Source organism: Oncorhynchus nerka, linkage group LG25, assembly GCF_034236695.1.
Source record: "Oncorhynchus nerka isolate Pitt River linkage group LG25, Oner_Uvic_2.0, whole genome shotgun sequence".
Lineage (NCBI taxonomy): Eukaryota > Metazoa > Chordata > Actinopteri > Salmoniformes > Salmonidae > Oncorhynchus > Oncorhynchus nerka.
The window spans coordinates 14970070-15114248 of NC_088420.1; the positions used below are offsets into that span (position 1 = coordinate 14970070).

General features: G+C 45.4%; 6 protein-coding genes, 1 long non-coding RNA gene and 2 other non-coding genes across 13 annotated transcripts; 6 read left to right on the forward strand and 3 right to left on the reverse strand.

Annotated features, from left to right (window-relative positions):
* Positions 1-24747: 24747 nt before the first annotated feature.
* btf3l4 (basic transcription factor 3-like 4) lies at positions 24748-27866 on the forward strand. The gene is made up of 6 exons (XM_029633416.2): positions 24748-24842; positions 25435-25502; positions 26543-26656; positions 26910-27111; positions 27343-27402; positions 27496-27866. Exons 2-6 carry the CDS (start codon positions 25449-25451, stop codon positions 27540-27542), a joined length of 477 nt encoding a protein of 158 aa, XP_029489276.1. The 5' UTR covers positions 24748-24842; positions 25435-25448; the 3' UTR covers positions 27543-27866.
* A 569-nt stretch (positions 27867-28435) lies between these two features.
* zfyve9b (zinc finger, FYVE domain containing 9b) lies at positions 28436-41833 on the forward strand. 2 transcript variants are annotated; one of them, XM_029633636.2, is made up of 12 exons: positions 32703-33117; positions 33538-33660; positions 33806-33961; positions 34751-34975; positions 35644-35726; positions 35931-36035; positions 36537-36687; positions 39513-39593; positions 39870-40032; positions 40281-40386; positions 40519-40698; positions 40986-41833. In XM_029633636.2, exons 2-12 carry the CDS (start codon positions 33642-33644, stop codon positions 41145-41147), a joined length of 1431 nt encoding a protein of 476 aa, XP_029489496.2. In that variant the 5' UTR covers positions 32703-33117; positions 33538-33641; the 3' UTR covers positions 41148-41833. The 2 variants fall into 2 exon arrangements, 1 of the variants encoding a protein (XP_029489496.2); XR_010461076.1 differs by lacking the exons at positions 33806-33961; positions 34751-34975; positions 35644-35726; ... (5 more) ...; positions 40519-40698; positions 40986-41833 and adding exons at positions 28436-28553; positions 31069-31886; positions 32071-32170 and having other exon boundaries at positions 32308-33117; positions 33538-33637.
* Positions 41834-42877: 1044 nt separating this feature from the next.
* On the reverse strand, positions 42878-72050 carry elovl1b (ELOVL fatty acid elongase 1b). Of its 2 annotated transcripts, none has more exons than XM_029633637.2 (8): positions 71919-72050; positions 45647-45746; positions 45316-45506; positions 44858-44938; positions 44588-44644; positions 44378-44483; positions 44107-44243; positions 42878-43814 (listed from the first exon to the last, which is right to left on the reverse strand). In XM_029633637.2, exons 2-8 carry the CDS (start codon positions 45705-45707, stop codon positions 43488-43490), a joined length of 960 nt encoding a protein of 319 aa, XP_029489497.2. In that variant the 5' UTR covers positions 45708-45746; positions 71919-72050; the 3' UTR covers positions 42878-43487. The 2 variants fall into 2 exon arrangements, with proteins under 2 accessions (XP_029489497.2, XP_029489498.2); XM_029633638.2 differs by lacking the exon at positions 71919-72050 and adding an exon at positions 53048-53256.
* LOC115109827 (U7 small nuclear RNA) lies at positions 48531-48585 on the reverse strand. The gene has a single exon (XR_003860569.1). It is a non-coding gene; the product is annotated as a U7 small nuclear RNA (small nuclear RNA).
* Positions 72051-72960: 910 nt separating the features above from the next.
* LOC115109067 (uncharacterized) lies at positions 72961-73937 on the reverse strand. Its single transcript, XR_003860470.2, has 2 exons — positions 73774-73937; positions 72961-73488 (listed from the first exon to the last, which is right to left on the reverse strand). It is a non-coding gene; the product is annotated as an uncharacterized LOC115109067 (long non-coding RNA).
* Positions 73438-84904, forward strand: mob3c (MOB kinase activator 3C). Of its 3 annotated transcripts, none has more exons than XM_029633640.2 (5): positions 73438-73523; positions 74454-74637; positions 77066-77654; positions 80971-81173; positions 83934-84278. In XM_029633640.2, the coding sequence occupies exons 3-5, from the start codon at positions 77237-77239 to the stop codon at positions 83961-83963; spliced, it is 651 nt and encodes a 216-aa protein (XP_029489500.2). In that variant the 5' UTR covers positions 73438-73523; positions 74454-74637; positions 77066-77236; the 3' UTR covers positions 83964-84278. The 3 variants fall into 3 exon arrangements, with proteins under 3 accessions (XP_029489500.2, XP_029489499.2, XP_029489501.2); XM_029633639.2 differs by having other exon boundaries at positions 73481-73605; XM_029633641.2 differs by lacking the exon at positions 73438-73523 and having other exon boundaries at positions 74183-74637; positions 80971-81193; positions 83934-84904.
* A 104-nt stretch (positions 84905-85008) lies between these two features.
* mknk1 (MAPK interacting serine/threonine kinase 1) lies at positions 85009-95326 on the forward strand. Its single transcript, XM_029633642.2, has 14 exons — positions 85009-85353; positions 86064-86126; positions 86693-86807; positions 87244-87390; positions 87528-87625; positions 88447-88526; positions 88631-88704; positions 89135-89239; positions 89320-89375; positions 89504-89599; positions 89792-89986; positions 90287-90451; positions 92658-92701; positions 92974-95326. The coding sequence occupies exons 1-14, from the start codon at positions 85303-85305 to the stop codon at positions 93209-93211; spliced, it is 1527 nt and encodes a 508-aa protein (XP_029489502.1). The 5' UTR covers positions 85009-85302; the 3' UTR covers positions 93212-95326.
* Positions 95327-97007: 1681 nt separating this feature from the next.
* On the forward strand, positions 97008-97082 carry trnaa-ugc (transfer RNA alanine (anticodon UGC)). Its single transcript has one exon. It is a non-coding gene; the product is annotated as a tRNA-Ala (tRNA).
* Positions 97083-99175: 2093 nt separating this feature from the next.
* Positions 99176-99886, forward strand: LOC115109761 (transmembrane protein 275-like). The gene has a single exon (XM_029635055.2). The coding sequence runs from the start codon at positions 99176-99178 to the stop codon at positions 99884-99886; it is 711 nt and encodes a 236-aa protein (XP_029490915.2).
* The last annotated feature ends 44293 nt before the right edge of the window (positions 99887-144179 follow it).

Sequence of the window (144179 nt, forward strand, 5' to 3'; positions counted from 1 at the left end):
TCTGTTGAGTCATGGCTAAAAGGTTTACAGCTTTTGTCAAATTCTTGAATAGGGTGTAATTGCGGACTGTATTTCGGGGCATTTCTTTATGTGGGTGTTCCCTGATATCAGGAAATGCTCATTGATACCTGCCATTGGTCAGTTCCGGTGTTATGAGACTGATGGTTTCTCGACAAAATGATTTGTTTACATAGCAGGTTAGGATAACTAACGTGGCAGGTTAGGTGAATTAGTGTGGCAGGTTAGGATAACTAACGTGGCAGGTTAGGTGAATTAGTGTGGCAGGTTAGGATAACTAACGTGGCAGGTTAGGTGAATTAGTGTGGCAGGTTAGGTAAATTAGTGTGGCAGGTTAGGATAACTAACGTGGCAGGTTAGGAGAAGTAACGTGGCAGGTTAGGTAAATTAGCGTGGCAGGTTAGGATAACTAACGTGGCAGGTTAGGTAAATTAGTGTGGCAGGTTAGGATAACTAACGTGGCAGGTTAGGTAAATTAGCGTGGCAGGTTAGGATAACTAACGTGGCAGGTTAGGTAAATTAGCGTGGCAGGTTAGGATAACTAACGTGGCAGGTTAGGTAAATTAGCGTGGCAGGTTAGGATAACTAACGTGGCAGGTTAGGAGAAGTAACGTGGCAGGTTAGGTAAATTAGCGTGGCAGGTTAGGATAACTAACGTGGCAGGTTAGGTAAATTAGTGTGGCAGGTTAGGATAACTAACGTGGCAGGTTAGGTAAATTAGTGTGGCAGGTCAGAAGACTGAGGTTAAGGTTAGGAAAAGGGTTAGGGTTAGGGTTAACTTCAGTTGCAGTTGCCAACAACTGCCCGCAGCCATATTTGCTTTGCATGGAATGAGTCCTTCAGCCATGGAGCGGGAGGGGAAAGAAGAGCCGGCCGGGAGGAAAGGGGACAGGGAGAGTCAAAGGATGTGGAAAGGGAGTAGAGTAGGCTCAAAGAGGCAGAGTCAGGAGGGAGAAGGGATCCCACTTTAAATGACGTTCAGCTTATAAAGGCTTCATAAAGCCTTCATAAGGCATTTATAAGCACTACATAAATGTGTTACAAAGCATCTATAACCATTATGTCATACTTTATACAGGATTCATAAATGTGGCCTAACTGTGTGACATAATCACCATGTCAAATGTAATAAAACCCACTTTGTCGAACATAATATAAACATGTGCTTTATAAAGGGTGACATGTTGTGCTGAAGGACCGCATACACTCTAAAGTGATGCCATGTTAGTCACATTACACCTAATCTCGTTCCAAGACACTTCCTCCCAAATGTGCGGAAGGTCTGGTGGACAAACGCATCAAACTTGGCCTTCATTAGTTAGGGTTAAGTTTAAAATACAATTTTAATTAGATACATTGTGGAAATGTGTGTAATAGCCAGGGGGTGACTTTACACAAAGATTAACACGGTTTCTCACTGTTCCTAGGCCGACATTGCAAATAAGAATTTGTTCTTAACTGACTTGCCTAGTTAAATAAAGGTTAAATAAAAAATTGAAATAAATTAATTCTGACCAGTCATCTTATTAATCATTACCTCTTGTCATATCATCATTCTGACCAGTCATCTCATTAATCATTACCTCTTATCATATCATCATTTTGATTTGTCATCGTATTAATCATTACTTCATTTCATATCATCATTCTGATTTGTCATCTTATTAATCATTACCTCTTATCATATCATCATTCTGACCAGTCATCTCATTAATCATTACCTCTTATCATATCATCATTCTGATTTGTCATCTTATTAATCATTACCTCTTATCATATCATCATTCTGACCAGTCATCTCATTAATCATTACCTCTTATCATATCATCATTTTGATTTGTCATCGTATTAATCATTACTTCATTTCATATCATCATTCTGATTTGTCATCTTATTAATCATTACCTCTTATCATATCATCATTCTGACCAGTCATCTCATTAATCATTACCTCTTATCATATCATCATTTTGATTTGTCATCTCATTAATCATTACCTCTTATCATATCATCATTTTGATTTGTCATCTTATTAATCATTACCTCTTATCATATCATCATTTTGATTTGTCATCTTATTAATCATTACCTCTTATCATATCATCATTTTGATTTGTCATCTTATTAATCATTACCTCTTATCATATCATCATTCTGATTTGTCATCTTATTAATCATTACTTCATTTCATATCATCATTCTGAACAGTCGTAACCTCATGCATCTGCTAAATCCCCAGTCTCACTCATGATTCAGTACTACACAAATTGGTATAATTATTTACTTACTAACTAACTAAATAATAACACAAAATAAACATACAGCCTTTACATGAGACAAAGGTCCCTAGTGGACTGACAAAATATGGCGGCTTATACACAACGGATGAAGAGTGGTGGGGAGGAGAGAGAGAGAGAGAGAGAGAGAGAGAGAGAGGAAAAGGGACACTTTTCGTGGATACATTTTAGAACTATTCTCATACTAATCATAGACATTGCACACGAACCGCTGCCCGTTTGGAATACGAAATCATTCATGTATTTACATGTGAGTGCCTTTGTTCGGTCGAAACCAGCCCTCCTTAGGAAGATTGTTGGCCTTTCAGTGGCAAGCTGTATGGCTCTGATTGTCCAAAAGGGGTCTCCCCTTTCCCGTCTTCTACTGTTGTTCACTCTGAAAGATAGCCAGCCGTGTCAACGGTTCCCATTGGTTCCCATTGGTGATGAGCGTAGTAGGATAGTCTCACTTCTGCCTTCTGTCTGTACTGGGTCTGAAGTTAAAATGTATGCAGATGATACAGTGATATATGTGCATGCAAAGAGCAAACAACAAGCTGCACAAGAATTCACTACTGTAATGGTCCAGGTTACAAAGTGGCTCAGTGACTCGTGTTTGCATCTCAATGTGAAAAAAACTGTTTGCATGTTCTTCACAAAGAGGGCAACAGATGCTACTGAGCCAGATGTCTATGTGTCAGGGGAGAAGCTCCAGGTGGTATCCGATTTTAAGTACCTTGGCATCATACTTGATTCCAACCTCTCTTTTAAAAAGCATGTGAAAAAGGTCATTCAAATAACCAAATTCAACCTAGCTAATTTCCGATTTATACGAAATTGTTTGACTACAGAGGTAGCAAAACTGTACTTCAAATCTATGATACTCCACCACTTAACATACTGCTTGACTAGTTGGGCCCAAGCTTGCTGTACAACATTAAAACCTATTCAGTCTGTCTACAAACAGGCTCTCAAAGTGCATGATAGGAAGCCCAATAGCCATCATCATTGTCACATCCTTAGAAAGCATGAGCTCTTGAGTTGGGAAAATCTTGTGCAATACACCGACGCATGTCTTGTATTCAAGATCCTTAATGGCCTGGCTCCCCCTCCACTCAATATTTTTGTTAAACAGAAAACCCAGACATATGGCAGCAGATCCACAAGGTCTGCCATGAGAGGTGACTGTATAGTTCCCCTAAGGAAAAGCACCTTTAGTAAATCTGCATTCTCTGTGAGAGCTTCCCATGTCTGGAATACACTGCCATCAGACACACATAACTGCACCACATATCACACTTTCACAAAATGCTTGAAGACATGGCTAAAGGTCAATCAGATTTGTGAACATGGTCCCTAGCTGTGTGTTGCCGCTTTCCATGTCTGTTGTCTGTAGTTTGTGAGGTGTGGAAATACTTTGTTGCTTTTATGAATTTTGTCTTGCTGCTTTTTGTTCTATGTTGCTCTGTCTGTATGCTACGTCTTGCTTGTCCTATGTTGCTCTGTCTGTATGCTATGTCTTGCTTGTCCTATGTTGCTATGTCTTGCTTGTTCTATGTTGCTATTGTCTATATTGTAATTGTTTTTAATAACCTGCCCAGGGACTGCGGCTGGCTAAAACCGGCACTTTTACTGAAACGTTGATTAATGTGCACTGTCCCTGTAAAAATAAAATAAACTCAACTCAACTCACTTAGACTAGCTTTTCTTGATATCTGACTCAAGACAGCTCATCAGCTGTTTTAGGGATTGTCTGATGGGAGTTTGTTTTCCCCCTCGTGATGGTATTCAGGATTCGGACCACAATGGACATGAGCTGCAGCTCGCCGTCTCTCTGGTCTAAAGGAAGGTGAGTTTATTTATTCACCTCGAGTTGAGGTTCAAAGTTCCAACCATTTCAAACATGTAGCTCTCGGCTCACGTTTCCCGGTCTCTGAGATTCAGCATTTAAACCACTTCAGACATGGGCTGCAACTCCCCGTCTTTCCTAGTCTAATGTTCATTTAATGCTTTTTATGCCCTCTCATCAAAGGCGCATTGTTCCTTCTGTCTGACATGCTCTCTGACCTCACTCAGTGCGTGGCTACTTACTTATGCATAGTTTATATGAGATAGATTCTCTCATACCTCCTAAAATCATATTCATATCTTAACAAAAATACTTTCATAATTGTTTATATTATATGCACAACGTTAAGGATGGAGACTTCATACCTGTAGTGTAAATACTTTGAGTTTCATTATTTACTTTTCACCAGTTTTAATGACATCACAAAATGAAAACCCATATGACATTAGTTTTCTATAGCTCCCAACTGACCATTCCCCACATTGTTGTGTTAGAAATATTGATCCAGTATCCACTTTTGACCGTGTTAGAGTTTAAGAGTGAAAACTGTCTGTGAAACAAAGACATTCCTTTGGTTGATACTAAAGGGGGAGAAAGAGCCTCCTGTAATTTACAACAGGGTATGAACTGTCAAACCGGCCCAGTTCCTCCCCTTTTCTGTGGGGGAAAGAAGGGGTCTGGTTATTGTCAATCATTGCTGAGCTGATCTGACCCATTGTGATACTCACAGGACAGTAATGACAACATGGTTAAACCATACATTTCCTTTTATTTGTTCATTTTTGTTGTTGTTTTTTTTGTTGCATTTTCCAATTAAGAACATTCAAAACAAAAATGAAAAGATATTAGACAACAATATGACAAAGTGACAGTGACAAAAATAATAATCATATATACAAACAATAAATAAGTCATAATAAAAAATAATAATAATGAGACATTGGATCATATGGTCACCTGTCATAGGCTACTGTACATATTTGTTACAGTTTTCTTGCGGTGAAGGAGAGGCGGACCAAAATGCAGCGTGGTTATTTGTATACATCTTTAATGAAGATGAAAACGAACAATACAAAACAAGAACCGTGAAAACCTAAACAGCCTTATCTGGTGCAAACTAACACAGAGACAGGAACAATCTCCCACGAAACACTCAAAGAATATGGCTGCCTAAATATGGTTCCCAATCAGAGACAACGATAAACACCTGCCTCTGATTGAGAACCACTTCAGGCAACCATAGACTTTTCTAGAAAACCCCACAATCCCAATACCTACAAAAAAACAAGACTAAACACACCACATAATAAACCCATGTCACACCCTGGCCTGACCAAAATAATAAAGAAAACACAAAATACTTAGACCAGGGCGTGACAATATTTTACATTACGTGTGAAACATTATGTGAGGATTATACAGAGATTCAATCAATGTGATGTGAGGGGAGAATCTGCATATAGTCAATAAAAGGTTGCTGAATTCTGTAAAATGTCTCTAACTTATTCCTCAAGCAGGAAGTGATTTTCTCCAGTGGAATACAACTATTAACTTCCGATAGCCACATTGCAACTGGCAGGGGGGAATCTGATTTCCATTTCAAGGCAATACATTTCTTGGCCATCGCTAGCAATATTTCTGTTAGCTTTATAGTATGGCTTTGCCTAAGATTGGAATTAGTAAAGCTACCCAGTAGACAGACCTCCGGGTCTAAAGGGAATGCAACCCCGTGAATTGAGGATATGGTATCGCATACCCCCTGCCAGAAACCGTGTAGTTTTTGCCGTGCTAGATAAACCGTCTGGTCAGCTTGTCGAGAGAGGAAAATAATGCTGCGGGCACAGGGATAGGAAGAGATTGAAACAAATATAGACATCTGGGCAGAACATTCATTTTAATTACAGTGATTCTACCCAGTAGAGTGAGAGGCAAGTTCATCCATTTACACAGGTCACCCTCCACCTTTTGCAACAAGCTGGCCAGATTGAGTTTATAGAGGTTCTTCAGGTTACCATCCACCATTATGCCCAAATATGTGAAGCCCATAGGAGACCATCTAAAAGGAAACTTGTGCCTGATGGTATGGTGGTCAAAGACAGACAATGATAAGATTTTGCTTTTATCAAAATTGACCTTCTATCCAGAGAAAGAACTATAACACTGTAGTAGGTTCTGTAAGTGAGAGAGGGAGTGTTTTGGGTTAGTTAGAAATAAGATAAAGTTGTCCGCAAAGAGTTATAACTTATGGGTATGGGGGCCCACCTCAAAGCCATGTATGTCAGGGCACGAACTAATACCCTCAGCCAGCGGTTCGATGGCGAGGGCAAAGAGGTGGGGGCTAATTGGGCAACCTTGTCTGTTCCCCCTATAGAGAGGGAAAGAGGAGAAAGTAATCCCATTGGTAGCAATCCTAGCTTTAGGAGTTTTGTAGAGTGATTTTATCAAATTTGCAAACACGGTACCTAAAACAAACTTTTCCAAGACGCGAAAGAGGTATTTGTTTTTGTTAGCAAGGTGAATTATATCAAAGAAATTTCTGAGATTATTGGAGGACAATCTATTAATTATGAAGCCAGTTGATTGACCAACAGGGGAAGACATGACTCCAGTCTCTTGGATAGCATGTATTTGTTAATTTTTAAAACAATAAAAATACATGAAGTTTCAAAAAGTCCAGCAATGCAATTACATTGAACATTACACAGGGCTGTAAATAGTGTAGCTTGTCCCTGAGCTTGTGGAGGAATTGTTCTTGCCTCTTTTTCTGCTGGAGGTACTGCATGTTGGTTCCAACCTTAAAGGTAACAACCACAAAAAGTTAGCAGGTCTGTTAGGAGTTACCTTTGCACACCATCTGGATAAGGACATTTCTGTGCTGTGTCAGAAACTCTAAATGGGAAGCTGGGAAACTCTATTCAATTTATATTATTATATTCCTCTTTCATTTACAAATCTCATTACGTGACTATGAGACATAGCTGTATCTAGGGGGATTTGTATTTAGCTGAGCCTGCTAGCTAGCTAAATTTAGGCTAGCTAGCAATTGCTGTGAAGTCACCAAAATTATTTGAAATAATAATTGAGGTAGCTATTGTCATCTAACTCAACACTTAACTAGTACAAACTAATATAAATTACAATAAACTAAGGTTCACTTACTAGCTTTTCGCTGTCCAGTGGCAGCACAAGTGGGGCATTTGATTAGCGAAGTGATCACATGATTAGCGTCTCGAAGGCAACACTAAAAAAGTCCTTCCGTGTCACAGAATTTCTGAAATATTCAAAATAAAAGTCCCCCACGTAATAGGAGAAAATTGTCAATAACAATTCATGATATATGAAAAACAATTGTCTAAACATTAACAATGAATCATATTTGTTCATATTTAGGTGACATTTGAATCAAATGTGAGTTTTAAAACATGTTCCAAGATCAAATAAATGCCCCCAATGCCTCCCATTTGAATCACGTATGTGGAATACAGATTGGCATAATGCAAGAACTATTCTGGGTGTCGCTGTAGAACTATTGTAGGGAATACTCAATAGAATCTGTAGAATGTATATATGGTGTCATTTCATAGGGCTCTGAAGAATATGGAGTGTTGCTGGCCTTATACTCCACCCATTTAATTGGAGGACAGATCACATCACATCACACCCTCATTTGTTGACTTCTGTGATCGAAAAAGCCTTGGTTTCATGCATGTCAACATCAGAAGCCTCCTCCCTAAGTTTGTTTTACTCACTGCTTTAGCACACTCTGCTAACCCTGATGTCCTTGCCGTGTCTGAATCCTGGCTCAGGAAGGCCACCAAAAATTCTGAGATTTCCATACCCAACTATAACATCTTCCGTCAAGATAGAACTGCCAAAGGGGGAGGAGTTGCAGTCTACTGCAGAGATAGCCTGCAAAGTAATGTCATACTTTCCAGGTCCATACCCAAACAGTTCGAACTACTAATTTTGAAAATTACTCTCTCCAGAAATAAGTCTCTCACTGTTGCCGCCTGCTACCGACCACCCTCAGCTCCCAGCTGTGCCCTGGACACCATTTGTGAATTGATCGCCCCCCATCTAGCTTCAGAGTTTGTTCTGTTAGGTGACCTAAACTGGGATATGCTTAACACCCCGGCAGTCCTACAATCTAAGCTAGATGCCCTCAATCTCACTCAAATCATCAAGGAACCCACCAGGTACAACCCTAACTCTGTAAACAAGGGCACCCTCATAGACGTCATCCTGACCAACTGGCCCTCCAAATACACCTCCGCTGTCTTCAACCCAGATCTCAGTGATCACTGCCTCATTGCCTGTATCCGCCACGGAACCGCAGTCAAACGACCACCCCTCATCACTGTCAAACGCTCCCTAAAACACTTCTGTGAGCAGGCCTTTCTAATCGACCTGGCCCGGGTATCCTGGAAGGACATTGACCTCATCCCGTCAGTTGAGGATGCCTGGTCATTCTTTAAAAGTAACTTCCTCACCATTTTAGATAAGCATGCTCCGTTCAAAAAATGCAGAACCAAGAACAGATACAGCCCTTGGTTCACTCCAGACCTGACTGCCCTCGACCAGCACAAAAACATCCTGTGGCGGACTGCAATAGCATCGAATAGTCCCCGTGATATGCAACTGTTCAGGGAAGTCAGGAACCAATACACGCAGTCAGTCAGGAAAGCTAAGGCCAGCTTCTTCAGGCAGAAGTTTGCATCCTGTAGCTCCAACTCCAAAAGTTCTGGGACACTGTGAAGTCCATGGAGAACAAGAGCACCTCCTCCCAGCTGCCCACTGCACTGAGGCTAGGTAACACGGTCTCCACCGATAAATCCATGATTATCGAAAACTTCAATAAGCATTTCTCAACGGCTGGCCATGCCTTCCGCCTGGCTACTCCAACCTCGGCCAACAGCTCCCCCCGCAGCTCCTCGCCCAAGCCTCTCCAGGTTCTCCTTTACCCAAATCCAGATATCAGATGTTCTGAAAGAGCTGCAAAACCTGGACCCGTACAAATCAGCTGGGCTTGACAATCTGGACCCTCTATTTCTGAAACTATCCGCCGCCATTGTCGCAACCCCTATTACCAGCCTGTTCAACCTCTCTTTCATATCGTCTGAGATCCCCAAGGATTGGAAAGCTGCCGCAGTAATCCCCCTCTTCAAAGGGGGAGACACCCTGGACCTAAACTGTTACAGACCTATATCCATCCTGCCCTGCCTATCTAAGGTCTTCGAAAGCCAAGTCAACAAACAGGTCACTGACCATCTCGAATCCCACCGTACCTTCTCCGCTGTGCAATCTGGTTTCCGAGCCGGTCACGGGTGCACCTCAGCCACGCTCAAAGTACTAAACGATATCATAACCGCCATCGATAAAAGACAGTACTGTGCAGCCGTCTTCATCGACCTTGCCAAGGCTTTCGACTCTGTCAATCACCATATTCTTATCGGCAGACTCAGTAGCCTCGGTTTTTCGGATGACTGCCTTGCCTGGTTCACCAATTACTTTGCAGACAGAGTTCAGTGTGTCAAATCGGAGGGCATGCTGTCCGGTCCTCTGGCAGTCTCTGTGGGGGTGCCACAGGGTTCAATTCTCGGGCCGACTCTTTTCTCTGTATATATCAATGATGTTGCTCTTGCTGCGGGCGATTCCCTGATCCACCTCTACGCAGACGACACCATTCTATATACTTTCGGCCCGTCATTGGACACTGTGCTATCTAACCTCCAAACAAGCTTCAATGCCATACAGCACTCCTTCCGTGGCCTCCAACTGCTCTTAAACGCTAGTAACACCAAATGCATGCTTTTCAACCGATCGCTGCCTGCACCCGCATGCCCGACTAGCATCACCACCCTGGATGGTTCCGACCTTGAATATGTGGACATCTATAAGTACCTAGGTGTCTGGCTAGACTGCAAACTCTCATTCCAGACTCATATCAAACATCTCCAATCGAAAATCAAATCAAGAGTCGGCTTTCTATTCCGCAACAAAGCCTCCTTCACTCACGCCGCCAAGCTTACCCTAGTAAAACTGACTATCCTACCGATCCTCGACTTCGGCGATGTCATCTTCAAAATGGCTTCCAACACTCTACTCAGCAAACTGGATGCAGTCTATCACAGTGCCATCCGTTTTGTCACTAAAGCACCTTATACCACCCACCACTGCGACTTGTATGCTCTAGTCGGCTGGCCCTCGCTACATATTCGTCGCCAGACCCACTGGCTCCAGGTCATCTACAAGTCCATGCTAGGTAAAGCTCCGCCTTATCTCAGTTCACTGGTCACGATGGCAACACCCATCCGTAGCACGCGCTCCAGCAGGTGTATCTCACTGATCATCCCTAAAGCCAACACCTCACTTGGCTGCCTTTCGTTCCAGTACTCTGCTGCCTGTGACTGGAACGAACTGCAAAAATCGCTGAAGTTGGAGACTTTTATCTCCCTCACCAACTTCAAACATCAGCTATCTGAGCAGCTAACCGATCGCTGCTGCTGTACATAGTCTATTGGTAAATAGCCCACCCATTTTCACCTACCTCATTCCCATACTGTTTTTATACTGTTTTTATTTATTTACTTTTCTGCTCTTTTGCACACCAATATCTCTACCTGTACATGACCATCTGATCATTTATCACTCCAGTGTTAATCTGCAAAATTGTAATTATTCGCCTACCTCCTCATGCCTTTTGCACACATTGTATATAGACTGCCCCTTTTTTCTACTGTGTTACTGACTTGTTAATTGTTTACTCCATGTGTAACTCTGTGTTGTCTGTTCACACTGCTATGCTTTATCTTGGCCAGGTCGCAGTTGCAAATGAGAACTTGTTCTCAACTAGCCTACCTGGTTAAATAAAGGTGAAATAAAAAAATACAAAAATTAAAAAATGTACACTTACTGCACAACCGAAATCCCACTAACCAAACACAATTCCAGACAAAATGTTCTGCCGAAAATATTAATGCAACATGCAAAAATTGCAGCGATTTTACTGAGTAACAGTTCATATAAGGAAATCAGTCAATTGAAATAAATAAATTTGAATCAAATCAAAATCAAATCAAACTTTATTTGTCACGTGCGCCAAATACAACAAGTGTAGACCTTACCGTGAAATGCTTACTTGCAAGCCCTTAACCAACAGTGCAGTTCAAGAAGAGTTAAGAAAATATTTACCAAATAAACTAAAGTAAAAAATAATAAAAAGTAACACAATAAAATAACAATAATGAGGCTATATACAGGGAGTAACGGTACCGAGTCAATGTGCGGGGGTACAGGTTAGTTGAGGTAATTTGTACATGAAGCTAGGGGTGAAGTGACTATGCATAGATAATAAACAGTGAGTAGCAGCAGTGTACAAAACCAATGGGGGGTGGAATGTAAATAGTCCGGTGGCCATTTGATTAATTGTTCAACAGTCTTATGGCTTGGGGGTAGAAGCTGTCTTCTAAGGAGTCTTTTGGTCCTAGATTTGGCGCTCCAGTATTGCTTGCCGTGCGGTAGCAGAGAAAACAGTCTATGACTTGGGTGACTGGAGTCTCTGACAATTTTATGGGCTTTCCTCTGACACTGCCTATTATGTACAGTTGAAGTCGGAAGTTTGCATACACCTTAGCCAAATACATTTAAACGTTTTCACAATTCCTGACATTTAAATCTTCGTAAAGATTCCCTGATTTAGGTCAGATAGGATCACCACTTTATTTTAAGAACATGAAATGTCAGAATAATAGTAGAGAGAATGATTTATTTCAGCTTTTATTTCTTTCACCACATTCCCAGTGGGTCAGAAGTTTACATGCACTCAATTAGTATTTGGTAGCGTTTGGCTTTAAGTTGTTTAACTTGGGTCAAACAATTTAGGTAGCCTTCCACAAGCTTCCCATAATAGGTTGGGTGAATGTTGGCTCATTCCTCCTAACAGAGCTGGTGTAACTGAGGCAGGTTTGTAGGCCTCCTTGCTCGCACACACATTTTCAGTTCTGCCCACAAATGTTCTATAGGATTGAGGTCAAGGCTTTGTGATGGCCACTCCAATACCTTGACTTTGTTGTCCTTAAGCCATTTTGCCACAACTTTGGAAGTATGCTTGGGGTCATTGTCCATTTGGAAGATGTCTGATGTCTTGAGAAGTTGCTTAAATATATCCACATAATTTTCCACCCTCATGATGCCATCTATTTTGAGTTGTGCACCAGTCCCTCCTGCAGCAAAGCACCCCACAACATGATGCTGCCACCACCGTGCTTCACGGTTGGGATGGTGTTCTCCCCTTTTTCCTCCAAACATAAGGATTGTCATTATGGCCAAACAGTTCTATTTTTGTTTCATCAGACCAGAGGACATTTCTCCAAAAAGTAGGATCTTTGTCCCCATGTCCAGTTGCAAACCGTAGTCTGTTTTTTTATGGCGGTTTTGGAGCAGTGGCTTCTTCCTTGCTGAGCGACCTTTCAGGTTGTGTCGATATAGGACTTGTTTTACTATGGATATAGATACTTTTGTACCTGTTTCCTCCAGCATCTTCACAAGGTCCTTTGCTGTTATTCTGGGATTGATCTGCACTTTTCACACCAAAGTACGTTAATCTCTAGGAGAGACAGAACGTCTCCTTGCTGAGCGGTATGACGGCTGGGTGTTTATACTTGCATACTATTGTTTGTACAGATGAACGTGGTACCTCTTCGGGTGTTTGGAAATTGCTCCCAAGGATGAACCCGACTTGTGGACGTTTACAATTATTTTTCTGAGGTCTTGGATGATTTCTTTTGATTTTCCCATGTTGTCAAGCAAAGGTAGGCCTTGAAATACATCCACCGGTACACCTCCAATTGACTCAAATGATGTCAATTAGCCTATCAGAAGCTTTTAAAGCCATGACATCATTTTCTGGAATTTTTCAAGCTGTTTGAAGGCACAGTCAACTTAGTGTATGTTAACTTATGACCCACTGGAATTGTGATACATTGAATTATAAGTGAAATAATCTGTCTGTAAACAATTGCTGGGAAATTATTTGTCATCCACGAAGGTAGATGTCCTAACCGACTTGCCAAAACTATAGTTTGTTAACAAGAAATTTGTGGGATGGTTGAAAAACGAGTTTTAATGACTCCAACCTAAGTGTATGTAAACTTCCGACTTCAACCATAGGTCCTGGATGGCAGGAAGCTTGGCCCGAGTGATGTACTGGGCCGTATGCACTACCCTCTTTAGCGCCTTACGGTCAGATGCTGAGCAGTTGCCATAACAGGCAGTGATGCAACCTATCAGGATTTTCTCGATGGTGCAGCTGTAGAACTTTTTGAGGATCTGTGGACCCATGCCAAATCTTTTCAGTCTCCTGAGGAGCAAAAGGTTTTGTCGTGCCCTCTTCACGACTGTCTTGGTGTGTTTGGACCATGATAGTTCATTGGTGATGTGGACCCTAATCTAATTAGGCCCTAATCTATGGATTTCACATGACTGGGCAGGGAAGCAGCCATGGGTGGACCTGGGAGGGTATAGGCCCACCCACTTGGGAGCCAGGTTCACCCACTGGGGAGCCAAGACCAGCCAATCAGACTGATTTTTTTCCACATAAAGGGGCTTTATTACAGACAGAAATACTCCTAAATTTCATCAGCTGTCCGGGTGGCTGATCTCAGACGATCCCACAGGTGAAGAATCCGAATGTGGGGGTCCTGGGCTGGTGTGTTATTGCCAAGTTCTCTAAAACGACGGAGGTGGCTTATGGTAGAGAAATTAACATTCTATTGTCTGGCAGCAGACAATGCTCACGAACAGCAATGTAAACAAATTTGTGTACAGCATTTGAGAGAAATTAGCTTTTTGTGCATATCGAACTAAACTTTAGCCCCTCCCATGGGTGCACATGCACTTGCAAACGCGAACATGCGCGCACAATCGTTGCACAAATATAGCCTGTCATTACTGCCATAAACAATAATGCGAAATGCAAGATAGGCTACAGAAACTGAGTTTTACACCTGCATTTCGAGTTGAAAGTCATTCATTTTAGCAGCCAATATCAACCAGGGATATACAGTATCATGTCACTTCTATGTCCAAAGCAAGCAAAACCACAAGACCTTCTTGTAGCTGAGGTTGCACGATCGGATGGGAAAGCATGTTCTATCTACCACAGGAGGTTGTGGCACCTTAATTGGGGAGGTTGGACTTGTGGTAATAGCTAGAGCGGAATCAGTGGATTGGTATCAAATACAGTGCATCAAACACATGGTAGCCATTCCATTCGCTCCACTCTAGCCATTATTATGAGCCGTCCTCTCTTCAGCAGCCTCCACTGCTATCTGCAGCTTGCTTGCAGAGTATTCCTTGCCCGCCGGGTAGCCCTGTTCTTCGTAAGAAATTTTCCAGAATATTAATCCCATAATATTGAAGGCAGCTGTTTATCTTCTCTGATCAATCAAATCACCAGGTAGCCTATTGTTCTGGTAAAGATGAGTTAGTAGATTGCAAAACTATATTTTATATGGATGATGAACGTAGGCCTACTCTGTTTCTGCAAAACTGGAGGAAATTAAACAAGTTCTTTCTGGTCGCTAATCTGGATATGAGGGCCGCCTTTGCTCTTCAATGCTGATGACTGGTCACTGGTCAACAATCAAGACGCGCAACTTTTTGGATCTGAAGAATAGATGACACTTTATCGACAACTTGCGGACAGTGGGTTCAGAACAGCAACGGCAAACATTTTATACAAAAAAATACAAAATTGGGGGAAATTATAAAACCACTGAAAAGGGCACTTTGGAGACTGGAAGAGCAAAGGGGCATGTGCTCTTCACAGGTAGAGCCCTGTCTGTGCATGTTCATGATGTCAGTATCCTAATTGCGGTCTAGCTAGCTACCTTGCTAGCTACCTTGCTAGCTAACTGGATCCCCAACCTAGGGAAAGTGTTATCTGGAAGGTTTATGCAAAGTTTACCTCATTTCCCAAAGGGTTTGCCTGTTTTGAAAAAAAGAGTCTCAAAAGAAGCTCTGAATAAAATTAAAATGTTGCTAAGTTCATAGTGCATAACCTCCAATTGCACCTCTCTGTACCTCAGATTGGGGCGAAGGTTCACCTTCCAACAGGCCAAGACCCTAAGCACACAGCCAAGACAACACAGGAGTGGCTTCAGGGGTCTATGAATGTCCTTGAGTTGCCAAGCCAGAGCCAGAACTTGAACCCGATGGAACATCTCTGGAAAGACCTGAAACTAGTGCAATGACGCTCCTCATCCAACCTGACAGAGCTTGAGTGGATCTGTGGAGAACAATGGGAGAAACTCCACAAATACAGTTGTGTCAAGCTTGTAGCATCATATCCAAGAAGACTAGAGATTGCTTTCAAAGATGCTTCAACAAAGTACTGAGGTAAAGGTCTGAATACTTATGTAAATGTGATATTTCAGTTTTTTATATACACATTTGTAAACGTTTTTTGCTTTGTCATTATCGGGTTTTGTGTGTAGATTGACGAGGACAAAAAACAACAACAATTTAATCCATTTTAGAATAAGGCTGTTACGTAACTAAATGTGGGAAAAGTCAAGGGGTCTGAATACTTTCTGAATGGACTGTATATTTTTTAAAATCTGTTGTTGTATAGTACTGTCTTTTTACCAGCTAGGGCCATCTACTTCAAACCCATTCCTGCAGTCAATGGACCAAATCTCCCTCTAGTGGCCTCATGGGTGGGATGTTATTAATATTTTTCATAATATCATAATTAATAAATGTTATTTTTTTAAATCCACCAAATATCTGGTGTTTCTATGTCAAACAATGTTGTTATATTTCAGTCTTCTGTGATGTATATAAAGTGTAATATGGGGGTGCAAACTCAAAATGTAATACATTACAACTCTAGATCTGGTATGATACAGGCGTCTTCTTTTTTATAAGCTTATAACCATGTGTGTGAGGTTCATACATTTGCTTCAAATTAGATTTGTTTAAGACTCCCAGGAAGCACTCTGCATGACCCTGATTTAGCCCACTGCTGTAAAAGGCTTTAATTAAGAGCTGTCTGTCTTCCCAGTAGTCTACTTTGTGTGGGAACTGCTGACTGCACATCATTTGCAGCAGACTGTTGACACATCAACCAGGATTACGGGCAGGAATTTATGACTGTTGTTGTTTTGGCAATCAGTGGCTGTATTGGAGATGGAGTGGTTTCTCCTCTCCTAGGCAATCAGCAATTAGTACCAGGAGGTGTGCTCTTTACCTCTTCTAGGCAATTAGCAATTAGTGTTAGTACTTCAGTCTCCCCTGTTTGCTCAGCGGCAGTCATGTTAGCTGCAGTCTCATCGCTGAAACAAAGACGATTCTGTGGAGTTATTCGAGAACGGAAAGATAAGGTTTCATTCACACCACTCTCTCACTTGAGTATCTTACCTAGATTTTTTTTGTCATTTTGCTCTTTTGTAGCTTTGTCAACTATGTCTGTGTTTTCTATACCTTGGCCTGTATCCCTTCTCTAGTGAACAAAAATATAAACGCAACATTTTCAAAGATTTTACTGAGTTACAGTTCATATGAGGAAATCAGTCAATTCATTGAGCCCTAATCTATTTCACATGACTGGGAATACAGATAGCTTTAAAAACAAATGGGCCTCACAATGGGCCTCAGGATCTCGTCACAGTATTTCTGTGCATTCGAACTGCCATTGATAAAATGCAATTCTGTTCGTTGTCCATAGCTTATGCCTGCCCATACCAAAACCCCACCTCCATCGTGGGTTACTCTGTTCACAACGTTGACATCAGCAAACCTTTCGCCCACACAAAGCCATACACGTGGTCTGCGGTTGAGCAAACAGGGGAGACTGAAGTACTAACACTAATTGCCTAGAAGAGGTAAAGAGCACACCTCCTGGTACTAATTGCTGATTGCCTAGGAGAGGAGAAACCACTCCATCTCCAATACAGCCACTGATTGCCAAAACAACAACAGTCATAAATTCCTGCCCGTAATCCTGACATCCTCAGACATGGATGGACGTCGAATACTGACTTGTATCACGGATGACCTGCTTGTACTCTCTCTCCTGTGTATTCTCTAATATCTATCCACTGCCTTTGACATCATGGCCCATCAGATTCTCCTCTCACTGCTGGGCGCTGGCGTCTCAGGCTCTGCACACTCTTGGGTTTCGTACTACCTGGCAGGCCACTCCTACCAGGTAGGAGCCCTCTTCTCTTTCTACACCAAGTCACTCAGCTATATCATATCCTCACATGGTCTCTCCTATCATTGCTATGCGAATGACACTCAACTGCCCCCCCCCCCTTCTGACACCTAGGTGGTGACACAATTCTGCGCACCTGGCAGATATCTCAGCTTGGATGTCAGCTCAAACTCAATCTCGACCAGATGGAGCTGCTCTTCTTCTTGGGGAAGACCCTGCCTTCTTCAAGAACTGTCCATCACGGTTAAAGACTCCATGATGTCCCCCTCCCAGAATGAAAATAACCTTGGCGTGACATCAAAGTAGGGACTTGCTCCTGCAGGTTCATGCTCTACAATATCCGTGGAGTACAACCCTACCTCACACAGGAAGCGGTGCAGGTCCTAATCCAGGCACTTGTCATCTCCTGTCTGACCTACTGCAAGTTGATGTTGGTTGGGCACCCCGCTTGCCATCAAACTCCTGCAGCTTATCCAGAATACTGCAGTTCAACCTTCCCACGTTCTCCCATGGCAACCCACTCCTCAGCACACTCCACTGGCTTTCAGTTGACGCTTGCATCCACTACAATACCATAGTTTCTTGCCTACAGAGCAGCAAGAGAGGCTGCCCCTTCCTACCTTCAGGCAATGCTCAAACCCTAGTACTCCATTCTGCCACCTCTGGTCTCTTGGTCCTTCAACCTCTATGGGAGGGCAGCTACAGCTCAGCCTAGTCAAAGCTCTTCTCTGTTCTGGCAACCCAATGGTGGAACCAGCTTCCCCTGGTAGGATAGCAGAGTCCCTTCCCATCTTCTGAAAAAAAATCTGAAATCCTACCTCTTCAAATAGTCAACAAAAAAAACCTGTGCCTTTCGTAAAGTGATATGGTGTGTGGTCCTCCCACTACAATTCGGGCTCCATACAGTTTTAGGCTACAGGTAAATGATTTCATGATTTTAATTTCCTAGGGTGGTGATAAAACTGCACATTATCTTGATACTTTCCAAAAAATATTGAGGGTTTTATTCTGGTCACATGATGATCGATGCTTGACTGCCGTATGACAAATATTCTCACTCTCATCCATAATAATATCATCATGTAGACTTGCCTACCCGCACAACAACCCGCACGATCTGCCCCTTGTTGGCTAGAGCACATGTGCCAAGACCAGATTAGGCACATTTGATATTTAAAGCAACAGTTTTTGTGACAACTATCAGTAGAGTTGAACATGCAATGAAAACACATTGAACTTGAGCTTTTTAGTCGGGACATGAGAACTTATGCAACAAAAAAAAGTACATTTTGTGTGCACTGTCATTACGCACGGCTTTTTATCTGCAACAAGTCCGTTTGGTGGAAACACACCACTGGCAGGAAAATGTGCATATTTACTTTATGCAGATTAAAAAAATATTTGCATGAAAGTCTTTTGCCAATTGTATGAAAACCTAGCTAGTGACTGAGATGTGGTTGTCCCAACTAGCTATCTAAAGATGACTGCACAAACTGGAAGTCGCTCTGGATAAGTGTCTGCTAAATGACTCAAATGTAATATGTGGAAGTTTAAGATGAGAATGTAATGCACTGCGAAAGCAAATCCCTTGTCATTTCCCCTTGATTCAAGAGAGCTGGGTATACTGTAATGTGTTGAACTAAACACTTATAACAACGCTTTCAATGGTTCCCTTCAAGTAATTACATTCAGTCTCACATAATGTCCTATGTTCTCCTAGGTTAATATCATCATACTGAGCACCCAGGGCGAGTGTGTGTTTCTGGACCCCTGGGTCTACATCCTCCTGAGGAAGGCCATCCTCAAGAAGCTCTTCCTGCTGGTGCACAGCTGCTGGTGCACCAAGTCCCACTCCCACCCTCTCAACCACTGGAAGTAGACCAACGGCACCTCCATCAGCAGTAAGCCAGACTGCTTCTGCTTGGATGGAAATGTCAGAGGCCTACCAGACACAATATTGTGCTGTACATTCATGAGGCGTACAAGACACTGGCATGTTAGTCATCATTGACAGTGACAAACACTTAATGGCTGGACCCAGATGGACACCTGATGGACACCTATTGATTGCTTCTAGTCAACATATTAGAACCTTACTACCTAACCTTGAAAGGATGAACTCCGCAATCAGCACTAGATGTCAATGTTGTCTTCTCTGTGACAGTTATGGCTTATAAACCCAGCTGCTCAGAATTAAAGACATCTGTAGCTCTAGAGTCCCTCACAGCCCTCAGCAAGTGCATAATGACAAGGCCAATTGATTGTTTTACAGCTCCGTCAGTGAGTGATTGAAATATCGCCTCAGCAGGTGTTCCTCTGGTAAAATTAATTGTTCTGTTTCACTGCTGCCGTTGTGTCTGGCAGATGGTTGGCAGATTAAAAATTAAGACATTTTGGATTCATGTGTCTCTGTCCTAAGTGAGAGTACTTTTGTCTGACGGTTTTCTGGATAGTTTTTTTTTCCCAATTTGGTTTAAGTCATTTTAAATATCAAGTTCGTTCTCCACCTCAAACCACAGTCTGATCGGACCCCCTTGCATATGTTTGCCACCCCTGCCCTAGGCGATGCTGCCCTACATAGGCAAAACTCAGTAACTACGCCATCAGCGAAACTGAAATAGCTTGAAAGATGTTTTTACTCGCCAGCCAAATGTGTTCGGTAGATAAGTGAAAATGCAATGATGTATAATGCAATTATTGAGTAATACTTTATGCATCTCAACCATGAACACTGATTTGACCTATGCCCCCCTAAAATGCACTCTGTATTTTGTATGGTATTAAACACCTATATGGGTAATGCAAAGTGCTGTACCTACAATCTAAATCCATTTATGCAACTTTCTTGTTTTCCTGTTTGATGGAAACAGTTAAATCTCAAACTACATTCTTACTGTAATTAATGGTTTTGTTACGTTTTTGTATTTTGAATGTTGTATTTTTTGCCATAAGGTGCAGAATGTTTATACTTAAACATTTTACTTTTTGCAGTAAATACAATCTAAATATGTTTATCCAACTTTCCTGTTTATCTGTTTTTTCATCTGGTCATTTATTTGACTTTGGTCATAGGTCAAATCGATGATCATCAAATTTTATTGGTCACATACACATGGTCAGCAGATGTTAATGTGAGTGCAGCGAAATGCTTGTGCTTCTAGTTCCAACCATGCAGTAATATCTAACAATTTCACAACTAACTTATATCAAATTAATTTATATAGCCCTTCGTACATCAGCTGATATCTCAAAGTGCTGTACAGAAACCCAGCCTAAAACCCCAAACAGCAAGCAATGCAGGTGTTGAAGCACGTTGGCTAGGAAACTCCCTAGAAAGGCCAAAACCTAGAGAGGAACCAGGCTATGAGGGGTGGCCAGTCCTCTTCTGGCTGTGCCGGGTGGAGATTATAACAGAACATGGCCAAGATGTTCAAATGTTCATAAATGACCAGCATGGTCAAATAATAACAGTAGTTGTCGAGGGTGCAGCAAGTCAGCACCTCAGGAGTAAATGTCAGTTAGCCGGTCATTAAGAGTATCTCTACCGCTCCTGCTGTCTCGAGAGTTGAAAACAGCAGGTCCGGGACAGGTAGCACATCCGTTATACACACAAGTGTAAAGGAATGAATAAGAATATGTACATATAAATATATGGATGAGCGATAGCCGACCGGCATAGGCAAGATGCAGTAGATGGTATAGAGTTCATTATATACATATGAAATGAGTAATGTAGGGTATGTAAACATATTATTAGTGACTAGAAATATGAGCCAGTATGTTGGCAGCAGCCACTCAATGTTAGTGATGGCTGTTTAACAGTCTGATGGCCTTGAGATAGAAGCTGTTTTTCAGTCTCTCGGTCCCAGCTTTGATGCACCTGTACTGACCTCGCCTTCTCGACGATAGTGGGGTGAACAGGCAGTGGCTCAGGTGGTTGTTCTTGATGATCTTTTTGGCCTTCATGTGACATCCGGTGGTGTAGGTGTCCTGGAGGGCAGGTAGTTTGGCCCCGGTGGTGCGTTGTGCAGACCTCCCTACTCTCTGGAGAGCCTTACGGTTGTGGGCGTAGCAGTTTCCTTACCAGGAGGTGATGCAGCCCGACAGGATGCTCTCGATGCTCTAGAGTGTTTTTGGTGACAAGACAAATTTCTTCTGCCTCCTGAGGTTGAAGAGGCACTGTTTCGCCTTCACCACGCTGTCTGTGTGGATGGACCATTTCAGTTTGTCTGTGATGTGAACGCCGAATAACTTAACTTTCCACCTTCTCCACTACTGTCCGATCGATTTGGACAGGGGGGTGATCCCTCTGCTGTTTCCTAAAGTCCACAATCATCTCCTTTGTTATGTTGACGTTGAGTGTGAGGTTATTTTCCTGACACCACACTCCGAGGGCCCTTACCTCCTCCCTGTAGGCCGACTCGTCATTGTTGGTAATCAAGCCTACCACTGTAGTGTCGTCTGCAAACTTGATGATTGAATTGGAGGCGTGCATGGCCACACAGTCATGGGTGAACAGGGAGTACAGGAGAGGGCTGAGAATGCACCATTGTGGGGCCCCAGTGTTGAGGATTAGTGGGGTGGAGATGTTTCCTACCCTCACCACCTGGGGGCGTCCCATCAAAGTCAAGGACCCAGTTGCACAGGGCGGGGTTGAGACCCAGGGTCTCGAGCTTAATGACGAGTTTGGAGGGTACTATGGTGTTAAATGCTGAGCTGTAGTCAATGAACAGCATTCTTACATAGGTATTCCTCTTGTCCAGATGGGTTAGAGCAGTGTGCAGTGTGAGTTGCATCGTCTGTGAACCTATTGGGGCGGTAAGCAAATTGGAGTGGGTCTAGGGTGTTAGGTAGGTTGGAGGTGATATGATCCTTTGACTAGTCTCTCAAAGCACTTCATGAGGACGGAAGTGAGTGCTACGGGGCGATAGTCATTTAGCTCAGTTACCTTGTCCGTAAACACACCAGCCAGCTGGTCTGCGCATGCTCTGAGGACGCAGCTAGGGATGCCGTCTGGGCCGGCAGCCTTGCGAGGGTTAAGACTTTTAAATGTTTTACTCACGTTGGCTGTGGTGAAGGAGAGTCTGCAGGTTTTTGTAGCGGGCCGTGTCGGTGGCACTGTATTGTCCTCAAAGCGAGCAAAGAAGTTGTTTAGTTTGTCTGGGAGCAAGATATCTGGGTCCGCGACGGGGCTGGTTTTCTTTTTGTAGTCCGTGATTGACTGTAGACCCTGCCACATACCTCGTGCCTGGGCCGTTGAATTGCGACTCTACTTTGTCTCTATACTGATGCTTAGCTTGTTTCATTGCCTTGTGGAGGGAATAGCTACACTGTTTGTATTTGGTCATGTAAAAGCAGTGGTTCGCGCTTTCAGTTTTGTGCGAATGCTGCCATCAATCCACGGTTTCTAGTTGGGGAAGGTCTTAATTGTCTCCGTGGGTACAACATCACCGATGCACATGCTAATAAACTCGCTCACCGAATCAACGTCTACATCAATGTTATTGTTCGACGCTATCTGGAACATATCCCAGTCCACGTGATCGAAGCAATCTTGATGCGTGGAATCAGATTGGTCGGACCAGCGTTGAGCAGACCTGAGCACGGACGTTTCCTGTTTTAGTTTCTGTCTATAGGCTGGGAGGAACAAAATGGAGTCGTGGTCAGATTTCCCGAAAGGAGGGAGAGGGAGGGCTTTGTATGCGTCGCGGAAGTTAGAGTAACAAGGATCCAGAAATTTTACAGCCCGGGTCGCATATTCGACATGCAAATAAAATTTAGGGAGCCTTGTTTTCAGATTAGCCTTGTTAAAATCCCCAGCTACAATAAATGCAGCCTCAAGATATGTGGTTTCCAGTTTACATAGAGTCCAGTGAAGTTCTTTCAGGGCCGTCGAGGTGTCTGCTTGGGGGGGGGGGGGGGGGCGGTGAACACGACTGTGATTATAATCGAAGAGAATGTCCTTTGGTAGATAATGCGGTCGGCATTTGATTGTAAGAAATTCTAGGTCAGGTGAACAGAAGGACTTGTGTGTTGTTAGGATTACACCATGACTCGTTAATCATAAGGCATACACTCCTGCCCTTATTCTTACCAGAGAGATGTTTGTTTCTGTCGGTGCGATGAGTGAAGAAACGAGGTGGCTGTACCGACTCTGATAACGTATCCCGAATGAGCCATGTTTCCGTGAAACAGAGAATGTTACAATCTCTGATGTCTCTCTAGAAGGCAACCCGTACTCGGATTTCGTCACCCCAATGAAGTTGAAAATTAAAACGGTTAAAGGTAAGGGTTATTATGGTAAAGAGTAGGAATTAAGGTTAGAGTAGGGACATTCCAAGGATTCCAGACAGCACTAACTCTAGCCTATGTAGCCTCGTAATTTTTATATTTAACTAGGCAAGTCAGTTAAGATCAAATTCTTATTTACAATGACAGCCTACCCCAGACAACACTGGGCCAATTGTGCACCCCCCTATGGGACTCACAATCACGGCAGACTGTGATACAGCCTGAAATCAAACCAGGGTCTGTAGTGACACCTCTATCACTGAGATACAGTGCCTTAGACCACTGCGCCACTCGGGAGCCCATACTAACCAGTCTGCCAGACTGATTACCGCTGGTGTGTAGCAAGTTTAAAGTTTTACGGTCGTATGTAGAGGATACACGTGGAATACACCATCCAACAAAATACTTACTTGCAGTTTCCTTCTCGACAATGCAACAACAATAAGAAATCAAATAAGAATAGGTAAATATAATAAAATGCTCAATAGAATAGACATTTTATCATAAGTAGAATAGAGGAAAGCACAATATTTACATATGTATCATTGGGTCGCAAGTGTTTCAATTGTGCAATAGTAAATAAGAGTCTGGTAGCAGCTGTGTGTGTGTGTGTGTGTGTGTGTGGAGAGAGAGAGTCAGTGCAGGTGGTCAGTCTAGTTCAAGTGTCCATCAGTCTGTTGGCTTGTAAATTGAAACATTTACATTTACATTTAAGTCATTTAGCAGACGCTCTTATCCAGAGCGACTTACAAATTGAAACTGTCTCTGAACCTGTTGGTATCAGAACTAACGTTCTGATAGCATCTGCCGACAGTAAGGAAGTAAACAGCTCATGGCTGGGGTGTGTGGGGTCCTTGATGATGTCTTGGATGTCTTGGTTATAGGCTATGCTGGCAGGTGATAAAAGTGATTTAATTCAAATTAATTTCCAGTGATAGATAGGTGATGAGGGATATTGTTTATACAGAGACTTAGAATGGTTCTGTTTAATTGCATTTCAACAAAGAAATCTTATCAAAATGTTGTCTCAGACAGTCCCCTTTATACTACTCCTGTGCAGTAGGGGGATTCGTAAAGGTTTTATGATACCACGGAAGAAGATATTAGTCATATGGTGAGTTACGTCATTTATCGCTCATAGTCATCCTCCATCTTTCGCTGTCGCATGCTTCCTCGGATATCTTCGGATCAGGTATGGTATATCGTGTTTACGTAAATACGAGAGGTTCGTGGTCTACAATTACATGTGTGTTTGATAGTTGACCGGGAACGAAGTATTTTAGGCGAAAAGAGGCGTTGACACTTCGTGTGATACCCAGCAAGTCCACTAAATTAGCTTGCTAGCCAGCCTGTCTGGTTAACGTTAGCCTGGCTAGCTTATGTTAGTTATATGTGGACATTTGTTTATATTACGTCAGCGACAGACACCATATTTTGTGAAAGGTGTCGCACGTGGATTAAACTAGTTTTCAAATTGCATGTTCTTGTGTTCGCTACTTGCTGTTCACCGTAGTTAGTTACACCCCCTCATGTTAAATGTGGTTAGCTAACTAGATAAAGGGCTCATAACTAAACATAGTAAGTTAACTATCCTAGTTAGCAGCAGCCGTATGGGGTTGTAACCTGAGTGGAGAGGTTATCTGACACTGGTCATCTATGGAACACATTGTTTTACTGATAGTTGATTGATAAATTGCCAACCCATATTGCCTATACTGCCTCCAATTGAAAACAGATACATTGTCATGTTTTACTCTAACTCATAACCCCTCTCATTTTTCCAGGAAACGTTAGTAACATGAACCAAGAAAAATTAGCGAAACTTCAAGCCCAGGTCCGGATAGGAGGAAAGGTAAGATAATTCTCAATCTTTAGTGATGGTTACTTCCCTTGAAATGGACAGCAACGGTGTGCAGTCGTAATTTCAACAAAAACGGTGCAGTTCTGAACGACAAATTGAAGAATGTGATTATGGAGGTAGGAGTGTTCTTTCAAATGCTCACACACCCATATTGATCCGGCCACACCCACTGAACAGTAGCATATGTACCACTGAGACTATTGAGGGACATGTGCACCGTTTTGGGGAAACGTATTGTTCAGTATAAACAGTCACACAACATAAACGTTTAATGAACTGAACACACCCCTGATTTAGGGACTATGGGCTTCACCAGGCAAATTCAAGTCTGAACCTCAACTCAGTGGCACATGATGTTTTCATTCTCCCGCTGTAATGAAGGACTGATTTAGACATGAGACACCAGGGGTGTGTTCTGTTCAACGTTTGCTACATTGCGTGATGGTTTGTACTGAACAACACATTTCCCCAAAATGTTGTGCACAGTCTTCAACAGCCTTTGAGGTATATTTGTTCCTGGTTGATGAGGTGTGGCCTTTTTTATGCCTGTGACCATTTTTAATATATTAAAACTCGTGCAGCACTCCATAGACAATCGCCCTCTGGGCCACCATAATCACTCCTTTCTTCAAATGGTTGTTCAGCAGCCCATTTCCCTAAAATTAAACATTGAACATTGTTCTGTTGTGCAATTCATTATGAGGTAGAACAGAATACACGCAGTACTCTGGACCTCCAGACTCGGATTTGAATACCCCAGGGCTACAACATGAGATGCACACACGTGCCATTGAAGGAAATATAGACACGTGGAGTGTCCAAACACTGTTCATGTTGAGAACCACTGTGTTGGCTGTCTTAGTTGGTTGCCGTTGTAAGCCCAGAGGGACCTTTTTTTATTTAATTGCTCTTAATTTTGGGGGGCTTTAGGCCTGGTACAAATCACCAGGTGGAGGTCTCAGAGGACTGGATATACCCCTGCTTTGTTTAACCTCTAAGTATGTTCCTACATCTCCCTGAATTGTTTTTAGGGCTCGGCACGTAGGAAGAAGAAGGTCGTACACAGAACGGCAACAGCCGATGACAAAAAACTTCAGAGTTCGCTAAAGAAATTAGCTGTCAACAACATTGCTGGTATTGAAGAGGTAAGCAACAGCAACCGTTTCACACGTCTTTGCATTTCGTAGATAATGTATTGTAACACATGCATTGCACATTTCATATATATTTCCTCCCTCCTTTGAGACTCCTGTCTCCAGTTTATAGATTCATTTGAATGAAACGACTGCACTTCTGATGACTCTTGCATGGGCTACAGTCTTGTATGTCAGTCACTTTGGGCACCAAACTTGGAGAATAATCTGAAGTAACCGAAACCCCCACCTGCTCTGTCACTAGGTAAACATGATCAAGGATGACGGCACGGTGATCCACTTCAACAACCCCAAAGTGCAGGCGTCTCTGTCGGCCAACACCTTCGCTATCACTGGCCACGCAGAGACCAAGCAGCTCACAGAGATGCTCCCGGGCATCCTCAGTCAGCTGGGTGCCGACAGCCTCACCAGCCTGCGTAAACTGGCAGAGCAGTTCCCTCGGCAAGGTGGGTTGGCAGATGCAGTAGGCTAGGGTGTATTTATGAGGAACCAAACGGGTAAATAAAAACGGAGGGACCTACTTGAATTTGTCCAATAGAAACTCTTGTTTTTGTTTAACTTTTGCTATAGCTTTCTGCTGTGTGCACTAATGAATACACCCCTGGGGATTATTCTGCAACCTGAGACCCAAAGAACGTCTTGATGGTTATTGCGTACAATTTCTTGTTTTGTTTCAGTGCTCGACAACAAAGCCCCTAAAGCAGAAGATATTGAAGAAGAAGATGATGACGTTCCAGGTAAGGATGATTCTGTTTTAAGAATTCAGAGGAAACCTCACATCATTTCAACCTGTAAAACCATCCTTTGTTTTCCTCTCCCTTTCTCTTCAGACCTGGTGGAGAATTTTGACGAAGCATCAAAGAACGAGGCAAACTGATTGATCTTCCCCTCAAGACCCAAAACAAGGATTGGAATTGCAATTAAGAAAGGCGACTTCTCCTGTGTTTTAACTTTTAGCTATGAAGGCATATCATTTCAAACACTATCCTGTCAACCGGAGACTTGTGTATTTTGAAATGGCCCACGGATGCAGCCCTTATCAGACTGGCTTGCGCACTTAAACTCCCAACACATTGGTCAACAGTTCAGTACTTTGCACCACATTGTCAGTCTCGATCAGGATTGCGGTGGTCTTTAAAATAAAGCTAGTCTTCAGAGTTTTTTGTTTGTTTATGAAACAAAATAAAGGTGATTAACATTTTGTACATGGTGCTGTGGTCTTTCTAGCTGTTGAATGGGGGTATTTTGTTTTTGGAAACTACAATTTTCACAATGTCTGCCACCCTGGTTCATTATTGTAGTATCAAGATGCATAGCTTTTCTTTGTCACTATATATTTAAATTCAAGCAGGTGTTGCCTTAAACTCAAAAGTAATTCATTCAACTCCAGCATCAGGCTGTGCAGCAGATATCAGACTGACTTGGATGATAATATCACTGGTCAAAGATAATGGCCTTTCGTGGTTGTATTTTTAGACAAATGTTTTCTTTCTGAGGTTTCATGTACACATGACTTGTATTATGATTGAAGACTTTAACCACTGGGATAAATACTTTTTAAATGTTTTATCAGGAGTCATTCATTCCTATGTGCAGTAGACACTTGGATAGAAGTGAGAGCAAGATTTAAATACAATTAAACTGGCTTGTGTGGTCTACTGTACAGTGTACACTGGTTTAGAAAAGGACATATGAGGACATCCTTGAGTTCATTCAAGAAGACCTGCAGTGTAGCAGGGGGGCAGAAGGAGAGGGGGGAATAGAGGGAAATCCTCCCTCTGATAGTGAGCAAGACTGATTTATTTTCTTCGCTACTGTTACAAAATGTTGAAGTTCTTCAGTGCCCGGGACGATGAGAATGAAAGCCTCTTGGGTGCATTGACAGACGGTAAGGTTTTTAATTATATTGTATAGAGATGCAAGATGTATTTCAATCAGGGGAAATTATAGCTGATCTGCAATCATGCGTCTTGCTGCTCGCGACACATTCATAGAACGACAGATCGAGGCACAAGTGAGAATATTGTTCAGCCTATATGAATTACTGGGAAAAAACGACTATTTATGGGAATAGCGTGATAAAGATAGTATTGTGCTTAATTACTCTGCAACATTTAATAAAGCGAGATGAACAGCAAATGTCGCATTGCCGTGTTCGCTGGTTGAGGGGATTTAAAACAGTTGCACGTGTGCTGGATACTGAGTCACCGTACCGCAAACGCCCAGTCAGCTGAATAGGTTGGGCCCTATTGTTGTTTAGTAATCGTCAGCATGAATGGAAGGGTTGGGGTGCGATAACGGGGTTGAAGCTGCAATGCAGTTTTACCCCGAAAATAATTCACCAACGCCAGTAAAGGCTATGTGAAATTGTGCAATAGAGGCAATAACCAACCGAGGAGAGATCAATCACAGCATATCCCAAAATCTGAATTATGATTCCGATTTTCTTTCTCACCGTAATAACATTTTGGCGCATTTCAGTCGATAGTGAAGTAGAATGTTTAAACAATATAGAATTACATTAATATTGTCTTAATTTGTGTTCTTGTCGTTATCCATTCATTATCTTGTCATTAAGCCTATAACTATTTGTATACACCTTGATTCATAATGTATAATAATAATGCAGGCTACATAATCTAACATCCAATTTTGCCACTGTTGGGGAAGTAGGGGTGCTGAGGGTGCTGCAGCACCCCTGAATGACAAGATAATGAATATTTAAAAAATATATTTTTTTTCTTCACAAAAGTAGTGCACTGGGCCTTTGCTAGTATTAGCGGACTATAATAGACGTCTATAGTGCTGGCATTTTTTTAGTGTGTGCAGTAGTTGTATAATTAAGCAATAAGGCCGGAGTAGGTGTGGTATATGGCCTATATACCTTGGCTAAGGACTGTTGCAGAGTGCCTGGACACAGCCCTTAGCCATGATATATTGGCAATATACCACAAACCCCTGAAGTGCCTTATTTCTATTATAAACTGGTTTCCAACATAATTAGAGCAGTAAAAATACATGTTTTGTCATACCCGTGGTATACAGTCTCATATATAATGGCTGTCAGCCAATCAGCATTCAGGGCTCGAATCACCCAGTTTATAATTGAGAACAGTATCTTGGAGGATTCAATAGTTAGAATTGTAAGAGTTATTGCCTTATCCCTTCTCTGCAATTGTCATTCTAACGGAATCTAGAAAGAACAAAACCCTGTCCTCAAACATTTACATCAAAAGGTTCAAAGTTATGGGCAAGACACAAAATGTCCACATCAAATTAAATATTTTTCTTAATCAATTATGTGGAAAACAACCACTTTTTGTGCAGTACTAATTTACCATCCTTACAAACCACTTAATGTAAGTGTATATTACTGTATTGTACATAGGCTGGTCATCTAGGGTTGTACCTGCAGGCTTTTCATCACAATGAAGGAAAATCATGCATAGTGCATTAATTGAGTACATTGAGCCATCAAGTGGTTTGTGATGATGTGATGTGAGGATGTGGCTCAGTTGGTAGTGCATGGTGCTTGCAATTGCTTGGGTTGTGGGTTTGATTCCCACAGGGGACCAGTATGGAAATGTCTGCACACACTACTGTAAGAGCATCTACGAAAAGGAATTAATAGATCATTTCAGTTTTCACATAGAGTTGCATTTGCAAAGTATTTCAAGAAACTGGAAAACATATCAAGCAAGTATTTTTATATTCCACAAGTATTATCAGATTAACTGTTTTATACAGATACAGATAATTAACAGACTGAAGTTACAAATGCTGGTAAACACTCAAATACATTGTTTACATTTTTCACAAAAGTAGTGCACTGGGCCTTTACCGGTCCTGTATTAGCAGACCGATAAAGATGTTTTCAGCCAGCCGTGGGCTGAATTTTTTATTTAACCTTTATTTAACTGAAGAGTTAAATAAAAGTCACATTTATTCAAAAGTAGTGCACTTCATAGGGAATAGGGTCCCATTTGGGATGCAAAAAAAGCTCTCTCAAGGACGACAGTGCACTTATGTTGGAGTCAGTGGATAATTTAACCTAGAGCCATATATATATATAGATCTGGTTCAACCTATTAGATGCGACAAGATAAATGGCCAATTACCACCTAGGAACACAGCCCGTCAAATCTGTGGTCATGGTTATCGTGTGTGTGTGTGTGTGTGTGTGTGTGTGTGTGTGTGTGTGTGTGTGTGTGTGTGTGTGTGTGTGTGTGCGCGTGCATACAACGAATGCTTTTGTGAGTGTGTGTATGCGCTTGTGGACTGAATGTTTTATGTTCCTTATAGCCTGTTTTCTCTCTCGGCGTGAAGCAGAATGTCTTTGTCAGGTTCATTTGACGTTTCTCTTCCAATGGTTTTGATCTGCATCCATGTCTTTGTATGAACAGATGAATCGGATGCTCCGTCTCTGATGGATGCTAAGCACCACTGGCTCCACAGACCCTGTCTGCTGATGCTCGAAGATGGGGATGTCACAAAGCCAGGACAGCTGGGCTGTGGTCACATCGGATCAGAGTCCCCTGCAAAATCCAAAATCCCAGGGGCGACAAAAGAGGGTCCCATTTCCCAACTAGAGACCCCCGCTCAGAGGCTGATGAGACAGCTGGAGGAGGGGAACTGCGCTGTGACAACTCTCTCCACATGGGGAGAGAGGCATTTCGGGAAGGCCTCCACCCCTTTGATGCTCATACCCTCCAAAGTGCCAGAGGTGGAGATGAAGGAGGAGAAGAAGAGACCTCAGTTGCCTTCCTTCAAGGAGGACTCTGTGGTTGAGGAGAAGGAGCTGGAAGAGAGTGAACGTAAGCTGCACGACTCACCCAGTGGCTCAGATGGCATAGGTCCTGACCTGGACGCCACGTCTGATCGTCCTGTGGAGGAGCTCTATGAAGGCAGCCAGACCCTGGGGCTTCAGAACCAGACCAAAGCCAACGGGCTGACTAATGATGAGACTAATGCCAACAGAGCACAGGTAGACAGTGAAGAGGGAGCTGTGGGGGACTGCACGCCTTCCCCTATGTCTCCATCAGTGGATCCAGACAATGAGCTACAGGCCGGCCCCACGGGCATTCTGTCCAGGGAGCGAGGCACTATCCTGGGGGAGGTGGCCCCCGTGTGGGTCCCTGACGCCCATACGCTGGTCTGTATGATGTGTGAAGTCAGGTTCACCTTCACAAAGAGAAGGCACCACTGCCGCGCCTGTGGCAAGGTGAGGGTCTTACACCACTTGGTTGTATTTAAATTAAGAAGGGATTGCATGTTTGTCTATGGTCTCTTGTCCCTGAGAAAGGAGGCTGACCCTGTTTGTGTGTGTGTGTGTGTGTGTGTGTGTGTGTGTGTGTGTGTGTGTGTGTGTGTGTGTGTGTGTGTGTGTGTGTGTGTGTGTCCTACAGGTATTCTGTTCAGTGTGCTCCGGTCTGAAGTTCCGACTAACACACCTGGATGGGAAGGAGGGGCGTGTCTGTGTCTCCTGTCACTCAACTCTAGTGAAAGGTGAGTATCACCTGACAACACTGTTACCGTGACACTACAGGCAACAACGGTGTTTTACACAGTTCATTGGTGCAACATGCAGAAACATGTTCCTGTCAATATTATTGACACTCTCTCTCTCTTGTTATTTTCTTTAGGAACCCCTCCCAGGGGGAGAAGGAGGGTGTTGTTTGCTGATGAAATCCTATCCAATGAGAAATCAGATTATGCTCCTTGTACACCAATCAGAGGCCCCACCTTCTCACCGCTATTATTGAGGAGAAGTATAGCTGCTACAATCAGAAGCGCCACTGGGTCACCACAGACCAGCAGGAGGACACCAATAGCACAGGGGCCGCCCCTGCTCAATGTATGTAACAAACCATTGTCAGACAAGACTCATTTAATGCAATTGATTTCAAATGAACATAAAATAGCTAAGGATGTGCTCATATGTAGTGTACTATCAGTGTTTCTGTTGATACCTTTGATATCCATAACCCAAAGTCATCTATAAGCTCTCTCTCTTTCCTTCCTCCTCCCTCTCTCCTCTTCCTTGGGGCAGCAGGTAGCCGAGAGCCTCAAGGCTAGAGAAGTGGGTCGTTGCTGGTTCTAATCCCATGTCTGACAGGGGGACATCTGATTGAGAGTGTCCTAGATGCCATCGCCTGCAGTTGTGGTCTTGAGCGAGGCACTTAACCCCTAAACTGCTCAATGGTGTGGTACTAGTAGCTGCCCACTGCTCCAGCCACTGTGTGTGTGTGTGTGGTACAACAGAAGACCAATGTCTGTCTTGTATGGATGAATAAAGTATTCTTCTCCCCTCTCCGTATAGCCTCTGCAGGAGGTGTGTGGGCCCTGTGGCTGGGGTACAGCAACCCTGGTCAGTAGCCACATCAGTAGCTCTGCCAACCTCATCCCACTGGATGGCCTCCCTCCCATCCTCACCTCTACTGGAGTCAAAGGAGGTACAACCAGGCTACCAACACTGGAGATGCTTACCGCTAGCTCACTTTAGCTAACCGCTAACTCACAACCCTTATCCTATTAGGACCGGTGCCTGCTGGTTTTATGTTATACCTGATATTTAATTGCAGACACCTGGTGTCCCAGGTCTAAATCAGTCCCCAATTAGAGGGGAACAACAACAAAAACGCAGTGGAACGGGACCTGGCTTCGAGGTTGAGTTTGAGGGTCATAGGGTTAGGTAGTCAGCTACAGGATATGCAGAAGGCTAGCCCACTGTACTGGGATTGTCATAGCGTTAGGTAGTTAGCTACTGGAGATGCTAATGGCTGGCTAGGTCACTGTACTGGGATTGTCAAATGGACACTTCTTTTGAATAGTTTCTAAGGATGTCTAGGTCACCGTTTCATCTGTCTCACCAGACTACACGGTGGAGGAAAGGCCTTCTGAGAGGGTTCTTATCCAGGACCTGGAGAGCGGCAGGCCCAACTCCCTGGTCTTTGTCCTCAACGCCAACCTACTGGCCATGGTCAAGCTAGTCAACTGTATGTGACATTTTTTCTCAACATTCAACCTTTTTTCAGTTATTGACACTGTGTGACACCCTGTTTTCATCTTAGCTCACTATGGAATCATTCAAGTCACATGTAACCTCACATTGAAGCGCTACCTCTCATTGGCTTTCCTCAGATGTAAACAGGAAGTGCTGGTGTGTGACGTCGAAGGGCATGCACGCGGTGGGCCAGGTGGAAGTGGTGGTGCTGCTGCAATGTCTGCCCGAAGAGAAGAGCTTCCCCAAAGACATCTTCAGCCACTTTATACAGCTCTACAGGGACGCCCTCACAGGTGAGACTGGCATTGACGTGGTCTGGCAAGTTAGCTACCATTGATCAGCACTGGATTGAGCTCTGAAGCAGGTCTTGAAAGAGTCCCATTTTCCTTCAATTTTACATTTTAGTCATGTGGCAGATGTTCTTATCCAGAGCAATTTACAAATAGTGCATTCGTCTTAAGATAGCTAGGTGAGACAACAACACATCACAATAGTATCAAGTACATTTTCCCTCAACATAGTAGTTACCAACAAAGTCAGTGTTAGTAGGATGGGTGCACCATGAAGGTTATTTAAGATACTCTTCAAAGAGGTAGGGTTTCGAAAGATGGGCAGGGACTCCGCTGTCCTGACTTTAGGGAGAAGCTGGTTCCACCATTGGGGTGCCAGGACAGAGATCAGCTTTGATTGGGCTGAGCGGGAGCTTTCGTGCCATAAGGCTGTGAGTGACCAAGAGACCAGAGGTGGCGGAACTGAGTGCTCGGGTTGGGATGTAGGGTTTTTAAGCCTTGAGACAATTCCATGTGTGCATCAAGAAAGGTTCTCCACCAAATGGACTTCCAGCCAACTTGACACAACTGTGGGAAGCATTGGAGTCAACATGGGCCAGCATTCCTGTGGAACTCTTTCGACACCTTGAAAAGTCCATACCCGGACAAATTGAGGCTGTTCTGAGGGCAACTCAATATTAGGAAGGTGTTCCTAATGTTTTGTACAGTCATTGATTATCTCTTTCTCTCTCTCTCTCTCTCTCATTCTCTCCGCCTCTCTCTTTCTCTTTCTCCCCCTCTCTCTTTCTGCAGGCAAGGTACTGAGCCACCTGGGTCTCTCCCAGTTCTCCAGTAGTTTCCTGGGCTTTGAGGAGCATGCAGGGTTCCTCTGGGTGCGCTCCACCCTCCAGTCCCTGCAGGGTCTCCCTATGCCAAACCAGCCCTTTCTCTTTGGCCTGCTGATCCACCGGGCTGAGGTGCCCTGGGCCAAGGCATTCCCCCTGCGCCTCATGCTCAGATTGGGGGCTGAGTACAGATGTGAGTCAGCGCTCTGGAGGCAGGAGAGAGATGTGTGGCTAGAGAGAGAGAAAGAGAGACCCCACAGACCACATTGAGCCCCAGGACAGCAACACAATTAGACCCAACCAAATCAGGAGAAAATAAAAAGATAATTACTTGACACATTGGAAAGAATTAACAAACAAAAAAACGGAGCAAACTAGAATGCTATTTGGCCCTAATCAGAGAGTACACAGTAGCATAATACCTGACCACTGTGACTGACCCACAATTAAGGAAATATTTGACTATGTACAGACTCAGTGAGCATAGCCGCGAAAGGCAGACCTGGCTCATCCCATATCTATTGGGGGAAATACCAGTGTGCCATCGCAGCAGCAAGATTTGTGACCTGTTGTCACAAGAAAAGGGCAACCAGTGAATAACAAACACCATTGTTAATACAACCTATATTTGTGTGTGTGTGTGTGTGTGTGTGTGTGTGTGTGTGTGTGTGTGTGTGTGTGTGTGTGTGTGTGTGTGTGTGTGTGTGTGTGTGTGTGTGTGTGTGTGTGACAGAGAAAGTGTGTGTGCACCTGTATGCATCAGAGACACAGTGTGCACCTGTATGCATCAGAGACACAGTGTGCAGCTTTTGATGGCCACGTCCAGTGTCATCCCATTAAGGCGTTCCTCTCCCTTTCCAGTTTACCCCTGTCCTCTGTACAGCGTGCGCTTCAGGAAGGCTCTGTTTGGGGAAACCGGCCACACCATCATGAGACTACTAGTAGTAAGTAGCTTGCCTCTCATTACACTAACAATAATCAACACCAAGGTTGTGTTCATTAGGGCACACCGTACCAAAGTGTTTTACAACGGAAAATGAATGGAGCGTTTTTTACTGGACGAGTTCAGAAAATCCCTCTCTGTTTAGGTCTGTTTTCTTCCATTTGGGGCCTAATGAATTACACATTTTTCCCTCATTGCTTACCAGGACTTCAGGAATTACCGGTACACTCTGCCAGTGGTGCCTGGACTCACTGTAGATCTGGAAGCTCAGAGGACCTGCATTAAAATCCCTACCAACGGCTATGATGAGGTACAGGCAAACCATGAAGCAGCACTTGGTTACGCTTTATAATAACAAAAGCTGCACGCAGGGTAGCCTAGTGGTTAGAGCGTTGGACTAGTAACCGGAAGGTTGCAAGTTCAAACCCCCGAGCTGACAAGGTACAAATCTGTCGTTCTGCCCCTGAACGGGCAGTTAACCCACTGTTCCTAGGCCGTCATTGTAAATAAGAATTTGTTCTTAACTGACTTGCCTAGTAAAATAAAGGTTACATTTTTTTTTAAATGAATACGGCGTTATAAATGCATATAAATTATAAAGAACTCCGTTATAAACAACTCTTTCAGCAATAGATCAAGGGTTGATATCAATCATGCCTCTCTTTCTACCCTTCCACCTCTCCCTCTCTCTCTCTACCCCTATCTTTCACCTCTCAATTCAATACAAGGGGCTTTATTGGCACGGGAAACATATGTATACATTGCTAAAGCAAGTGAAATAGATAATAGAAAATCTCTCTCTCTTTCTCAGCTGATGAAGGCTTTGAATAAGTCCAATGAGCATGTGCTGGCCATGGGGGCATGCTTCAACGTGGCGGCAGACTCCCACCTCATCTGTGTTCAGGGGGACGATGGCGAGTACCAGACCCAGGCCATCAGCATCCACAATCAGCCTCGCAAAGGTGGGAGCTCCCATAGAATCAACAGAGGGCGATGTGGGCTAGGGGAGACCGTAATCTCTCATGGGCATGTAATATTTAAAATTGTATATAACTGTCTTAATGTTGCTGGACATTAGCAGTAGCTAATGGGGATCCTTAATAAATACAAATACAAATCTGAACAAATTATGCAAGATTTTACTTCTGGGTTGCAGAGATTATTAGGGAGACTGAGACAGAGTCCACTGCCTGTCCTGTAATCAAAGAGAACCACCAGTAGAGAAGGAATGCTACACAGCAGCACATCACCTACAATCAAGGAGAGAGAGATTATGGTACAGAGATGTAATACTGACTGCCACATAACACCCACCATGTATCTGGCCTTTGACAGCCGAGGGAAAATCGTATGTATGATTTGCAATGTTTTTAAACGCGCTCACTGCAAGAACTGTGCCTTAGCTACCACTGGAGGGCAATGTGGTGTCATGTGAGAGGGTGAAAGATACAGGTGGAGAAAGCTTAGTTCTGTCATTATTTTGGGTTTGTCCAACTGTAATATTGAAGGTGTTTATATACTAAACTCAGCAAAAAAATCAAAATAACTTCACAGATCTTCATTGTAAAGGGTTTAAACACTGTTTCCCATGCTTGTTAAATGAAACATAAACAATTAATGAAACATGAACCTGTGGAACGGTCGTTACGACACTAACAGCTTACAGACGGTAGGCAATTAAGGTCACAGTTATGAAAACTTAGGACACTAAAGAGGCCTGCCTACTAACTCTAAAAACACCAAAAGAAAGATGCCCTGGGTCCCTGATTATCTGCATGAACATGCCTTAGGCATGCTGCAAGGAGGAATGAGGACTGCAGATGTGGCAAGGGAAATAAATTGCAATGTCCGTACTGTGAGACGCCTAAGACAGTGCTACAGGGAGACAGAACGGACAGCTGATCGTCCTCGCAGTGGCAGACCACGTGTAACAACACCTGCACAGGATTAGTACATCCGAACATGATGGCAAAAACAACTGCCCAAGTTGCACCAGGAACGCACAATCCCTCCATCAGTGCTCAGACTGTCCGCAATAGGCTGAGAGAGGCTGGACTGAGGGCTTGTAGGCATGTTGTAAGCCAGGTCCTCACCAGACATCACCGGCAACAACAATCGCCTATTGGCACAAGCCCACTGTCGCTGGATCAGACAGGACTGGCAAAAAGTGCTCTTCACTAACGAGTCTTGGTTTTGTCACACCAGGGGTGAGGGCCGGATTCACGTTTATCGTCGAAGGAATGAGCGTTACACCGAGGCCTGTACTCTGGAGTGGGATCGATTTGGAGGTGGAGGGTCCGTCATGGTCTGGGGCGGTGTGTCACAGCATCATTGGACTGAGCTTGTTGTCATTGCTAGCAATCTCAACACTGTGCGTTACAGGGAAGACATTCTCCTCCCTCATGTGGTACCCTTCCTGCAGGCTCCTCCTGTCATGACCCTCCAGCATGACAATGCCACCAGCCATAAAAAATTTAAATGTTTTATGCTCGTTCTGTGCATGATTTTCTGCAAGACAGGAATGTCAGTGTTCTGCCATGGCCAGCGAAGAGCCCAGATCTCAATCCCATTGATCACGCCTGGGACCTGTTGGATCGGAGGGTGAGGGCTAGGGCCATTCCCCAAAATAAGTCCGGGATCTTGCAGGTGCCTTGGTGGAAGAGTGGGGTAACATATCACAGCAAGAACTGGCAAATCTGGTGCAGTCCATGAGGAGGAGATGCACTGCAGTACTTAATGCAGCTGGTGACCACACCAGATTTTTTTTATTTATTTCACCTTTATTTAACCAGGTAGGCAAGTTGAGAACAAGTTCTCATTTACAATTGCGACCTGGCCAAGATAAAGCAAAGCAGTTCGACACATACAACGACACAGAGTTACACATGGAGTAAAACAAACATACAGTCAATAATACAGTATAAACAAGTCTATATACGATGTGAGCAAATGAGGTGAGATAAGGGAGGTAAAGGCAAAAAAAGGCCATGGTGGCAAAGTAAATACAATATAGCAAGTAAAACACTGGAATGGTAGATTTGCAGTGGAAGAATGTGCAAAGTAGAAATAAAAATAATGGTGTGCAAAGGAGCAAAATAAATAAATAAATAAAATAAATACAGTAGGGAAAGAGGTAGTTGTTTGGGCTAAATTATAGGTGGGCTATGTACAGGTGCAGTAATCTGTGAGCTGCTCTGACAGTTGGTGCTCAAAGCTAGTGAGGGAGATAAGTGTTTCCAGTTTCAGAGATTTTTGTAGTTCGCTCCAGTCATTGGCAGCAGAGAACTGGAAGGAGAGGCGGCCAAAGAAAGAATTGGTTTTGGGGGTGACTAGAGAGATATACCTGCTGGAGCGTGTGCTACAGGTGGGAGATGCTATGGTGACCAGCGAGCTGAGATAAGGGGGGACTTTACCTAGCAGGGTCTTGTAGATGACATGGAGCCAGTGGGTTTGGCGACGAGTATGAAGCGAGGGCCAGCCAACGAGAGCGTACAGGTCGCAGTGGTGGGTAGTATATGGGGCTTTGGTGACAAAACGGATACCGACTGTTACTTTTGATTTTGACCCCCCCCTTTGTTCAGGGACACATTATTCCATTTCTGTTAGTCACATGTCTGTGGAACTTGTTCAGTTTATGTCTCAGTTATTGAATCTCGTTATGTTCATACAAATATTTACACATGCTAAGTTTGCTAAAAAATAAACACTGTTGACAGTGAAAGGACGTTTCTTTTTTTGTTAACTTTACAAGTCAAGTGGTGATATGTGGTGTTGTGTTTTGTTTCAGTCACTGGTTCCTGCTTTTTTTTGTTCAGTGGAGCCCTTAAAGCAGCATCAGGATATCTGGCCAAATCTAGCATCATTGAAGGTACTGTCATCCTTGTGTATCTTCATTTAGATCTGGAACATTACCGTACTAATCATTTTCAACTATTCACATACAGAAATAGTCTTATTAAGAGAACATTACTACTAACTTTCATCCTAAATAGGATTTCCTTATTTAGAGTCTCTCAATGTTTGTGTGTATGTGTGTGTCCATGTGCACTCAAGGTGTGTGTGGCTGTATGTATGTGCAGGTGAGTGTGCGTGTCCTTGTTGCTGTCTGTGTGTGTTTTTGCTGTATTGCTGTCCCTCTCTCCAGATGGGCTGATGGTGCAGATCACTGTGGAGACCATGGTGGAGCTTCGCCGGTCGCTACGGGAGATGAAAGACTACAACATCTCCTGTGGGCGGATCGACCAATCAGACAGCCAAGAGCATGTCCAGGTCCAATGGCAAGAGAAAGAAAGCACTGTAAACAAGGGGTAATGGTTTGGTCATTACATCTGCCCTGATCAGTGTTCCATGGCTAGTTCTGTAGCCTATCATTATACTACCTTTAACCTCTCACTAACCCTAACCCACTGTCGTTTCATCCAGTCTCCAAGTCTGTCTCAGACCTGTGAGCCCCCTGCCCATTAACCATTCTCTATCGATGTAGGCTACTCTTTATCGTTGCCTGCAACTTTGTATTACCCTGTGTGTGTGTGTGTGTGTGTGTTTTTCCCCCCAGGGTTATTAGCCCCATTGATGGCAAGTCCATGGAGTCCATCAGCAGTATCAAGATGTTCCAGAAGTCTGAGTACAAGGCCAATGGAAAGGACATCCGCTGGACAGAGGTTAACCCCAGCTTTTGGACCAAACAATATCTAGGGAATATCTAGGACACATCTAACCACTAGTCTTGACTCCTACTCAAAGCCTCTTTATTACTGTATTCTGTAAGTGCATTGTTGTCTTGTGTCCTTCAGGTGTTCTCCTTACAGAAGGGGGGTCATCCTAAGAGCCAGGGTGACCACCATACAGAACACAGCAGGCTCACAGAGAGACTGGCCCGGGCATTCTGCCTGGCACTGGGCCCACACCTCAAGTTGCTGAAGGAGGATGGTATGGCTAAACTGGGACTGCGCGTCACGCTGGACTCCCACCAGGTGAGGGCGCCATTGGCTAGGATGAAGATACTGCACGTAGGTCATTGGCCAATTTAGACCTTTGAGGAAATGTAATCTTTGAAATTGTATATCACTTTATTCCCGCCTGACTTCAATAATTGTAATACTTCTTGAATGACTAATATGTGAGTGGTTGACCACCTTTTAATATAAAGTTATTCATTATTTAAATAGTGATCGGATATAGGCCTGCATAATATTACCAAAGCTAGCAGTTGAACCCATAATAGATGTGTAGTGGTTAACATCGCTTTTCCATGTTCCAGGTGGGGTTTGTGGCCGGCAGTAACGGCCTGCCCCTCCCAGCCCCGTACCTCAAAGCCCTGGAAACAGTGCTGATCCCTATCATCCACAGCAGGGGGCGTAAGAGGAGCGAAGAACCCTTAGTCATGGAGCTCATTTTCTATATCCTGGAGAACATTTCCTAGGGGAAAGGGGGTCAAAGTGCACACACTCATCCCCACACCATCCTCTCCCCACACACTCATCCCCACACCATCCTCTCCCCTGGTTCTCCATTTGTGCTGGTGTGAGTTCGATAGCTTCAAAATAGCATTGGTTGGAGGAGTAAGCTCTTTCATGGGACATAGTAACTCGCCTCCAGGATATATGTCTCAGCCAGCCTATAAGAAAGGGTGGCTGGATGGTAAGTGGTGTGACTCACCAAAGCTCACATTGCCTTGGCATCTGCAGCAGTAAATATTATATGGCTTGAGAATGGTACACTTCTGTATATTTTCAATAAATACCCATATTTTGAGAATGCCTTTAAACTGGGGGCTGTATTCAGTTACAATGGGAAAATGAGAATGACTTGAAATGTTATTTATCAGTAGACCTGTAGCTAGCTGTTTGATGCAAACTGAATTCATTCATGTTTAATAACATTTTAAAATCAAAATTCGGATGTATTTTAATTCCTCTCGATTACCCCCAAAATGCATTACAGTCAACCTAGGGTGAATAAACATGAACACAAAGGACATCATACAAGGATTTGTCAAACATTGTTTGAAATGCTTGTGTAAATCAAGGTATAAAGTTCCATTTTCCGTCAGGATCAGTATCCGAGCAGATGTAAGGAGACAATGTCCACCTTTATTTACAGTGTCAAGGTCTCACAAAAACGCTTTGAAAGAAGCACCATAATGTTGCTCTGTCATGACAAGCAGGTCATTTACCAACTCATTGAGGTTGTTGGACTTACAGCCCTGTGAAGTAAGAATGGCATTAGCCTCGACACGTCATAGATACTGTAGACATTTCCAGACAGTCATTACCATTAGAGGTTGTGTCGTTGGCATTATTAGGTAATTTACAGTACACATGTCACCAGCTCAAAGTCAAACTCATACATTTAACATTTACATTTAAGTCGTTTAGCAGACGCTCTTATCCAGAGCGACTTACAAATTGGTGCTTTCACCTTATGACATCCAGTGGAACAGCCACTTTACAATAGTGCATCTAGGTCTTTTAAGGGGGGGTGAGAAGGATTACTTTATCCTATCCTAGGTATTCCTTAAAGAGGTGGGGTTTCAGGTGTCTCCGGAAGGTGGTGATTGACTCCGCTGTCCTGGCGTCGTGAGGGAGTTTGTTCCACCATTGGGGGGCCAGAGCAGCGAACAGTTTTGACTGGGCTGAGCGGGAACTGTACTTCCTCAGTGGTAGGGAGGCGAGCAGGCCAGAGGTGGATGAACGCAGTGCCCTTGTTTGGGTGTAGGGCCTGATCAGAGCCTGGAGGTACTGAGGTGCCGTTCCCCTCACAGCTCCGTAGGCAAGCACCATGGTCTTGTAGCGGATGCGAGCTTCAACTGGAAGCCAGTGGAGAGAGCGGAGGAGCGGGGTATTATGTGTTTGCCCTAGTCCAACCCTGAACCAGGCCCCTCCCCCACACAAAGAGATGTGGGTTGGGTGAACAATGATGAGTGAGAAAGTTACAGAGGGTCAAAGATAATGCCAAGACATCGAATTTCCCGTTTTTGGAAATGGTGAGCGATTAGCATGTCTTGGGGGTATGATCTTTGACCCCCTGTACCTTTCACACATCATTATTCACAATTAATTCAGGATTATTGATAATCATGTTAGCATTATCCATAATCAAGTGTTTAGAAACATATTCTATTCTTATTTACAATAAAAATGACACAATACATTATTTACCATTCCTTTCTATTGGGCACAAAATAATCTGACACACAATCAAAAACTGCAAATCCAGCCAACATGTTTGTAGAGTCACAAGCTTGATGTGGTCATTGTGTGCTAGGAATATGGGACCAAATTCTAAACTTTTGACTACTTTATTTACAATAATCTTTAGAGGTGTCAATTTTGAACCTTACCTTTTTTTAGAAAAAAAAAGAGTATTACTTGTTAAACAAAATCTTTCTTTTAGTATAAAATAATATAATTTCCCATTTTTTTTATACAATATAGCTCAGTATTTTTATTATTTATTTTATATAGTCATTATTGCTCATCTTTATCATAGGTGGCAACATCAGTAAAGAGATAACATCAGGTCATAGCATGTCTCTTCATAAATTGTGTTCCATAGTAAGATCAGTTTAAAAAATAAAAAATAAACGAAATGTGGGACCCCAACCGCAGAAGTCATTGACCTCGTCATTTCCCCAGCTTTTTGTGCTGAATAAAACTAAAAACGATCAGAAAATAAACATAACCAAAACATTCTTTGGAATCCACAGTAGTTTGTGCGGGATCTCGTATTCACGCATCTCGGATGTTCTTTTCTGAAGACCCTAGGACTTCTTCATCTTGCCCGCATGGGCACTGCCATTTTCGTGGTGACTGGAACCGTTGCTTGTGCCATTACTGTTACCTTTCTTGTGGTGCTTGCCATTGGCGACCATGGTGGTCCCGTTGGCCTTGCCGTTGAGGCCAGGCTTGGAGTCCTGCTTAGGCAACCGCTTTCCCTTCACATATGCCTGGTACCAGAAGTTGGAGAAGAGCACGAAGAAGAAGGTACCATACATCCAGATGAGGTGGATGAACAGGGGGACCTGGTAGTCACAGCTGTCCATGAAGTAATACTGGGTGACGTGGAGGGACACCATCACAAACTGAACCTGTTGGTGGAATGAAGAGGAACAAATCGCATATGGAGAAGAATGTTCTGAAGTGGCACAGCTATTGCACTGATGAATAATGGTATCTCAGACTATTTTTTATACTACTTTAGTATATTGCATCTACAAAAGTTCTTTTTTTTTAAACTAGTACAGATCACCTTTTAGAGAAACAACAAAAAAATGCTGTATAAACAGCCACGAAGACCTGGCAAAAGCTTACTACTCATAGTACAAATTTATACTGGAAATGACAATGTCATAAACATCCATTCAAACTAAGAAAACATACCAGTTGGATGGCGGTCATGTACTTCTTCCACCAGAGGAACTTTTGGAAGCGTGGTCCAGCCGCAGACAGGCCGTAGTAAGAGTACATGATGACGTGGACGATGCAATTCACCATGGCATGGAAAGAGCCTATTCCCCCTGAGGTAAAACACACAGAACACTTCAAACCAACCCTGCCCATATTCTACTGGATCCACCAACAGCATACCTTTGTCTACTGCAAATAGAATTGTCTTCCCACCATTTTACAATACCAAATATTGTGGACTCACCGGGAGCTAAACTGACACCCCACCACCAGGTCCAGGGCATGAAAGAGTGGTGGAAGACGTGCAGGAAGGTGATTTGGCCATGTTTCTTCCTCAGAACGAAAAACACCTGACCCAACGAGAGAAACGTGTCAAATACAACTATGATGACCATTACGTGAACAGGTGGGAAAGACTGAAGAGATGCAAATCTGTAGGAAATAAAAGTCTTACCGTGTCCAAGAGCTCAATGAATTTGGAGAACAAGAATAACCAGGCCACTCGAACCATCTAGTGAGGGAACACAGCACACCATGCAAACGTGAGAAATTGGACAAAACAGCCTATTAATAGTAATCTAAAGATAGTATTGTCACAGTGGATCAGTAGGAATATCCTATGAATGTGTATCTTGTCTTGCATACATTCTTTCAAAGATGATGCATCTCATGACCATCACGGGGGAGGGGGGGACCATGTGTGAAGCAAAGACTCAGGACTTACTCTAAGGCCTTGGGGGCTGTCCGAGTAATCAACGGCGTCACATCTCCATGTGTATGTCGTGGCCCAGCCTGACATCATGAACTAAAAAGACAAGAGAACAAATTGAGACAAACAGATACTGTAGCTACCGGTAGTCAAACTAGATTGGAAAGAAGCCATACTGTTATTAACATAAGCAAGTGTATATTGACTATATGGGTCATCTTCTACATGTCAATCTCAAATCTTATTTACCTCCGTCAATCTAGGCAATGGTTCATTTAGCTAGTGTTCCAATTATCCAGCACACTCTGGCCAAGTATGGCAATAACCCATTCAGACAGAGCTGCCACATACCAAACACTAAATACACTGCTAGGGAAAAGACTGGCTCCAAGTCCTGTAGAGATGCCCCTCAAAAGAACCAATCAAGAACCCCGATCTTTGAGAGACAAGAGATTTGCATCATAGTGTTTCACCTCATAGACAATAAAGGCGTTCAATGCCACCATGGAGAAGTTGTAAGTGATCATGGCCTCCTTGAGTTGGAAGGGCTTGCGGTTGGCCATGAAGCGAGGCCCAGCAACCAGCACGAAGAAGATGTAGGTCAGCAAGATGGCCGACATGTTCACCGGACTCCCCATGAGTGGGTAACTCCATAGTCGCGGGTCTGAGAAACAAAACATGAGCTGTAAAATAAACTACAAAACAGGTTTATGACCACAAAAATATATATACTTGCTTACAGCTTTCACGGTATACAAAGCAGAGGTATAGTTAAGTAATTAACTAGGCATAAAAATACCTCACCTGTTCCCTTCAAGAGATACTCATAAACCCCCATGGCTCTAGCACCAATGTCCTGAAGCATTTTGACTAGCTTCCGCCTCTGGTATCACCACCCAATCACCTGTGGAAAATTGAATTAATTAGTCATGATGTCATTTTTATGGATTTTGCATTACCCGCTTTAAAAATATTGAAAAAAATATATTATATTGTATATAAATGTTTGTTTTTTAACTCAGTAGAGCTTTGAGATAAAAAATTACATGTATTATATATAAAAAATAAAATAATACGCTACTCCAAATCCCTTACATACTGACTAATGTGATATGCTATTGCAATATCTGTAGGTACTGTCTTTACAATATATTTTACCCAAACATCATTCATGGTATTAAACTGCCTGCATCATATTTAATAATCTAGTCACAGTTGTACATGACACAGAACATCACTTTACAGCTAGTATTTTATTTGGTTTCATGACATGAAAGAAGGAGACAGGAAATGTGCGTGTGCTACAGTTGATGATCCTTGTTCAGCAACAGTGTGTTCTGGTTCTGAACAAATATCACTGACCCAGCATACCACACTCTGCCCCCACATCCCAGCATGCCTTGCCCCTGTCCCGGCAGACATGGCCTGACAGCAGAGAGGAGGGGCTACAGGGGACAGACGAGCGTCTCCATCCCATAGCATTCGCCTCAGTTTGGGACTGCCAAGTATGGGAACCAGGCCAAAACACAGAACCACAGCAAAACACAAACGCTCTCTCTCTGCTCTCCCCGAATGACCCCAGCCGTGAGAGGGAGGAGGCAAAAGGCAATCATCTTTGAAGTTTGAATTTGTTCTAGACCAGTCTCATGAGATCCAGGTGTCGACAGAACTACCCTGACTGAAGAGAGAGATCAAACAGGCTTATTTACCAACATGTTACGTCTGGGAACAAACAGCATAACACAGGTGGGACGGTTTAACCTCAAGGTTTATAAAAGAACAATTGGACTGAAGACCGGTGTTCCACAGACTGGCACATTTACCTTAGGGTTATAAAGGACAATTGGACTGAAGACAGGTGTTCTACAGACTGGCACATTTACCTTAGGGTTATAAAGGACAATTGGACTGAAGACAGGTGTTCCACAGACTGGCACATTTACCTTAGGGTTATAAAGGACAATTGGACTGAAGACAGGTGTTCCACAGACTGGCACATTTACCTTAGGGTTATAAAGGACAATTGGACTGAACTCAGCGACCTGCAATTTATATCAACAACTGAACTACAAGTATCAATACTGGTATAAAATCTTCAAACTTCTAATCTCTCGACACATTGGCTGACTACAATGTGTATACAGTAACATAAAAAAGTGTACACAGGGGCTGAGCGCAGTCTTGACAAAACCCATCCGTATCAAATCTCAACTCCATATAGGGCATGTCGTCAATGTTATTGGTCAATAGCTGGGATGTGTGGGTGCGGTAGCATTCTTGCCCCACTATGGAGCAAGAGGGATCCATTGTTCAGAGAAAAGCTACACTGAGCTCTCCCTGCCGTAGGAGTAAAGTCTACCCTAAGCTAACACCATTGGAGGTAATGATCCAGCCTACTGGAATGTACAGGGGGGCAACAGCAAAAAGTATAGAAAAGTGTCTAACACAGAGCAAAAACGTATATTCTTCCTTAGAGCTGAACAGACAGTACACAATCAACATGGAATGACAATCAGTAACGTCTGAGCATACAGGGATCAGTATGGGAGACATTGTCAAGTGTACACATCGTTGAAATCGGAGGGACTCTTCATGATTACAACAATAGTTCAAGTGGGAAGTGTTCGCTCTCAGCTCCCATCCACTGGTATGCTCACGGAAAGAAGCCCTTTCAATTAACCAAACACTAGGCTGGAGGTCTTTCATACAGCAAGAATGTCAAGCAACACCTGATTTCCAAAGGGAATATTCAAGATAAATGCTTTGTGTACATGTCAATATTTAGTCCTTTATGCACTTTAACACCGTTTGAAACTTTGCCCAACATGATTTCGCTCATGTGGTGTGAACGATAACCTGTGACTTACATACACGTCAGAGTTGAATCGATGACAAAGAAAAGCTGGTCAACACTCGGTAAAGGGAGCTCTCACAGATAGCATCAATATTCTAAAGTATGTTGAATAGCAGGCCATTCCATCTATCTACTTTAGCATCTGTACTCAATGAGCCGAATGCAGTCTCTTGTTATTTTTATGTAACAGTGATTATGAACTTAAAAATCAGCAACCAGACATTTTCAGACCAACAGGGCTTTCTATAAGATGTATGGCCTTTAAATCATATAACCTGCACACATATCTGTATATAAAGTTAACTGGCATTATCTGTACTTCTCTTGAACTCCGGTAAAGGTCTGGAGTAGTTTACCAGCAACTAGCCACAACTCACATAAAGAAAATACTATAGTATGGTAAAAATACATTAGTATTAATTGTAGTGTTTTTGCAGACTTTACTGTAGTACTCACTAGTGTTTACTGTAGCATTTACAGTTAACTAGTCTAAATACTGTAGGAAAATAAAAAATATAATATATACTATAGTAATTAATGTACTGTAGTATTTACTGTAATGTCTTGGTGTTGCAGACTATAGTGTTTTTGTTCTATTATCTTTGTCATAGAAGTAGAGGCTTTCTCCTGAGGAAACCTACTAGAGAAATACTAAAGAGTTTTGTTCTATTATCTTTGTCATAGAAGTAGAGGCTTTCTCCTGAGGAAACCTACTAGAGAAATACTAAAGAGTTTTGTTCTATTATCTTTAACATAGAAGTAGAGGATTTCTCATGAGGAAAGCTACTAGAGAAATACTAAAGAGTTTTGTTCTATTATCTTTGACATAGAAGTAGAGGCTTTCTCCTGAGGAAACCTACTAGAGAAATACTAAAGAGCTATAATTTTCCATAACATGTAGGTAGCTACAGGGACTGGGGTCTGAAAGGATCATTCAGAGCTTCTGCTCTTTTCGGAACACAATATATGGTATGTAGGTTTCTCACTTATGGATGGCACAAATTGTGATATGGGGAGGGGAATGGGCAGTGTCTATGCAAATTAAAAACTGTACTATTTACTATAATTTTTTAAAAAGTGTGGTGTTTTTGCTGACACTACAGTAGCATTTACCAGTGTTTTTTTTGTGTGGATAAAACTGTAGTATTTACTACAGCATTCTACAACATGTAAGTACTACACATGATCGAGGGATACTACAGTGTGTAGTACAGTATTCTACAGTTTACTATAGAATTCTATAGTAAGTACTGTAGTATTCTATAGTAAAACGGTAGTATTGTTTCATCTGGGAAGGTATAGCAAATGCACATGTTCGAAGAGGCAAAGGAATATCCAGTTTGCGAGATCTAATCTAGCAGCTAAGATCACCTGCACATTTTGTTCACCTGGAACCTTCAAGGACACCGATAACAACCACACGGCAAGGGGGATATCAGGCTAAACCGCTATCGTCTTGACTCCATGTGTGATTATGAGAACATTCCTGAGAAATCGGAACATGTAGGCCTTTGAACTTAAATGCACATGCCATGTCACATTATGGATGCAATAGGTGAAAACCTCAAGGAAAAGCCTGCAACCAAGGCAGAGGTTGGCATTTACTAAACCACATGATGTGTTCCAAGCAGAAAAGCCAAGCTTCATGGGCGCCTACAAGTGATATAGGGCAAAGTTCATTGTATGCAGATTTACAGCGCACCGGCAGGGAGTTTCCTGGTTGTGGAGTGAGTGCTCACCTGTCGGTATGATTCTCATTTCCATGCTAATTTAGACCAGAGACGAAGAATTTCAGAAAGCTCTTACACAAATAGCTGTTGTTCCTTTGGAACCTGAAAACAAGGCGAGTCGGCAGGTGTGCCTCATATCTGTGGTGACAACACACATCTCAGTGCCTCTAACTCGGGCAGATTCAGACATCAATCGTCTGTCTTGATCAGAGGAGTAACACTTGCACATTAAGAGATCATGTGAACATTATGACAAATGTTAGATATCTATTGATAGTGATAATCTACTGGTCCTTAGTTTGAGTGTGGCATCGGAGAAGGTTGCGGTGTACCCATGCGAGGAAGATGAGAAAATGTACATTTTAATTTATTTTTTGAGTCCTCTTTGCGCTTTCCACTTGGAAACGAAAATAGAACAATGTTTTGGCATCTTGCCTAAATTTCTGACTCAAAGACCAAACCTTTAACTAGGCAAGTCAGTTAAGAACAAATTCTCATATACAATGACGGCCTACCGGTGAACAGTGGGTTAACTACCTTGTTCAGGGGCAGACCGACAGATTTTTACCTTGTCAGTTCAGGGATTGATCAGGGTAGCCTAGTGGTTAGAGCGTTGGACTAGTAACCGGAAGGTTGCAAGTTCAAACCCCCGAGCTGACAAGGTACAAATCTGTCGTTCTGCCCCTGAACAGGCAGTTAACCCACTGTTCCCAGGCCGTCATTGAAAATTAGAATTTGTTCTTAACTGACTTGCCTAGTTAAATAAAGGTCAAATAAATAAAATAAAAAACTGGCCCAACGCTCTAACCACTAGGCTCCCTGCCGCCCCTCCCCTCTAACCACTAGGCTCCCTGCCGCCACTACTTTAAGCCTATTCTGCCGTGCCCCTCTACTTTGACAAAAATATATTCAACATAACCCCCAAGACAACATTACCTAAAACGCCGTATCTGCTCAAAAGCAAGTGTGTATAACCCTGAACAGACATGTGATTTGTTAAAAATCTCACTGAAGAACTGGATTTTACTGAATGGAATTCACCACCAGAGATCTGAGTATTGCACACAGAGGGGCAGTTTGCATTGCCAATCTTTCTAGTCAAAAACCTGAACGCCTCTGTGTGAGTATGAGAATGTATAGTGTCAGGGGCTCGTCTTGTGGCTAAGAGGGACCTAACCAGACACAGGAGAACACAACACGATTCTTTCAATCCACATCCGAAGGCACCAAAGAAAGAGACAGACCAGCGAGGAGGAAATAAACCTGTACAATAGCCATAGTGGAGATATCCAAAGAACATCGGAGAGACTAGAGACACCCCATTCTTCTGTCAGAGACCAGAGAAGGTAGACAGGCCAATAACCTAATGAGAGGAATATTCAGGATATTTATTTTTACCCTTTTGGCTTCTTGTACACGTCTATAAATGTATCTAGACTAAAGCAAACAACCACAACTACGGATAGGAAAATCTCAGTCAGGACATTAATTCCAACCTTTAGCAACACCAAACCATCCAACAGAATCTAGTAGTTCAACTTGACTGAGCGGTACAGCAGCAGAGGACTGTGACACTGTTCATATTTGTTCGATTCACTTTAAAACAATGTGCGATAACAGTAGTCCTTCAGTTCTGATCTGACAGTGCCATCACTTCAATCTGGCAACCTCACTCTACGGAAATGTCTCAAGAGTCCAGACATACCAATCCCATGAGCTCCCTACAAACACTTTTAAACTCCACAGTCACATTGTAACAAAGCATTCTGACTGCTACTGTAAAGACTTCCAGGAGAATTTCCTCATGGTGTTGTGACTACTAAGTCAGCAATAATCGTTCCACTAGCACTGTGGTTGATCACAAGGTGACACTTCCCATCACCCTGACCAGAGTCAAAGTCCAAGCACTACACTAATCAAATCTAAGGTTATTTGTCACGTGCGCCGAATACAACAGGTAGACCTTATAGTGAAATGCTTACTTACAAGCTCTTACCAATAGTACAAAAAAAGGTATTAGGTGAACAATAGGTAAGTATAGACATAAAACAACAGTAAAAAGACAGGCTATATACAGTAGACAGGCTATATAAAGTAGACAGGCTATATACAGTAGTGAGGTTACATACAGACACCGGTTAGTCAGGCTGATTGAGGTAGTATGTACACGTAGATATGGTTAAAGTGACTATGCATATATGAAGAACAGAGCAGTAGCGGTTGGCAGGTGGTGGGTGGGACACAATGCAGATAGCCCGGTTAGCCAATGTGCGGGAGCACTGGTTGGTCGGGCCAATTGAGGTAGTATGTACATGAATGTATAGTTAAAGTGACTGTGCATATATGATAAACACTACCTCAATTCCATGAAAGAAACGCCATATAGGCATAGCTAACTGTAAAGCGGACAGACAGATGAAGCCAATTAAATGTAGCTCTTTTTGGTATTCCAGTCAACAGGGCTACACAGTTAACAGCCATAAACCAGGAGGGAGGAGACTGTCAGATCACCTCATCCCTCTCCGTTCCAGAATGGAGGGAGTGTATCTTTCCTCAAAACTATCAACCTATCGTGTGATGATCAGCCATCTCGAGACCTTGACCAGATACAATTCTCTGTGACTACACTATTGACATAGAAAACCCAGAACAGAATTGTGACGCTGGTAATAGGTGGGAATAAATCTTGGTTTAGGAATAACTTCAAATCGCCGACTAAGTGCCTCTTTTATAACTTGCAGGGAAGAGTAGCACAGTGGAAAGGGTGGGGAAAATGCATGTGTTATGGGAAGCCTGTCAATTAATCATAGTGATGAAAAAAGGAGCCTTGTTCAAAGGGTTAGAGTTCATGATGAACAAAACGACAGAGGGGAGGGGTAAAAAACGTCCGCAGGGAGAGAGGGAGGAGCCAATTAGAAAAAACACAGTGCAGCTTATGTTTAAAGGCCTAATGCAGACGTTTTTATTTCTATATACATTTATTTCTGGTTAACAATTATGTAACTTACTGTGATTGTTTTCAATTAAAATGGTCAAAAATAAACAAAAATAGATTATTAGCAAAGAACAATTTCTCAAGCAATCATTTTTCTAAGGCTGTCTGGGAGTGGTCTGGGTGGAGTGGGGGGGGAACTGAAAACTAGCGGTTATTGGCAGAGAGGTTTGAAACTCTTTCTTACTGGTCTATTAACTCAATTTACTCCATACCAACAAAACAGGCTGAAATGTATTTTTACTTACACTAAAAAAAGTGCATAATCATAATTTTCACAGTATTATTCCAACCTCAGTGTGGGAATATATATAAAAACACAGAAAAATCACGTTTTTGACTGTACTGGGCCTTTAACAGAAGTGTTGGCAGGGATGCTCTACCTACTGTACGCACACACACTGGGTTTTCAAAGTCAAAACAACATCTGTGTGTTTACCCCAGCTTGTTAAGACACATAATATAGGCATTCCCTGAAGAGATAACGTAAACACAAGACCTAAAAACCCACTTAGGGAAACAAACCCAAACCATTAGCTCAACAAACGTGCCAAAATTAGATAAAGGGGGAGAAGACGTTAGGGTTCGTTTCCTGGGTACTCCATCTGGTGCTAAGTGAGCAGACTTACCTCGTCTTTGATGTGGTTTATTTCTTGTTCACCTCAGAGCGGGCTAAAGGAGGCCAGTGTGGACACCAACACTAAAGAGCACAGCTAGCTTGCTTGCTCCTTTTGGAGAGAAGCGCCAGGATAGCAGTCAAGGGAGAGAGAAAGGGAGTGAAAGAGGAAGCAGGAGTGAGTGAGACAGAGAAAACGGATGAAGTGTGACTGGTACTGCTGTCCTCCCCACCCACCGTGACGCACACACACAGTGAATGAATAACGAGTTCAGAAAGAGAGAGAGAGAGAGAGAGAGAGAGAGAGAGAGAGAGAGAGGGAGAGAGGGAGGAGTGTATATGTGTCAGTGTAAATGCAAGCTGGGTGGTTAAGAGAGTGAAAACAAGAGGAAGCTGGCCTTGTATTTCAACCGGCAGTGTGAAAACCTCAGCTGTGACCACAACCCTGGTCTGACAGGAGTTGCCCCTTCCCCTCTTACCTCCATCCTCCCCCCTCTCTCAAAGCTAAATACAGCAGAATATGGCATCATCCTGCAGGTTTCTCTCCTAGGGGGTGGGCTGATTATATTATTCTCATACACAGCGGGGAGAAATCAGTGGAGACTGTTGTTGTGCCGCTAGTCTCTTTCCCCAGCCAACACCCCGAAAGCAAAGCTAACATCCATTTCACCCTCCATCTGGACTGGAAGTCAAAGTCATTACCAAAATGACACTTACAAAAACAATCATAGGGGCTTTCCAAAATGTAATTTAAAAATTGTATTGTTCATCAAACAACATGGAATACTTATTCTGGAGACTGAACACCAATGAGGAAAAGACCAGTTGGAACATAAAAAGTATAATTCTACGGTTTACTCAAGGCTGGTTGATAAATCTGATAGCATAGATAAGGCCATTATGGCTCCTACAGGAAGACAGTGACTTACTGGCAAATATGTAAGTATATTGTAAGTACGTTCTGCTTGCTCTCACGCATATGAAATCAGAGTCTGATCTCCCTACCAAGCCCAGTTTTAAAAGGAGGAACAGATATTGAGACAATCTTTAAAGCTATGTAGTTATGACGCTCATTCTCCCTCTAGAACAAACATGTGCAGCACACACACTCACGTACCTTTCCAGGCATAGGCCATACAGAACAGTCAGGTGGGAGTCGGACACACTCCACCCTTTAGTTGTATATTAACAGGTTAAGTAGCCTACAAATTCCTCTCTACTTTAAGCAAGCTCTCAGATCCTTTGTGATGTAAAATATTTGTCAAACAAGCCACCCCTAACTGAGAGCGAAGGACACTCGTCAAGTACTGCTCTAATATTTTATCTAACATCAATCTACTTAAATGAGGTACTTAGTCGTGACTAAAAGTGTGCATCACAACTGGCACCCTAGTCCAATCAACTGTTAATAGTTGTGTAGATGTACTTGTCTGACCTATCTGTGGACAGAGACGGGTTTACCTGTTGCGTTGTCCCAAGGGATTTGATTAGTTTAGGAGTTCTTAGGATCCGCATTAGCCAACGCCAACATCTAGTCTTACTGGGGTCCTACATTTTGTATAAATAAATATAAGACAAGTGTTTTTTGGTTTGTTTCCTTGAATTTGTTTTGGACCTGAAAAGACCCCTGGTGACATGTCTGGGGGGGGGGGGGGGGGTAAGTGTGTCAGTGCCGTGTGTAAGTTGACTATGCAAAACTATTTGGAATTTCTAACACGTTTCTTAGAAAAACTAAAAGTGAAGCAGTGAGTCTTTCCTCAACTCTTAGCCAAGATACTTCCTTGCATAGTATTAATATTAGCCATTTAATTACAAGATGTGCCGCTCTGTTCTGGGCCAGCTGCAGCTTAAATAGGTCTTTCTTTGCAGCACTTGACCATGTGACTGGACAATAATAAAGATAAGATAAAACTAGAGCCTGCAGGACTTGCTTTGTGGAGTGTGGTGTCAAAAAAGCAGAGCATTTCTATTATGGACAGACCTCTCCCCATCTTTACAACCATTGAATTTACACTACAGGACCAAAAGTATGTGTACACTGCTCGTTGAACATCTCATTCAAAAATCATGGTTGGTTGGTCCCCCCTTTGCTGCTATAACAGCCTCCACTCTTCTGTGAAGACTATCCACTAGTTGTTGGAACATTGCAGAGACTTGCTTCCATTCAGCCAGCATAGTGCGGTCTGGCACTGATGTTGGGCGATTAGGCCTGGCTTGCAGTCGGCGCTCAAATTCTTCCCAAAGGTGTTCGACGGGGTTGAGGTCAGGGCTCTGTGCAGGCCAGTCAAGTTCTTCCACACCGATCTCAACAAACCATTTCTCTATGGGCCTCGCTTTGTGTAAGGGGGCATTGTCATGCTGAAACAGGAAAGGGCCTTCCCAAACTGTTACCCCAAAGTCAGAAGCACAGAATCATCTAGAATGTCATTGTATGCTGTAGGGTTAAGATTTCCCTTAACTGGAACTAAGGGGCCTAGCCCGAACCATGAAAAACAGCCCCAGACCAATATTTATCCTCCACCAAACTTTACAGTTGGCACTATGCATTCAGACAGGCAGCGTTCTCCTGGCATCCGCCAAACCCAGATTCGTCTGTTGGACTGCCAGATAGTGAAGCACGATTTATCACTCCAAAGAACATGTTTCCACTACTTCAGAGTCCAATGGAGGCTAGCTTTAAACCACTCCAGCCGATGCTTGGCATTGCGCATGATGATCTTAGGCTGTGTGCGGCTGAACGGCCATGGAAACCCATTTCATGAAGTTCCCGACGAACAGTTCTTGTGCTGACGTTGCTTCCAGAGGAAGTTTAGAACTCAGTAGGGAGTGTTGCAACCGAGGACAGATGATTTTTACGCACTACGTGCTTCAGCACTTGGTGATCCCGTTCTGTGCTTGTGTGGCCTACCACTTCACGGCTGAGCCGGTGTTGCTCCTAGACTTTTCCCATTTCACAATAACAGCACTTACAGTTGACCGTGGCAGCTCTAGCAGAGCAGAAATTTGATGAACTTACTTGTTGGAAAAGTGGCATCCTATGACAGTGCCACATTGAAAGTATTCAGACACCTTCCCTTTTCACATTTTGTTACATTACAGCCTTATTCTAAAAAACGTTTTATCATCCGTCTACACACAATGTCCTCTAATCACAAAGCAAAAACAGGTTTAGAAATGTTTGCAAATGTATTTCAAATAAAAAAACTGAAATACCTTATTTACATAAGTATTCAGACCCTTTGCTATGAGACTCAAAATTCTGCTCAGGGACATCCTGCTTCCATTGATCATCCTTGAGATGTCCACCTGTGGTAAATTCAATTGATTGGACATGATTTGGAAAAGCACACACACCTGTCTATATAAAGTTTCACAGTTGACAGTGCATGTCAGAGCAAAAACCAAGCCATGAGATCGAAGGAATTCTCCGTGGAGGTCCGAGACCTGATTGTGTCGAGGCACCGTACTAAAACATTTCTGCAGCATTGAAGGTCCCCAAGAACACAGTGGCCTCCATCATTCTTAAATGGAGAACCTGATGGTCACAGAGCTCCAAAGTCCCTCTGTGGAGATGGGAGAACCTTGCAGAAGGACAACCACCTCTGCAGCACTCCACCAGTCAGGCCTTTATGGCAGAGTGGCCAGAAGGAAGCCACTCCTCAGTAAAAGGCACATGACAGCCCGCTTGGAGTTTGCCAAAAGGCACCTAAAGGACTCTCAGAGCAACAAGATTCTCTGGTCTGAGTACTTACTTAGATTAGAAACCAATAACTCTTTTGCCTGAATACCAAGCGTCACATCTGGAGGAAACCTGGCACCATGTCTTCGGTGAAGCATGGTGGTGGCAGCATCATGCTGTGGGGATGTTTTTCAGCGGCAGGGACTGGGAGACTAGGTAGGATCGAGGGAAAGATGAACAGAGCAAAGTACAGAGAGATCATTGATGAAAACCTGCTCCAGAGCGCTCAGGACCTTTAGACTGGGGCGAAGGTTCACCTTCCAATAGGACAAGGACCCTAAGCACACAGCCAAGACAACGCTGGAGTGGCCACTCAATGTTCTTGAGTGGCCCAGCCAGTACCCAAGCTTGAACCTGTTCGAACATCTCTGGAGAAATCTGAAAAAAGCTGTGCAGCGATGTTCCCCATCCAACATGACAGAGCTTGAGAGGATCTGCAGAGAACAATGGGAGAAATTTCCCAAATACAGGTGTGCCAATTTTGTAGCGTCATAACCAAGAAGACTCGAGACTGTAATCGCTGCCAAAGGTGCTTCAACAAAGTACTGAGTAAAGGGTCTGAATACCTATGTAAATATCAGTTGTTTTCTATTTTTAATACATTTGAAACATTTCTAAAAACCTGTTTTTGCTTTGACATTGTGTGTAGATTGATGAGGGAAAAAAACAATACATTTTAGAATAAGGCTGTAACGTAACAAAATGCGGAAAAAGTCAGGGGGTCAGAATACTTTCTAAATGCACTGTATGTTTTGACAATGAAAGTTTACAATTTAAGGTAACAAGTCATTTATTCCCCTCAACTTGATCAACAGCCACACCATTCATTACCAGATTCCACTGAGGTCTAAAACTTAGGGAAACAAATACAATGCTCTTAGTTTTCGAGATGTTCAGGACCATTTCATTACCAGTGGTGTAAAAGTACCACTTAAGTTGTTTTTTAGGGTATCTGTACTTTTACTATTTATATTTTTGACAACTTTAACTCCACTACATTCCTAAAGAAAATAATGTACCTTTTACTCCTTACATTTTCTCCGACACCCAAAAGTACTCGGTACATTTTGAACACTTAGCAGGACAGGAAAATTGTCTAATTCAAACACTTATCAAAAGAACATCCCTGGTCATCCTTACTGCCTCTGATCTGGCAAATTCACTAAACACAAATGCTTCATTTGTAAATTGTCTGACTGTTGAAGTGTGCCCCTGGCTATTCGTACCTGGGAGAAAAAAAATCTGCTTTGCTTAATATAAGGAATTTGAAATTATTATTTATACTTTAACTACTTAAGCATAATTTACTGGGTGACTTTCACTGGAGTCATTTTCTTTTAAAAAGGTATCTTTACTTTTATGCAAGTATAACAATTGGGTACTTTTTCCAATACTGTTTATTGCTAGCCACCCATTCCAAAACAGATTGCAACTCTTTGTTAAGGGTTTTCGTGACTTATTATTAGCTGTTGTTGGCTGATACTTATATGGTTGAATCATCAGCATACGTAAACACACATGCTTTGTTTAAATGCCAGTGGCAGGTCATTGGAAAAAAATAGAAAATAGTAGAGAGCCTAGAGAGCTGTCCTGTGGTACACCACACTTGACATGTTTGACATTAGAGAAGCTTCCATTAAAGAAAACCCTCTGAGTTCTATTAGATAGAACATTCTCTCTGCTACCGCACAGCAAGCAGTACCAGAGCGCCAAGTCTAGGACCAAAAGGGGGGAGGTCATTTGTTTTTACACTGCTGCTTTATCTATGCATAGTCATTTTAACCCTACCTACATGTACACATTACCTTGACTAACCTGTACCCCCGCACATTGGCTCAGTACCCTATGAATATAGCCTCGATACTGTATTGTATTACTTTTGTTAGTTTGGTAAATATTTTCTTAACTCTTTCTTGAATTGCATTGCTGGTTAAGGGCTTGTAAGTAAGTATTTCATGGTAAGGTCTACACCGGTTGTCGGTGTATTCGGTGCATGTGACAAAGTTTGATTCGATTCCACGATATGGCAGAGGTTGAAAAGTCACAAAAGTTTTCAACAACAGGTTATGGTCAATAATATCAAAGGCTGCACTGAAATATAACAGTACAGCTCCCACAATCTTCTTATTATCAATATATTTTAACCAATCATCAGTCATGTGTGTCAGTGCAGTACATGTGGAGTGCCCTTCTCTCTAAGCATGCTAAAAGTCTGTTGTTCCTTTGTTTACAGAGAAATAGCATTGTAATTGGTCAAAAGAAAATGCCAACAGTATACTAAGAACTGGCAGGTCTGCTGTTAGAACCAGTAAAGGCCGCTTTACCACTCTTGGGTAGCGGAATGACTTTGGCTTCCCTCCAGGCCTGAGGACAAATACTTTCCTCTATGCTCAGATAGGAATGGCTATAGAGTCAGCTACCTCAGTTGTCAATGCCAGGAGGTTTGTCATTATTGATCAATAACAATTTTTCCACCTCTTCCGCACTAACTTTACAAAATGTAAATTTAGAATGCTTTTCTTTAATTATTTGTTTTTGTATACATGAGTACGATGGCTCACTGTTCATTGTTGGCATTTTCAGCCTGTTTGCCCACTTAGGAATTATTTTTTTGTTATCAATCAATAATGACAAACCTCCTGGCATTGACAACGTAGATGGAAAGCTACTGAGGATGGAAGCTGACTCTATAGCCACTCCTATCTTTAATCTGAGCCTAGAGGAAAGTCTTTGTCCGCAGGCCTGGAGGGAAGCCAAAGTAATTCCGCTACCCAAGAGTGGTAAAGTGGCCTTTACTGGTTCTAACAGCAGGCCTATCAGCTTGCTGCCAGCTCTTAGCATACTGTTGGAAAAACTTGTTTAACCAATTACAATTACAACACCTCATCAACACTTGACATAACATCTTCTGTAAGCATTACAGAGATATGGCTCTGAATATATATACACAGTAATACCTCCCCATAAGCATTCCTGTCTCTTCTATAGATGTTATATCCTTTTATTGCTATATCATCAAATTAATTATCTAAGTGAGTCACAGAAATGGCTATTATATGAATCTTCTCATCTTATTTGGGCTCCCAAGTGGCACAGCGGTCTAAGGCACTGCATCTCAGTGCTAGAGGTATCACTACAGACCCTGGTTCGATTCCAGGCTGTGATTGGGAGTCCCATAGGGTGTCAAACAATTGGCCCAAGTCATCCGGGTTAGGGTTTGGCTGGGGTAGGCAGTCATTGTAAATAAGAATTTGTTCTTAACTGACTTGCCTAGTTAAATAAAGTTATTTTTTTAAACATCTGATGTTAGCAAGTTATTGACTTCATGAACCTTATTTCTAAGGTTACATATATTAATATGGGCTGTTTTCAGTCCTGTCCTGGGTAGCTTATCAGAAATAGACCATATGGAAGCGCCAACAAAGCCAGATAATTATGTTAGCATAATTGATCTCTTTCAGGCAGAGATTACACCTGGCATACCCCATTTTATCCACGGTATTAAAAAGACAGAGGTAAAGTTGGTTTTAAATTCACACATTCGCCAAAGGCCATTTTAAAATAGTAAAAATCAATATGGTGGACAGCCCCATCAAGATGGACAGTAAGGACAGCCCCATCAAGAGGATCCACCTGGTGATGTATTTTGGGAGTGGTAAGCAGCCTGAAACTCCTGAAACCTATAGCAGTAGCCATTACACGGATTGAGGGAGACAATGCCATCCTGTCTGATGTTCAGACTCTGCTTACAGATGTAAGAGAATAAATTCGTACTGCCCTGCCCACTTCACTGTTGCTCCAAGCAGAGGAAACTGCAGTTCTGAAATACATCAAAAAGACTTCTGACTGAAGCTCATACATGCCGCAGCGTGCATGTTGGATGCCACGTATGCTGGCAAGAATATCCTGTCTGGTGCAGAGATCAACAAGGCCTATGGTGTCATCACTACCGTGTCTCGCCACTTTGGCCTGGATGAGGGCAAGGTTCTTGGCAGTCTGGCAAAGTACACTTCCAAGCAAGGGCATCGGGATGCAGATGCAAAATGGCAGTGGTGCCAACATATCTCATCAGCTACCTGGTGGAAGGGACTTTGTGGATCTGAGGCTCTTTCCCCTGTTGCCTCCATCAGCCTCCAAATCCCACCAACATCAGCTGCCTCAGAGCGCAACTGGTCCTTGTTTGGGAACACACACACCCAAGCACTCAACAGACTGACCAATACAAGGGTTGAACAATTGGTGGCCAGCCGGGCAAATTTGAAGCTTTTTGAGCCTGACAACGAGCCATCCTCAACAAGGTTGGAAAGTGACAGTGAAGATGAGGCCTCAGAGTCTGATGTTCAAGAGCTGGACATTGAGGAGGTCCAGGGAGAAGAAATGGAAGCCTGAGAGGATGACAACCAAAGCTTTAGTTTCTAGACTATCATTTTACAGACGTATGTTGAAAACGTTTTTGGGAGATGTGATCCTTTCTTTTGTTGTTCAGTGAAGTCATCCCATGTGAAGAGTTATCTCCTTTAATTAAAGTAAAATTTGTAACTAAATGGTTGTTTTTTTTCTATTGGAAGGATTTAATCATTTGCAATTATGTCTTCTTATGGAAAGGTCAAATGGTTTGTTTGTATCCATATGATATGGTAAATATATCCAATGCAAAAAAACATCCACATTTATTATTAATATTATTTAGCATATTTCCCATATATTCCCATGGAAAGTTTCCACCTCTGAAAGTTCCCCAAAATGTGCAGCTCTACTTGATTGAAACACCTGATTGGCCTCTCATACCACAATGCTGTAAGTCAGTCAGCATAAACTGCAGCACTAACTCACCTCTGTTCCCTGCTGGCCTGGGGTGTAATCATAAATCCTAAACATTTTGCAACGGAAATCGTTTACTCAAAACGGAATACGTTTTGCAACAATACAAGAGTTTATATTGAATAAATTCAAGTATGTCCTTTCCCGATTTGTTCCGTTTGTTTGAGTCCCCAGTCTGTTGTCTTAACCTGCTTTAAAAGGAGACCACCATCATCCCAGTGCCCAAGAAAAAAAGATGACATGCACAAATGACTATCCCTAGTCATCATGAAATGCTTTGAGAGGCTGGTCATGGCCCACATCAAGGCCAGCACACTGGACCCACTCCAATATGCCTACCGCTCCAACAGATCCATGGAAAATGCCATTCCCATCACTATTCACGTGGCCCTAACACATCTGGACAAGAGGAACACCTATGTGAGAATGCTGTTCATTGACTACAGTTCAGAATTCAATACTATTGGTTGCTCCAAGCTCGACACCAAGCTCAGAGCCCTGGGTCTGGACACCACCCTCTGCAACTAGATCCTGGACTTCTTGACAGGCAGACCTCATGCTGTGAGGATTGGCAACATCTCCTCCACACTGACTCTTAACACAGGGGCGCCCCAGGGGTGAGTCCTCAGTCCTCTGCTGTACTCCCTGTTCACCCACGACTGGCTTTGCACGACACCAATTCCATCATCAAGTTTGCTGACGACATCCCGGTTGTAGGCGTGATAAACAACGACAAGTCAACCAATGGGAGGTAAGTGAACTGGCATGACAACCACTACCTCAAAATCAGCAAAACAAAGGAGTTGATTGTTGACTTCAGGAAGCAGAGGAGGGAACCACAAGCCACATCAACAGAACTGCAGTAGAGAGTCAGCAGAAGTTCCTCGGCATCCTCATCATCAGGGACTTGTCATGGACCAACAACACCACCACTCTTGTCAAGAGGGTGCAACAGCGCCTCTACTTCCTAAGGCGGCTGAAGAAAAGCGGCATTGCCGCCCCGGGCACTCTCCAAATACTACCACTGCACCGTCGAGAGAATCCTGACCGGTTGCACCACGGAATTGCTCTGTCCACGACCAGAAGGCCCTCCAGTGGGTGAAGACAGCCCAGTACATCACTGGGACCGTGCTTCCACCGATCCAGGACATCTACTGGAAACAGATGGTATCGGAACATGACGTCTGATAGAAACTGTCTGAGCCTGTTGGTATCTTCAAGCCATCAGAATGATTAACACTTGAACTGGACTGACCACTTGCTCTGATTCTCTGCACCTTAGCACACACACAAAACAACTGCTGCTCCCAGACTCTTATTACACTGCCCCCACATCCCCAGTTCCCCAATACACATGTAAATATTGGGACTATAAAAACTGTGCCTTTCTGTATTATACTTATGCTCAAATGTTTATTCAATTCTACTGAACCATTTACTTCATGTTCATACTCTTATTTTTTATTATTGCATTGTCAAGAAGGAAACTGCAAATAAGCATTTCGTTGGACGGTGTATACCATGCGTATCCCCTACATACGACTAATAAAATCTTAAAACTTGTTTGGTTTCTAGTGAATAGGCCTACGCCCCAGGTTTGTGTGAGTGAGGTTGCGTCAAGTGTCTGTATGTGTTCTAATTGTTACACAACAAGTAAGCACATGTCTCCTGATATTTCCACCCGTATGCTGTACTATGGTGCAACACTACCAAGGCCTTCCCCATTCCCTGAATGGAATGAGCTACAGGCTATGAAATATACAGTAAAATTACCAAGGCAACATGCTGATTTTTCACAAAAGAAGCAGTCCGTTCTGAAATTGAATAATATGGCTGAGCTATTTACGACATCGCACACCATTTAATCTCAGATGGCAAATTAAAGATCACTTAATGGCCTAATGTCAAAGTAAGTCCCATGTTCCACGACTTCTGTTATGTTGATGAAACTCGAGGCCTCAACTCCAAGTGGAGAAGAAAGGTACTGTCTGAAATTCTGGTATTATTAATACGGTACCCATCTTTCTTTTGGGATTGAAGCAATAACCTATAGTTTTGGCAAGTCGGTTAGAACATCTACTTTGTGCATGACACAAGTCATTTTTCCAACAATTGTTTACAGACAGATTATTTCACTGTATCACAATAACAGTGGGTCAGAAGTTTTATTACACTAAGTTGACTTTACCTTTAAACAGATTGGAAAATTCCAGAAAATTATGTAATGGATTTAGAAGCTTCTGATAAATGATGTCAATTAGCCTGAGTCAATTGGAGGTGTAACTGTGGATGTATTTCAAGGCCTACCTTCAAACTCAGTGCCTCTTCGTTTGACATCATGGGAAAAATCAAAAGAAATCAGCCAAATTGTAGACCACCACAAGTCTGGTTCATCCTTGGGAGCAATTTCCAAACGCCTGAATGTACCACGTTCATCTGTACAAACAATAGTATGCGAGTATAAACACCATGGGACCACGCAGCAGTAATACCGCTCAGGAAGGAGACGCATTCTGCCTCCTAGAGATGAACGTACTTTGGTGCGAAAAGTGCAACGCAATCCCAGAACAACAGCAAAGGACCTTGTGAAGATGCTGGAGGAAACAGGTACAAAAGTATCTAGAACCACAGTAAAATGAGTCTCGGCAGTATCAACATAACCTGAAAGGCTGCTCTGTAAGGAAGAAGCCACTGCTCCAAAACAACAATAAAAAAGCCAGACTACGGTTTGCAACTGCACATGTGGACAAAGATTCTACTTTTTGGAGAAATGTCCTCTGGTCTGATGAAACAAAAATAGAACAGTTTGGCCAAAATGACTATCATTATGTTTGGAGGAAAAAGGGGAGGCTTGCAAGCCGAAGAACACCATCCCAACCGTGAATAACCGGGGTGGCAGCATCATGTTGTGGTGTTGCTTGGCTGCAGGAGGGACTGGTGCACTTCACAAAATAGATGGCATCATGAGGTAGGAAAATTATGTGGGTATATTGAAGCAACATCTCAAGACATCAGTCAGGAAGTTAAAGCTTGGTCGCAAATGGGTCTTCCAAATGGACAATGACCCCAAGCATACTTCCAAAGTTGTGGCAAAATGGCTTAAGGACAACAAAGTCAAGGTATTGGAGTGGCCATCACAAAGCCCTGACCTCAATCCTATAGAAAATGTGGGTTCAGAACTGAAAAAGCATGTGCGAGCAAGGAGGCCTACAAACCTGACTCAGTTGCACCAGCTCTGTCAGGAGGAATGGGCCAAAATGAACTTCTTGTGGGAAGCTTGTGGAAGGCTACTCGAAACCTTTGACCTAAGGTTAAACAATTTATAGGCAATGCTACCAAATGAGTTTTTGTAAACATCTGACCCACTGGGAATGTGATGAAAGAAATAAAAGCTGAAAGAAATTCTCTACTATTATTCTGACATTTCACATTCTTAAAATAAAGTGGGGATCCTAACTGACCTAAGACATGGAATTTTACTTGGATTAAATGTCAGGAATTGTGAAAAACTGAGTTTAAATGTATTTGACTAAGGTGTATGTATACTTCTGACTTCAACTGTATGTATGTACAGTGGGGCAAAAAAGTATTTAGTCAGCCACCAATTGTGCAAGTTCCCCCACTTAAAAAGGTGAGAGAGGCCTGTAATATTCATCATAGGTACGCTTCAACTATGACAGACAAAATGAGAAAAAAAATCCAGAAAATCACATTGTAGGATTTTTTATGAATTTATTTGCAAATTATGGTGGAAAATAAGCATTTGGTCACCTACAAACAAGCAAGATTTCTGGCTCTCACAGACCTGTAACTTCTTCTTTAAGAGGCTCCTCTGTCCTCCACTCATTACATGTATTAATGGCACCCGTTTGAACTTGTTATCAGTATAAAAGACACCTGTCCACAATCTCAAACAGTCACACTCCAAACTCCACTATGGCTAAGACCAAAGAGCTGTCAAAGGACACCAGAAACAAAATTGTAGACCTGCACCAGGCTCATAAGACTGAATCTGCAATAGGTAAGCAGCTTGGTTTGAAGAAATCAACTGTGGGAGCAATTATTAGGAAATGGAAGACAGACCACTGATAATCTCCCTCGATCTGGGGCTCCACGCAAGATCTCACCCTGTGGGGTCAAAATTATCACAAGAACGGTGAGCAAAAATCCCAGAACCACACGGGGGGACCTAGTGAATGACCTGCAGAGAGCTGGGACCAAAGTAACAAAGCCTACCATCAGTAACACACTACGCCGCCAGGGACTCAAATCCTGCAGTGCCAGACGTGTCCCCCTGCTTAAGCCAGTACATGTCCAGGCCCGTCTGAAGTTTGCTAGAGAGCATTTGGATGATCCAGAAGAAGATTGGGAGAATGTCAAATGGTTAGATGAAACCAAAATATATGTTTTTGGTAAAAACTCACTCGTCGTGTTTGGAGGACAAAGAATGCTGAGTTGCATCCAAAGAACACCATACCTACTGTGAAGCATGGGGGTGGAAACATCATGCTTTGGGGCTGTTTTTCTGCAAAGGGACCAGGAGGACTGATCCGTGTAAAGGAAAGAATGTATGGGGCCATGTATCGTGAGATTTTGAGTGAAAACCTCCTTCCATCAGCAAGGGCACTGAAGATGAAACGTGGCTGGGTCTTTCAGCATGACAATGATCCCAAACACACCGCCCGGGCAACGAAGGAGTGGCTTCGCAAGAAGCATTTCAAGGTCCTGGAGTGGCCTAGCCAGTCTCCAGATCTCAACCGCATAGAAAATCTTTGGAGGGAGTTGAAAGTCCGTGTTGCCCAGCAACAGCCCCAAAACATCATTGCTCTAGAGGAGATCTGCATGGAGGAATGGGCCAAAATACCAGCAAGTGTGTGAAAACCTTGTGAAGACTTACAGAAAACGTTTGACCTCGGTCATTGCACATGTGACAGACGTGACAGTCTGGAGACGCCGTGGAGAACGTTCTGCTGCCTGCAACATCCTCCAGCATGATCGGTTTGGCGGTGGGGTGGCATTTCTTTGGGGGGCCGCACAGCCCTCCATGTGCTCGCCAGAGGTAGCCTGACTGCCATTAGGTACCGAGATGAGATCCTCAGACCCCTTGTGAGACCATATGCTGGTGCGGTTGGCCCTGGGTTCCTCCTAATGCAAGACAATGCTAGACCTCATGTGGCTGGAGTGTGTTAGCAGTTCCTGCAAGAGGAAGACATTGATGCTATGGACTGGCCCGCCCGTTCCCCAGACCTGAATCCAATTGAGCACATCTGGGACATCATGTCTCGCTCCATCCACCAACCAGGAGATGGCGGATGCTTTAGTCCAGGTCTGGGAGGAGATCCCTCAGGAGACCATCCGCCACCTCATCAGGAGCATGCCCAGGCGTTGTAGGGAGGTCATACAGGCACGTGGAGGACACACACACTACTGAGCCTCATTTTGACTTGTTTTAAGGACATTACATCAAAGTTGGATCAGCCTGTAGTGTGGTTTTCCACTTTAAATTTTGAGTGGGACTCCAAATCCAGACCTCCATGGGTTGATACATTTGATTTCCATTGATAATTTGTGTGATTTTGTTGTCAGCACATTCAACTATGTAAAGAAAAAAGTATTTAATAAGAATATTTCATTCATTCAGATCTAGGATGTGTTATTTTAGTGTTCCCTTTACTGTTTGAGCAGTGTATATATATATATATATATGGCATTTATTTTGTTTGATTTAGGCATATTTGTTTAATTTCTATGGTGGAGGGGGAGGGGCTTCACCATGACGGTTTAACATTCTAGTCTTTCAACTCCTAGTAACGGATATTGTAAATCACAAATACCAGTATACTGTTAAGGTTATTATTGCACTATCACTCCCCTCTAGTTATGTAAATTACATGTATTGACTAATAACAGTGACAGAATGATCTACTTACTATGTTGATACCAAAAATTGGTGTTTCCAGACCAAGGACAACCAATCATGTCCCAGCACAGTGTCTCCACTGTGAGTCACCAGCTTATTTTAACTTAACTTCAGCACCAACCATTTTATTTGAGAGGAAAGGGAAGTTGAATCCAGGAAGTGGTTAAATAACACCCCCAGCATGGTTCTGTATGAACTCGTTCCATACACAAGGTTGTTTCGAAAAGTGGAACAAGTTCAATGTCACCACTCATTGAAATGAATGTTATATTCTGTTATTTTATGATTGTGCAATGGATCAGAAGCTCTTTTTAAAAGCACATTTGTGTACATAAACAAAAATAAGCAACCCTTCTTTAACCCTATGCATACCTCCGCACTAAAAATAACATACCTTGAAATAAAATATTCACTTTTAAAAAGTACATTTCCATCTCTCCTTCACTGGAATGACGCTGTGTAAACCACCAAAATGTGTAAACCACCAAAATGTTTACTCAACATTGCATTACCTTATCTAACTACTCCATCTATTGAATGAATCTTTGTCATACTAAAACCTTTGTGAAAACATCACATATTTGACTACTGGGGGGGACAGACAATCATTCAGCAAGCCAGCGGGATGGCACACTTGCTCTACAGAGAGAAGTGTCAGTCAGTAGTTTTCCAAGGTTGTGTAGGAGTAGAGCCCCTGGTGACAGCTCTGTCAGTTTGGTCACGTACCTCAAACTAGGCTATTCCTGGCATTTGCCTTAAGATAATAACCAAGAGGTAGTACTGATTATTACTCCAACAGCGTCATTCCAAAAACACCCTTCCACAATTATTACTGAAGTATATCTTATCAGAACTGGTTTCAACATAGGATAACATTACCTGCTTCAGATGACATTTGAAAAAGTGCTCATTAAAGAATTATAACTGTTCCAAACAATCAGATTCATATGAAACCTGCCTCGAGGATGTTTACTACCCTCTAAAGGTGGGAACAGGGAGGAGGGGTAGAGGGTTTGAGTCACTGGTCAGGATAAATATTTGCAGGTATTTCTCCCTCATCACAACACTAAAACATGTCAATCATTCCTTACAAATGTCATGATTATACCTTTTGGTATCAAAGTGGGACTGTGTGTAGGGTTGACACACACTTCAAAAACACCTTCCTCTTTTAAGTTCTGTATGGGTGGTCACACAAGGTCACCACTTCCCTTCTGATAAATATAAGTTTTTTTATTTTTATTTTTTTACTTATCTCCGCACTTGAAAAAAGGAACTACACTCTGGGCACAGATGTCAGTTCAACATCAACATTTTGTTTTACATTTGGTTGAGGTGTCAACTATTGTGAATTCAATGTGAAATAAAAATAAATAAAAATAGTATCAACAAGGGCTTTCTACAAAATAGCAACATTAGCGCAGCTAGCTTGGAATCAAGACCACATGCAACACACGGACGTGCAATGCCAAACAACGCTACTGCCACCTTCTGGTTTGGAGTATTTTAACAAGGCTGAGTGGCTGACTGCTTCCAAGGTCTTTGCTCTGTGAACACAAAAGAGGTTGACTGCTGACACTGTTCAGAGGTGCTAAGTGCTGTTGGCAGGCAAACGTTTGACAATCCTACTGGTGCGTCTTGAGCTTTTAGTGTAGAGCAGGTCTCACAGACAGCGTAGGATTATACAAGACTATGTAGGTTACGCAATGTATGGAATGACAGCATCCATAATGTCTGTGAGGAATGCATTGCCTCTTGTGAAAATAACTTCCAAACACTAATAGGCACCACATATCAAATCAATTAATAAATCCATTGAACGCTTATGGTAAACCTAGAATGAGTTGCTCGGGGAAATGATGTTGATGTTCGATCCAGGTGCAGATTTCTTGGCCGTCTGAGGTGACTAAACATTCCACATAGTACAGCGTACGTGAAAGAGAAAGTTGGTTCGCAAAAGTCTTACGGGAAAAAAAAGTATTCTTCAGTGCCTTCTATCAACTCAATGTGCGGAGGCAAAGTAAGTGATTTCATTTTAGCTATCACGAGGCTCCTCTTAAGGACACAAGCAAATGCCTTAATCTGATGGGAGAGTAGAGCAATTGGCCAACTCTTAAGAGGAACAAGTTAAGCCATTGTCCTCTCTGTATTAGACCGCTGGTCCTGAGTGGTGCAGTAGTCTAAGGGAGCAGCGGTCTAAGGCACTGCATCTCAGCGCTAGAGGCGTCACTATAGAGCCTGGTTCAATTCCAGGCTGTATCACAACCGGCCGTGATTGGGAGTCCCATAGGTCAGCGCACAATGGGCCCAGCGTCGTCTGGGTTTGGCTGGGGTAGGCTGTCATTATAAATAAGAATTAGTTCTAAACTGACTTGCCTAGTTAAATACATAAAAAAATTACTAGATGGCTGAAGGGAAAATTACATGGGAAAAGGAAAGGTAAAGGAGATACCTAGTTAGTTGTACAACTGAATGCATATTCCGCATTTAACCCAACCCCTCTGAGTCAGAGAGGTGCGGGGGGCTGCCTTAAATTTACATCCACTGCCTTGCTCAGGGGCAGAACATATTTTTACCTTGTCAGCTCTGGGATTCGATCCAGCAACCTTTCGGACACCAGTCTTTTTCTTGATGGACAATCAAGCAATGAGCAAGAGCATAATATGATGACCCAAAGACTGTAGACTGTAGGTATACTGTAGGTTTCACAGACAGAGATTAACTCCAGTCCTGAACTAAAAAGCCTATATTTTATTTTGGGGCTTAATCGGTGTCCGGGAATCCGGCAGAAAATGTTCTTACACATCAATTGCTTTGCGCAAATCGCCTCGAGACAAGCTTATCCCTTTAGGCAGCAGCCGTTGACACTCATCGGACGATAGAAACATGATGCATACTGTGTGTAAACAGTGACACCGCTCCATTAAGATCCTAATATTTACATTAGCATCAGAAAACAAACAGGGCCAGTCACCTTGAAGCAGTTTCTCACACGCCATTCAAATATTTGGCTATAGTTTCAAACCGTTGCCCCAATGGCCCGAAACATTTATATGTCAAAGAAATAGCCTTGTGATGTGAGAGAGATTAACAATCCTCCGTAATCAACATACATGGACGTAACCATTAACAATGGAACAAATCATTTATCCACACTACCATGGAAGAGTTGAATACACAGAATAATCATTCATGTTGATAAGCTGATAGCTGGCATCAGTGTGTATTGTGACAGTGATAGTATCCTTTGACAAAAAGAGAGCAATGGAAAGTGAGAGGAGCCTTCATGGGAAAGTGGAATGCTTTGCAACGGACGCTCAAGGGCAAGTTGGTTTGCCCTGGCACTTACAGAAGCAATGTGTTCAGTTCAGACTGCAGATTCTCCACACTTGGTTGAGTTGATAACCAAACACAATTCAATATCACTATTTTTTTTTTTTTTTTTAAATGAGCTTGAAACCCTAGGCCTATTGTATTGTCTATTTTTTGTTTTACTCTGGGTTGAATTGAAACGATAGCGGTCGTTGAATTTGCAAATGCCCAATAGTATTGTCACATTTAATTTGCACTGTTAAACCCAACCTTTGGAATGACTTCAATAGCAGCAGTGAACCGATTTAGGTTTTAAGTGGAGATATCTCAGAAATCAGTCATTCATTCTCACTATAGCCATTGTTATTCATAGGCAGTGACAAATAGCATAGCTAAGTAGGGCTGGGCTTGGTTAAAACCCTGGCTGGGAGACCAAAGGGTAGCTGTAGTTAAATACATTTTCCAGTAGGAAGTGCTGCCCTGCTTATATATTTTTTCCATCTGATAAGTGGATATAGAGTCAAAGGTCTGACATTGTTTTAAGGGTAAAACTCAACATATATTATACAAGATTTATCTCTGTTGAAATTTGGTTACCATGATGACGTAATCCTGTGGCTGAAATTTTACACTCAAATCAACCGTTTACGTTGATGACTTTCTTCAAATCCAATGTATTTCCCACGTAGATTCCACGTCACAATACGTCCACAAATTACGTTTGATTCAAACACTTTGTGGCCAATGGGGTGCGCAATAATGTTCACAACAAAACTGTCAAAGTTGTAGGAAATAGGGTCTGCATAGCCACATGACGCAGTTACAAAAATAAAATGTGTAAATTCACTGACAAAGTTGATCAAGTTAAGTGGTTTTCAAATCCCTACCATGACTAATCATATGCATGGTAATATAATAGCCGACTAGTGACATTGTCATAGCCAACAATTAGCATATAATGTAGATTGCCTTCTAGCCAAATAGGTTACCTGTTTTACAATAGTTAAACTAGAAAAATAAGTTTAATTCCCAAATGAATTTTATACAGAACAGCAAGTATGCTATAATTAGTGAAATAAAAGTTTTACCCACCTGGAACAAAGTGGTGGAGAGCGTGAGAAGTTAGAAGAGAGAACCGTTAAAACAAGTGGTGTGGTGTGTCGTCCTTCAGGGCTGAGTTCAGTACGAAAAAAGGTAATGCAATGTTCAATTAAACGGAAACAAAGTTTTAAAAATGGGTTGGGGAACCCTGTCAGCATGGCCGCTTCGCTATAAATGTCACTCATTTCTTCAAGCCACACTCCGCCACACCCACCAAACGTATCTCAGTCTGTTCAAGAACTCTGGAGAACGTTCCGTTCAGCAGAAGCCGTTAGGCAATGTAGCGAACGTTTAATCAAACTGAACGCACCCATCGTAAAACGATTGTACCGCACTCCTTTTTAACGTTTTGATGAAACAGGAAAGGGTGGGCGGTTAAAGGAAAAGGTGGAGTCTTTTTTCAGTCGAACCAGTTTAGACCCGTACCAATGTGCACGCTGAAACTGATCAGGACATTGATTGTCTGCCCAAACTGAGAAAAATATATATACATATATATATATTTTTTAAACATACACTCAAAAACCTGTTTTAATGGTCTCCTAAACTAACCCATCACCTATAGGCCACCCAATGTGCCATTTATTACACCGCTTTAGGCCTACAGTACTGGCTCCCGTCTGAAAGCTGTGTAATAATGGCTGCAATTACGCTATTGACATCTTTTGACAGTTGACACCCGTAGCCTACTGTAAGGGGTGCAATGTAGCTTTATCCTAGGGATCCTGATCACTTATAGTTCAAGCTTGGCATTGCACACATTTTGTATAAATCGAACATGAATTTCAACATTGATTATTGGCAATTATTATTTTATGTGGGACTTCTGTTTAAGCTCTGGATTTCAAGAGGGACTTCTCTCATTTCTGAGCCCTTGGAAGCAAGATATGTAGCTGATGACATCCTGTGGATGTTGTGGATCACTGCAGGGGGCCTTTCACCTGTAATTCCCGAAACATCTCTTCAATGCAGCTGTGAGATACAGAACTCATGATTTATAAAAATACACTTTGATTAACAATGTTCAACACTATTTGATTTAGTATTTTTATTCAATAGGCTGTACACGTTCCGCGGATGTTATCGCAGGTACAGCGAAATGCTTGTTTCTATCTCCAACAATGCGAAAATACCTGACAATACACACAAATGAAGAACATAAATAAATACATATATATATATACACTTATTTTCGTATGCGATCGTGCATGAATATAAATGTACACAGTTGTGTCAAGTTGGCTTTAGGTGGTGGAACATTCTTCATACACACGGAAATGTGTGTGACAGTTCTTGACACAAACCGTGCGCCTGGCACCTACTACCATACCCCGTAGAGACCTGTGGATGGGCATATAGTCCGTATGGATAGTCTGTGGGAGAGCTGTAGTTGTTAGCCAATTAACAGTCTTATGGCCAGGGGATAGAAGCTGTTTAGGAGTCTGTTGGTCTGAGCCTTGATTCACCGGTCCCGCCTGCCGGATGGGAGTGTAGCCGCGTTGTAGTCTGCTGTATTTGTAACGAACAGGTCTAGTCTGGACAGTAGTTGTCTTTTATTTATCTGGATTGGATGGAATACATGCAATGCACTGGATGGTGAGCTTCTCAATACTGATGAAAAGTAATGCAAGCAAGTACCTGCACGAGGGAAGTTACATTACAGACAGCCTGCTAGAATGTGAGTTAACTAGCTAGCCTAAAATTGCACCACTTCGTAAACTCTTTCAGCAGAATATTTAATCAGAAATGGTTGGCTAGCAACACAACACTATTGGAATACATTATATCACAATTATATGACAATTCACTACTTCGAAACATTTATAACATATGCATTTACACATACCTCTCCTCAGTAGAACCAAAACATACTGAGAGGGAACTCCTGCGTCTGACTTGAAGGTACTGCAGGCCAGAGCAATATACCACAGAGCAATCGATACACTCACAATCCATGGATATGAAAGGATTTAGGTGAAATACACAAGGCAATATTAACACTCGTTACAGGAGCATGGAGAACGGTCCAGGTCTCAGTGGCTCGAGTCTATTTTTTTTGTAGATTTGTGACGCTTGATTGTGTATGTTGCACCAGACAATACATTTCTGCAAGTCAAAATTGATGGATTTGGTTGCATCATGACAATGAAATAGAAATTATAGCAGGTTGAGGTTTATTGGGATGAATCTTGTCCTGGAAGCAGAGCTGAGCGGTTTGAGAGGAGTGGAAGAGGGGGCCAGGGTGGCTTCTTCCCGCCCCTGTAGTACAGGAACCTCCTCTGTTGATTTGTAGGTCTTCCATTCACACACACACACACACACACACACACACACACACACACACACACACACACACACACACACACACACACACACACACACACACACACACACACACATACACAGATACAGCAGGGGCCTAGCAGACAAAGTCAGGATGTGACATCACTCACAGGAAGAGAAGCCAAACAACTTTTTTCAGCTTTTTTTTGTCTGCGCTGCTGTGTAACTGGTTGCTGAGTGAAGTTGGAGCCTCAAGGTCTGTTGGTGGCTGGGAAGGAGAGAGTCTCCATAGGATCCGGAGAGGGACAGATCTGCCTGGATCGTTGTCCAGAGGGAATTAAAGTAAAGGGGGCTGACCACGGAACTCTCCTTGGCCTTCCAAAGACTCCCCACATCATTCCAAGCCATCCACACGGACCCCGGCCAGGTACTGTGGGGAAACTTCCCTTTTTATCTCACGCTCTTTCTCTTTGTTCCATATGACTAGATCTTACTGAATTTGTTCCTGTGCATTAGCTACTGTTTTCTCTCTCCCACATACTGTATTTTTGAAGGACCTTGAAAGATCTATTGTTATTCTCCAGTGTCAGAAGGAAATTCCATGGAAAATCAGTAAAGTAATCAGGGTGCATAGCGGACCTGGTCCACCGTCCCACATACATGATCAGACATGCACCAGTCTGTAACTGGAGAGGCATGAAGACACTGAGAAGCAGTGAGGTCATAATCAAAAAGAAAGGACACATATCCCCTATCCCTTGGCCTATATAGACATTTCTTCTCTATGCACTGTCACTGTTATTAAATGACTCTGAGGTTTACTGCCCATGACTGGTATTCACATTTGTGGAACTGCTATGGATTTAGACTTAGATACCAAAACTAAGGGAGTGTAGTGGCCATCATCAAATCAGTTACCTATCCAGTTGTGGACCAGCTCCTTCTGTCATATGGTCATTCTCCAAGTGAATACCCAATGCCTGATCCACTAGAGATAATATAAATTAAGTACTGAGAAAGAGGATGATCCTGTTCACACCACACATACTGTGTAACAAACACCATACAGATGTGGAGGAAGCTGTCCAGAAGGAGAATGACAGTCATACTTTAGGCCTACTGTTCTGAGTAGTGAGAGCTGAAGCTCTTTGTCAAGTTTCTGCTACAGTCTGAAAGCAAAACTACAGTAAAATTACACTAAACCAGGTGGAATTCAACATTTCTACTTTGTCTCATTCTGGATTACTCTGTACAGTTCAGGCTCAGAGCACACAAATATGATTGACTTACACTGAGTGTACAAAACATTAGGAACACCTTCATAATATTGAGCTGCATCCCCCTTTGCCCTCAGAACACCCTCAATTAGCCGGGGCATGGACTACAAGGTGTCAAAAGTGATCCACAGGGATGCTGGCCCATGTTGACGCAAATGCTTCCCAGTTCCCACATTTGTGTCAAGTTGGCTGGATGTCCTTTGGATGGTGGATTATTCTTGATACACATGGGAAACTGTTGAGTGTGGAAAAACCCAGCAGCGTTGCAGTTCTTGACACACTGAAACCGGTGCACCTGGCACCTATTACCATACCCTGTTCAAAGGCACTTAAATCTTTTGTCTTTCCCATTCACCCTCTGAATGGTGCACATACACACTCCATGTTTCAATTTTCTCAAGGCTTAAAAATCCTTCTTTAACCTGTCACCTCCCCTTCATCTACACTGATTGAAGTGGATTTAACAGGTGACATCAATAAGGCATTATACCGTTCACCTGGATTCACCTGGGCAGTCTACTTGTATGTTCCTAATGTTTGTGTATATACTGTAAGAACAGAAACTGGTGCTCAGTTTAACCACACAAGCTGCACCATAACAAACCCAGGAAGTGTTGAGAGTTGCTGTGTGAAACGGGACGTGGGACATAAATGGGGATATAGTCACATCACCACCAGACATTGTCATTTAGAATGGTTGAAAGGAGCAACAGCAGATTCAAAACTATTCTAGAACATCACACTGTTTGTATTATATTCAGTATGCCTTTTGAAACAATATCTGTATGACTTCTTGAGAGCTGTAAATATGGCTTGACTTTTCAGAGCTCTCCACATGAAACTCTGTCATGGAAACTAACTCAGTAAAGAAAAGTAAACCTTCTAAACCATGGAGACAAGTAGCTCAGTGGGCTACCACTGCCCTGCACTGAACTCCTTCTATAATTCAGAAAGGCAGAGTTGCTGTGTTTTAGTGTATGTACACTAATGACCCACTGGAATTGTGATACAGTGAATTATAAGTGAAATAATCTGTCTGTAAACAATTGTTGAAACTAGATGTCCTAATCGACTTGTCAAAACTATAGTTTGTTATCAAGAAATTTGTGGAGTGGTTGAAAAACAAGTTTGATGACTCCAACGTAAGTGTATGTAAACTTCTGACTTCAAATACATGCATACATACAAGGACCTATTTCAAGGGCCAGATGGTTGTCAAATTGTAACCTACAACTCATTTTCCATAGCAGCCACCAGAAATGAATGCCACAAATGGATTCTTGTACACTCACTCCACTGTTGGTTTGTCCTCATATTTGGGGTCATATTTTATGTTCAGAGCAGGTTCACAATCACAACAATCACAGCTTTGCTTATCAAGTCCTTCAAGCTATTTCCTTTGTAAACAAGCTGACAATACTGTTTATACTTTGCTGATTTAGTTTGCTGATTTCTATCATGTTGCCTCATTTGCAGGCATGATAGTATTGTGGTACTTTGTTTGCAGGTATGATATCATGGGGGTAGAAGCCATTCTAACTTCTCATGACCTTTCTTGTTGTTTTCTCTATTTTTCAGAGAAATGTCCCTGCATTCCCAACCGCCCCCAATGTAAAGGTCACTGCCCTCAGAACTCCTCAGAGAACACCTTAACCTGAACAAACTTATGTTCGTGAAACCTGTCCAATTACCACTCAGGAACCCCCCGCACCCAACACACACACTGTCCATTAGTCCACCATTAAGACAATGGCGCTCTGTCTCGGACAAGTCTTCAGCAAAGACAAAACATTCAGGCCTCGGAAGCGCTTCGAGCCTGGGACCCAGCGCTTTGAACTATACAAGAAGGCCCAGGCCTCTCTGAAGTCCGGCCTGGACCTGAGGAAAGTGGTCCAGCTTCCTGAAGGAGAGAACATCAATGACTGGATCGCTGTGCATGTGGTGGACTTCTTCAACCGCATCAACCTAATCTACGGCACGGTCAGCGAGTTCTGCACCGAGCGCACCTGCCCCATCATGTCCGGGGGCCTGCGCTACGAGTACAGGTGGCAGGACGGAGATGACTACAAGAAGCCCACCAAGCTGCCTGCCTTGAAATACATGAACCTACTGATGGACTGGATTGAGACCAACATCAACAATGAGGACATCTTCCCCACAAGAGTAGGTGTGTGAGGACCTCATACTAAACCCTGAGGGACTCCTCTGTAGGGGGACTGTCTTTGAAGTTAGAGTTGAATCTATGGGGTGTGTGACCATGGAAGCTACTAGCTATATAAGGGTGCTTCAGGGTGCAAAGGTATATTGATGTTCAGGAGACATTCTTGGCTGCAATGGTCCTATAGAAAGTCAATGTACAGAACATTTTACAGCAGTAATTAAAACGAAAGCTCTTTGATGTTGATCTAAGTGGATGATAGTGAATGCTTCTGTGATGTTGCATCATACCCCACCTTCTCTGACAATACCTTTAATGTATCTAGAAAGGTTCAAGGATAGGTTAATTATACAATGAGGGTGGCATTTAGAAGAAATTGAATGAGGTACTCTGAGCCTATTGTTCATTGTTAAAGGGTTTAGGGAGGGAGACCTCTGTTTAGGGAGGGAGATTATGTAATGCAGTGGTTCCCCTTCAAACATTCAACCTCCTGCTGCGTACCCCCTCTAGCACCAGAGTCAGCCTGCCACACACACACACTATATGATACGATACATTTATTGAACATAAGAGTGAGTGTGAGTTTTTGTCACAACCCAGCTCGTGGGAAGTGACTCTTATAGAACCAGGGCACAAATAATAATATTATAATAATCATTTTGTTCTTTATTTAACCATCTTACATATAAAATCTTATTGTTAATCGGAAATTGTGAATAACTCACCACAGGTTAATGAGAAAGGTGTGCTTGAAAGAATGCACATAACTCTGCAGTGTTGGGTTGTATTGGGGAGAGTCTCAGTCTTAAATCATTAAATCAAGACAGGATACTCTGAGCACAGCCCAATCCAGAAATCTGGCAGTGGCTTCTGATTAAATTACATTTTCACAGAACTGCTTGTTGCTATTTCGATGAGGCTCTCTCTCTGGTTCAGATATCAGTAAGTGGACTGAAAGTAGGGCATGAAAGGGATAACAAATCCAGTTGTTTGTGTTATCCATTTCGGGAAAGTACCTGTGTAATTGCACACCCAACTCACTCAGGTGCATTGCTATATCACATTTGACATTGTCCTTAACCTCGTTCATTTGCTCACAAAAAAATCATACAATGATGGAAAGAGCTGTGTGTTGTCCTTGTTAATGCAGACAGAGAAGAGCTCCAACTTCTTAATCATATCCTCAATTTTGTCCCACACATTGAATATAGTTGTGGAGTGTCCCTGTAATCCTAGATTCAGATCATTCATGCGAGAAAAACATCACTCAGATAGGCCAGACGTCTGACCGCTTGCACGATGACAAGTTTTTCATACAAGTGACAATGATGGTCAGTGAAGAACTTTAAGCTCGTCTCTCAATTAAAAAACAAAAAACGTGTCAATACTTTGCCCCTTGATAACCAGCACACTTCTGTATATTGTAAAAGTGTTACATGGCCGCTGCCCATATCATTGCATAGTGCAGAAAATACACGAGAGTTCAGGGGCCTTGCTTTAACAAAGGTAACCATTTTCACTGTTGTGTCCAAAACGGCTTTCAAGCTGTCAGGCATTCCCCTGCCAGCAAGAGCCTCTCGGTGGATGCTGCAGTTTACCCAAGTGGCATCAGGAGCAAATGCTTGTATGCGCATTACCACGCCACTATGTCTCCCTGTCATGGCTTTTGCACCATCAGTACAGATACCAACACATCTTGCCCACCAAAGTCCATTTGATGTCACAAAGTTGTCCAGTACTTTCAAAATATCCTCTCCTCTCCTGGTTTCCAGTGGTTTGCAGAAGAGGATGTCTTCCTTAATTGACCTCCCATAAACGTAACGGACATACACCAGGAGCTGTGCCAGGCTTGCCACATCTGTTGACTCATCCAGCTGTAACACATATAATTCACTAGTTTGTATGCAAAGCAGTAATTGTTTCAAAACATCTCCTGCCATGTCATTGATGCATCGGGAAACAGTATTGTTTGATGAAGACATTGTCTGTATAGTTTGTTTGTCCTTTTCCCCCAGCATTGTCCCAGCCATATCTGCGGCAACAGGAAGAAATAAGTCCTCCAAAATAGTATGGGGCTTGCCTGTCCTAGCCACTTGGTAGCTCACCATATAAGACACTTCTAGACCCTTCTTATTAATGGCATCTGTTGCTTTTATACATGTCTTACTACTCGAAAGTCATCTTAATTCTTGCTCAAAAAACTCCTGTGGCTTATTTTTCAAATGGGCATGTTTTGCATCTAAATGTCTGCGGAAGAGTGAAAGTTTCATCGAGTTGTGAGAGAGTACTTTTGCGCATATAATCCACTGTGGCTGAGGAAAGGCACTACTCCCAATATATGTGAACCCCAAATCAATGTAGTTCTCATCATATTTGCGCCTCTTCGATGGTCCAACGTCCCTGTTTGTTGTTCGGTGCTTTCCCGGGTAAGGGGGCAGTAGCTCTTCGGCTGCGTCAGATTCACAACTGTCAGTGTCCATACTAGCTAGGCTAACAACAAATGTAGTTACTGATGCTAGCATTGGATGTGCTCATGGAAACAGAAACACTTGTGTCGTTGACAGGTGCAGGTGTAGTACTGCTATAGTACTGCTGGTAGTAGCATTACTACCAGTAGAGCTGGTATGTGTCTCTAATGGACCTAACTTTTTAAAATCAATTTTCGAGCAAACTGAATGAGCAGCAGCTACATTTGGTTACATACGGAACGTTAGTGGAATTCCCGCAAAGAGTGATGGTTAGTGATGGTTAATGTGAGAGTGATGGTTAATGTGATTGGATATTAATTATTTGACTAGGCTACCTGTATTTGATATTGTGTAGTTATTTTTGCTGAACACGGCTACTCAGGTGAGGGGAAAAAACTCACCCAAATGTATAGCCCCAAAGGGTTGCACATTTCCGTAACATTCCCCAAATTCCCAGTTTTTTTCCCTCAAAAATGTGAAGAATTACTATTGTTTAAAAAATAATGTGAATGCCATTTTTGTTTGACGTACCCCTGACGGCATTGCGCGTACCCCAGTTTGGGAATACCTGATGTAATGGAAACTGATGTCCAGCGTGTGGGTTTAAATGATCTTCAATGGAAACTCATGTGATTTGTGTTTTAATGCTAGTTTTTTAAAAAGCAATTATCAAAAAAATAATGGAACATAATTATGGAATATAATGATATTCTGAAAACAAACTGATTTTCATTAATGCATCCAGGGATGGTCTCTAAAAGGCATTTAATGTGGTTGGAAAGACGCAATGCTTAATTATAAGGTAACTAACTGTACAGTGTTCCTCCTCAGTGACTGTTCTATCCTTCTTGTTGTAGGTGTTCCTTTCCCTAAGAACTTCCAGCAGGTGTGTAAGAAGATTCTGAGCCGTCTTTTCCGGGTCTTTGTGCATGTCTACATCCACCACTTTGACAGCATCTGTAGCATGGGTGCCGAGGCTCACATCAATACCTGTTACAAACACTACTACTACTTCATCTCTGAGTTCAGCCTCATGGAGCACTCAGAACTGGAACCCCTGGTGAGAGAGGAGGTGTGGTGGTGAGTAGGGTTGCACATTTCCGTAACTTTCCCCAAATTTCCAGTTTATTTCTCAAATCCTGGTTGGAAGATTCCTCCATCCAGGATTTCTGGAAAACCATCAAATTTGGTGAAAGTTACCTGCATTTTTGCAACCTTAGGGGTGAGCTTACGGCACGATATTAACTCTGTTACACTTGGATGGGAGGTTTTTATTAATATATGTACAGTACATATATACAGGGCATTCGGACAGTATTCAGAACCCTTTTTGTTACGTTGCAGCCTCATTCTAAAATGGATCACATTTTTTCCCCCCTCATCAATCTACACAAAGTACCCCATAATGTCAAAGCAAAAACAGGTTGTAGAAATGTTTGCAAATTTATAAAAAATAAAACACTGAAATATTACATTTACATAAGTATTCATATACTCAGTACTTTGTTGAAACACCTTTGGCAGCGATTATAGCCTCAAATCTTCTTGGGTATGACGTTAAAAGCTTGGTACACCTGTATTTGAGGAGTTTCTGCCATTCTTCTCTGCAGATCCTCTCAAGCTCTGTCAGGTTGGTTGGGGAGTGTCACTGGACAACTATTTTCAGGTCTCTCCAGAGATGTTCGATCGGGTTCAAGTCCGGGCTCTGGCTAGGGCCCTCAAGGACATTCAGAGACTTGTCCTGCAGCCACTCCTGCGTTGTCTTGGTTGTGTGCTTAGTGTTGTTGTCCTGTTGGAAGGTGAACCTTCGCCCCATTCTGAGGTCCTGAGTGCTCTGGAGCAGGTTTTCATACTTTGCAACATTCATCTTTCCCTCGATTCTGACTAGTCTTCCAGTCCCTTCCGCTGAAAAACATCCCCACAGCATGATGCTGCCACCACCATGTTTCATTGTAGGGATGGTGCCAGGTTTCTTCCAGACATGACAATTGGCATTCATGGGAAAGAGTCCAATCTTGGTTTCATCAGACCAGAGAATCTTGTTTCTCATGGTCTGAGGGTCCTCTAGGTGCCTCTAGGCAAACTTCAAGCGGGCTGTCATGTGCCTTTTACTGAGGAGTGGATTCCGTCTGGCCACTCTACCATAAAAACCTGATTGGTGGAGTGCTGCAGAGGTGGTAGTCCTTCTGGAAGGTTCTCCCATCCCCACGGAGGATCTCTAGAGCTCTGACAGAGTGACCATCCGGTTCTTGGTCACCTCTGATTTCTCAGTTTGGATGGGTGTCCAGCTCTAGGAAGAGTCTTGGTGGTTCCAAACTTAAGAATGATGGAGACCACTGTGTTCTTGGGGACCTTCAATGCTGCAGGAATAACAAGAACTGTCAACTGTGGGACATTATATAGATAGGTATGTGCCTTTCCAAAGCATGTCCAATCTATAGAATAGGACCCCAATCAAGTTGCAGAAACATCTCAAGGATTATCAATGGAAACAGGATGCACCTGAGCTCAATTTGGTGTCTTATAGCAAATGGTCTGAATACTTATCAAATACAATTTATTTATATAGCCCTTTGTACATCAGCTGATATCTCAAAGTGCTGTACAGAAACCCAGCCTAAAACCCCAAACAGCAAGCAATGCAGGTGTAGAAGCACGGTGGCTAGGAAAAACTCCCTAAAAAGGCCAAAACCTAGAGGAATCAGGCCATGGGCTGTACCGGGTGGAGATTATAACAGAACATGAGATTGAGAGTGAGAGTGAGTGAGTTGAGTGAGTGAGTGAGTGAGTGAGTGAGTGAGTGAGTGAGTGAGTGAGTGAGTGAGTGAGTGAGTGAGAGAGAGAGAGAGAATAAGACAGGAGAAGTATGCAAACATTTCTAAAAAGCTGTTTTCACTTTGTCATTATGGGGCTATGTGTATAGATTGATGATAAAACAAGATATAATCCATTTTAGAATGAGACTGTAACATAACCAAATGTGGAAAAATTATACAAGAGATGCTTGTCTTTAATTGTTCCCTTTGCCACAGTCATTGGAATTAGTGATGCACTACTTGTTTCCCAAATTTGAATCATAAAAGAAAAGTGTTAGTCTTTGTAAAAAAATTTAAAAGTCTGGTTTGGTTTATATAACCATTATAAGTGAAATTACAGTCTAGTCAGCCATACGTAAGAATGTCACTTTCAAGTTGTTTTCTTTAGTGCAGCGATTCATTACATCTGAACCGTTGAAGGTAGGAGCTCTGAGGTATACAATGAATGTCTTCTGTTATCATCATTATGAAGTACAGATTCTACTTATAAATAACAATGAGACATGATGTCAACAATGCAATATGAGGGGAAATCAACCTTGTTAACATAAGACAGTGTGATGGATTGAGCATTTAGTTTTTCTGCTTTTGGTTGACTATAAGTCATCTGTTTTGTGAGTGGAAACAGCCGAATGAGTTCTCCTCAGATTATGGCTTTAGCCTATCTGTTAGGAAATGATTTTAGCATCATATAGCATATCAGCATAGGCATGTAGTTCTGTCTGTCACCTCAAATGAACAGGGCGATCTGGGATTGGTACATCCATTGTTGGACTTAATGATAGACAGTTATTCTTGAAGAATATGTCTTACTAAAACAGGGACGAGTGACCGCTTTGTTTTTGTTTTCCCAGATGGCCCTTTAATCGTAGCCCTGTTCAATGGAGAGAGCTTTGTAATAACCATTCTAATGTCTTGTTTTTGCAGCAAGGTAGGCATATAAAGCAATTATTTGTCAATATCATGTTAATCCCCCAACTTTACTCTCTCTTCTCTACCCTCAGAGGGCAATGACAGAGAAGATCTGTAACTAAACCACTTGGAAAATGGAGTTTACATCATTTCAGCATTCCCTGTGGCCTCCAAGAGACCCACAGCTTCAATACAACCAAACACTCAAACTAAAGGAATGGATTTTGAGTGGATTTGAAGAACTAAAGTGTTATCCATCCCAAGCATTACAAAGTTTGTTCATAAAGTGACATTTTCAGCCAATAGTCTATATGTTTTATGAAAAAGGACTGTTCTGCTTCCTATAGTGCTGTGACATGATGCAGCGCTCCAGTCTTCTGAGCTTTATTGTAATTGTAGTAATGTTTAGTAATAAATATTCTAGCTCTGTTTTATTACGCATGTATAGTTCTTGACATCATCAACTTTGGAAATGTTTGCGGCTTCGAGGTGTTTGAGACACTGTGTAATGGATGGAAGGTCACAACCATAGAGATAGATAGATGACTCATCTTTGTATCTGTGCAATTATAGAGTCTGTGACAGCATGGGCATTGAGGCTATCTCCATTTTGAAGTAGTACATTTTCTTCTTCACAATTGGGTGATCCCTCCTGATGACCTGATTGGACATGACTCCAACAGGGTCACCAGGAGGGATCAACCAATGAAGTTGGAAGTCCAGCCCATTTTACTACATTAAAATGGTGGAAGCTCTAAATGGTGCTGCCCATGCTAATATGGCCTTTTGGCCACTAGAGGCCTCTATCATTCTCTATGGTAACAACACTAGACCTGTCTCCATTGATTTGCATTTTTATGACAAATATGTGTGGAATGTGTCCCAGCCAGACAACTTGAAAAACAAGTGTCCAGGGATGTGCAGAATGACAAGTATGGACTCATACTGGGAATTACTTACTTAATTTTAATTTACACAAAACCAGTTTAAACCTTACTCTGTGAGACTGATCTGATGTGTAAACTGATTCAATTTCCAAGTATTAAGAGCCTATTTTACCCTTCCTGGCCTCTCCTGTTGAGTTAATTGTGTTCATTTTTGAGGAAAATTATTCATTCATCTTAAAATACTCATGACTCATTAATATAACTTGCACTACAAATGTATTTTATTTTATTGAACCTTTATTTAACTTAAATACGACGCCTTAGACTATAATATAACCTACCTTGCTACTACTAGTATATTTTCTATGATGAGAGTGCTGTCATACACCAGAAATTCCCTATTATGAAATAGGGGAAGTTGTTTTGCAATACCTGACGTCCTAGTGGCTTATTCTTTTCGTCCAATGAATAAACTACAGGACATGCAAGAGGCGGGAGCTCTGCGTTTACCGCCTTACGTCACTAGCTGGATTTCACTCTGTTGTCCACCCCAACTCACCGCAAACCCCAGAGGATGACAGAGGTTCTGGAGGAGGATTTCGGCCTGTTTGGACACAGACTCCAGGTTAGATATATATTTTTTAATATCATCAGTAATATGGATTAGGTGACATAGTAACTAGCCAACGTAAAATAGTTAACTATGTAACGTTACTGTAGCTAGCTAGCGCAAATGTATTTGTTTTGGCTTTTCATAACACACTCATCTGATACAATTATTTTCCGAACATCGTTATGACTGAGCTGATATATGGATTGCTAGCTAGCTAGACGGCTAATAAGGTCGACCTGTTTATAACCCTATGAGTATCTTTACTATAGTTAGCTAGCTAATGTGTGTGATTGCAAAACCTACTTTTGCTGACTGTTTGATTGAACTAACTATAACGTGTTAGCTAAGTAGCTGTATTTTTGCCGCCTCCAGTCAGGCACGACCAAGTCGTGGCTGCTTTCATCAGCATATTTGGAGCTGAGTTTTCTGGAATGACTCAATAACTCACCCAATTATCCAGATAGGTTTGACATATAACCTACAGCTAGCAGAATAACACCAACGTTACAAAAAACCGCCCGGCGTATGTGTGTAAGGAAAGGTCCAACCAGTTCTGGAATGTTGTGTTCAAGTGAAAACACATCACATCATCACTGATGGAATTCCTTAGTGTAACTTTGAATCCTCTCTCCCTGTTTCTGCCCCCAACGACATGACTTTACTGTACTAGCTCGCTACTCGAAAACGTGCTAGCTATCTGAAATGTTTCGTTTTTTTTTCAGTTGGCAGATATGGTGAGGCAGAGCACGGTGGCAGAGTTGCAAGCCTTCCAGCACTCTCTCCAGGTAAATCAATATTGCTGTCAGAAATAGCTAGCTAACTATCTATTTTACAAACTTGTCATAGCTTCTGGTTTTGTCACACTTGTTACTTCCCTTATCCTTTCCTGTTGCTCAGATAAGAGTAGCTTCAAGTAGTAACAGACTGCCAGTAATTATGCTTAGCTTAAGGTTAAACTGGATATGTTGCATCATTTTCAATGAGTAATACAAATATGCCTATGCTATCACTGGATGTGAAAGTGTGTTTGTGAATATCCAGGGTCAGATAAGGTCTTTGTAAGCTTTCCTGTTTGTGTTTGCATATCAGTGTACCCTATTGGCAGGCTGCCACAGGGGAAGATAACCTTGTTTTAAACCAGAAGCTTGGTTCTAATTATACTGTATTGTTATTTTATCTAGAATATGCCATATCAGTAGATTTGACATTGGTTTAGGACTGCACTGGTACTTTAAGAACAAAAGTGACACACTGTGCTTCTTCTTGTTCTTTCTGTCCCTTTCCACCACCTGATCTCTCTGGCTCTGCTCTCACTTTCACACTTTCTCTCCCCACTCTCGCTCTCTTTCAGTTACAGAGTAACTCTCTGGCCCTTGGCCCAGTAGGGGACAGCTGTGGGGAACAGCAGAATGTGGTGCCACCCACTGCCACAGAGGAGAGACAGCGCCTCTCAAAGGGCCCTCCAGGTACTGCACTTCAGGCCTCTGACCAGGGCCCTATCAGTAGCAGTGCTGATCTATGATCAGTTTTGCCTTTTAGATCAGCACTTCTACTCCGATGCTTTGTGGATACTGACCCAGCTCCACAACCAGCTTCTCCCTGTCTGCTTTGCTATCACATTGGCACATAGCAGTCCTACATGTTAGTCAATATACACATTGCACACACTACGCTTTAAGCAATCATTTATTTGCTTAACATAGTTAATCCATTCAAGGCTCTATCAATGTGTCACAGTTTTAAACAATCATTCACAATTTAAGAAAACATTTTATTTTTGTTGATTGGCACATAGTCAATAGATGTTAGTCAGTATGCACGCTGCAAACACTTTGCAATTCAAGCAATATTTTACAATGTAACTGTGGTTGACATGAATTAACAGTCGACTTGTTTATACAGAGGTGGAAGCTAGCCAGCCAGTAAGCGTCCCAGACTCAGCCAAACCAATGGAAGCCACCCAGCCAGTAAGCATTCCAAACTCAGTCAAACCAAAGAAGAAGAAAAGGAGGTCAAGAGCAACAGACAGCTTTACAGGAAACTTCAACGGTAATAATTTTGCACATAAATCAGACAAGCCTGTCAAATATCCAATCACTCATGTCATTCAAAATCTAGAGTTTTAATAAATGCACCCACACCATAGATACCAGAGACAGGCTTTTGTGCGTTTCTCTTTTCTCCAGACCTGTACAAACTGACAGATGAAATGCTGGGTCAGGGTGCATATGCAAAGGTCCAAGGATGCATCAGTCTTCAGAATGGGAATGAATATGCTGTGAAGGTGAGTCTGAGGCTGCGTATGAAACGGTTCCCTATTCAGGGCTCTACTATTGACCAGGGTGCATAGAGGACATATGGGACTTGTGATGAATGTCATACATCACATGCAACGGTTTTATTGTCATTCCAGGGTAGTTTAAGTATAATTAGTCACTAACGGATGCTGTTTCAACCCCAAACAGTGTTTTCTTTGCCCGGTTTGTGGTCCAAACGTTGTCCTATTAAACAGTTAAGCGTCATAACAGTGTGCAGATTAGCTTTTTGTTCTACATTGTCCTCTCTGATCCAGCACCTGGGACATATTTTTTGTTTTATGGATGTGCACGTATACCACCCACTAAGCCAAAGATTTTTTTTATAACTAATCCAAGATAGACCCACAGCCTGCCGTTTCAAATGGGAGCAAGTTAATCATAATGGGCAGAACTAGCAGGAGGTAGGCAGAGCACGAGCTAATGAGATCCTATTGGTGCGTTCTAGCATGTAGTTGCATATTTCTGTTAGGGCACGCCTGTGAAGTGCACTTGTGCAATAGCTCAATTCGCCCTTGGACTCCTAGACCACGTCATTTTTAGAAACTTTGGCAACGGGTTAAGTCTGCAAAACTTAGTCCACTTTGGCCTAACAGATTTTAGTTTTGGGAACAGAAAACTATTGAGATCAAAATTTTTATTGATGAGAAAATATGCAGAATGTCAGCCAAAATCCATCTGATTCCATATTTTCCCACTGCTGGGAAAAAAATGTATATATCAAGCTCATTGTTCTGTGACTAAGCTTTCTTCACTCACTGATACCTGTGTCTATTTGGTTTTGTCTCAGATCATTGAGAAGAGCGCGGGGCACAGTCGCAGCCGCGTCTTCCGTGAAGTGGAGACCCTTTACCAGTGCCAGGGCAACAAGTGTGTGCTCTTTCACTCTGCAAAGTGAAAGTTCTGAAGGTTAAATAATAATTACAACAACAACAAAAAGTTGTATACTAATGTGTTCCTATTAACATTTTCAGGAACATTCTGGAACTAATACAGTTTTTTGAAGATGACTCCTGCTTCTACTTGGTGTTTGAGAAGTTGCGCGGAGGTATGTCTTCCTGTTTTTACCATATTATCCCACTTTTGTGAGGGTGAAGGTGGGTCATGTTCATTATGCATAAAATTGAAGAAAAAAGTAAACTGGGGAGATACAGCTGTAACTGAACTTGTCCAATAAAAACAATGTTGTTTTCTGTTGCAAAACATGGTGGTGCTTTGTGGTCTAATGATCATGACCCAGATTACATGAAACTATTAGGTGTTTCTCTGAAAGCTCTCTGCTCCTGAAAGCTCTCCTCTCTCTGCTCTGAAAGCTCTCCTCTCTCTGCTCCTGAAAGCTCTCCTCTCTCTGCTCCTGAAAGCTCTCCTCTCTCTGCTCCTGAAAGCTCTCCTCTCTCTGCTCCTGAAAGCTCTCCTCTCTCTGCTCCTGAAAGCTCTCCTCTCTCTGCTCCTGAAAGCTCTCCTCTTTACCCATACAGGCTCCATTCTGACTCACATCCAGAACCGTAAGCACTTTGATGAGCTGGAGGCCAGCCGTGTGGTCAGGGACATCTCCAAAGCTCTCCACTTCCTCCACAACAAAGGTAGGACCCCTGAACATGGGGCTGTGCCTGTATCGAATTACAGTGTGATTGTTTCCTCATAAACGTTCTCTGTTCTACAGGTATCGCCCACCGGGACCTAAAGCCAGAGAACATCCTGTGTGAGTCTACTGACCAGGTAACCTTTGTTTCCCCCAATGTGCTACGGAACAACAACATATGTTTTCTGTAGAAAATGTCATGTTTGCCAAACAGTTATTGTGGTTATAGCTAGTGAATGCTTGCTATTTTTCTCTCCCCCTGCAGGTGTCTCCGGTGAAAATCTGTGACTTTGACTTGGGCAGTGGAGTGAAGCTTAGCAGTGCCTGTATTCCAATCACCACTCCAGAGCTCACCACACCGGTAAATACCACAACCTGAACCTACCACTAACCCTGATATTTGTGTGTCTATCTGTTCGTCTGGCAAAGTCTTAATTGTCCCTAAGTGCACATTTTTTATATTTACTGTAAAGAGTGTTGCGATTTTAAATGCACTTTTAAATCAAATTTGATTTGACATATGTCCTCACGGTGTTTGGTTTCCCCGACTCAGTGTGGCTCGGCAGAGTACATGGCTCCAGAGGTGGTGGAGGTGTTCACAGACGAGGCATCGTTCTACGACAAGCGTTGTGACCTCTGGAGCCTGGGGGTCATCCTCTATATTCTGCTCAGCGGAAGCCCCCCCTTCACTGGTCATTGTGGGACTGACTGTGGCTGGGACCGTGGAGAGACCTGCCGCACCTGCCAGGTACACAAGCCATCACCAGTCTTCGTCAAACCCCCAGTTCACCTTAGATTTAAAAAAAAAAATAAATAAATTGTGCTGTAGATGTCTGTCTCGAAGGAACACAAACTCTGGACCTTCGAGACGGTTTATAAAAAATAATTTTAAAAATATGCCATGCATTTATTGGTGTTATAACCATTATAATTCATAAAAACTTATAGTAATTTAGAAACTGTTTCTGATTCATGTCATAAGTGAATGCCCAAAATATTATACCACTCATGATTTTCCCTTTTAATATATTGTGTCCCACCCCTGCAGAAGAATCTGTTCGACAACATCCAGGATGGCCAGTATGAGTTCCCAGAGAAGGACTGGGCCCACATCTCTGCCCAGGCCAAGGACCTCATCTCCAGGCTGCTGGTGCGGGATGCCACCCTCCGCCTCAGTGCTGCCCAGGTCCTGCAGCACTCCTGGGTGCAGGGGGTGAGTGTCAATTTCCTAACCCTTCTGTACACTGTGTGGGTGTATGGTCATAACATACCACACCTGGGTTCAAATACATGTCTATTATTTGTTATTGAATACTTATTTTCTGTGTATCTGAGTATTTTCTAATAATGTGGCTCGAATCACCTACTTCTATTGGAAGTATTTGAAAGTACTTTCAAATAATTTCCTGTAAATAGCCTAGTATTTTGAAATAAGTATTTGAAAATACATAATTTCAAATACCAAACAGACCTGGTTGAAATGCATGGGAATTTAATTATTTGTTTAAATACTGTGTATTTGAGTATTAAAAACACACAATGTAACTCCAAGTCAATCACACTTCTGTGAAGTCAAACTGTCCACTTAGGAAGCAACACTTATTGACAATAAATTTCACATGCTGTTGTGCAAATGGAATAGACAACAGGTGGAAATTATAGGCAATTAGCAAGACACCCCCAATAAAGGAGTGGTTCTGCAGGTGGTGACCACAGACCACTTCTCAGTTCCTATGCTTCCTGGCTGATGTTTGGTCACTTTTGAATGCTGGCGGTGCTTTCACTCTAGTGGTAGCATGAGACGGAGTCTACAACCCACACAAGTGGCTCAGGTAGTGCAACTCATCCAGGATGGAACATCAATGCGAGCTGTGGCAAGAAGGTTTGCTGTGTCTGTCAGCGTAGTGTCCAGAGCATGGAAGCGCTACCAGGAGACAGGCCAGTACATCAGGAGACATGGAGGAGGCCGTAGGAGGGCAACAACCCAGCAGCAGGACCGCTACCCCCGCCTTTGTGCAAGGAGGAGCAGGAGGAGCACTGCCAGAGCCCTGCAAAATGACCTCCAGCAGGCCACAAATGTGCATGTGTCTGCTCAAACGGTCAGAAAAAGACTTCATGAGGGCCCGACGTCCACAGGTGGGGGTTGTGCTTACAGGGGTTGTGCAGGACGTTTGGCATTTTCCAGAGAACACCAAGATTGGCAAATTCGCCACTGGCGCCCTGTGCTCTTCACAGATGAACGCAGGTTCACACTGAGCACATGTGACAGTCTGGAGACGCCGTGGAGAACGTTCTGCTGCCTGCAACATCCTCCAGCATGACCGGTTTGGCGGTGGGTCAGTCATGGTGTGGGGTGGCATTTCTTTGGGGGGCCGCACAGCCCTCCATGTGCTCGCCAGAGGTAGCCTGACTGCCATTAGGTACCGAGATGAGATCCTCAGACCCCTTGTGAGACCATATGCTGGTGCGGTTGGCCCTGGGTTCCTCCTAATGCAAGACAATGCTAGACCTCATGTGGCTGGAGTGTGTCAGCAGTTCCTGAAAGAGGAAGGCATTGATGCTATGGACTGGCCCGCCCGTTCCCCAGACCTGAATCCCATATAGCACATCTGGGACATCATGTCTCGCTCCATCCACCAACGCCACGTTGCACCACAGACTGTCCAGGAGTTGGTGGATGCTTTAGTCCAGGTCTGGGAGGAGATTCCTCAGGAGACCATCCGCCACCTCATCAGGAGCATGCCCAGGCGTTGTAGGGAGGTCATACAGGCACGTGGAGGCCACACACACTACTGAGCCTCATTTTGACTTGTTTTAAGGACATGGATCAGCCTGTAGTGTGGTTTTCCACTTTAATTTTGAGTGTGACTTCAAATCCAGACCTCCATGGGTTGATAAATTTGAGTGATTTTGTTGTCAGCACATTCAACAATGTAAAGAAATAAGTATTTCATAAGAATATTTCATTCATTCAGATCTAGGATGTGTTATTTTAGTGTTCCCTTTATTTTTTTTGAACAGTATATGTATGTATGTATGTATGTGTCATTACCAAACAAGTGTTTCCAAATAGATTCCAATACTACTTGTTTCAAAGAAAAAATATCCAAATACTTAAGTTCCAAATTACTTTTGAAATCAATTGAAATACCCTAAACAGTATATGAACCCAGGTCTGTACTTTATATGTTGTTCCCGGTGGATGTTAATATTCTGAAGTGGCTTTCTTGCCTTGTCTATTCTACACTGATCTAAGAAGGCTGAATGTGTGAAAGAGACATCCAAGAAACCAGCGGGCTTGTTTTCACCAGTACATTTCCTCCCAACTGTATATCTGTGAAGGAAAAGGTACAATTAAAATAAATGGATTCCGTTTTCCTGTTATATCTTATTTAAATGTGTTATTTATTTTCCCCTAGAATGCACCAGAGAGAGGTCTCCCAACCCCACACTTCCTCCAAAGGTAATCCACTCAGTGCTCATTTCACAGAATGTGCAGTACATTACAGCAGATGGCTAATAAATTCAATTGTTGAAGGGACATTACACTTCAAAATCAAAGTTTGTTTTCCAGACCTACAAAGTAGCATAATGGACTCAACTTGACATTTTGAGGCCTGAAAACATCGGACACAATTAGATTTAGGAGTGTTCCTGACAAATTGAGTGTATGTCTCCTACAGCTAAACTATAATTTGATCAATCTCTGACTGATCGTCTGCTTGTTCTCTACAGGAACAGCAGCACCAAAGACCTGACCCAGTTTGCCGCCGACGCCATTGCCTTCAACCGCCAGCTGTCGCAGCACGACGAGGAGCAGGAGGAAGTGGTCACCACCATTGTGACCTCCATGAGGCTTTCGCCCCCTTCCAACTCCCGGCTGGCTCGCAGACGGGCACAGTCCAACGCTCAGCGCACCACCCAGGACTTCCTGCCTGCTGATGACGACAACCTCGACACTCTCGTCACCTAACCAGCTCCTGGTTTAACCCCAGGAAGACCCCGTTTTGGTGCTACTGCAGGCTCGGAGTTCCCTCGCACCTGGTTTATCCTTCTAATATAGTCGTGTGCTTCTAAGATCCCAACAGGGTCAGATTCTCTGATTTAACAATGTCAGCCTCAGACTGCTGCCAGGCTCTTTGTGCCTTCCTTTCCCCTCTTTTGTTTCTCCTCTGTTCCCTCCATCCTGGTGCTAGTCTCTCTTCCTCTCTACGTGGTGTTTACCATGTCACACCATCTGAGATGGACGATAGCTTCCGTTGGCAGGAGACTCCTGTGTAGCTTCACAGGTTGGTAGCCTCATTGTCATTGGCTCTCATGGCCAGTGGTCTTCTTATCACCTAGAAACAAAGAGACCGGAGCACAAAGGGAAGCACTTTTATCCTCTACTAAGCTAACACACAGAGTCCCAGCTTTGTTTCAGTGATTAGTTTGGGTTGAGGTAGTTTCCTGCATTTGATAATAACCTCAGTCTATACAGAGCGCAATCCCATGTTAAGACGACAGGAATAGTCACTAAAACGGGTCTAAGCCTGTTCTAGTGATTATTTTTCTATGGTTAAGACTGCTAGTGATAGTTGCTTTATGCTAGCTATACTTAATTGCACGGTTATGTCCGTTAGGAATGGATTCTTGATGATGTCCGCATGGGGCATTTAATACACGTACAGTACATGTAGCTAGCCTGTCTTATTGTAAAAATCCTTTTAATTTTCAAAAAATATTTTCATTTACGTTGTGTTGGTCAAGCTGTGAAAAGGTTTTAGCATTATTTATAGAGTTACTGAATGCTGCAAAAGTAGAGCATTACTTTTCAGTCCCTTAATGACCCTGTTTTTAGGGATGGTCATACATAGGCTGTGAGGAGGGTTTCAAAACTTTCCCAAAATGTCCTGGTTTTTCCAGAAATCCCATTTTTTTTTAGGATTTTTGGAAACAGCAGGGATGAAGCATCCAACCTCTAATTTTTCATGCAGGATTTCTGGAATATTTTTTGGAATGTTTTGAGAATTCTGCAAGCCAATAATGGCAAGGCAAGCAGACACTGTGACTATGGCCTGGTATTCAGGGAATGGACTCTGTCCTTGATTATCCTAGTAAGCATTCTGGGGCCCTATTATTGACAGATGGGTCGATATCTACAGTATGTTGAGTGTGAGTGTTTGGCCTAGAACTTTTAAGACATTGTGCTTGTGGAAGGTGGCTTACTGAATGATTTGAGTGCATCATTCATTTGAAAAGCATTTTATTATTTGAATCACCCTGAAATTCCATTTCTTATCTCCTTATCGAAACATCAGCTACCTGGAACACTTCTATACTTTGAAACAACTCACTCGTCATATGTATTTTGAGATTATTTGATATGATTGCATTTCATCAGTATTTTTATTTTTTTAGACATATTTGAAGTATTGATAAACTATAAGGATTACCTCAAACTCGAATTGCACTAGCCTGGTTGCCAGTTTGTTTGTGTTATGTTGTCACTTAATGTCATGCAAAACATGACATTACAAAGAGTTGACAGATCTGGGGACCAAGCTAGAATTTGTATGATGTCTTTGCACATTTTTTCCAAATGATTACAGGACCATTCTGCCATTGCTTGCTTCAAATGTGTTTAACTTATTTTCAGTCATACCACTAATAACCTGCAGCTTTCTTTTTACACAAATTAATTACTATTTTGGCTATTCACAATTCACTGAATATTGTTAGAATCTGTTTAAGTGATATAGAAATCTGGAAATGTCTTTTTGTTTTTTAATATTGTGTTTTTTTAAACGTCCATAACTTTATTTTTTATATATTCTATATTCCAGAGGGGATGCCATGATAAATATACCTTTCTCTGGCGGAAAGGGAATTATAGTTTTATATCAGTTTTTTTAGAGGTAGTTTTATTTGTGTATTGTTGGGTTGGTTTGTCAGCAAATGGATCTGAATAAGTGTGCCAAAGAAACCATAGAGACTGATAGAAATAACTTGTGACGACTGTGAATGCTAGCATGTCACATTAATTTGGTTTCAGATTTTTAAGCATAAATTGGTCAGACGGCCATTTCAGCCTGTGTAACATAGTTACTGAAAGTTACTGAAATGCTCTTTGGTTACTGAAATTATTTGATTTACCTCTACCAGTTTGACTGTTTCACCTCTGTAAGAGCTTGTCATTTTATTAATGTGGGGACACTGATGGAAGTCTAGCACTTATTCCCCTCACCCTTTAACTTCATGTATTGCATCCCCCACCCCCATGTAAAACGGCTTGTACCCAATGCCTGGATCTCCCCCGGTTGCCATGGATACTCAATCACTATAGCAACCAAGGGGCCTTCCTAAGCCTAAGGGGCACGGACTCTCCGTCAGAGAAGGTGCAACACATTAGGGATCTCCCAGTGGCTATGGTAAAGCCCTCTCACTCTCATTAGTTCCAAATGGCACCCTATAGCCCATAGGCCCTGGTCAAAAGTAGGGCACTACATAGGGAATAGGGTGCCATTTGGGACAAACACTAAACTCAAATCAGATGGGATAAGATGCATTCCATTGGCATAAGCTATGCAGCTAAATACCTTATAACCCATGTGTATGAGGTCTTATGGCAAATGTTCTTACAATGTTGCACATCAATAGCCCCTGTGGTATGCTGTTTTCCCAATAAAACCCAATTCTTTCTTATGAAATTCTTCTTTCTCTGATTTCTAGGCAGAACTCTGACATCATGTAACAAGTTAGGCAGATTGACTGTTCTTTTAGGTTCAGTACATGTACTCTAGGTTGAGTACATAAACAGAGACTGCTCAGTTTATGGCTGGAAGAACTGATTGAATGGGTTTATTTCGGGCCCATCACTCACCAGTTGCCTATTGTAGCATGTGAATCAAACGGGGACATGGATGATTGTGATTCACCTGACCACACAGTGAAGAGAGGAGTATGGGGGTTGGTCTAGAGCACCTAAAGGAAGAAGGTAACAGGGAAGAGAGGAGTATGGGGGTTGGTCTAGAGCACCTAAAGGAAGAAGGTAACAGGGAAGAGAGGAGTATGGGGGTTGGTCTAGAGCGCCTAAAGGAAGAAGTTAACAGGGAAGAGAGGAGTACGGGGGTTGGTCTAGAGCGCATAAAGGAAGAAGGTAACAGGGAAAAGAGGAGTATGGGGGTTGGTCTAGAGCACCTAAAGGAAGAAGGTAACAGGGAAGAGAGGAGTATGGGGGTTGGTCTAGAGCGCATAAAGGAAGAAGGTAACAGGGAAGAGAGGAGTATGGGGTTGGTCTAGAGCGCCTAAAGGAAGAAGGTAACAGGAAAAGAGAGGAGTATGGGGGTTGGTCTAGAGCGCCTAAAGGAAGAAGGTAACAGGGAAAGAAGAGAGTATATGGGGGTTGGTCTAGAGCGCCTAAAGGAAGAAGGTAACAGGGAAGAGAGGAGTATGGGGGTTGGTCTAGAGCGCCTAAAGGAAGAAGGTAACAGGGAAGAGAGGAGTATGGGGGTTGGTCTAGAGCACCTAAAGGAAGAAGGTAACAGGGAAGAGAGGAGTATGGGGGTTGGTCTAGAGCGCCTAAAGGAAGAAGGTAACAGGGAAGAGAGGAGTATGGGGGTTGGTCTAGAGCGCCTAAAGGAAGAAGGTAACAGGGAAGAGAGGAGTATGGGGGTTGGTCTAGAGCACCTAAAGGAAGAAGTTAACAGGGAAGAGAGGAGTACGGGGGTTGGTCTAGAGCGCCTAAAGGAAGAAGGTAACAGGGAAGATATACGAGCAGACACTGTTATGGTCCCTTGTAGCTCAGTTGGTAGAGCATGGCACTTGCAATGCTAGGGTTGTGGGTTCAATTCCCGCAGGGAGTAGCTTTGGATAAGAGTGTCTAGTAAAATCTTATGCCATCCTTGAGGGAGATATACACACACAAGCTGGAGAGGAAGACATCATGCTTTGTTGCAATGTATGTTGGGTGGATAGTTCCGAATCGTGCTTTGTTGCATTGTATGGGCAGTGGTGGAAAAATTACCCAATTGTCATACTTGAGTAAAAGTATAGATACCTTAAAAGAAAGATACTCAAGTGAAAGTCACCCAGTAAAATACTATCTGAGTAAAAAAGTAGTATTTGGTTCTAAATATACTGAAGTATCAAAAGTAAATATAATCGCTAAAATATACTTAAGTATCAAAAGTAAAAGTACATTTCAAATTCCATATTTTCAGCAAAGCAGACAACCATTTTCTTTTCTTTTTTTAATTTACAGTAAGCCAGGGGTATACTCCAACACTCGGACATCATTTACAAGCGATGCATTTGTGTTTAGTGAGTCAGCCAGATCAGAGGTAGCAAGGATGATCACGTTCTCTTGATAAGTGCATGAATTGAACCATTTTCCTGTCCGGCTAAGCATGCAACATGTAACGAGTACTTTTAGGTGTCAGGGAAAATGTATGAAGTAAAAAGTACATTATTTTCTTTAGGAATGCAAGTGAAGTAAAAGTTCTAAAAAATAGAAATAGTAAAGTACAGATATCCCAAAAACCTACTAGTGCTTTAAAGTATTTTTACATAAGTACTTTGTACCACTGTGTGTGGGATGGTAGTTCAGAATCATGCTTTGTTGCATTGTGGGTAGTTCAGAACAAAGAGTGTTACAGTTTATCTGGGCTATATGTCTGGATGGTTTTCTAAGCAAGCAATATTTCACAGTGCTTCTATCAGAGTTTGATTATATCCAAAGCATTTGCTTAATTAATCATCCAAATGAACAATAACTATACCCATAATACATATTGGGCTCTTTCAATTCCTGCAAAAGATATAATTTGCTTTCATAATACATTTCTACAGATATCTCGAATACCTTTTTAAAAATGTTTATTTGCTTAAATACACGTGTCTGTGTTGGTTTGTTCAACCATTAGTCTCGCTGTACTTGTGTGTGTTCATCAGTGAATGACGCTCATATGGCGCCCCTAGTGGTTAATCAAGCACGAAACTCATGAGCGCTCTTCTCTTTTCCTCTGTCGTATTCCACCTGCTTGGGTGAGCGATCTCACGAGAGAGTGTCATGGAAAGTCCACGACTCGATTGAAATAAGACAAATGACGGGAATAGTGTTGTATTTCAAACAAGATTACCTGAACTATGGGACCCATCATATGTAAGTAAAAGCAATTGCTGTCAGTGACGTATTTGTTTTCATCACCAAAAGAATATGAAATATTTTCTGTTCTGAGTGAATGAATAGTCCAATGCCAATCAGTGAATATACAATATAAATTGGTCTTTAAACGACCATTTAAATAAAATAATTCCTGTAATGGTAATTATATTTTTTATTGTTTTATCAGGGTAAATAATCTGTCAAAATGCTCCAGTTTATTGGCTATGTGTCAGTCTAAGACATATATTTATGTAGTCTAATACACTTTTAACCATGTAATATAAGACCAATACCTCTTCAAAATGTAAATGATCGTCTGCGAACATATCAGAACCCAGTGTACTTGTTCATTGTGTACTTAGGAATATATATATGAACAAAAGACAAGATAATCAGAATTTCTTATTCTCTGTGAAAAAACTAGGCATCAATATGTTGCAGAGCTGAAGATAATAATACCGTTGATTTATCTAGTCTTTGTAGCATTTATTACACGTCATGTATGCATAATGCATCAGCTTTTCTCCCTCAATGTCAGTTGCCTTTAGACCTGTGTGACAATTATTTATTTTGTCGAAAACATATGTCTATGACAGGAACACACCATCTGACTCTTCTGTCTATCTTTTGTAGGGCAGAGAAAACTCAGACCTGTCCTGCATTTGGGCTGGATTATGTTGTCATTAATCAAGACTATTAAATTGTATTTTAGCTGACACCATAAAATAATTAAGTAATATGCAATCCTCAAAATATCTGAATTCGACAGTATACAACATAAAGCCTGGAGAGATGGTCCTTCCCGATAAGAGCTCGGGGCCCAAAACGGTATTCGGGAAACGGCCCCAGAGTCTCCCCTCCCCGGCCCTGTGCTGCGCCTGTGGCCTGTGCATTATGCTGGCGGGCATCAACATCACCCTGGTGGGGGCCTTTGCTTTCAAGTCCTTCATCCCCACCAGCAACCCACCCATCATCATCGGGCCCCTCCTCCTACTGGTGGCCCTGTCCTTTTTTGGGGCGTGCTGTGTGTGTGGGCGGCGGCCACCAATCCACAATGCCGGCAAGGCCAAGGGGGACGAGAGCTGGGGTCGGACGCGGATAGGGGCCGGCGTCACATTTGAGATGGAGACGAGCGAGCACACGCTGCAGGACACAACTGCTGTGCAGCTCAGTCCCACCAACTCTCAGAGCTCCTCCCACAAGTCTAGTAACTCCGCCCATGGGGATACCCCTGCAGTAGGGGCCTGTGAGGATGACCCCGCCCCCAGGGCCTGTGATCTCGCCAGCTCAGAGGCCTATGATATAGATGTGAGACCTGATGACCAGCTCTTGACCTCTGAGGACCAGATCTTGACCTCTGAGGACCAGCTCTTGACCTCTGAGGACCAGCTCTTGACCTCTGAGGACCAACTTTTGACCTCTGAGGACCAGGCATTGACTGCTGATATTGAAGATAAGGGGAGCATCCAGATGACGGCACTATACAAGCCTTGCCCAACGTAGCATGGCTGTCTACTGGCTATTACATAAACTGGTACTATATATCCTGTGTGACAATGACCTGTGTATCACTATATATTGACTTGCCTAGTTAAATAAAGGTTAAATATTCCTCTGGTACTATAAACTGGTACTATATATCCCTCTGGTACTATAAACTGGTACTATATATCCCTCTGGTACTATAAACTGGTACTATATATCCCTCTGGTACTACAAACTGGTACTATATATCCATCTGGTACTATAAACGGGTACTTTATACTTCTTTGGTACTATAAACTGGTACTATATACCCCTCTGGTACTATAAACTGGTACTATATATCCCTCTGGTACTATAAACTGGTACTATATATCCCTCTGGTACTATATATCCCTCTGGTACTATAAACGGGTACTTTACACTTCTTTGGTACTATAAACTGGTACTATATACCCCTCTGGTACTATAAACTGGTACTATATATCCCTCTGGTACTATAAACTGGTACTATATATCCCTGTGGTACTACAAACTGGTACTATATATCCATCTGGTACTATAAACGGGTACTTTATACTTCTTTGGTACTATAAACTGGTACTATATACCCCTCTGGTACTATAAACTGGTACTATATATCCCTCTGGTACTATAAACTGGTACTATATATCCCTCTGGTACTATAAACGGGTACTTTACACTTCTTTGGTACTATAAACTGGTACTATATACCCCTCTGGTACTATAAACTGGTACTATATATCCCTCTGGTACTATAAACTGGTACTATATATCCCTCTGGTACTATAAACTGGTACTATATATCCCTCTGGTACTATAAACTGGTACTATATATCCCTCTGGTACTATAAACTGGTACTATATATCCCTCTGGTACTATAAACTGGTACTTTATACTTCTCTGTACCCACTAGAGTCTCCGGTCAACCTGGAACTTTTCAGGCTCATTGGCAGGAATTAACTAGGCCATCATAAAAGTGATGAACGTAAAAGGTGATGTAATGAATGTTTGAAATACAAAACAAATCAATAAGTGCTACTTTGCCTGTTTTTAAATCGCTTTTACAGCAGGTCCTTCAAATGTAACCTCGTCCACAGGCAATATTGCTACCGCATATAGGGAGCCGGATGGAGGACGAGATTAATTAATACGTGAATGAGGTGTTGACTAGATTATCTCAGATATTATGAGAGCAAGCTCTGTCATTCAGTCTCAACGTATTGTAAGTTAAAGATTGCATCCCAAATGGCACCCTATTCCCTACATAGTGCACTACTTTTGACAAGGGCCCATAGGGTTTTGGTTAAAAGGAGTGCACTATAAAGGAAAGAGGGTCACATTTGAAATGCAAACCATTTGAGAAAAGATGAAGAAGAGGAGAACTAAGTCTCTGATCTGGTGTAGATTGGTCTCCCTGTCTGGCTGAGCTCAGTCATCAATGTTAGAATAATCACTGTTAATCTTGTTGGATGACTGAGATGGTTTACTCAGATCTGGGGACTGTGGGAGGGATGCGGGCTTCATTTACAGCCAAACCGCCTTTAGTGAGGATACAGCTCATATGAAGTACAGTTCAAGTCCACATGCATCACTATAAATCATCACTATGTGTCTAATAAATAACTGTGTTTATTTACTGAAAATAACTCAGATCGACATTGTGACCTCATGACGTGGGCCAAAAGCTCCATCCCACCTGAACAGCCTGACATTCCAGGCATTTTCAAACAGCGTTTACACAAAAAGCTTTTTCACAATTCCATAGTGTTATTTCGACCTCATAATGTGGAAATATAATTTAACTTCACTGCCTCTTTAAAGCTAAAAAAAAAAGACAGTTCACCCAATAACGTGTACATTTATTTTGCAACACTCGTTGACGCAACGTGGCTGGTCTGGTTTGGGTGTTACCCCTGTAAGCACTATATGGACATGGAAAGACAGAAATACGTGCTTTGGTAAGGAAGACAATATTTGATTTTATAATTTAGGTAAACTATGCCTTTAAGATTTAAAAAACATCACAGTGCTGCTGTGATAGACCCTATAAAAAAGGATGTTATTTTGAGATATTCATCTATTTTTCTTTAGCTTCTTGTTTTGTCATGTTACCTTGAACACTGTATACTGTAAAAGGGACAACTTAGTATCTTCAGCAAAGTAAGGTTCCCGAAGTAATGAAAGCTGATGACTCATTGACTAGCAGTCATTCACACAGAAATGGTGGTTGTTTCCCAAATTGCACCCAACTCCCTATGTAGTACACTACTTTTGACCAGGGCTCTGTAGGGAATAGGGTGCCATTTGGGATGCAATATGTGACTGCTGTCATTTTCTTTGGCTCTTTGTACCGACTACAAGTGCTGCATTTTAATATTAATGTATAGTACAACGTAAACATATATATGTCCTTTGTATTTTATTCTTTCTATGCTAGGATGAAGGAAAGATGTTGTAAAAGAGGACTATTGACTATTGAAAGTAATGTTCTGTAATGTTTGTGCAATGAAAGTGATATGTATAATTGCAAAAATTAAGAACCATTTGATGTTTTCTTCTGAAAAATGTACGTACATAAAGAAAATATTGTTTGCACCCTAAAAAACTGGCTCAGATATGTGGAAATGTGTACAGGTCAGATATACTGGAGGACAAACATTCTGGGAGTCTAAAGTAGCTAGCCTCGTGCACCAGACTTCCTCCCCGTAGCCTGGGAATGAGGTTAGCATGTAGCATACACCAGACTTCCTCCCCCTAGCCTGGGAACGAGGTTAGCATGTAGGTTACACCAGACTTCCTCCCCCTAGCCTGGGAACGAGGTAAACATGTAGCTGACACCAGACTTCCTCCACCTAGCCTGGGAATGAGGTTAGCATGTAGCTGACACCAGACTTCCTCCCCCTAGCCTGGGAACGAGGTAAACATGTAGGTTACACCAGACTTCCTCCGCCTAGCCTGGGAATGAGGTTAGCATGTAGCTGACACCAGACTTCCTCCCCCTAGCCTGGGAATGAGGTTAGCATGTAGCATACACCAGACTTCCTCCCCCTAGCCTGGGAATGAGGTTAGCATGTAGCTGACACCAGACTTCCTCCCCCTAGCCTGGGAACGAGGTAAACATGTAGGTTACACCAGACTTCCTCCCCCTAGCCTGGGAACGAGGTAAACATGTAGCTGACACCAGACTTCCTCCCCCTAGCCTGGGAACGAGGTTAGCATGTAGGTTACACCAGACTTCCTCCCCCTAGCCTGGGAACGAGGTAAACATGTAGCTTACACCAGACTTCCTCCCCCTAGCCTGGGAACGAGGTAAACATGTAGCTTACACAAGACTTCCTCCCCCTAGCCTGGGAACGAGGTAAACATGTAGGTTACACCAGACTTCCTCCCCCTAGCCTGGGAACGAGGTAAACATGTAGGTTACACCAGACCTCCTCCCCCTAGCCTGGGAATGAGGTAAACATGTAGGTTACACCAGACTTCCTCCCCCTAGCCTGGGAACGAGGTAAACATGTAGGTTACACCAGACTACCTCCCCCTAGCCTGGGAACGAGGTAAACATGTAGGTTACACCAGACTTCCTCCCCCTAGCCTGGGAACGAGGTAAACATGTAGGTTACACCAGACTTCCTCCACCTAGCCTGGGAACGAGGTTAGCATGTAGCTGACACCAGACCTCCTCCCCCTAGCCTGGGAACGAGGTTAGCATGTAGCTGACACCAGACAGTCCACGTTTCAGATAGGCCAGTATAGTCTAGACCAGGCAGAATGTGTGGACAGTTCTGTCTAATCAGAGAGGAGCAAGCCTGGACAGCCAATGCAAACAGCTCCTTCAGCTCTTTCCCCAGCACGATGCCCAACACTAACACTTGACATTTTACGCAACAGCTGGTGGCAAGACGAGATTGTTTACTCATCCACCATCCACAAACACAGCTAGCCACCCAACTACACATTACAACAAGCAGAGATCACAGCAGACAAGACTGTCCACAGAGGAAGATGACACAAAATGGCCATCTGGTATCACAATAACACAGTATAGATCTGGCGACTGGCTTTGTTGGCAGTCTTGCGATGGAGGAGGGACAGCACAGCAGAAGTTAGGATGATTTATGTTTCCTGTGATCTAATTTGACTAGGATGCATTCAGAGAAGATTAGATGTGTTATGATGAGCCACAAGTGCATCCTAAATAACACCTATTTGGGGCACAGGCACAGTCATAGTGGCCTTAGATGAATTCTATACCTTCATGGGAATATTCTTTACATATTGTCCATATCACAATCACTGGCTCCAATAATTGCTTACAGAGAGAAATTCTAATGTGATTTGAATGCCATCTCCCTGTCTCTCCTCTCATTGAGACTAAAGGCCTAATCACTTGGTTGTCAGGGGCAGAGCACAAGACTATTGGCTAGATAATTCAGAAAGACATTGCATCACTCATTAGCCCTGTGCTAAGGACCATTACAAATGTATTAAGCAACACTTGTCATGCAAATGTGACGCTTTGAATAAAGAATGCATTCATTACTCTGACTCGGAGGTAAGTAAAGTGGGGTATTGGAAATAAAAATATGTGGGTTTGATAATGTGTCATTCTGATCATTCTCATTCTTGTCATCAGAAAAAAAGAGCAGTATGCTTGGTTGAAACCAGAGCATGTGAGCGGAGAGGAGCTGGAGCGGAGCAAGGAGCTGAGCGTGCCCAATTTGACTGGAACATGGAGCCAGATTCCCAAAGTCTGGAGCATCGGCTTTCTCACCCACTCGTTTCGCTCCAGTAGTGGCCACGTCACGAGCCCAGGGCTTGCCCGCCCCAGCATGCATTTGCAGTGTACTTGTGTTCTGCTATAAACCTTGCTTTAGCTCCTGTCATGGAATTCGCAAAATATTTTAACCAACTGATAAAAGACACGTGCTAAATCAAGGTAACTTACAAAGGGAGGACCAAAAGCAAGAGAGAATGTGCGGTGATGTCGGATAGTGTCCATAACTGAAGAATCATTGTGGAATCTGAAAATACACATTTCCCAAAAGCATGATGGTGTACTTAATATGTGCACATGCTAATATAAAGGAACGAGGTGGGGAGATAACTAAGTGTGTCATTGTAGCAAAGTAGTTATAAACAAAAAATAGGATCTCATTAACTATTCTGCCCTTGAGTTGCGTTCCCATGCAAAACTAGACAGATAGCTAACAACTAAGTCTTCAATAAAACTCCCAAGGCGTGACTTTTCTTGAATGAATATATTGAAAACGTTTATGTTGTGAAACTGCAAAATACAGAAAAGAATATACTTTAGTGTTCAATTCACACCGACATACTGTAGCTGTACATTAAACATTTGAAGTTGCATAAATACAAAGCACGCGCTAAGGTACCATGCATCTGGCATGATGCCAAACCATATAGCTAATTGTTAACCATATGGTAATTGCTCCTTTCATTACTCTAATAATGTATAACCATCTATGTAGAATAACAAAGCATATTACACTAGAAACAGTAACAAAACTACAGTATTGTATATTTTACAATTAGTTTGCATGACGCATGAGCAAAGTAATACAGCTAACGACATACATTAAAGGCATTGCAATTTGTGAGTAAATGCAACCAACATTGATATGTAAGAAACTCTATCAATAACAAGATTATCATCATTAGCTAAATGCTAGAATCGAACTTACAAACAAATATTTTTCCAAGGCTGAAGCGTGACAAGAAATAACTACATTGAAAGACCTGCACCGTAGCGTTGTTTGTAGCTGCTTCTATGCGTGCAAAACAAATTCTGAACTTCCCGTTTGCGTTGTCTTTCTAAGTACCAGAAAGCGCCACTAGGGGGCAAATAACACCATTGAACACAATGAAAATCCAATTTAACCATTGTAATAAAATAATCTGTTACCTTCTAACAGGATGGCAGCACATTAACGTTTCGTTCATTTTCCTTCTATTATCTACACAATGGCCCAATAGGCCTGGCATATTCCCACGTTCAATGAGTTTTCCGTTTCGATTGTGAAATGTTGCAGAAAAAACATTAGGCCTACCTATAGATATATTTTTTAAACAACTCTGCATCTCTACCCAGGCTGGCTAGAGAAGCCTACATGGTGTTTAGCATCTGCAGTGGCTCTACTAGTGTGGAGAGGAAATTCTCCGCTGCTGGCCGGCTCTCCAGGCACCATCGCATGAGCCTGAAGCCCCAGACTGGCCAAACTCCTGTTTCAAAAAATGAATTCTAAAAATGAATTCAAAGGCACTAATAAGTCACTTTTCGTTTTAATATGTATTTCATTATAAGTAAGTCACAGCCTCTATGCGCAATTTATACACTATAATGATTTAATAAAACAAAATGTTGTTTTATTGCTGAACGCTGTATGTCCCTTCCAGCCTCTTGTGTCTCACTCGCAAATCCTTCGCACTGTATTTCGTAGTAGCCTTAAAATAATATAAATAATATAGTCTAAATAATTCATTTTCGTTACTTCTTAGGCTCACTGTCTGTCTGGCTATTTGACATTATGTTTGCTTCTTACATTCAAATACTTTTCTTTCAAATCCTTATGGTTTGGTTTCAATACTTAAAAAACAATTGGTATGTCTAGTTAGTCACAAAAATAGATGCATGGTAATTTAATGAATGGTGCGAATTTGGAGCATTTTACCTGTGAGTGCTGCTTAGCAGTTTTTAACGGAGCACCAGGAAAGGACATGGAGCGGTAGGAGAGGACATGGAGCGGTAGGAAAAGACATGGACCACCAGGAAAGGACATGGAGCGGTAGGAAAGGACATGGAGCGGTAGGAGAGGACATGGAGAACCAGGAAAGGACATGGAGCGGTAGGAAAGGACATGGAGCGGTAGGAGAGGACATGGAGCAGTAGGAAAGGACATGGAGCGGTAGGAAAGGACATGGAGCGGTAGGAGAGGACATGGAGCGGTAGGAAAGGACATGGAGCGGTAGGAGAGGACATGGAGAGGTAACAAAGGACATGGAGAACCAGGAAAAGACATGGAGCGGTGGGAAAAGACATGGAGCACCAGGAAAGGACATGGAGCGGTAGGAAAGGACATGGAGAGGTAGGAAAGGACATGGAGTGGTAGGAAAGGACATGGAGCACCAGGAAAGGACATGGAGCGGTAGGAAAGGACATGGAGCACCAGGAAAGGACATGGAGCGGTAGGAAAGGACATGGAGTGGTAGGAAAGGACATGGAGCGGTAGGAAAAGACATGGAGAGGTAGGAAAGGGCATGGAGCGGTAGGAAAGGACATGGAGCGGTAGGAAAGGACATGGAGAGGTAGGAAAGGACATGGAGAGGTAGGAAAGGACATGGAGCGGTAGGAAAGGACATGGAGCGGTAGGAAAGGACATGGAGAGGTAGGAAAGGGCATGGAGCGGTAGGAAAGGACATGGAGCGGTAGGAAAGGACATGGAGCGGTAGGAAAGGACATGGAGTGCCAGGAAAGGACATGGAGCGGTAGGAAAGGACATGGAGCACCAGGAAAGGACATGGAGCACCAGGAAAGGACATGGAGCGGTAGGAAAGGACATGGAGCAGGAAAGGAAAGGACATGGAGCACCAGGAAAGGACATGGAGCGGTAGGAAAGGACATGGAGCACCAGGAAAGGACATGGAGGACATGGGCACCAGGAAAGGACATGGAGCGGTAGGAAAGGACATGGAGCGGTAGGAAAGGACATGGAGTGGTAGGAAAGGACATGGAGCGGAGCACCAGGAAAGGACAGGAGCAGGGAAAGGACATGGAGCGGTAGGAAAGGACATGGAGCGGTAGGAAAGGACATGGAGCGGTAGGAAAGGGCATGGAGCGGTAGGAAAGGACATGGAGCGGTAGGAAAGGACATGGAGCGGTAGGAAAGGACATGGAGTGCCAGGAAAGGACATGGAGCGGTAGGAAAGGACATGGAGCACCAGGAAAGGACATGGAGCACCAGGAAAGGACATGGAGCGGTAGGAAAGGACATGGAGACGTAGGAAAGGAGATGGAGCGGTAGAAAAAGACATGGAGCACCAGGAAAGGACATGGAGCGGTAGGAAAGGACATGGAGCGGTAGGAAAGGACATGGAGTGGTGGGAAAGGACATGGAGCACCAGGAAAGGACATGGAGGACATGGAGCTGCAGGGAAAGGACGGTAGGAAAGGACATGGAGCGGTAGGAAAGGACATGGAGCGGTAGGAAAGGACATGGAGCACCAGGAAAGGACATGGAGCGGTAGGAAAGGACATGGAGCACCAGGAAAGGACATGGAGCGGTAGGAAAGGACATGGAGCACCAGGAAAGGACATGGAGCGGTAGGAAAGGACATGGAGCACCAGGAAAGGACATGGAGCACCAGGAAAGGACATGGAGCGGTAGGAAAGGACATGGAGCACCAGGAAAGGACATGGAGCGGTAGAAAAAGACATGGAGCACCAGGAAAGGACATGGAGCGGTAGGAAAGGACATGGAGCGGTAGGAAAGGACATGGAGTGGTGGGAAAGGACATGGAGCACCAGGAAAGGACATGGAGCAGTAGGAAAGGACATGGAGTGGTAGGAAAGGACATGGAGCACCAGGAAAGGACATGGAGCGGTAGGAAAAGACATGGAGAGGTAGCAAAGGGCATGGAGCGGTAGGAAAGGACATGGAGCGGTAGGAAAGGACATGGAGCGGTAGGAAAGGACATGGAGCGGTAGAAATAGGAAAGGACATGGAGCACCAGGAAAGGACATGGAGCGGTAGGAAAGGACATGGAGCGGTAGGAAAGGACATGGAGCACCAGGAAAGGACATGGAGCGGTAGGAAAGGACATGGAGCACCAGGAAAGGACATGGAGGACATGGAGCCAGGAAAGGACATGGAGCGGTAGGAAAGGACATGGAGCGGTAGGAAAGGACATGGAGCACCAGGAAAGGACATGGAGCACCAGGAAAGGACATGGAGCACCAGGAAAGGACATGGAGCGGTAGGAAAGGACATGGAGCGGTAGGAAAGGACATGGAGCACCAGGAAAGGACATGGAGCACCAGGAAAGGACATGGAGCGGTAGGAAAGGACATGGAGACGTAGGAAAGGAGATGGAGCGGTAGAAAGGAAAGACATGGAGCACCAGGAAAGGACATGGAGCGGTAGGAAAGGACATGGAGCGGTAGGAAAGGACATGGAAAGGGACATGGAGTGGTAGGAAAGGACATGGAGCACCAGGAAAGGACATGGAGCACCAGGAAAGGACATGGAGTGGTAGGAAAGGACATGGAGCACCAGGAAAGGACATGGAGCGGTAGGAAAGGACATGGAGCATGGAGCGGTAGGAAAGGACCGGAAGGAAAGGACATGGAGCGGTAGGAAAGGACATGGAGCGGTAGGAAAGGACATGGAGCACCAGGAAAGGACATGGAGCACCAGGAAAGGACATGGAGCGGTAGGAAAGGACATGGAGACGTAGGAAAGGAGATGGAGCGGTAGAAAGAGACATGGAGCACCAGGAAAGGACATGGAGCGGTAGGAAAGGACATGGAGCGGTAGGAAAGGACATGGAGGAAAGGACATGGAGCACCAGGAAAGGACATGGAGCGGTAGGAAAGGACATGGAAAAGGAAAGGACATGGAGCACCAGGAAAGGACATGGAGCGGTAGGAAAGGACATGGAGAGGTAGGAAAGGGCATGGAGCGGTAGGAAAGGACATGGAGCGGTAGGAAAGGACATGGAGCGGTAGGAAAGGACATGGAGCACCAGGAAAGGACATGGAGCGGTAGGAAAGGACATGGAGCACCAGGAAAGGACATGGAGCGGTAGGAAAGGACATGGAGCGGTAGGAAAGGGAAAGGAAAGGACATGGAGCACCAGGAAAGGACATGGAGCACCAGGAAAGGACATGGAGCGGTAGGAAAGGACATGGAGCGGTAGGAAAGGACATGGAGCACCAGGAAAGGACATGGACATGGAGCACCAGGAAAGGACATGGAGCACCAGGAAAGGACATGGAGCGGTAGGAAAGGACATGGAGCCAGGAAAGGACATGGAGCACCAGGAAAGGACATGGAGCACCAGGAAAGGACATGGAGCAGTAGGGAATGGACATGGAGACATGCCAGGAAAGGACATGGAAAGGAAAGGACATGGAGCGGTAGGAAAGGACATGGGCATGGAGCGGTAGGAAAGGACATGGAGCACCAGGAAAGGACATGGAGCACCAGGAAAGGACATGGAGCGGTAGGAAAGGACATGGAAGGAAAGGACATGGAGCACCAGGAAAGGACATGGAGCGGTAGGAAAGGACATGGAGCGGTAGGAAAGGACATGGAGACCAGGAAAGGACATGGAGGTAGGAAAGGACATGGAGCGGTAGGAAAGGACATGGAGCACAGGAAAGGACATGGAGCACCAGGAAAGGACATGGAGCGGTAGGAAAGGACATGGAGGTAGGAAAGGACATGGAGCACCAGGAAAGGACATGGAGCGGTAGGAAAGGACATGGAGGTAGGAAAGGACATGGAGCGGTAGGAAAGGACATGGATGGTAGGAAAGGACATGGAGCACCAGGAAAGGACATGGAGCGGTAGGAAAGGACATGGAGCACCAGGAAAGGACATGGAGCACCAGGAAAGGACATGGAGCGGTAGGAAAGGACATGGAGCGGTAGGAAAGGACATGGAGGACATGGAAAGGACATGGAGCACCAGGAAAGGACATGGAGCGGTAGGAAAGGACATGGAGACGTAGGAAAGGAGGTAGGGAGACATGGAGTGGTAGGAAAGGACATGGAGCACCAGGAAAGGACATGGAGCGGTAGGAAAGGACATGGAGCGGTAGGAAAGGACATGGAGCACCAGGAAAGGACATGGTAGGAAAGGACATGGAGCGGTAGGAAAGGACATGGAGCGGTAGGAAAGGACATGGAGCGGTAGGAAAGGACATGGAGCGGTAGGAAAGGACATGGAGCGGTAGGAAAGGACATGGAGCACCAGGAAAGGACAGCACCAGGGACATGGAGTACCAGGAAAGGACATGGAGCCGGTAGGAAAAGGACATGAAAGGTAGGAAAGGACATGGAGCGGTAGGAAAGGACATGGAAAGGAAAGGACATGGAGCGGTAGGAAAGGACATGGAGCACCAGGAAAGGACATGGAGCACCAGGAAAGGACATGGAGCGGTAGGAAAGGACATGGAGCGGTAGGAAAGGACATGGAGCACCAGGAAAGGACATGGAGCGGTAGGAAAGGACATGGAGCACCAGGAAAGGACATGGAGCAGGAAAGGACATGGAGCACCAGGAAAGGACATGGAGCGGTAGGAAAGGACATGGAGCACCAGGAAAGGACATGGAGGTAGGAAAGGACATGGAGCACCAGGAAAGGACATGGAGCGGTAGGAAAGGACATGGAGCGGTAGGAAAGGACATGGGAGCGGTAGGAAAGGACATGGAGCAGGAAAGGACATGGAAAGGACATGGAGCACCAGGAAAGGACATGGAGCGGTAGGAAAGGACATGGAGTGTAGGAAAGGACATGGAGCACCAGGAAAGGACATGGAGCACCAGGAAAGGACATGGAGTAGGAAAGGACATGGAGCGGTAGGAAAGGACATGGAGTAGGAAAGGACATGGAGCCAGGAAAGGACATAGGAAAGGACATGGAGCGGTAGGAAAGGACATGGAGCACCAGGAAAGGACATGGAGCGGTAGGAAAGGACATGGAGTGCCAGGAAAGGACATGGAGCGGTAGGAAAGGACATGGAGCACCAGGAAAGGACATGGAGCGGTAGGAAAGGACATGGAGCGGTAGGAAAGGACATGGAGCACCAGGAAAGGACATGGAGCGGACATGGAGGAAAGGACATGGAGCACCAGGAAAGGACATGGAGCATGGTAGGAAAGGACATGGAGCGGTAGGAAAGGACATGGAGCGGTAGGAAAGGACATGGAGCACCAGGAAAGGACATGGAGCACCAGGAAAGGACATGGAGCGGTAGGAAAGGACATGGAGCACCAGGAAAGGACATGGAGCACCAGGAAAGGACATGGAGCGGTAGGAAAGGACATGGAGCACCAGGAAAGGACATGGAGCACCAGGAAAGGACATGGAGCGGTAGGAAAAGACATGGAGCACCAGGAAAGGACATGGAGCGGTAGGAAAGGACATGGAGCGGTAGGAAAGGACATGGAGTGCCAGGAAAGGACATGGAGCGGTAGGAAAGGACATGGAGCACCAGGAAAGGACATGGAGCACCAGGAAAGGACATGGAGCGGTAGGAAAGGACATGGAGACGGTAGGAAAGGACATGGAGCGGTAGAAAAGACATGGAGCACCAGGAAAGGAATGGAGCGGTAGGAAAGGACATGGAGCGGTAGGAAAGGACATGGAGCAGGAAAGGACATGGAGGAAAGGACATGGAGCGGTAGGAAAGGACATGGAGCACCAGGAAAGGACATGGAGCGGTAGGAAAGGACATGGAGCGGTAGGAAAGGACATGGAGCACCAGGAAAGGACATGGAGCGGTAGGAAAGGACATGGAGAGGTAGGAAAGGACATGGAGCATAGGAAAGACATGGAGCACCAGGAAAGGACATGGAGCGGTAGGAAAGGACATGGAGCGGTAGGAAAGGACATGGAGTGCCAGGAAAGGACATGGAGCGGTAGGAAAGGACATGGAGCACCAGGAAAGGACATGGAGCACCAGGAAAGGACATGGAGCGGTAGGAAAGGACATGGAGACGTAGGAAAGGAGATGGAGCGGTAGAAAGAGACATGGAGCACCAGGAAAGGACATGGAGCGGTAGGAAAGGACATGGAGCGGTAGGAAAGGACATGGAGTGGTGGGAAAGGACATGGAGCACCAGGAAAGGACATGGAGCGGTAGGAAAGGACATGGAGCACCAGGAAAGGACATGGGAGGAAAGGACATGGAGCGGTAGGAAAGGACATGGAGCGGTAGGAAAGGACAGGAAAGGACATGGAGCGGTAGGAAAGGACATGGAGCGGTAGGAAAGGACATGGAGCGGTAGGAAAGGACATGGAGCACCAGGAAAGGACATGGAGCGGTAGGAAAGGACATGGAGCACCAGGAAAGGACATGGAGCACCAGGAAAGGACATGGAGCGGTAGGAAAGGACATGGAGCACCAGGAAAGGACATGGAGCACCAGGAAAGGACATGGAGCGGTAGGAAAGGACATGGAGCGGTAGGAAGGACATGGAGCACCAGGAAAGGACATGGGTAGGAAAGGACATGGAGCACCAGGAAAGGACATGGAGCGGAAAGGAAAGGACATGGAGCACCAGGAAAGGACATGGAGCGGTAGGAAAGGACATGGAGCGGTAGGAAAGGACATGGAGCACCAGGAAAGGACATGGAGCGGTAGGAAAGGACATGGAGCACCAGGAAAGGTGGTAGGAAAGGACATGGAGCACCAGGAAAGGACATGGAGCACCAGGAAAGGACATGGAGCGGTAGGAAAGGACATGGAGCACCAGGAAAGGACATGGGAGACATGGAGAAAGGACATGGAGCACCAGGAAAGGACATGGAGCGGTAGGAAAGGACATGGAGACGTAGGAAAGGAGATGGAGCGGTAGAAAAAGACATGGAGCACCAGGAAAGGAAATGGAGCGGTAGGAAAGGACATGGAGCGGTAGGAAAGGACATGGAGCACCAGGAAAGGACATGGAGCGGTAGGAAAAGACATGGAGCACCAGGAAAGGACATGGAGCGGTAGGAAAGGACATGGAGCGGTAGGAAAGGACATGGAGTGCCAGGAAAGGACATGGAGCGGTAGGAAAGGACATGGAGCACCAGGAAAGGACATGGAGCACCAGGAAAGGACATGGAGCACCAGGAAAGGACATGGAGACGTAGGAAAGGAGATGGAGCGGTAGAAAAAGACATGGAGCACCAGGAAAGGACATGGAGCGGTAGGAAAGGACATGGAGCGGTAGGAAAGGACATGGAGTGGTGGGAAAGGACATGGAGCACCAGGAAAGGACATGGAAGGAAAGGACATGGAGCACCAGGAAAGGACATGGAGCACCAGGAAAGGACATGGAGCACCAGGAAAGGACATGGAGCACCAGGAAAGGACATGGAGCGGTAGGAGGACATGGACAGGAAAGGACATGGAGCGGTAGGAAAGGACATGGAGCGGTAGGAAAGGACATGGAGCGGTAGGAAAGGACATGGAGCACCAGGAAAGGACATGGAGCGGTAGGAAAGGACATGGAGCACCAGGAAAGGACATGGAGCACCAGGAAAGGACATGGAGCGGTAGGAAAGGACATGGAGCGGTAGGAAAGGACATGGAGCGGTAGGAAAGGACATGGAGCACCAGGAAAGGACATGGAGCGGTAGGAAAGGACATGGAGCAGGAAAGGTAGGAAAAGGACATGGAGCACCAGGAAAGGACATGGAGCGGTAGGAAAGGACATGGAGCGGTAGGAAAGGACATGGAGTGCCAGGAAAGGACATGGAGCGGTAGGAAAGGACATGGAGCACCAGGAAAGGACATGGAGCACCAGGAAAGGACATGGAGCGGTAGGAAAGGACATGGAGACGTAGGAAAGGAGATGGAGCGGTAGAAAAAGACATGGAGCACCAGGAAAGGACATGGAGCGGTAGGAAAGGACATGGAGCGGTAGGAAAGGACATGGAGTGGTGGGAAAGGACATGGAGCACCAGGAAAGGACATGGAGCGGTAGGAAAGGACATGGAGCACCAGGAAAGGACATGGAGCACCAGGAAAGGACATGGAGCAGGAAAGGACATGGAGCACCAGGAAAGGACATGGAGTAGGAAAGGACAGGAAAGGACATGGAGCGGTAGGAAAGGACATGGAGCACCAGGAAAGGACATGGAGCGGTAGGAAAGGACATGGAGCACCAGGAAAGGACATGGAGCACCAGGAAAGGACATGGAGCGGTAGGAAAGGACATGGAAAGGAAAGGACATGGAGCGGTAGGAAAGGACATGGAGCACCAGGAAAGGACATGGAGCGGTAGGAAAGGACATGGAGCACCAGGAAAGGACATGGAGCACCAGGAAAGGAAACCAGGAAAGGGAGCGGTAGGAAAGGACATGGAGCACCAGGAAAGGACATGGAGCGGTAGGAAAGGACATGGAGCGGTAGGAAAGGACATGGAGCGGTAGGAAAGGACATGGAGCGGTAGGAAAGGACATGGAGCACCAGGAAAGGACATGGAGCGGTAGGAAAGGACATGGAGCACCAGGAAAGGACATGGACATGGAGCAGCAGGAAAGGACATGGAGCGGTAGGAAAGGACACATGGAAAGGACATGGAGCACCAGGAAAGGACATGGAGCGGTAGGAAAGGACATGGAGCACCAGGAAAGGACATGGAGCGGTAGGAAAGGACATGGAGCACCAGGAAAGGACATGGAGCGGTAGGAAAGGACATGGAGCACCAGGAAAGGACATGGAGCGGTAGGAAAGGACATGGAGCGGTAGGAAAGGACATGGAGTGCCAGGAAAGGACATGGAGCGGTAGGAAAGGACATGGAGCACCAGGAAAGGACATGGAGCACCAGGAAAGGACATGGAGCGGTAGGAAAGGACATGGAGACGTAGGAAAGGAGATGGAGCGGTAGAAAAAGACATGGAGCACCAGGAAAGGACATGGAGCGGTAGGAAAGGACATGGAGCGGTAGGAAAGGACATGGAGCACCATGGAGTGGTAGGAAAGGACATGGAGCACCAGGAAAGGACATGGAGCGGTAGGAAAGGACATGGAGTGGTAGGAAAGGACATAGGAATGGACATGGAGCACCAGGAAAGGACATGGAGCAGGAAAGGACATGGAGCGGTAGGAAAGGACATGGAAAGGAAAGGACATGGAGCGGTAGGAAAGGACATGGAGCGGTAGGAAAGGACATGGAGCGGTAGGAAAGGACATGGAGCACCAGGAAAGGACATGGAGGTAGGAAAGGACATGGAGCACCAGGAAAGGACATGGAGGAGGAAAGGACATGGAGCACCAGGAAAGGACATGGAGCGGTAGGAAAGGACATGGAGTGGTAGGAAAGGACATGGAGGACATGGAGCACCAGGAAAGGACATGGAGCACCAGGAAAGGACATGGAGCGGTAGGAAAGGACATGGAGAGGCCAGGAAAGGACATGGAGAAAAAGGACATGGGAAAGGACATGGAGCACCAGGAAAGGACATGGAGCGGTAGGAAAGGACATGGAGTGGTAGGAAAGGACATGGAGCACCAGGAAAGGACATGGAGCGGTAGGAAAGGACATGGAGCACCAGGAAAGGACATGGAGCGGTAAGAAAGGACATGGAGCACCAGGAAAGGACATGGAGCACCAGACATGGAAAGGACATGGAGCGGTAGGAAAGGACATGGAGCACCAGGAAAGGACATGGAGCACCAGGAAAGGACCAGGAAAGGACATGGAGCCAGGAAGGACATGGAGAGGGAAAGGACATGGAGCAAGGAAAGGACATGGAGCACCAGGAAAGGACATGGAGCGGTAGGAAAGGACATGGAGCGGTAGGAAAGGACATGGAGCGGTAGAAAAGGACATGGAGACCAGGAAAGGACATGGAGCGGTAGGAAAGGACATGGAGGACCAGGAAAGGACATGGAGGAAAGGACATGGTAGGAAAGGACATGGAACCAGGAAAGGACATGGAGCACCAGGAAAGGACATGGAGCACCAGGAAAGGACATGGAGCACCAGGAAAGGACATGGAGAAAGGACAGGAAAGGACATGGAGCCAGGAAAGGACATGGAGCACCAGGAAAGGACATGGAGCGGTAGGAAAGGACATGGAGTGCCAGGAAAGGACATGGAGCGGTAGGAAAGGACATGGAGCACCAGGAAAGGACATGGAGCACCAGGAAAGGACATGGAGCGGTAGGAAAGGACATGGAGACGTAGGAAAGGAGATGGAGCGGTAGAAAGAGACATGGAGCACCAGGAAAGGACATGGAGCGGTAGGAAAGGACATGGAGCGGTAGGAAAGGACATGGAGTGCCAGGAAAGGACATGGAGCGGTAGGAAAGGACATGGAGCACCAGGAAAGGACATGGAGCGGTAGGAAAGGACATGGAGCGGTAGGAAAGGACATGGAGTGCCAGGAAAGGACATGGAGCGGTAGGAAAGGACATGGAGCACCAGGAAAGGACATGGAGCACCAGGAAAGGACATGGAGCCAGGAAAGGACACGTAGGAAAGGAGATGGAGCAGGAGAAAGGACATGGAGCACCAGGAAAGGACATGGAGCGGTAGGAAAGGACATGGAGCACCAGGAAAGGACATGGAGTGGTAGGAAAGGACATGGAGCACCAGGAAAGGACATGGAGCGGTAGGAAAGGACATGGAGTGGTAGGAAAGGACATGGAGCACCAGGAAAGGACATGGAGCGGTAGGAAAGACATGGAGCACCAGGAAAGGACATGGAGCGGTAGGAAAGGACATGGAGCGGTAGGAAAGGACATGGAGTGCCAGGAAAGGACATGGAGCGGTAGGAAAGGACATGGAGCACCAGGAAAGGACATGGAGCACCAGGAAAGGACATGGAGCGGTAGGAAAGGACATGGAGACGTAGGAAAGGAGATGGAGCGGTAGAAAAAGACATGGAGCACCAGGAAAGGACATGGAGCGGTAGGAAAGGACATGGAGCGGTAGGAAAGGACATGGAGCACCAGGAAAGGACATGGAGCACCAGGAAAGGACATGGAGCGGTAGGAAAGGACATGGAGCACCAGGAAAGGACATGGAGCGGTAGGAAAGGACATGGAGCACCAGGAAAGGACATGGAGCGGTAGGAAAGGACATGGAGTGGTAGGAAAGGACATGGAGCACCAGGAAAGGACATGGAGCGGTAGGAAAGGACATGGAGACGTAGGAAAGGAGATAGGAAAGGACATGGAGCACCAGGAAAGGACATGGAGCGGTAGGAAAGGACATGGAGCGGTAGGAAAGGACATGGAGTGGTGGGAAAGGACATGGAGCACCAGGAAAGGACATGGAGCGGTAGGAAAGGACATGGAGTGGTAGGAAAGGACATGGAGCACCAGGAAAGGACATGGAGCACCAGGAAAGGACATGGAGCGGTAGGAAAGGACATGGAGCACCAGGAAAGGACATGGAGCGGTAGGAAAGGACATGGAGCGGTAGGAAAGGACATGGAGCACCATGGACATGGAGCGGTAGGAAAGGACATGGAGCACCAGGAAAGGACATGGAGCATGGAAAGGACATGGAGCACCAGGAAAGGACATGGAGCACCAGGAAAGGACATGGAGCATGGTAGGAAAGGACATGGAGTGCCAGGAAAGGACATGGAGCACCAGGAAAGGACATGGAGCACCAGGAAAGGACATGGAGCACCAGGAAAGGACATGGAGCGGTAGGAAAGGACATGGAGAGGTAGGAAAGGACATGGAGCGGTAGGAAAGGACATGGAGCACCAGGAAAGGACATGGAGCGGTAGGAAAGGACATGGAGCGGTAGGAAAGGACATGGAGCGGTAGGAAAGGACATGGAGCGGTAGGAAAGGACATGGAGTGGTGGGAAACCATGGAAAGAAAAGACATGGAGCACCAGGAAAGGACATGGAGCGGTAGGAAAGGACATGGAGCACCAGGAAAGGACATGGAGCGGTAGGAAAGGACATGGAGCACCAGGAAAGGACATGGAGCGGTAGGAAAGACATGGAGCACCAGGAAAGGACATGGAGCGGTAGGAAAGCGGTGGGAAAGGACATGGAGCGGTAGGAAAGGACATGGAGCACCAGGAAAGGACATGGAGCCAGGAAAGGACATGGAGAAAGGACATGGAGGAAAGGACATGGACATAGGAAAGGACATGGAGGTAGGAAAGGACATGGACATGGAAAGGACATGGACCAGGAAAGGACATGGAGCGGTAGGAAAGGACATGGAGGTAGGAAAGGACATGGAGCGGTAGGAAAGGACATGGAGGAGGAAAGGACCAGGAAAGGACATGGAGGACATGGAGCGGTAGGAAAGGACATGGAGCACCAGGAAAGGACATGGAGCGGTAGGAAAGGACATGGAGCGGTAGGAAAGGACATGGAGAGGTAGGAAAGGGCATGGAGCGGTAGGAAAGGACATGGAGCGGTAGGAAAGGACATGGAGCGGTAGGAAAGGACATGGAGTGCCAGGAAAGGACATGGAGCGGTAGGAAAGGACAAGGACCAGGAGGACATGGAGCCAGGAAAGGACATGGAGCACCAGGAAAGGACATGGAGCGGTAGGAAAGGACATGGACACCAGGAAAGGACACCAGGAAAGGACATGGAGCGGTAGGAAAGGACATGGCAGGAAAGGACATGGGAAGGAAAGGACATGGAGCGGTAGGAAAGGACATGGAGCACCAGGAAAGGACATGGAGCGGTAGGAAAGGACATGGAGCACCAGGAAAGGACATGGAGCGGTAGGAAAGGACATGGGAGGTGGAGGAAAGGACATGGAGCACCAGGAAAGGACATGGAGCGGTAGGAAAGGACATGGAGCACCAGGAAAGGACATGGAGCGGTAGGAAAGGACATGGAGCACCAGGAAAGGACATGGAGCACCAGGAAAGGACATGGAGCGGTAGGAAAGGACATGGAGACGTAGGAAAGGAGATGGAGCGGTAGAAAGAGACATGGAGCACCAGGAAAGGACATGGAGCGGTAGGAAAGGACATGGAGCGGTAGGAAAGGACATGGAGTGGTGGGAAAGGACATGGAGCACCAGGAAAGGACATGGAGCGGTAGGAAAGGACATGGAGTGGTAGGAAAGGACATGGAGCACCAGGAAAGGACATGGAGCGGTAGGAAAAGACATGGAGCACCAGGAAAGGACATGGAGCACCAGGAAAGGACATGGAGCGGTAGGAAAGGACATGGAGCACCAGGAAAGGACATGGAGCGGTAGGAAAGGACATGGAGCACCAGGAAAGGACATGGAGCGGTAGGAAAGGACATGGAGCACCAGGAAAGGACATGGAGCACCAGGAAAGGACATGGAGCGGTAGGAAAGGACATGGAGTGGTAGGAAAGGACATGGAGCACCAGGAAAGGACATGGAGCGGTAGGGACATGGAGCACCAGGAAAGGACATGGAGCACCAGGAAAGGACATGGAGGAAAGGACGGTAGGAAAGGACATGGAGCGGTAGGAAAGGACATGGAGCACCAGGAAAGGACATGGAGCGGTAGGGGACATGGAGCACCAGGAAAGGACATGGAGCACCAGGAAAGGACATGGAGCACCAGGAAAGGACATGGAGCGGTAGGAAAGGACATGGAGTGCCAGGAAAGGACATGGAGCACCAGGAAAGGACATGGAGCACCAGGAAAGGACATGGAGCGGTAGGAAAGGACATGGAGCACCAGGAAAGGACATGGAGCGGTAGGAAAAGACATGGAGCACCAGGAAAGGACATGGAGCGGTAGGAAAGGACATGGAGCGGTAGGAAAGGACATGGAGCACCAGGAAAGGACATGGAGCACCAGGAAAGGACATGGAGCGGTAGGAAAGGACATGGAGACGTAGGAAAGGACATGGAGCGGTAGGAAAGGACATGGAGCACCAGGAAAGGACATGGAGCGGTAGGAAAGGACATGGAGTAGGAAAGGACATGGAGCACCAGGAAAGGACATGGAGCGGTAGGAAAGGACATGGAGCAAGGAAAGGACATGGAGCACCAGGAAAGGACATGGAGCGGTAGGAAAGGACATGGAGACGTAGGAAAAATGGAGCATGAAAAGACATGGAGCACCAGGAAAGGACATGGAGCGGTAGGGAAAGGACATGGAGCAGGAAAGGACATGGAGTGGTAGGAAAGGACATGGAGCACCAGGAAAGGACATGGAGCACCAGGAAAGGACATGGAGTGGTAGGAAAGGACATGGAGCACCAGGAAAGGACATGGAGCGGTAGGAAAAGACATGGAGCACCAGGAAAGGACATGGAGCGGTAGGAAAGGACATGGAGCGGTAGGAAAGGACATGGAGCACCAGGAAAGGACATGGAGCGGTAGGAAAGGACATGGAGCACCAGGAAAGGACATGGAGAGCACCAGGAAAGGAGATGGAGCGGTAGGAAAGGACATGGAGCACCAGGAAAAATGGAGCACCAGGAAAGGACATGGAGTGGTAGGAAAGGACATGGAGCACCAGGAAAGGACATGGAGCGGTAGGAAAGGACATGGAGCACCAGGAAAGGACATGGAGCACCAGGAAAGGACATGGAGCGGTAGGAAAGGACATGGAGCGGTAGGAAAGGACATGGAGCACCAGGAAAGGACATGGAGCGGTAGGAAAAGACATGGAGCACCAGGAAAGGACATGGAGCACCAGGAAAGGACATGGAGCACCAGGAAAGGACATGGAGCGGTAGGAAAGGACATGGAGCACCAGGAAAGGACATGGAGCGGTAGGAAAGGACATGGAGCACCAGGAAAGGACATGGAGCACCAGGAAAGGACATGGAGCGGTAGGAAAGGAGATGGAGCGGTAGGAAAGGACATGGAGCACCAGGAAAGGAAATGGAGCGGTAGGAAAGGACATGGATGGAGACATGGAGCACCAGGAAAGGACATGGAGCGGTAGGAAAGGACATGGAGCACCAGGAAAGGACATGGAGCACCAGGAAAGGACATGGAGCGGTAGGAAAGGACATGGAGCACCAGGAAAGGACATGGAGCACCAGGAAAGGACATGGAGCACCAGGAAAGGACATGGAGCGGTAGGAAAGGACATGGAGCGGTAGGAAAGGACATGGAGCACCAGGAAAGGACATGGAGCGGTAGGAAAGGACATGGAGCACCAGGAAAGGACATGGAGCGGTAGGAAAGGACATGGAGCGGTAGGAAAGGACATGGAGCGGTAGGAAAGGACATGGAGCACCAGGAAAGGACATGGAGGAAAGGACATGGAGGAAAGGACATGGAGGGAAAGGACATGGAGCAGCAGGAAAGGACATGGAGCGGTAGGAAAGGACATGGAGCGGTAGGAAAGGACATGGAGCACCAGGAAAGGACATGGAGCACCAGGAAAGGACATGGAGCACCAGGAAAGGACATGGAGCACCAGGAAAGGACATGGAGCGGTAGGAAAGGACATGGAGCGGTAGGAAAGGACATGGTGTGCCAGGAAAGGACATGGAGCGGTAGGAAAGGACATGGAGCACCAGGAAAGGACATGGAGCACCAGGAAAGGACATGGAGCACCAGGAAAGGACATGGAGCGGTAGGAAAGGACATGGAGAGGTAGGAAAGGACATGGACCGGTAGGAAAGGACATGGAGCACCAGGAAAGGACATGGAGCGGTAGGAAAAGACATTGAGCGGTAGGAAAGGACACGGAGCGGTGGGAAAGGACATGGAGCGGTAGGAAAAGACATGGAGTGGTGGGAAAGGACATGGAGCGGTAAGAAAAGACATGGAGCACCAGGAAACGACATGGAGCGGTAGGAAAGGACATGGAGCACCAGGAAAGGACATGGAGCGGTAGGAAAAGACATGGAGCGGTACGAAAGGACATGGAGCGGTGGGAAAGGACATGGAGCGGTAGGAAAAGACATGGAGCGGTAGGAAAGGACATGGAGCGGTAGGAAAGGACATGGAGCGGTGGGAAAGGACATGGAGCGGTAAGAAAAGACATGGAGCACCAGGAAAGGACATGGAGCAGTAGGAAAGGACATGGAGCACCAGGAAAGGACATGGAGCGGTAGGAAAGGACATGGAGCAGTAGGAAAGGACATGGAGCGGTAGGAAAGGACATGGAGTGGTAGGAAAGGACATGGAGAGGTAGGAAAGGACATGGAGAGGTAGGAAAGGGCATGGAGCGGTAGGAAAGGACATGGAGCGGTAGGAAAGGACATGGAGCGGTAGGAAAGGACATGGAGCGGTAATAAAGGACATGGAGAAGTAGGAAAGGACATGGAGCAGTAGGAAAGGACATGGAGCGGTAGGAAAGGACATGGAGTGGTAGGAAAGGACATGGAGCGGTAGGAAAGGACATGGAGCGGTAGGAAAGGACATGGAGAGGTAGGAAAGGACATGGAGAGGTAGGAAAGGGCATGGAGCGGTAGGAAAGGACATGGAGCGGTAGGAAAGGACATGGAGTGGTAGGAAAGGACATGGAGAGGTAGGAAAGGAGATGGAGCGGTAGAAAAAGACATGGAGCACGAGGAAAGGACATGGAGCGGTAGGAAAGGACATGGAGCGGTAGGAAAGGACATGGAGTGGTGGGAAAGGACATGGAGCACCAGGAAAGGACATGGAGCGGTAGGAAAGGACATGGAGTGGTAGGAAAGGACATGGAGCACCAGGAAAGGACATGGAGCGGTAGGAAAGGACATGGAGCACCAGGAAAGGACATGGAGGAAAGGACATGGACCAGGAAAGGACATGGAGCACCAGGAAAGGACATGGAGACATGGAGGTAGGAAAGGACATGGAGCACCAGGAAAGGACATGGAGCACCAGGAAAGGACATGGAGCACCAGGAAAGGACATGGAGCGGTAGGAAAGGACATGGAGCACCAGGAAAGGACATGGAGCGGTAGGAAAAGACATGGAGCATGGAGACATGGAGCACCAGGAAAGGACATGGAGCAGGAAAGGACATAGGAAAGGACATGGAGCACCAGGAAAGGACATGGAGCGGTAGGAAAAGACATGGAGCACCAGGAAAGGACATGGAGCACCAGGAAAGGACATGGAGCACCAGGAAAGGACATGGAGCGGTAAGAAAGGACATGGAGTGCCAGGAAAGGACATGGAGCACCAGGAAAGGACATGGAGCACCAGGAAAGGACATGGAGCGGTAAGAAAGGACATGGAGTGCCAGGAAAGGACATGGAGCGGTAGGAAAGGACATGGAGCACCAGGAAAGGACATGGAGCACCAGGAAAGGACATGGAGCGGTAGGAAAGGACATGGAGACGTAGGAAAGGAGATGGAGCGGTAGAAAAAGACATGGAGCACCAGGAAAGGAAATGGAGCGGTAGGAAAGGACATGGAGCGGTAGGAAAGGACATGGAGCACCAGGAAAGGACATGGAGCGGTAGGAAAAGACATGGAGCACCAGGAAAGGACATGGAGCGGTAGGAAAGGACATGGAGCACCAGGAAAGGACATGGAGGACATGGAGCGGTAGGAAAAGACATGGAGCACCAGGAAAGGACATGGAGCGGTAGGAAAGGACATGGAGTGGTGGGAAAGGACATGGAGCGGTAAGAAAAGACATGGAGCACCAGGAAAGGACATGGAGCGGTAGGAAAGGACATGGAGCACCAGGAAAGGACATGGAGCCAGGAAAAGACATGGGACATGGAGCGGTGGGAAAGGACATGGAGCGGTAGGAAAGGACATGGACATGGAGTGGGAAAGGACATGGAGCGGTAAGAAAGACAGGAAAGGACATGGAGCGGTAGGAAAGGACATGGAGCACCAGGAAAGGACATGGAGCACCAGGAAAGGACATGGAGCACCAGGAAAGGACATGGAGCGGTAGGAAAGGACATGGAGCAGGAAAGGACATGGACCAGGAAAGGACATGGAGCCAGGGAAAGGACATGGAGACATGGAGTGGTAGGAAAGGACATGGAGCACCAGGAAAAGGACATGGAGCGACAGGTAGGACATGGAGCGGTAGGAAAGGACATGGAGCACCAGGAAAGGACATGGAGCGGTAGGAAAGGACATGGAGCGGTAAGAAAAGACATGGAGCACCAGGAAAGGACATGGAGCGGTAGGAAAGGACATGGAGCGGTAGGAAAGGACATGGAGCGGTAGGAAAGGACATGGAGCGGTAGGAAAGGACATGGAGCACCAGGAAAGGACATGGAGCGGTAGGAAAGGACATGGAGCACCAGGAAAGGACATGGAGCACCAGGAAAGGACATGGAGCACCAGGAAAGGACAGGAGCGGTAGGAAAGGACATGGAGACCAGGAAAGGACATGGAGCACCAGGAAAGGACATGGAGCACCAGGAAAGGACATGGTAGGAAAGGACATGGAGCACCAGGAAAGGACATGGAGCGGTAGGAAAGGACATGGAGCGGTAGGAAAGGACATGGAGTGCCAGGAAAGGACATGGAGCGGTAGGAAAGGACATGGAGCACCAGGAAAGGACATGGAGCACCAGGAAAGGACATGGAGCACCAGGAAAGGACATGGAGCGGTAGGAAAGGACATGGAGCACCAGGAAAGGACATGGAGCGGTAGGAAAGGACATGGAGCACCAGGAAAGGACATGGAGCGGACAGGAAAGGACATGGAGCGGTAGGAAAGGACATGGAGCACCAGGAAAGGACATGGAGCGGTAGGAAAGGACATGGAGCCAGGAAAGGACATGGAGCACCAGGGTGGAGGAAAGGACATGGAGCACCAGGAGGAAGGACATGGATGGAGCGGTAGGAAAGGACATGGAACGTAGGAAAGGAGATGGAGCGGTAGAAAAGACATGGAGCACCAGGAAAGGACATGGAGCGGTAGGAAAGGACATGGATAGGAAAGGACATGGAGCACCAGGAAAGGACATGGAGCGGTAGGAAAGACATGGAGCACCAGGAAAGGACATGGAGCGGTAGGAAAGGACATGGAGCACCAGGGAAAGGACATGGAGGAAAGGACATGGAGCACCAGGAAAGGACATGGAGCACCAGGAAAGGACATGGAGCGGTAGGAAAGGACATGGAGTGCCAGGAAAGGACATGGAGCGGTAGGAAAGGACATGGAGCACCAGGAAAGGACATGGAGCACCAGGAAAGGACATGGAGCGGTAGGAAAGGACATGGAGGAAAGGAGATGGAGCGGAGAAAGGACATGGAGCACCAGGAAAGGACATGGAGCGGTAGGAAAGGACATGGATAGGAGGACATGGAGTGGTGGGAAAGGACATGGAGCACCAGGAAAGGACATGGAGCGGTAGGAAAGGACATGGAGTGGTAGGAAAGGACATGGAGCACCAGGAAAGGACATGGAGCGGTAGGAAAAGACATGGAGCACCAGGAAAGGACATGGAGCGGTAGGAAAGGACATGGAGCGGTAGGAAAGGACATGGAGCACCAGGAAAGGACATGGAGCACCAGGAAAGGACATGGAGCACCAGGAAAGGACATGGAGCACCAGGAAAGGACATGGAGCACCAGGAAAGGACATGGAGCGTAGGAAAGGACATGGAGCGAGATGGAGTAGAAAAAGACATGGAGCACCAGGAAAGGAAATGGAGCGGTAGGAAAGGACATGGAGCGGTAGGAAAGGACATGGAAGGAAAGGACATGGAGCGGTAGGAAAGGACATGGATAGGAAAGGACATGGACCAGGAAAGGACATGGAGCGGTAGGAAAGGACATGGAGAAAGGACATGGAGCACCAGGAAAGGACATGGAGCGGTAGGAAAGGACATGGAGCACCAGGAAAGGACATGGAGCACAGGAAAGGACATGGAGCGGTAGGAAAGGACATGGAGCGGTGGAGGAAAGGACATGGAGTGGTAGGAAAAGACATGGAGCACCAGGAAAGGACATGGAGCGGTAGGAAAGGACATGGAGACCAGGAAAGGACATGGAGCACCAGAAAAGACATGGAGCACCAGGAAAGGACATGGAGCGGTAGGAAAGGACATGGAGCGGTAGGAAAGGACATGGATGGAAAGGACATGGAGCACCAGAAAGGACATGGAGCGGTAGGAAAGGACATGGAGCACCAGGAAAGGACATGGAGCACCAGGAAAGGACATGGAGCACCAGGAAAGGACATGGAGACCAGGAAAGGACATGGAGCGGTAGGAAAGGACATGGAGCACCAGGAAAGGACATGGAGCGGTAGGAAAGGACATGGAGCGGTAGGAAAGGACATGGAACCAGGAAAGGACATGGAGCACCAGGAAAGGACATGGAGCGGTAGGAAAGGACATGGAGCACCAGGAAAGGACATGGAGCGGTAGGAAAAGACATGGAGCACCAGGAAAGGACATGGAGCACCAGGAAAGGACATGGAGCGGTAGGAAAGGACATGGAGCACCAGGAAAGGACATGGAGCATAGGAAAGACACCAGGAAAGGACATGGAGTGTTAGGGACATGGAGCACCAGGAAAGGACATGGAGCGGTAGGAAAGGACATGGAGATGGAAAGGAGATGGAGCGGTAGAAAAGACATGGAGCACCAGGAAAGGACATGGAGCGGTAGGAAAGGACATGGAGCGGTAGGAAAGGACATGGAGCGGTAGGAAAGGACATGGAGCGGTAGGAAAGGACATGGAGCGGTAGGAAAAGACATGGAGCACCAGGAAAGGACATGGAGCACCAGGAAAGGACATGGAGCACCAGGAAAGGACATGGAGCACCAGGAAAGGACATGGAGCGGTAGGAAAGGACATGGAGCACCAGGAAAGGACATGGAGCAGGAAAGGACATGGAGCACCAGGAAAGGACATGGAGCACCAGGAAAGGACATGGAGCGGTAGGAAAGGACATGGAGCACCAGGAAAGGACATGGAGCGGTAGGAAAGGACATGGAGCACCAGGAAAGGACATGGAGCGGTAGGAAAGGACAAGGAAAGGACATGGAGCCAGGAAAGGACATGGAGCGGTAGGAAAGGACATGGAGCACCAGGAAAGGACATGGAGCACCAGGAAAGGACATGGAGCGGCAGGAAAGGACATGGAGCGGTAGGAAAGGACATGTAGAAAAAGACATGGAGCACCAGGAAAGGACATGGAGCGGTAGGAAAGGACATGGAGCGGTAGGAAAGGACATGGAGCACCAGGAAAGGACATGGACATGGAGGACATGGAGGAAAGGACATGGAGCACCAGGAAAGGACATGGAGCACCAGGAAAGACATGGAGCACCAGGAAAGGACATGGAGCGGTAGGAAAGGACATGGAGCACCAGGAAAGGACATGGAGCGGTAGGAAAGGACATGGAGCACCAGGAAAGGACATGGAGCACCAGGAAAGGACATGGAGCACCAGGAAAGGACATGGAGCACCAGGAAAGGACATGGAGAGGTAGGAAAGGACATGGAGCGGTAGGAAAGGACATGGAGCACCAGGAAAGGACATGGAGCGGTAGGAAAAGACATTGAGCGGTAGGAAAGGACACGGAGCGGTGGGAAAGGACATGGAGCGGTAGGAAAAGACATGGAGCACCAGGAAAGGACATGGAGCGGTAGGAAAGGACATGGAGCACCAGGAAAGGACATGGAGCGGTAGGAAAGGACATGGAGCATAGGAAAGGACATGGAGTGCCAGGAAAGGACATGGAGCGGTAGGAAAGGACATGGAGCACCAGGAAAGGACATGGAGCACCAGGAAAGGACATGGAAAGGACATGGAGACGTAGGAAAGGAGATGGAGCGGTAGAAAAAGACATGGAGCACCAGGAAAGGAAATGGAGCGGTAGGAAAGGACATGGAGCGGTAGGAAAGGACATGGAGCACCAGGAAAGGACATGGAGCGGTAGGAAAAGACATGGAGCACCAGGAAAGGACATGGAGAGGAAAGGACATGGAGCGGTAGGAAAGGACATGGAGCGGTAGGAAAGGACATGGAGCACCAGGAAAGGACATGGAGCGGTAGGAAAAGACATGGAGCACCAGGAAAGGACATGGAGCACCAGGAAAGGACATGGAGCAGCAGGAAAGGACATGGAGCACCAGGAAAGGACATGGATGGAAAGGACATGGAGGCCAGGAAAGGACATGGAGCGGTAGGAAAGGACATGAGAGGAAAGGACATGGAGCGGTAGGAAAGGACATGGAGCACCAGGAAAGGACATGGAGCACCAGGAAAGGACATGGAGCGGTAGGAAAGGACATGGAGGAAAGGACATGGAGCACCAGGAAAGGACATGGAGCACCAGGAAAGGACATGGAGCACCAGGAAAGGACATGGAGCGGTAGGAAAGGACATGGAGCGACCAGGAAAGGACATGGAAGTAGGAAAGGACATGGAGCATAGGAAAGGACATGGGACCAGGAAAGGACATGGAGCGGCAGGAAAGGACATGGAGCACCAGGAAAGGACATGGAGCGGTAGGAAAGACATGGAACCAGGAAAGGACATGGAGCGGTAGGAAAGAACATGGACACCAGGAAAGGACATGGAGCACCAGGAAAGGACATGGAGCATGGAGCACCAGGAAAGGACATGGAGCGGTGGGAAAGGACATGGAGCACCAGGAAAGGACATGGAGCGGTAGGAAAGGACATGGAGCACCAGGAAAGGAATGGAGCGGAGGAAGGACATGGAGCACCAGGAAAGGACATGGAGACATGGGTAGGAAAGGACATGGAGCACCAGGAAAGGACATGGAGACCAGGAAAGGACATGGAGCGGTAGGAAAGGACATGGAGAAATGGGTAGGAAAGGACATGGAGAGGTAGGAAAGGACATGGAGAGGTAGGGAAAGGACATGGATGGAGGAAAGGACATGGAGCAGGAGGAAAGCAGGAGGACGATGGAAGGACATGGAGCGGAAAGGAAAGGACATGGAGCCAGGAAAGGACATGGAGCAGGAAAGGACATGGAGGAGGAAAGGACATGGACCAGGGACACCAGGAAAGGACATGGAGCGGTAGGAAAGGACAAAGGACATGGAGATGGAGGAAAGGACATGGAGCACCAGGAAAGGACATGGAGCGGTAGGAAAGGACATGGAGCGGTAGGTAGGAAAGGACATGGAGCACCAGGAAAGGACATGGAGCACCAGGAAAGGACATGGAGCGGTAGGAAAGGACATGGAGCACCAGGAAAGGACATGGAGCGGACATAGGAAAAGGACATGGAGCACCAGGAAAGGACATGGAGCACCAGGAAAGGACATGGAGCACCAGGAAAGGACATGGAGCACCAGGAAAGGACATGGAGCACCAGGAAAGGACATGGAGCGGTAGGAAAGGACATGGAGCAGGAAGGAAAGGACATGGATGGAGCGGTAGGAAAAGACATGGAGCGGTAGGAGGACATGGAGCGGTAGGAAAGGACATGGAGCGGTAGGAAAGGACATGGAGCACCAGGAAAGGACATGGAGCGGTAGGAAAGGACATGGATAGGAAAGGACATGGAGCGGTAGGAAAGGACATGGAGCACCAGGAAAGGACATGGAGCGGTAGGAAAGGACATGGAGCACCAGGAAAGGACATGGAGCAGGTAGGAAAGGACATGGAGCACCAGGAAAGGACATGGAGCACCAGGAAAGGACATGGAGCGGCAGGAAAGGACATGGAGACGCAGGAAAGGGAGATGGAGCGGTAGAAAAGACATGGAGCACCAGGAAAGGACATGGAGCGGTAGGAAAGGACATGGAGGACCAGGAAAGCACCAGGAAAGGACATGGAGCACCAGGAAAGGACATGGAGCGGTAGGAAAGGACATGGAGACGTAGGAAAGGAGATGGAGCGGTAGAAAAAGACATGGAGCACCAGGAAAGGAAATGGAGCGGTAGGAAAGGACATGGAGCGGTAGGAAAGGACATGGAGTGGTGGGAAAGGACATGGAGCACCAGGAAAGGACATGGAGCGGTAGAAAAAGACATGGAGCACCAGGAAAGGACATGGAGCGGTAGGAAAAGACATGGAGCACCAGGAAAGGACATGGAGCGGTAGGAAAGGACATGGAGCACCAGGAAAGGACATGGAGCGGTAGGAAAGGACATGGAGCACCAGGAAAGGACATGGAGCACCAGGAAAGGACATGGAGCACCAGGAAAGGACATGGAGCACCAGGAAAGGACATGGAGCGGTAGGAAAGGACATGGAGAGGTAGGAAAGGACATGGAGCGGTAGGAAAGGACATGGAGCACCAGGAAAGGACATGGAGCGGTAGGAAAAGACATGGAGCGGTAGGAAAGGACATGGAGCGGTGGGAAAGGACATGGAGCGGTAGGAAAAGACATGGAGCACCAGGAAAGGACATGGAGCGGTAGGAAAGGACATGGAGCACCAGGAAAGGACATGGAGCGGTAGGAAAGGACATGGAGCACCAGGAAAGGACATGGAGCGGTAGGAAAGGACATGGAGCACCAGAAAGGACATGGAAAGACATGGAGCCAGGAAAAGACATGGAGCACCAGGAAAGGACATGGAGCACCAGGAAAGGACATGGATGGAGGACATGGAGCGGGAAAGGACATGGAGCACCAGGAAAGGACATGGAGAGGTAGGAAAGGACATGGAGCAGGCAGGAAAGGACATGGAGGCAGGAAAGGACATGGAGAGCACCAGGAAAGGACATGGAGAGGTAGGAAAGGGTAGGAAAGGACATGGAGCGGTAGGAAAGGACATGGAGCGGTAGGAAAGGACATGGAGTGCCAGGAAAGGACATGGAGCGGTAGGGAAAGGACATGGAGCACCAGGAAAGGACATGGAGCACCAGGAAAGGACATGGAGCGGTAGGAAAGGACATGGAGACGTAGGAAAGGACATGGAGGCCAGGAAAGGACATGGAGTGGTGGGAAAGGACATGGAGCACCAGGAAAGGACATGGAGCGGTAGGAAAGGACATGGAGACGGTAGGAAAGGACATGGAGTGGTAGAAAAGGACATGGAGCACCAGGAAAGGACATGGAGCACCAGGAAAGGACATGGAGTGGTAGGAAAGGACATGGAGCACCAGGAAAGGACATGGAGCGGTAGGAAAGACATGGAGCACCAGGAAAGGACATGGAGCACCAGGAAAGGACATGGAGCGGTAGGAAAGGACAAGGACAGGAAAGGACATGGACCAGGAAAGGACATGGAGCACCAGGAAAGGACATGGAGCACCAGGAAAGGACATGGAGCGGTAGGAAAGGACATGGAGCACCAGGAAAGGACATGGAGCACCAGGAAAGGACATGGAGCACCAGGAAAGGACATGGAGCACATGGAGTGGTGGGAAAGGACATGGAGCACCAGGAAAGGACATGGAGCACCAGGAAAGGACATGGAGCGGTAGGAAAGGACATGGAGTAGGAAAGGACATGGAGCGGTAGGAAAGGACATGGAGCACCAGGAAAGGACATGGAGCGGTAGGAAAGGACATGGAGTAGGAAAGGACATGGAGCCAGGAAAGGACATGGAGCACCAGGAAAGGACAACCAGGAAAGGACATGGAGTGCCAGGAAAGGACATGGAGCGGTAGGAAAGGACATGGAGCACCAGGAAAGGACATGGAGCACCAGGAAAGGACATGGAGCGGCACCAGGAAAGGACATGGAGACGGCAGGAAAGGACATGGAGCGGTAGGAAAGGACATGGACATGGAAAGACATGGAGCACCAGGAAAGGACATGGAGCACCAGGAAAGGACATGGAGCACCAGGAAAGGACATGGAGCACCAGGAAAGGACATGGAGCACCAGGAAAGGACATGGAGCGGTAGGAAAGGACATGGAGACAGGAAAGGAGATGGAGCGGTAGAAAAGACATGGAGCACCAGGAAAGGACATGGAGCGGTAGGAAAGGACATGGAGCACCAGGAAAGGACATGGAGTGGTGGGAAAGGACATGGAGCACCAGGAAAGGACATGGAAAGGACATGGAGCGGTACCAGGAAAGGACATGGAGACATGGAGCGGTAGGAAAGGACATGGAGCACCAGGAAAGGACATGGAGAAAGGACATGGAGCACCAGGAAAGGACATGGAGCACCAGGAAAGGACATGGAGCACCAGGAAAGGACATGGAGCGGTAGGAAAGGACATGGAGCACCAGGAAAGGACATGGACATGGAGGACATGGAGCGGAGGAAAGGACATGGAGCACCAGGAAAGGACATGGAAGGAAAGGACATGGAGCGGTAGGAAAGGACATGGAGCGGTAGGAAAGGACATGGACATGGAGACATGGAGCACCAGGAAAGGACATGGAGCACCAGGAAAGGACATGGAGCACCAGGAAAGGACATGGAGCACCAGGAAAGGACATGGAGCACCAGGAAAGGACATGGAGCGGTAGGAAAGGACATGGAGACGTAGGAAAGGAGATGGAGCGGTAGAAAAAGACATGGAGCACCAGGAAAGGACATGGAGCACCAGGAAAGGACATGGAGCGGTAGGAAAGGACATGGAGCACCAGGAAAGGACATGGAGCGGTAGGAAAGGACATGGAGCACCAGGAAAGGACATGGAGCGGTAGGAAAGGACATGGAGCACCAGGAAAGGACATGGAGCACCAGGAAAGGACATGGAGCACCAGGAAAGGACATGGAGCGGTAGGAAAGGACATGGAGCACCAGGAAAGGACATGGAGCACCAGGAAAGGACATGGAGCGGTAGGAAAGGACATGGACATGGAAAGGACATGGAGTGGTAGGAAAGGACATGGAGCACCAGGAAAGGACATGGAGCGGTAGGAAAGGACATGGAGTGGTAGGAAAGGACATGGAGCACCAGGAAAGGACATGGGTAGGAAAGGACATGGAGCACCAGGAAAGGACATGGAGCACCAGGAAAGGACATGGAGCGGTAGGAAAGGACATGGAGTGCCAGGAAAGGACATGGAGCGGTAGGAAAGGACATGGAGCACCAGGAAAGGACATGGAGCACCAGGAAAGGACATGGAGCGGTAGGAAAGGACATGGAGACGTAGGAAAGGAGATGGAGCGGTAGAAAAAGACATGGAGCACCAGGAAAGGAAATGGAGCGGTAGGAAAGGACATGGAGCGGTAGGAAAGGACATGGAGCACCAGGAAAGGACATGGAGCGGTAGGAAAGGACATGGAGCACCAGGAAAGGACATGGAGCGGTAGGAAAGGACATGGAGCACCAGGAAAGGACATGGAGCACCAGGAAAGGACATGGAGCGGTAGGAAAGGACATGGAGACGTAGGAAAGGAGATGGAGCGGTAGGAAAAGACATGGAGCACCAGGAAAGGACATGGAGCGGTAGGAAAGGACATGGAGCACCAGGAAAGGACATGGAGCGGTAGGAAAGGACATGGAGCACCAGGAAAGGACATGGAGCGGTAGGAAAGGACATGGAGACATGGAGTGGTAGGAAAGGACATGGAGCGGTAGGAAAGGACATGGAGCACCAGGAAAGGACATGGAGCAGGTAGGAAAGGACATGGAGCGGTAGGAAAGGACATGGAGCACCAGGAAAGGACATGGAGCAGGAAAGGACATGGAGCGGTAGGAAAGGACATGGAGCGGTAGGAAAGGACATGGAGCACCAGGAAAGGACATGGAGCGGTAGGAAAAGACATGGAGCACCAGGAAAGGACATGGAGCAGGAAAGGACATGGAGCACCAGGAAAGGACATGGATGGAGCATGGGTAGGAAAGGACATGGAGGAAAGGACATGGAGGTAGGAAAATGGGACATGGAGGACATGGAGAGGTAGGAAAGGACATGGAGCACCAGGAAAGGACATGGAGCACCAGGAAAGGACATGGAGCGGTAGGAAAGTAGGAAAGGACATGGAGCGGTAGGAAAGGACATGGAGCGGTAGGAAAGGACATGGAGCACCAGGAAAGGACATGGAGCGGTAGGAAAGGACATGGAGCGGTAAGGAAAGACATGGAGCACCAGGAAAGGACATGGAGCGGTAGGAAAGGACATGGAGCACCAGGAAAGGACATGGAGCACCAGGAAAGGACATGGAGCAGTAGGAAAGGACATGGAGACATGGAGAGGTAGGAAAGGACATGGAGAGGTAGGAAAGGACATGGAGAGGCAGGAAAGGACATGGAGCGGTAGGAAAGGACATGGAGCGGTAGGAAAGGACATGGAGCGGTAGGAAAGGACATGGAGCGGTAGGAAAAGGACATGGAGCGGTGGGAAAGGACATGGAGCGGAGGAAAGGACATGGAGCACCAGGAAAGGACATGGAGCGGTAGGAAAGGACATGGAGCACCAGGAAAGGACATGGAGGAAAAGCGGTAGGAAAGGACATGGAGCACCAGGAAAGGACATGGAGCGGTAGGAAAGGACATGGAGCACCAGGAAAGGACATGGAGCGGTGGTGGGAAAGGACATGGAGCACCAGGAAAGGACATGGAGCGGTAGGAAAGGACATGGAGGAAAGGACATGGAGCACCAGGAAAGGACATGGAGCGGTAGGAAAGGACATGGAGCACCAGGAAAGGACATGGACATGGTAGGAAAGGACATGGAGGAGGAAAGGACATGGAGCACCAGGAAAGGACATGGAGCACCAGGAAAGGACATGGAGCGGTGGAGGAAAGGACATGGAGCGGTAGGAAAGGACATGGAGCACCAGGAAAGGACATGGAGCGGTAGGAAAGGACATGGAGGAGCAGGAAAGGACATGGAGCACCAGGAAAGGACATGGAGCACCAGGAAAGGACATGGAGCACGGTAGGAAAGGACATGGAGAGGTAGGAAAGGACATGGAGACATGGACGGTAGGAAAGGACATGGAGCACCAGGAAAGGACATGGTGGACATGGAGCACCAGGAAAGGACATGGAGCGGTAGGAAAGGACATGGAGCACCAGGAAAGGACATGGAGCGGTAGGAAAGGACATGGAGCACCAGGAAAGGACATGGAGCGGTAGGAAAGGACAGGAAAAGGACATGGAGCACCAGGAAAGGACATGGAGCGGTAGGAAAGGACATGGAGCACCAGGAAAGGACCAGGAAAGGACATGGAGCGGTAGGAAAGGACATGGAGCACCACGGGAAAGGACATGGAGGCAGGAAGGACATGGAGCACCAGGAAAGGACATGGAGCGGTAGGAAAGGACATGGAGCGGTAGGAAAGGACATGGAGCGGTAGGAAAGGACATGGAGCACCAGGAAAGGACATGGAGCGGTAGGAAAGGACATGGAGCGGTAGGAAAGGACATGGTGACCAGGAAAGGACATGGAGCGGTAGAAAAAGAAAGCACCAGGAAAGGACATGGAGCGGTAGGAAAGGACATGGAGACGGTAGGAAAATGGACATGGAGACATGGAGCACCAGGAAAGGACATGGAGCGGTAGGAAAGGACATGGAGTGGTAGGAAAGGACATGGAGCGGTAGGAAAGGACATGGAGCGGTAGGAAAGGACATGGAGAAGGGGGTAGGAAAGGACATGGAAAGGACATGGAGTGCCAGGAAAGGACATGGAGCGGTAGGAAAGGACATGGAGCACCAGGAAAGGACATGGAGCACCAGGAAAGGACATGGATGGAAAGGACATGGAGACAGGAAAGGACATGGAGTGGTAGGAAAGGACATGGAGCACCAGGAAAGGACATGGAGGGTAGGAAAGGACATGGAGCGGTAGGAAAGGACATGGAGTGGTAGGAAAGGACATGGAGCACCAGGAAAGGACATGGAGCACCAGGAAAGGACAAAAGGACATGGAGCACCAGGAAAGGACATGGAGACATGGGCACCAGGAAAGGACATGGAGCACCAGGAAAGGACATGGAGCGGTAGGAAAGGACATGGAGCACCAGGGAAAGGGACATGGAGCAGTAGGAAAGGACATGGAGCGGTAGGAAAGGACATGGAGCGGTAGGAAAGGACATGGAGCACCAGGAAAGGACATGGAGGAGGAAAGGACATGGAGCACCAGGAAAGGACATGGAGGAAAGGACATGGAGCAGGTAGGAAAGGACATGGAGGGTAGGAAAGGACATGGAGCGGTAGGAAAGGACATGGAGCACCAGGAAAGGACATGGAGCACCAGGAAAAGGACATGGAGCGGTAGGAAAGGACATGGAGCAGTAGGAAAGGACATGGAGCGGTAGGAAAGGACATGGAGCACCAGGAAAGGACATGGAGCGGTAGGAAAGGACATGGAGCACCAGGAAAGGACATAGGAAAGGACATGGAGCGGTAGGAAAGGACATGGAGCGGTAGGAAAGGACATGGAGCACCAGGAAAGGACATGGAGCGGTAGGAAAAGGACATGGAGCACCAGGAAAGGACATGGAGCACCAGGAAAGGACATGGAGCACCAGGAAAGGACATGGAGCGGTAGGAAAGGACATGGAGCAGTAGGAAAGGACATGGAGCGGTAGGAAAGGACATGGAGCGGTAGGAAAGGACATGGAGGTAGGAAAGGACATGGAGCGGTAGGAAAGGACATGGAGTTCCAGGAAAGGACATGGAGCGGTGGGGAAAGGACATGGAGCACCAGGAAAGGACATGGAGCACCAGGAAAGGACATGGAGTAGGAAAGGACATGGAGCACCAGGACATGGACATGGAGACATGGAGCTGGGAGGACCAGGAAAGGACATGGAGCACCAGGAAAGGACATGGAGCACCAGGAAAGACATGGACATGGAGCACCAGGAAAGGACATGGAGCGGTAGGAAAGGACATGGAGTGGTAGGAAAGGACATGGAGCGGTAGGAAAAGGACATGGAGCACCAGGAAAGGACATGGAGCACCAGGAAAGGACATGGAGCGGTAGGAAAGGACATGGAGTGGTAGGAAAGGACATGGAGCACCAGGAAAGGACATGGAGCGGTAGGAAAAGACATGGAGCACCAGGAAAGGACATGGAGCGGTAGGAAAGGACATGGAGCGGTAGGAAAGGACATGGAGTGCCAGGAAAGGACATGGAGCGGTAGGAAAGGACATGGAGAAAGGGCATGGAGCATCAGGAAAGGACATGGAGCGGTAGGAAAGGACATGGAGACAGGAAAGGACATGGAGCGGTAGGAAAGGACATGGAGCACCAGGAAAGGACATGGAGCGGTAGGAAAGGACATGGAGGATAGGAAAGGACATGGAGTGGTAGGAAAGGACATGGAGCACCAGGAAAGGACATGGAGGAAGGAAAGGACATGGAGCGGTAGGAAAGGACATGGAGCACCAGGAAAGGACATGGAGCACCAGGAAAGGACATGGAGCACCAGGAAAGGACATGGAGCGGTAGGAAGGACATGGGAAAGGAAAGGACATGGAGCGGTAGGAAAGGACATGGAGCACCAGGAAAGGACATGGAGCACAGGAAAGGACATGGAGCGGTAGGAAAGGACATGGAGCACCAGGAAAGGACATGGAGCATGGAGCGGTAGGAAAGGACATGGAGCACCAGGAAAGGACATGGAGCACCAGGAAAGGACATGGAGCGGTAGGACAAGGAGGAGCGACATGGAGCACCAGGAAAGGACATGGAGCACGGTAGGAAAGGACATGGAGCGGTAGGAAAGGACATGGAGCGGTAGGAAAGGACATGGATGGAAAGGACATGGAGGTAGGAAAGGACATGGAGCACCAGGAAAGGACATGGAGCACCAGGAAAGGACATGGAGCGGTAGGAAAGGACATGGAGACGTAGGAAAGGAGATGGAGCGGTAGAAAAAGACATGGAGCACCAGGAAAGGACATGGAGCGGTAGGAAAGGACATGGAGCGGTAGTAAAGGACATGGAGTGGTGGGAAAGGACATGGAGCACCAGGAAAGGACATGGAGCGGTAGGAAAGGACATGGAGTGATAGGAAAGGACATGGAGCACCAGGAAAGGACATGGAGCGGTAGGAAAAGACATGGAGCACCAGGACAGGGACATGGAGCGGTAGGAAAGGACATGGAGCGGTAGGAAAGGACATGGAGTGCCAGGAAAGGACATGGAGCGGTAGGAAAGGACATGGAGCACCAGGAAAGGACATGGAGCATCAGGAAAGGACATGGAGCGGTAGGAAAGGACATGGAGACGTAGGAAAGGAGATGGAGTGGTAGAAAAATACATGGAGCACCAGGAAAGGACATGGAGCGGTAGGAAAGGACATGGAGCGGTAGGAAAGGACATGGAGTGGTGGGAAAGGACATGGAGCACCAGGAAAGGACATGGAGCGGTAGGAAAGGACATGGAGTGGTAGGAAAGGACATGGAGCACCAGGAAAGGACATGGAGCGGTAGGAAAGGACATGGAGCACCAGGAAAGGACATGGAGCGGTAGGAAAGGACATGGAGCACCAGGAAAGGACATGGAGCGGTAGGAAAGGACATGGAGGTAGGAAAGGACATGGAGAAAGGACATGGAGAGGCAGGAAAGGACATGGAGAGCGGTAGGAAAGGACATGGAGTTCCAGGAAAGGACATGGAGCGGGGAAAGGACATGGAGCACCAGGAAAGGACATGGAGGGTAGGAAAGGACATGGAGCACCAGGAAAGGACATGGAGCGGTGGGAAAGGACATGGAGCACCAGGAAAGGACATGGAGCACCAGGAAAGGACATGGAGCACCAGGAAAGGACATGGAGCACCAGGAAAGGACATGGAGCGGTAGGAAAGGACATGGAGCGGTGGGAAAGGACATGGAGCGGTAGGAAAAGACATGGAGCACCAGGAAAGGACATGGAGCGGTAGGAAAGGAATGGACATGGAAAGGACATGGAGCAGGAAAGGACATGGAGCACCAGGAAAGGACATGGAGCGGTAGGAAAGGACATGGAGCACCAGGAAAGGACATGGAGCGGTAGGAAAGGACATGGAGCAGTAGGAAAGGACATGGAGCGGTAGGAAAGGACATGGAGAAGGAAAGGACATGGGTGGTAGGAAAGGACATGGAGCGGTAGGAAAGGACATGGAGCATGGAGGACATGGACCAGGAAAGGACATGGAGCACCAGGAAAGGACATGGAGCACCAGGAAAGGACATGGAGCGGTAGGAAAGGACATGGAGCGGTGGGAAAGGACATGGAAAAGACATGGAGCACCAGGAAAGGACATGGAGCGGTAGGAAAGGACATGGAGCACCAGGCATGGAGACAGTAGGAAAGGACATGGAGTAGGAAAGGACATGGAAAGGACATGGAGCGGTAGGAAAGGACATGGAGCGGTAGGAAAGGACATGGAGTGGTGGGAAAGGACATGGAGCACCAGGAAAGGACATGGAGCGGTAGGAAAGGACATGGAGTGATAGGAAAGGACATGGACACCAGGAAAGGACATGGAGCGGTAGGAAAGGACATGGAGCACCAGGAAAGGACATGGAGCGGTAGGAAAGGACATGGAGCGGTAGGAAAGGACATGGAGTGCCAGGAAAGGACATGGAGCACCAGGAAAGGACATGGAGCACCAGGAAAGGACATGGAGACAGGAAAGGACATGGAGCGGTAGGAAAGGACATGGAGTGGTAGGAAAGGAATGGATGGAGGACATGGAGCACCAGGAAAGGGCATGGAGCGGTAGGAAAGGACATGGAGCACCAGGAAAGGACATGGAGTGGTGGGAAAGGACATGGAGGACATGGAAAGGAAGGACATGGAGTGGTAGGGAAGGACATGGAGCACCAGGAAAGGACATGGAGCGGGAAAAGACAGGAAGGAAAGGACATGGAGCGGTAGGAAAGGACATGGAGCACCAGGAAAGGACATGGAAGGAAAGGACATGGAGCAGCACCAGGATGGAAGGGACATGGAGCGGTAGGAAAGGACATGGAGCACCAGGAAAGGACATGGAGAAGGGCATGGAGGAAAGGACATGGAGCGGTAGGAAAGGACATGGACATCAGGGAAGGACATGGGGGCAAAGGACATGGAAGGTAGGAAAGGACATGGAGCACCAGGAAAGGACATGGAGCCGGAAAGGGAGGAAAAGGACAACCAGGAAAGGACATGGGTAGGAAAAGGACATGGAGGTAGGAAAGGACATGGAGGGAAAGGACATGGAGCGGTAGGAAAGGACATGGAGCACCAGGAAAGGACATGGAAAGGACATGGAGCACCAGGAAAGGACATGGGAAAAGACATGGAGCACAGGAAAGGACATGGAGCGGTAGGAAAGGACATGGAGCACCAGGAAAGGACATGGAGCAGTAGGAAAAAGGACATGGAGCACCAGGAAAGGACATGGAAAGGACATGGAGGCAGGAAAGGACATGGAGACATGGAGTGGGAAAGGACATGGAGGCGGTGGAGGAAAGGACAGAAAGGACATGGAGTGGCAGGAAAGGCATGGAGGCGAAAAGGAGGACATGGAGCGCACAGGGAGGACCAGGAGGAGCGGTAGGAAAAGGACATGGAGTCCAGGAAAGGACATGGAGGGGTAGGAAATAACATGACATGGAGCACCAGGAAAGGACATGGAGCGGACAGGAAGGACATGGAGGAGGGAGGAGATGGACATGAAAAGACATGGAGCACCAGGAAAGGACATGGAGCGGTAGGAAAGGACATGGATGGTAGGAAAGGACATGGAGTGGTGGGAAAGGACATGGAGCACCAGGAAAGGACATGGAGCGGTAGGAAAGGACATGGAGTGGTAGGAAAGGACATGGAGCACCAGGAAGGACATGGAAGGAAAGACATGGAGCACCAGGAAAGGACATGGAGCGGTAGGAAAGGACATGGAGCGGTAGGAAAGGACATGGGAGCCAGGAAAGGACATGGAGGTAGGAAAGGACATGGAGCACCAGGACCATGGGACAAAGGACATGGAGCGGTAGGAAAGGGACATGGAGAGACCAGGAAAGGACATGGAGCACCAGGAACATGGACATGGACATGGAGCGGTAGGAAAGGACATGGAGCGTAGGAAAGGACATGGATGGAGCGGTAGAAAAAGACATGAAAAGGAGCACCAGGAAAGGACATGGATGGAAAGGACATGGAGGAAAGGACATGGAGCGGTAGGAAAGGACATGGAGCACCAGGAAAGGACATGGAGCACCAGGAAAGGACATGGAGCACCAGGAAGGAAAGGACATGGATGGAGAGGTAGGAAAGGACATGGAGCACCAGGAAAGGACATGGAGCGGTAGGAAGGACATGGAGTTCCAGGAAAGGACATGGAGCGGTAGGAAAGGACATGGAGCACCAGGAAAGGACATGGGGGTAGGAAAAGGACATGGAGCGGTAGGAAAGGACATGGAGCAGTAGGAACAGGAGCCAGGAAAGGACATGGGAGGAAAGGACATGGAGCGGAAAGGACATGGAGCGGCAGGAAAGGACATGGAGCAGGAAAGGACATAGGAAAGGACATGGAGCGGTGGGAAAGGACATGGAGCGGTAAGAAAAGACATGGAGAGGTAGGAAAGGACATGGAGCGGTAGGAAAGGACATGGAGCACCAGGAAAGGACATGGAGAGGTAGGAAAGGACATGGAGAGGTAGGAGAGGACAGGGCATGGAGGAAAGGACATGGAGGAAAGGACATGGAGACATGGTGGGAAAGGACATGGAGCGGTAGGAAAGGACATGGAGGAGGACATGGAGCGGTAGGAGGACATGGAGACACCAGGAAAGGACAGGACATGGAGCGGTAGGGAAGGACATGGAGCGGCTGGAAAGGACATGGAGTGGTAGGAAAGGACATGGAGTTCCAGGAAAGGACATGGAGCGATAGGAAAGGACATGGAGCACCAGGAAAGGACATGGAGCACCAGGAAAGGACATGGAGCGGTAGGAAAGGACATGGAGACGTAGGAAAGGAGATGGAGCGGTAGAAAAGACATGGAGCACCAGGAAAGGACATGGAGCGGTAGGAAAGGACATGGAGCGGTAGGAAAGGACAATGGGAAAGGACATGGAGCACCAGGAAAGGACATGGAGCGGTAGGAAAGGACATGGAGTGATAGGAAAGGACATGGAAAGGAAAGGACATGGAGCGGTAGGAAAGACATGGGCACCAAAGGACATGGAGCGGTAGGAAAGGACATGGAGCGGTAGGAAAGGACATGGAGTGCCAGGAAAGGACATGGAGCGGTAGGAAAGGACATGGAGCACCAGGAAAGGACATGGAGCACCAGGAAAGGACATGGAGCGGTAGGAAAGGACATGGAGACGAGGAAAGGAGATGGAGTGGTAGGAGACATGGAGCACCAGGAAAGGACATGGAGCGGTAGGAAAGGACATGGAGCGGTAGGAAAGGACATGGAGTGGTGGGAAAGGACATGGAGCACCAGGAAAGGACATGGAGCACCAGGAAAGGACATGGAGTGGTAGGAAAGGACATGGAGCACCAGGAAAGGACATGGAGCGGTAGGAAAAGACATGGAGCTCCAGGAAAGGAAATGCAGGAGACATGGGCACCAGGAAAGGACATGGAGCGGTAGGAAAGGACATGGAGCAGTAGGAGAGGACAAGGACATGGAGAGGCAGGAAAGGACATGGAGTGGTGGGAAAGGACATGGAGCACCAGGGAAAGGACATGGAGTTCCAGCGGACATGGAGCGGTAGGAAAGGACATGGAGCACCAGGAAAGGACATGGGGGTAGGAAAAGACATGGAGCACCAGGAAAGGACATGGAGCGGTGGGAAAGGACATGGAGCACCAGGAAAGACATGGAGCACGGGGAAAGGACATGGAGCACCAGGAAAGGACATGGAGCGGTAGGAAAAGACATGGAGGTAGGAAAGGACATGGTAGGGAAAGGACATGGAGCACCAGGAAAGGACATGGAGTGGTAGGAAAAGACATGGAGCACCAGGAAAGGACATGGAGCAGTGGAAAGGACATGGAGCGGTAGGAAAAGACATGGAGCACCAGGAAAGGACATGGAGCGGTAGGAAAGGACATGGAGCACCAGGAAAGGACATGGAGCGGTAGGAAAGGACATGGAGCAGTAGGAAAGGACATGGAGCGGTAGGAAAGGACATGGAGCGGTAGGAAAGGACATGGAGCGGTAGGAAAGGACATGGAGAGGTAGGAAAGGACATGGAGAGGTAGGAAAGGGCATGAAGCAGTAGGAAAGTGTCGTAAAGAGAGGGTACACTCCTAAAGAGTGTCGTACAGAGAGGGTACAGTCCTAAAGAATGTCGTAAAGAGAGGGTACAGTCCTAAAGAATGTCTTAAGAGAGGGTACCGTCCTAAAGAATGTCGTAAAGAGAGGGTACAGTCCTAAAGAATGTCATAAAGAGAGGGTACAGTCCTAAAGACTGTCGTAAAGAGAGGGTACAGTCCTAAAGAGTGTCGTAAAGAGAGGGTACAGTCCTAAAGATAGGGTACAGTCCTAAAGAGAGGGTACAGTCCTAAAGAATGTCGTAAAGAGAGGGTACAGTCCTAAAGAGTGTCGTAAAGAGAGGGTACAGTCCTAAAGAGTGTCGTAAAGAGAGGGTACATTCCTAAAGAGAGTGTACAGTCCTAAAGAGAGGGTACAGTCCTAAAGAATGTCGTAAAGAGAGGGTAAAGTCCTAAAGAGTGTCGTAAAGAGAGGGTACAGTCCTAAAGAATGTCGTAAAGAGAGGGTCCAGTCCTAAAGAATGTCGTAAAGAGTGGGTCCAGTCCTAAAGAGTGTCGTAAAGAGAGGGTACAGTCCTAAAGAGAGGGTACAGTCCTAAAGAATGTCGTAAAGAGAGGGTACAGTCCTAAAGAGTGTCGTAAAGAGAGGGTACAGTCCTAAAGAATGTCGTAAAGAGAGGGTACAGTCCTAGAGAGTGTCG

What these genes read in the sequence shown, in the direction of transcription:
- LOC115109761 (XM_029635055.2), top strand. Translation starts at nt 99,176, where the DNA reads ATGGTCCTTCCCGATAAGAGCTCGGGGCCCAAAACGGTATTCGGGAAA.
- zfyve9b (XM_029633636.2), top strand. An exon ending in CCACAATCAGCCTCGCAAAG is followed by an intron (nt 36,688 to 39,512) that starts GTGGGAGCTCCC and finishes GTTTTGTTTCAG; the next exon opens with TCACTGGTTCCTGCTTTTTT. An exon ending in AGGACATCCGCTGGACAGAG is followed by an intron (nt 40,387 to 40,518) that starts GTTAACCCCAGC and finishes TGTGTCCTTCAG; the next exon opens with GTGTTCTCCTTACAGAAGGG.
- elovl1b (XM_029633637.2), bottom strand. Translation starts at nt 45,707, where the DNA reads ATGCTTCAGGACATTGGTGCTAGAGCCATGGGGGTTTATGAGTATCTC. An exon ending in ACAGCCCCCAAGGCCTTAGA is followed by an intron (nt 44,645 to 44,857) that starts GTAAGTCCTGAG and finishes TTCCCTCACTAG; the next exon opens with ATGGTTCGAGTGGCCTGGTT. An exon ending in TCATTGAGCTCTTGGACACG is followed by an intron (nt 44,484 to 44,587) that starts GTAAGACTTTTA and finishes TCGTTGGGTCAG; the next exon opens with GTGTTTTTCGTTCTGAGGAA.
- btf3l4 (XM_029633416.2), top strand. Translation starts at nt 25,449, where the DNA reads ATGAACCAAGAAAAATTAGCGAAACTTCAAGCCCAGGTCCGGATAGGA. An exon ending in AGAGCAGTTCCCTCGGCAAG is followed by an intron (nt 27,112 to 27,342) that starts GTGGGTTGGCAG and finishes GTTTTGTTTCAG; the next exon opens with TGCTCGACAACAAAGCCCCT. An exon ending in AGAAGATGATGACGTTCCAG is followed by an intron (nt 27,403 to 27,495) that starts GTAAGGATGATT and finishes CTTTCTCTTCAG; the next exon opens with ACCTGGTGGAGAATTTTGAC.
- mknk1 (XM_029633642.2), top strand. Translation starts at nt 85,303, where the DNA reads ATGACAGAGGTTCTGGAGGAGGATTTCGGCCTGTTTGGACACAGACTC. An exon ending in GGAATGAATATGCTGTGAAG is followed by an intron (nt 87,626 to 88,446) that starts GTGAGTCTGAGG and finishes GTTTTGTCTCAG; the next exon opens with ATCATTGAGAAGAGCGCGGG. An exon ending in CCACTTCCTCCACAACAAAG is followed by an intron (nt 89,240 to 89,319) that starts GTAGGACCCCTG and finishes TCTGTTCTACAG; the next exon opens with GTATCGCCCACCGGGACCTA.
- mob3c (XM_029633640.2), top strand. Translation starts at nt 77,237, where the DNA reads ATGGCGCTCTGTCTCGGACAAGTCTTCAGCAAAGACAAAACATTCAGG. An exon ending in CATCTTCCCCACAAGAGTAG is followed by an intron (nt 77,655 to 80,970) that starts GTGTGTGAGGAC and finishes TTCTTGTTGTAG; the next exon opens with GTGTTCCTTTCCCTAAGAAC. An exon ending in ACTCAGAACTGGAACCCCTG is followed by an intron (nt 81,174 to 83,933) that starts GTGAGAGAGGAG and finishes CTCTACCCTCAG; the next exon opens with AGGGCAATGACAGAGAAGAT.